The sequence below is a fragment of the Urocampus carinirostris genome, chromosome 16 (genome assembly GCF_059441175.1).
Source record: "Urocampus carinirostris isolate Australia breed hairy pipefish chromosome 16, RoL_Ucar_1.0, whole genome shotgun sequence".
Lineage (NCBI taxonomy): Eukaryota > Metazoa > Chordata > Actinopteri > Syngnathiformes > Syngnathidae > Urocampus > Urocampus carinirostris.
In genome coordinates, this window is record NC_142364.1 from 35539405 (window position 1) to 35683583 (window position 144179).

The window sequence follows — 144179 nt, forward strand, 5'->3', positions numbered from 1 at the left end:
GGATCCCGAGACATTCCTAGGTGAGCCTGGAGACAAAAAGCCCTCCAGCGTGTCCTGGGTCATCCCAAGGGCCTCCTGACAGTGGGACATGCCCAGAACACCTCACGAGGGAGACGTCCAGGATGCATCCTTATCAGATGCCCGAGCCACCTCAACTGGCTCCTCTCAATGCGGAGGAGCGGACTGAAATTCTCACCTTATCTCTGAGGGAGAGCCCAGCCACCCTGCGGAGGAAATTCATTTCAGCCACTTGTATCCAGGATCGAGTCCTTTCTGTCATAACCCAAAGTTCATGACCATAGGTGAGGGTTGGAGCTTAGATCGACAGCTTTGCCTTTCGCTTCAGCTCCCTATTCACCACGATGGACCAGTACAGGGTACACATGATGGCAGAAGCTGCACCGACCCCTCTGTCGATCTCTCGTTCTATCCTACCCTTACACGTGAACAAGACCCCAAGATACATGAACTCTACTTGGGGCAAAATCTCATCCTCAACCTGGAGGGAGCATGCCACCTGGTCACTGCGGACCTAAATGTCCACATGGCACCATGGTCTTAGAGGTGCTGATCCGCTTTACACTTGGCTGCGAATCGCTCCAGTAAGAGCTGAAAATCACGGCCTGAGGAAGCCAACAGCACTAAATCATCTTTAAAAAGCAGAGATGCAATGCTGTAGTTGGAACACACTCTCAACCCCCCCTTCTTGAAAAGGGGAACCACTTCCCCAGTCTGCCAATCCAAAGGCACTGTCCCCGATGTCCACAAAATGTTGCAGAGGTATGTCTAGCATGACACGCCCACAACATCCAGAGCCTGATTGAACTCCAGGCAGATCTCATCAACCCCTGGGGCCTTCCCACCGAGGTGTTTGTTGACCACCACAGTGACTTCAACCCCAGAGATTTAAGAACCCACCTCAGAGTCCCCTGGCTCTGCTTCCTCAGAGGAAGATGTGTCGGTGGGATTGAGAAGGTCTTCGAAGTACTCTGCCCACCGATTCACACTGTCCCGGGTTGATGTCAGCAGCACCCCATCGGCACTATACACCGTGTTGATGGCACACCGCTTCCCGCCCTTAAGACGCCGAATGGTGGACCACAATTTTCTCAAAGCCATTCAGAAGCCGCTTTCCGTGGCCTTGCTGTTCTCCTCCCATGCCCGAGTTTTTGCCTCAGCTACAGCCGAAGCTGCATTCCGCTTGGCCAGCCGATACCTGCCAGCTGCTTCCAGAGTCCCACAGGCCAGCTCAAGTAATATAAAGATCAAGAAAATGTCATATTTCCTTTACATGAACACAACCATTACCATTCTCTGCGCCGTTTATCCTCGTGTTGGGTGCTTCTGGTTGTGGGCACACAGAGACAGACAACTCTCTCGCTCAGTTACACATAGGGACAATTTTAGACTGCTCAATAAACCTGAAATTATTTGAAGGGAACCAGAGTGCCCTGAGAAAACCTGTATGACGCGGCAGGGGTAAACCAGTGAAAGCTGTCGAGCCCTGCTGTTGAACCGAAGAGTGTGTTGTGTCACCCTGACCCGAGTGACATGGCCGCTTTCTTGTGTCACGTCTCATCTGGAGTGACAAAAGCATGACGCATTTGGGTGCCGAGGTGCTTAACTTGTTTGGGTGTTCAGGCATTTGGGGTTGCCATGGTCAATTTTTTGTGTTTTTTGCTACTTTTTCCTTTTTCCTTTTCTTAGTTTTTGCATATGTGTCGGTCACCACTCTCAAGGGATATGACCAAGGATAATTTGTTATTTCAGTGTACGGCTATTTTACTTTAATTTTCCAAGTAACATATATGATCAATCTCAAGCATTGAAGGCATGTTAAAATCCTGGATGTCTCCATATTCTAAATATATTTGGAACATCTTTGGCTACATGTGTTCCAAATATGAACTGTAAAAATGCAGGGTATATTTGGATTATATGCTTCATTTTTGAAGCATGGCTGCTTATAACTCTATGCTAAACATAAAGAATAGTCTTAAAAGATACAATACTAATCAAATGTGTTTTGTGAGATTTAATTCCTCGAAAGTCATATTGTTCCAAAAAACGTTCTGAACAATAGTTTGGATTTTGACTGACAAATCAAGAACATTACACCAATAGTCAAATATAATAATATAATATTCCGACGTTCTCTAATAAGGCATCTATGTGAAAAAATATTACGAGTTGTAATAACCGTAAGATAAAATAATACGAAGACTGTTAATTGCAATACGTTGGTATTTCAAGGAATCATTTTCGAGATTGCGACTGTTCTCGGGCCACGAAATTTAGGTAATTTGAGCAAATACTCACAGTTAGAAAGCTGACACACCTAAACATCATAATTATACGGAATACAATGATTCTTACTTGATTCTGGAATCCATCTTTAAATCCGGAATTGGTTTACAAGACGATAAACGAAGCCAATATATCTAACACGTTAAATTGGACTAAACAAACCCATGTTCTCCTGCAATGCATTGTGGGATATGAAGTCGACAGCAATGCTGTAGACAGCTTCGCAACACACACGTTTCTAGTGTTGAAACTACATGTTCCAGAGTGTCAAGTTAAAAAGTCGCATGACTCGACGATTGCCTGAATACCGTTCCTTCCCTGTTTTGTAAAAATGTACAATACATAATCACAAATTAGAACACGCGGGTTTGTTTGGATAAAAAACTCGTATATTAAAACATCCAAAATTCAAACGAAAAAAGTCGCCGACTTCAAGGTTGTGACGTTACTTTCCTGTTTTGTAAAATAAACAAAACACACTACAATATGTAATCATTCAGACACGCATTCAGGTTTGTTAAGAATCTCATCTCATTTCATTAGCTGCACCGCTGATCCTCAGTAGGGTCGCGGGGGTGCTGGAGCCCATCCCAGCAATCATCGGGCAGTGGGCAGGGGACACCCTAAACTGGTTGCCAGCCAATCACAGGGCACACAAGAACAGAAAACTTACTCGCTCATTCACACCTAGGGACAATTTGGATCGGACAATCCACCTGAAATGCATGTCTTTGGAATGTGGGAGGAAACCGGAATGCCCGGAGAAAACCCACGCAAGCACGGGGAGAACACACAAACTCCGCACAGGAAGTCCAGTAGCTGGATTTGAACCCACACAGGAGGTTCCCAAGACCTTAGAACTGTGCCGCACACGCGCTAACCACTCTATCTATCTATCTATCTATCTATCTATCTATCTATCTATCTATCTATCTATCTATCTATCTATCTATCTATCTATCTATCTATCTATCTATCTATCTATCTATCTATCTATCTATCTATCTATCTATCTGTCTGTCTATCTATCTATTTATCTATCTATCTATCTACCCTGGTCATGTCCCTCAATAGGGGTGATGACAAACACATACAGAATAGAATAGAATAGAATAGAATATACCTTTATTGTCATTGTTACAAATGGGCTAACATATTGTGACAACGAAATTGGGCATGACACTCCAGTTTTACACATAGTGAGGGTATGAGCAAGAAGATAAAGGAACAGAGAAGATAATGTTATAAAACAAGGGGAATAAGGCTATAGTTATAATTTACATGGTATTTACACAACAATGTCAGCATGTGGGATGTTACATACAGGGTTGTCGTGATAACGTTGTATCGTAACGGTTGTGCAATATTGCATTTGGTGCAAAGTCATCATGGTGCAAAAATAGTCCGCATATACATTGGTGCAAGCATAGACATCATAGTGCAAAAAAAGGAAATGGTCAGACATTGTGCAATTTGAGCATTAAACGTAGTGCAGTCGACATGTGCAAGAACAAGACTTGAGTAACATTATATTCGTATGAGGTAGTGTTGGCACGAGTTTTCAGTTTTTGTGCGGTGTCTGTTGAGCAGTGAACAAACATAGTGCAGACAGCATGTACGTGAGTACCATTTTACATACGTGTGAGGTATTTTTTTTTTTTTTTTTTTTTGCAACAGTTTTCAGTTGTTTGTGCGGTGTCTGTTTAGGGTGGTAATGGCTGTGGGGAAGAAACTGTCTCTGAGTCTGTTCGTTTTTGCTTTGTGTGACCTGTAGCGCTTGCCGGAAGGCAGCAGGTCGAAGAGATGGTGGCCGGGGTGAGAAAAGTCCTTGACGATGTTTTCTGCTCTGCTGAGGTAGCGAGAGCAGGCAATGTCCTCCAGACTGGGCAGAGAGCAGCCGACGATTCTCTGGGCTGTTTTTATGATCCTCTGGAGCTTTTTCCTGTCTGCTGCTGTGCACCCCGCATACCACACCGTGATGCAGTATGTTAGGATGCTCTCCACTGTGGCTTTGTAGAAAGACACCTGCAGCTGCTGTTTTAGGTTATTTTTCCTGAGCAATCTCAGGAAGTGCAGTCGCTGCTGGGCCTTCCCTACCACCGCTCTGGTGTTTGCAGACCAGGAGAGGTCGTCGGAGATGTGCACGCCCAGAAATTTGAACGAGTGGACTCTCTCTACGCAGTCTCCTTTTATGATGAGTGGTGCTGGATTCCTGCCATTCCTTCTGAAATCCAGAATCAGTTCTTTTGTTTTTGTTGTGTTCAATATGAGGTGGTTTTCCGAGCACCACGTTGAAAGTGACTCAACCTCATCCTTGTATGCCGCCTCGTCCCCTTCAGAGATGAGGCCGATCAAGGTGGTATCGTCAGCAAACTTAATAATAGTGTTTGTGGGGTGGGTCGGTGAGCAGTCGGAGCTGTAGAGGGTGAAAAGCAGGGGGCTCAGTGCACAACCTTGGGGGGAGCCAGTGTTCAGTGTTAGGGTGGGAGAGACGTGGGTACCGAGTTTCACCGACTGTGGGCGGTTGGAGAGGAAGTCCATTATCCAGTGGCAGATGGAGGGAGAAAGTCCTAGGTGTGCAAGTTTCTCCACCAGGATCTCCGGGATAATGGTGTTGAAGGCTGAGCTGAAGTCCAGGAAGAGCATTCTGACGTAGCTCCCCCGGTGGTCCAGGTGTTTCAACACGGTGTGAAGTGCTGTGTTTATGGCGTCGTCAGTGGAGCGGTTTGCCCTGTAGGCAAACTGGTGGGGGTCCAGTGTGAGTGGCAGGGAGTTTTTGATGTGCCGGGACACTAATCTCTCGAAGCACTTCATGACCACAGGCGTGAGAGCTACAGGCCTGTAGTCGTTGAGGCTTTCCACTGCTGACTTTTTGGGGACGGGAATGATGGTGGAGGTTTTGAGGCAAGGTGGGACGGTCGCCTGTGACAGAGACCGGTTGAAGATGGTGGTGAAGACCCCAGCCAGCGGATTGGAACAGTCCCTGAGTACCCTCCCTGGTACTCCATCCGGGCCAGTTGCCTTCCTGGGGTTTATGGTATTCAGCGCACGCCTGACTTCGTGCTCCTGAAATGTGAGGGAGTTGCTGCTGGTTGTTAATGGGTGTGATGTGGCTGTATGTGGCCTACCAGCTTCAAAGCGAGCGAAGAACTGATTAAGGTCCTCAGCTAGTGAAGCCTCAGCCTCAACAGTTGCCAGGTTGTGGCCTCTGAAGTTGGTGATGTGTTGGAGGCCCTGCCACATCCTCCTCGGGTCATTTCCAGCGAAGAGGTGCTCGATCCTCCTTGTGTAGGCTGATTTTGCTTCCTTGATGCCTCTCTTCAGGTCAGCCCTGGCCACCCCGTAAAGAGCCTTGTCTCCAGACCTGAAGGCGGTGTTGCGGTGTTTGAGGAGGGTGCGCACCTCGCTGGTCATCCAGGGTTTTTGATTTGGGTAGTTTTTGACTTTTTTATATACTGTGACTTCATCCGTGCAGTAACGGATGTAGGATAAAACAGTGTCAGTGAATTTCTGGAGGTCATGGTGTTCAAATACCTCCCAGCAAGTTTGATCAAAACAGTCCTGCAGCTTGGAGAGGGCTCCCTCAGGCCACGTTTGTATTGTCCTCGTTACAGGTTTTGTTTTCCTTCGGATGGGGGTGTATGAGGGGGTAAGGGATAGGCATATGTGATCCGAATTTACTAGGTGGGGGAGGGGGGAAGCTTTGTATGCGTTTTTGATGTTGCTGTAAACGCGGTCCAAAGTTTTTTCACCCCTTGTTGCACAGTTCACATGTTGATAGAATTTTGGAAGAACAGTCCTTAAACATGCATTATTAAAGTCGCCAGCGATAATGAAAGCTCTGTCGGGGTGTGCAAGCTGTTGAATGTTTATAGCAGCGAGTAGAAGGTTTAGCGCTGTGCTAGCATTAGCATCCGGAGGAATGTAAACAGCTATCACAATGAGCACAGTTAGCTCTCGCGGTATATAGAATGGTCTACACGATACCGCGAGAAACTCTAGATCGGGCGAGCAGTGTGCATCAATAATTCTGCTGTTATTGCACCACGCATTATGTACGTAAATGCATAGTCCCCCACCTCTTTTTTTGCCGGAGTCTTCGTTGCGGTCGTATCGGTGTAGCGTGCGTCCTGCTAGCTGAACTGCAGCGTCGGGGATCCGCGGGTCAAGCCATGACTCCGTGATCACAAAAATATTGCTATTCCGTGCAAAGCTGTTGGTAGCTATCCGCAGCTCAAGCTCACTGATTTTGTGTACGATGGATCTGGCGTTGGTCAGGAAGATACTCGGAAGCGCTTGTCGGTGTGGTCGTCTTTTTAGCTTCTTCGCTAGGCCTCCCCGAGAGCCTCGTTTTTGTTTACGTTCCCTCCGCCGTCTTCGTCGCTTGTTGGGCGGGCAGGTAACCCAGGGAGACCCCGGTGGTCTTCGTATGTCCTTTGGAATGTTGTTGTTGGTGTTGTAATCGTGAAAAGAGTCGAAATCTAATCTTAGACCCAGGTTAATAAGTTCCTGGCGACTTAAGGTGATAGTTGCCGAACAGGTATTTATCAAAGAAAAGATAAGAGATAAAAGAACACTTAAAGTAAAAAGATTTACTGGAGAGACACGTGAAGCCGCTGCGTGTAGTCGCGCCGCCATCTTGAAAAACAAAGAAAAGAAAAAAAGGAAAAATAATTAAAAAAAACATTGAAAAATTGATAATGTCCAATCCAAAGACCCAAACAAGTTAAGCACCTCGGCCCCCATGTTGGTCATGCTTTCGTCCCTCCAGGTGAAACGGGACACAAGAAAGCGGTCATGTCACTCGGGTCAGGGTAACGCAACACACTCTTTTGTTCAACAGCAGGGCCCAACAGCTTTCACTGGTTTACCCCTGCCGCATCATTCAGGTGCCCTGCCCATCCCTTAAAACGTTTCCAAACATCCCACTATCCTATTACAACACCTCTCCACTCATTCCTATCAACCAACAAGAGCTCTAGTTTCCACTAGATTTAGACCGCTTTCCTGCAGTGCACTCATAACACCATCCATCCACATCAATCGCGGCCTTCCTCTTTATCTCGTTCCATTTACTTCTGCTCTGTTGATCGTTTTCAACAGTCGCTCCTCATCCATCCTCTCCATGTGTCCAAACCAATCGAGTACTCTCTTATCCACCCGCTTGCTCAGTTCCACTACTACTCCAGTTCTGTCTCTCACAATTTCATTTCTCAATCTACCCAATCTTGTCACTCCTAACATACTCCTCAAACACTTCATCTCAATAACATTGAATTTCCTTCTCAAATCTGGGTTCAGGGTCCAAGTCTCTGCACCATGCAACACTGTCGGCACAATTACACTCTCATACAGTCCCCTCTTAACATCCATACTCATACTCTTGTTTCTCATCACTCTCCTCAGAGCACCCAAAACCTTGCTTCCTTGATTCACTCTGTGCTCGACCTCACACTCCATTCCACCAACTGCAGGTACCTCACAACCCAAGTACCTAAAGCTTTCAACTTCTTCCAGCACCTGTCCATGCAACCTTATTTTTAACACCATGCCCACTCCATCACGTGAACTTTTCTTCACCTTACTCTTCCCAACATTCACACATAACTTACGCCTGTCACACACTCTTCCAAAGTCCATTACCAACCTTCTCAATGTTTCTTCAGAATCAGCCACAAGCGCTGTGTCATCTGCAAACAACAACTGATTTACCTGCCACACCGTTCCACTGTTATTGGTCATCTTTACACCTCTGTCAAATACTCTTGCATTCACCTCTCTCACAACGCCATCCATGTACACATTAAACAGCCATGGTGACATCAAGCACCCCTGTCTCGCACCAGTAAACGCAGGGAACCACTCACTTGTCTCACTCCCTATTCTTACACATCCTCTGCTGTTGACATAAAAACTCTTCAATGCTTTCAACAACTTTCCACCCACTCCATACATAACCATCACTTGCCACAATGCCTCTCTATCAACCCTGTCATACGCCTTTTCCAAGTCCATGAAAGCCAAATAAAAATAGACTTTTTGCCCTGTGGTGAGGGGCCCTCTCCTCATGAGAGGTAAGAGAATTCTCCTAGCGTGGTCCGCTGCGTGTCACAAGAGGCGACTAAAGTGGAGGGAGCGAGGGAACTGGGGATCATCTCCTCCCTATCTCTACTCCCTAAGAGACAGCAAGGCAAGGAAAGGGGGGCGGGAGACCGATAGGTCTCGCAAACCCTAGTTATACGATCACTAAATATGAGAGGATGCGGAAGTAAAGCGACTGAATGTAAGAAAGAGGAAATTGGAAGGATGATGACGAAAAGGAAGGTTGATGTGTTAGCATTGAGTGAAACAAAGATGCAAGGAAAGGCTGAATTACAGCTTGGAGGTACGTATGGTAGAAATTCTGGAGTTACAGGTGGACAGCTAGAGAAGGAGTGGCTGTGCTTGTGAGTGAGAAAAGCAGGGAAAAGTGGTGGAGTGGAAAGAGATATCTTCCAGATTGATGTGGGTGATATAGACCTGCTTCAGAAAGAAGTGCTGAAGAGAAAGGAGTTCTGGAAGGATTTGTCTGACTGTGTGGCAAGTGTGAAAGAAGGGCGGAAAGTGGTAATACTAGGTGACCTGAATGCTAGTGTGGGTGATGAAACGGTTGAAAATGTGATTGGTAGATATGGAGTACAAGGAAGAAATGAGAGTGGGAAGAAATTCCGTTGGTGAAGTAGATTGAGGGATATGCATGTTTACAGAGGTGAAAATGAATGGTTTGTCTGATCATTTTTTATATGGAAGGAAAACTGAGATAAATGTATCGTTGGAGGGCTATTCATAAGAAGAGTGTGAGGGAAGTGGTGAAAATGTCAGAGTTGAATAAAGCAGAAAAGGAAAGAGAGTTTAAAAAGAGGATAGGGGAAGATTATGAATGGATTAGTAGAAGAGAAGTGGAGAGTGTGGAAATGGAATGGAAGTGGTTTAAAGAGGCAGTGTTGAGGAGTGCAAAAGACGTGTGTGGAATGAGAAAAGTGGGTCGAGATATTAGGAAAGGAAGTGAATGGTGGAATGATGAGGTATCAGAGGCTGTGACAGAAAAGAGACGTACCTTTGAGGAGTGGCTGAAAGATAAGAGTGGTGATGCGTATGAAAGGTATAAAGTGAAGAAAAGGTTAATATAAGCGGCATTGGAAGGAGCGAAAAGGAAAGCAAATGATGAATGGTGAAGTGAGAGTCGAGGCGATCGATGGTATGGAGAGAATGCCTATGTTGGGTGATTTAAATGTGACGCCTGTGGAAACATGGGAGGTGCGAGAGGCAGTGAAAGAAATGAAGGAGGGGAAGGCACCTGGGTTGGATCTGTTGTAGTGCTGAATGATTGAAAACAGATGTCACGGCTATGATTGACTGGTTAGTACGCTTGTTGAATGTATGCTTTTTAAGTGGTGTGCTTCCTGTTGATTGGTGTAGTGCACAGGTGTCAAACAGGCGGCACATGGGCCAGATTCCAGCCCGTGAGACAACACTCAGAGAAGCGCAAGAGAAAAGCAAGCTGCAGGTTGAAATATGTCAACTTGATGTTGCCAAAGCCAGGTGTCTCGAACAAAGACACTGTACTTGTATTTCTCTCTCTCTTTCTCTTTTCCACCCCTTTTCTTTTGCTCTTTGTCTCTGTTTCTTTCACTCTCGGTGTCTCTTTTTATCTTCCTTTGTTGCTCTCTGTCTCTTGCTCTCTCTGTGTCTTTTTAACTTCTTTTGCTCTAACTTCCTTTTTTCCTTTTCTGTCTTTTCTCTTTCTCTCTTCCTACCCTTCGCGCTTTCTTTTCTCTTTTCTCTCCTTCTGTCTTTTTATTTCCCTTTGGATTTCTTTCTTCCTCTCCCTTTCTTTTCCCCCTCTCTCACGACTTTTTATCTCTTTTGTTTCTCACGCTCTCTCTCTCCCTCTCTCTCTTTTTCTTTCTTTGTCCCTCCCTCTCTCCTTTCCCTCCCTCTTTCTCTTATTTCTTTATCCCTCTTTTTCTTTCGCTTTAATCTACTAGTCCGGCCCCCGACAGAATGTTTGTTCTATCGTGTGGCCCCCGAGTTAAAATGAGTTTGACACCCCTGGTGTAGTGCATGTGTGGTGCCATTGTGTAAGTTTGTTGACTGTGCCGGGTAAGCTGTATGGAAGAGTCTTGATTAAGAGAGTGAGAGGAAGAACGAATGAGGTGGTGATGGAGGGGCAGAGTGGTTTCAGGAAAGGAAGAGGATGTGTGGATCAGGTGTTTGCAGTACTACAGGTGTGCGAGAAATATTTTGCAAAAGGTAAGGATGTAAATTTGGAGGTAATTCTACTAGGTTTTTTTCATAGTTGGGTATAAACATGTGCTGTTCATTCTGTTTATATATTCATAAGAGGTTTTATGATTGTTTGGATTAATTAAGTCAATGTTGAAATCCCCAAAGATGAATAGTGTTTTGTTGTGTATTGATGAAAATGTTTTTTTCAGCCCAATTAGTGAGAATTTCTTAACTTGAGCTTGGTGATCTGTATACGCAAATGACCACAATATTTCTCCTTATTTGTTTGTAATTTCTAATGTTATGGATTCAAGTAAATCATTGATTACCGTTGACAAGTTTTGTATTATTTTGAATTTAAATTGATATAGTTTGAATCAATGGTTCCCAAACATTTGCAGGTCGGCGCACCTTTGGGTCCCCAGTGAATTACTAGCGGCCCCAATAACCCACCCCCCCTTGACCATTTTTTACTTTTTAATTCTTCAATCAATCAAAGTACCTACCCACCTATAAAATGCACTAGATAGCACTTTAAGCTAATTAAAATAGTGGTCTGGAGAATTTTCAAACCGTCACAAAATAACATGATTTGACATGTCTTCATAACCAAACAAAGTCAACATCTATCATAAGTAACATTTGAAAAAAGGAAATAATGAAAAAATCAAGAAGATTTGCTCAGTATAAAAGATAAAATGTTCACACTTAAAATAACCCACACCAAACAAAGTAATCAACAACAATAAATACATTTTGGTCAACATTGCACACTAAACATAATCCACATACTTTAAAGCTGTAAAAATGACATGTCTGCAATTCATGTAATATAAAATTTATTATGTGTGACTGCAGCATGTCTATCGGTGCAAGAAATGTATTCAAATATTAATTCAAACCCACCATTCCTGCCAACCTATCAAAATGACTGCTACAACTATTTATTACTCTTATTCTAACATTTAACTTATTAACTTGCATAAATAAAAAGTGTTACCTCTGATTGATAATGCAGTTTTGGGGTTGGACACTATTAGACATGTTTAACTCGGGTCAAAGCATTGGTTATTTCTTTGTGCCTTTGCGAACTTTTTTTGTACGGCGTGAAGGTCTTAAATGCTGCTTTGATGGAGGGTTGTTCACTTCCCCATCCAGTTTTAGATGCACCTTCTTTGACTTTCACTTGTAATCCTTTTTGACATGCCGTGATAATTTGTAAGGTGCTGGTATAAATCACTTGTGTTTCCTCTGGACCTAGCGACTACACGAAAGCAAATTCTGCAACGGGTGTTTTTTTCTGTTCCACGCCCGCTTCATCAAAACCAAAATAGGTCCAAACAAGTGATGTACCGCCCTTCTTCAGTGTAAGCTCGTTTCCTTTATGTTCGTTGACTCTGGGACTAAGTTTACGGAGTCCGCCATGATCTCACACGTTGGGTGTGGCATAGTGTGGTGCCTGCAAACTTTGACCTTCTAATTCAACATCATTATTATAATATTAATTTTCAGTATCATACTTTCAGTTACTTGAGATTACCCCCGTCTAATTGATCATCCAGTTCTAAATTATCATCGTCACTGTATTCAATACATCTCAATTCTGATAGCTCTTGTTCTAATGTAGTTTGATGGAGTTCTTTTTCACAATCAGTCATGAGTGTATTTTGGTTGGATGTCATTACATGAGTTTATCGTCCCTGTCTTGCACATTATTTTTGACTCACTTATACTTTTATTCACATTGAAGGATTTTATTATTTTGTGCAGACATGTCGTGCTATGCTAATTGTTTTTGATAATTCAAGGCTGTATTTCAAATAAGTAGAATAGTGCGGATTTAAAGTTGTTTTAGAGGCTTAATCGCTAGAGAGAGATAACATTTTTTCATTTTTGACAAGTATAATCTCTTTAAACTATATAGATCGGAACAAAACATTTATTTCAGAATAGGAGTGTTTAAAGTTAAAAAATACATTTGTGAATAAATTAGAAACTTCAAATTAAACCAATTAGAGAAGATGGGAAATTAGTTTCAGAGTGCCAGATTTGTCAAACATTTAATGAACGACCGGCGCTAAAACAAACCTGGTATTTTCCAAACCGCTCCGTGGCCGGGAGCTGAAATTGTGATTGAGTTTACTGACATGGGTGAAAGGGTAAATGGCAAACATTAGCTTCTTCGTTGATGGTTGATTTCTTCTCCGGTTGGCCTGAAACCTAGCCGTACGCAAAGGAGGATTCGACCTCAGTAATCAAGACACTTATTAACCATTACAGCCCAACCCATGGTTTTTCAGCCTTGGTCCGATCTGATAATGGCACACACTTTGACAACAATTGGCTAAAATAAAATCACAAACCCAAATGATTTGGGTTCAAGCATTGCCAATAGCGTCATTGAACGTCTGCACATTTCGAACCTCTCACGGGCCGATTGATGCCTGGACCGGCAGCCATATTGGTGCCTCCGGAAGATGTGCCAAAAGCACACCTAACACATGCAGCGTATTGGTCATACCTTAATGTTCTTGTTTCCAGTGTGTCTGCTCAGGTGGTGGAAAAAGCAAAGTCATTTGCTGCTGAAGAGACCTTGGAGCCTGACCCCATACGTGTATGTGCGAGTTATATCCAGAATGTGGACGAACCAGGGTCGAAGGGACAACCCACGCAGCGCAGCTTGGTGACAAACGACAGTAGTGGGTTCACTATTCTCAATTGCGTCCTGCTCCTGACCTTCATGGAGAAAGTGCGAAAACCCAAATTTGGTATTGTATTGGAACAGGGTGCCAGATGGACGCCAATATTCAGGCTATTGGTTGTATTTGATGGGTCATATAATGGATTCCAGTTGGGAAACGCTAATTACAACACAGGCCGGAAATTACTGGGCACCAGGTAACAGTAAAGTGGCAAAGTACTACCGTAATAAGGTCACATAAAAAAAATAGAGGAAACACTGATTTTAGTGGTCGCCATGGGTAATCAGTCAATTACGCCACCCAATGACGACATATGTATAGTCAATATGTCTTGTTGGGCATTTGCAGTATAGGCTTATGCAACTGGACCAGAACCATATTTCCCTATAATTATTTGTGAAAACCAAACAATGTCGCCATCAGAAGCTCTGAAAGTAAATAATTATACAAAGGATAATGGAGTAATAGTCACCATTGTTCGAACAATCGATGTTTGGTTTCGAGTAACGACTGGCATTACAGCGATTTTGAATAATTGGCTGTTGATGGTAGGACAAGCAGCGAACACCACGGACGGTGATTGCCTAATATGCATATGCATGAGTGTTGTTCAAAGTATTTACGGCAGAAATCAATCAGATTTGTGTAATACCATTATTAACACAGTCTTGGTTAACTGGTAACTGCTCCCAATACAACAGAGTCTATCCAATGACAACAATTGACTAACAAAAAACTGTGTTTGATAAGCATGTGGCAAGGCCAAATTTACAAGTTTGAGATTGCATGGGAGGGGGGCACTAGTGGGGCAAATTGATTGTACTTGGTGTCAGACACAATAAAACCTCATGACCCCATTGCCTCGCGCGGATGTATGGTTGTGGTGCCGGACTTACAAATTGTATGATGGACTTCTTAAGAATGCCAGAGGGGTGTGTGCTTTAGTGTCCTTGATAATGCCAGTGTAAGGTACACCTCTTGACTTTCAGACAATCAGCATTATGTGGGACGGACCAATAAAGGACTTACTTTCCTGACACAGACCTGCCTCCCCAGAGTGGATGTACAACAATGACCCAACTTACATTGACGCAATAGGAGACCCAAGAGGGGTTCCAGACGAGTACAAAATGGTAAATCAGGTGTCACCAGGGTTCGAAAGTGTGGTGATGTGGATCATTCCCAATCAAAATGTTAACAGAATCAATTACATTCATTATAATGTGCAAAGGCTGAGCAACTATACACACGAATCTTTACTAGCAGTGCATGAATAATTGGTTGCCACGTCACTTATGGCGTTGTAAAACCGCATGGCCCTACATATGAGCAGTAGCAGTAGCTCAGGAGGTAGAGCGATCGTTTTAGGATTAAGGGATCCCAGTTAGAATCCCGGCTTGTCCATGTTACATGCCGAAGTGTCCTTGGGTAAGACAATGAACCCCCAACACCCCCAATAAGCAGGTTAGCGCCTTAAATGGCTGCACAGATTACGGCCGCTATTGGGAAATGTGAAGCACAATGTAAAGCGCTTTGGGAAGTCATTGACTTGAAAAGCGCTATATAAATGCAGATCATTTCATTTCATGACATAAACAAGGTGTGTGTGGAATGCTTGGTGACCGATGCTGTTATATATCCCCAACAACATTGCCCCAGGAAGCCGACTGACCAGAGATCTTGAAGGCTCACGGACACAGAATAAAAAGGTGAAAGAACATTCAGGTGTGAACCACAGTATGTGGGAAAGTTGGATGAAAATGTTGGGTAATAGGAAAGGGTTAATTAAAATTTCCATTTTGCTTGCTGTTGCTGTTTTTGCATCTATTATGATACTTTGCGGTTGTTGTTGTATCCCATGTATTAGATCTATTGTAGTAAGATTCATCTAGAAAACGGTGGGGACTTTGCCTCTGGGTGGTCAGTATGTTTTGGTGTCCACAGACGGATGGAAGCGTGGGGCCATCATATGATATCACTTTGGAAGCAGGGGTGTAAGAGCATCCACCACACATAAATTGAAACAAAATGAGGCCATGAGAGAGAGTGAAGGATTTTATTATTTTGTGCAGACATGTAGTGCTATGTTGTTTTTAATAATTCAAGGCTGTATTGCAAATAAGTAGAATTGTGCTGTTTTAAAGTTGTTTTAGAGCAGGGGTTAACCAGGAGGGGCAGGCGAGCGCACAACAAAATAATACAAATAATAATGATATTCTTTTAAAAAGTGAATTTTAACTGAAATTATACATTTTCAGTTGCTGTTGTTTAGGGGGTTTACGGTAGCGCCCCTCCTCCTCTGCTTCATGTGTGAGTGTGTGTCTGCGCCACGCCGCGCCTTGCAGATTTTTGTGATCTATCCAAAATAAGAACGGCACCGTTACCCCCTCCAACCAATGCCGCCATTCCTCCAGCGCTAGCTTGACGGCCAACAATTCACGATCCCCCACATCGTAGTTGCGTTCGGCCGAGGACAACCGCCGGGAAAAGAAAGAGCACGGGTGCATCTTCTGGCCCTTGTCTGACCGCTGGGACAGGACGGCACCAACTCCCATATCTGAGGCGTCCACTTCGACTACGAGTTGGCGTGCGGGGTCAGGTACCTGGAGTTTAGGAGCCATAGAGAAATGGTTCTACAGACAGTTGAAAGCCTCATTGGCTGCGGGGAACCACCGGAACGGCTCCTTCGGGCTGGTGAGGACCATGAGGGGAGCTGCCACCGAGCTGTAGTTCCTGATGAAGTTGGCGAATCCTAGGAATTGTTGAAGTTTCTTGCAAGACTCCAGGACAGGCCAAGAAGTAACGGCTGATACTTTGGCAGGGTCCATCTAAAGGCTCCCCTCCGACACAGTGTAGCCCAGGAATGAATCCGTCTCAGCATGCAACTCGCATTTCTCCGCCTTAACAAATAGAAAGTTCTCCAGGAGACGACGGAGAACGAGCTGGACATGTTTTTGGTGCTCCTCGAGGGACTTCGAAAAAATCAAAATGTCAGGTACACATATACAAAGCAATTGTATGTCAATGTCATTAATCAAGGATTGGAAAACGGCGGGGGCATTGGTTTTCCCGAATGACATTACCAGGTACTCGTAGTGGCCGGTGGGTGTGTTGAACGCTGTTTTCCACTCATCTCCCTCCCGGATTCAGACCAAATTGGAGGCATTTCGCAGGTCAAGCTCAGTGAAGATCCCCCCTGTAGAAGTTCAAAAGCAGAGGCAAGCAGTGGCAAAGGGGAACGATTCTTAACCGTGATGTCATTAAGCCCTCGATAGTCTATACAGGGCCGGAGTGACCAGTCCTTCTTTCCGACAAAGAAGAACCCCGCCCCCGCTTGAGAAGAGGAGGGGCGAATAATACCAGCCGCCAAGGCATCAGAAATGTACTCCTCCGTAGCCTCTCTCTCGGGAACTGACAAGGAGTTGAGGTGGCCCCGAGGAGGAGCGGACCCTAGCAGAAGGTCAATCGCACAGTCGTAAGGTCTATAAGGCGGTAGGGAAGAGGCCTTAGCTTTACTGAACACTTTCCGTAGGTGGTGGTGGGACTTTGGACAGATCGGGTGGAGCCTATGGAGAAGTGGAACGGTCAGGGTAAGGAGCGGCTCGCAGACAGGTTTGGTGACAGTCCATGCCCCATTCCAGTATCGACCCAGTATGCCAGTCAAAGTGGGGGTTGTGTTGGACCAACCATGGATGGCCCAGAACGAGGGGTTGGCTCGGGGAGTGAAGTAAATGGAATCGGATCATCTCTCACTGATTTCCAGACAACTTTAATTCTATGGGTCCCGTTATTTGAGATATGGTGCCCAACAGGTGACCATCTAAAGCTCGGGCTGACACCGGATTAGGAAGGGGTTTCACGGGTATCCCTAATTTTCGTGCGAGGGACTGATCAAGGATATTAGCTTCAGCGCCAAAATCGATCAGGGCAGGTAAAGTCTGAGGTGAACCGGGAAGAAGGAGATGGGCCTGGAGGACCGGTCTTTCAGTCTTGGGGCACGAAACTAAAGCCGAGCTCAATCGGACGTCCCCTATGTCCGACGAGCGATGGCTTTTAACGGACAATTGACCACTCTATGACATTCGCCGCCGCAGAAAAAACATAGCTGTTCGGAACGCCTTCACTGGCGTTCTTCGACCGAGACGGATGTACGATCCACCTCCATCATCTCATAGGGCAGGGGTGGCCAACCATTCAGCGACTAAGAGCCAATTTTTCGTCTGTGTTACTACAAAGAGCCACATCATAGTTGTTAACGGGGGCGAGTTGATTATTTTTTTTCTTTGTTACTAAAAAGCCACATTATACACATAAACATCTTTTAATCATGTACACACGCATACGCAAATCTCTACTCGACTAGATCTGATGAAAATAACCACACCAACATGATAACACAATAATTTTCAACAGTCAACATTGTGAGCACTGTTCCAGATCCATTATCGACTTGAGGTCTGAGAGCTTGGGATAGTCCTTGTCCTTCTCTTCCATGAACAGTTTCACTGGATCCAAAAGCTCAAAGAAGCGAGATAGTACCTGGCTTTTTGACAGCCACCTCACAGTGCAGTGCAGCAGCAGGTCACCTGGAAGTCCTTGGTCCAGTTCAGCGATGATATTCCTGAATATCCACCGGTTAAGCGCATGTGTGCAGATGAAGTTGACGATTTCCATCACAGGTTTCATGACGTTGTCAAATTTGAGTGATTTAGACACGAGTTGCTCCCTGTGGATGATGCAGTCTAAATCCCAAAAGTCTGGAAATGTTTGATCAGCTTTGTACAGTCCCACAAGCCCGTTCATTGATCCGATGATGGCTGGCGCTCCATCCGTAGCTCTTGCAGTTAGTTTGTTTGCCGGTGTTGTGCCCTTTTCCGACTCCTATGCAAATTCCTCCCCCCCCTCCGATTTTAAATGAAAAAAAACAACAATGATTTGTTTACACCGCGGGATCCAATGCAACCAGGGTTTCATTCACAATAAAAAAGACATTACATACGGATATTATAGTAAATCAAATAAATATTATTTGTGTACAATTAGTTGTGATTGCGGAAATCATAGCGTACAGTGACGTTGGTGACTTTTCCATCCGCGTTAACAAACGCATTTTGTAAAATACGATCGCGCTTTATTGTTTAAATAAACGCGTTATATAGACTAGTATCTCCCAATTATCATAATTAGCTTGCTTTATTGTTTTAATAAGCGTTTTATATAGAATACGATCAGGGGGGGAGGAATTTGCATAGGAGTCGGAAAAGGGCACAACACCGTGCTATGTTCCAAGCTAACTGATACGAAGCAAGCGTTACGGTCTCAGAGTGTTTCATAATTTTTTTTTGAAAGAAATGCAACTGTTTTTCTGCTTTGCTTTTCGTAGTCAACAACTTTTTCTTACTAAGTTCAGTCCCTTTTGGAAATTCCTGTTCGATGTTAGCTAAACATTCTTGATGCATGTCATGTTACAGCTTCGAAAGAGCCGCATTGAACCAGTTTATAACACCTCCTAAAGAGCCGCATGAAACTAGTTCAAGAGCCGCATGCGGCTCGAGAGCCGCGGGTTGGCCACCCCTGTCATAGGGGGTGGTGGATGCGGTTGTGGCGTTCGTTACATCACCCGCTTCTTGAGCTGGCCTGGTGACGAATCAGCTGGGACTTCCCCTTTCCCGGCGTCTCGCCTGAACCCTTCGGTCGATCCGGGCGGTCAAGTCAATTCATCCTGAAGGTAACCGGCCAAACTGTGGAGGTAGGCGTCGACCAGTTCCTCCTCATTCCACTGACTTTGGGTCGCTAGAGTACGGAAGTCGATTGCGTAGTCGGCAATGGAACGGCTCCCCTGGCAAATCTTCATGAGCGAATGGGCGGCGTCGGCCGACGAGGAACCAGTGTCAAAAACCTTAGTCATTTTTTGGGCCAGGAGGCTAAAGGAGGTGCACGCCGTCTCCCCTCGTTCATATGCGGCCGTTCCCCAGAGGCGGGCTCTTCCAGATAAATTATTTATTACAAAGGCCACTTTCGCCGCTTCGGTCGCGAAGTTGCGGGGCTGGAGCTCGAATATCAGCCGACAATTTACAAGGAAGGGACGGATCTGGGCGGGATCCCCACAGAACTTCTCCAGCGTACCCACTCGTGGTTTAGCGAAGCTGGCGCCGAGCTGATCGGGAAGGGGCGGAGTCGGATTTTGTGGCCGGTGTTGTGCCCAAATCCGACTCCTGTGCAGATTCCTCCCCCCCTCGCGTGAACGCGCATTCTGCTGCACTTCCAACTAAAGCGATCGTATTCTATATAAAACGCTTATTAAAACAATAAAGCTAGCTAATTATAATAATTGGGAGATCCTAGTCTATATAACGCGTTTATTTAAACAATAAAGCGTGATCTTATTCTACAAATTGCGTTTTTTAACGCGGATGAAAATGTCACCAACGTCAATGTACGCTTCCGACAAAAGCGATCGTATTCTATATAATACGCTTTAAGAAAAAAAAAAGCGAGCTAATTATAACAATTGGGAGATCCTAGTCTATATAACGCGTTTATTTAAACAATAAAGCGCGATCGTATACTACAAATTGCGTTTGTTAACGCGGATGCAAAAGTCACCAATGTCAATGTACGCTTCCGACAAAAGCGATCGTATTCTATATAATACGCTTTAAGAAAAAATAAAGCGAGCTAATTATAACAATTGGGAGATCCTAGTCTATATAACGCGTTGATTTAAACAATAAAGCGCGATCGTATTCTACAAAATGCGTTTGTTAACGCGGATCGAAAAGTCACCAACGTCACTGTACGCTATGATTTCTGCAATCACAACTAATTGTACACAGATAGTATTTATTGGATTTACTATAATATCCGTATGTAATGTCTTTATTATTGTGAATGAAACCCTGGTTGCATTGGATCCCGCGGTGTAAACAAATTTTTTTTTTTTTCATTTAAAATCGGACTTCCCTGCCTATACTGTTTGCAAAATAAGACACGCTTTAAACCTTATTATGTTTTTTTGGTTTTGGGATCCAACTACAGAGGAATACCTCCACTTTGCGATGTGTTACTGAATAGGTGTTGGACCGATCTAGTTTGTTTTTATTACTACTATTAATGATAATAATAGTAGTATTATGAGAAACGTCTGAAAGTTTTCAAATTCACTGTGCTGACTTATTAATGCCACAGAAGGTTACTCTCCAAGTTACAAGTCTGTATCTCCAACAGAGTCTGTTTTAGCAGGGGGGAAGGATTTTTTTGCCTGCCCAAATCCTCCCCCCTGCTAACTCCTGAATAAAAACTCCAAATGACCTCAAATTCACTGTACTGACTTATTAATGCCACAGAAGGTTACACTACAAGTTACAAGTCTGTACCTCCAACAGAGTCTGTTTTAGCAGGGGAGTCAGATTTTTTTTCCTGCCCGAATCCCCCCCCCTGCTAACTCCTGAATAAAAACTCCAAATGACCCCAAATTCACTGTGCTGACTTATTAATGCCACAGAAGGTTACTCTAGAAGTTACAAGTCAGTACCTCCAAAAGAGTCTGTTTTAGCAGGAGTAGGAGGATTTTTCTGCCTGCCCAAATCCTCCCCCCCCCCTGCTAACTCCTGAATAAAAACTCCAAATGACCTCAAATTCACCGTGCTGACTTATTAATGCCACAGAAGGTTACACTACAAGTTACAAGTCTGTACCTCCAACAAAGTTTGTTTTAGCAGGATAGTCAGATTTTTTTTTCCTGCCCAAATCCCCCCCCCTGCTAACTCCTGAATAAAAACTCCAAATGACCTCAAATTCACTGTGCTGACTTATTAATGCCACAAAGGGTTACTCTAGAAGTTACAAGTCTGTATCTCCAACAGTCTGTTTTAGCAGGGAGGGGAGGATTTGGGCAGGCAAAATGAAATGCCTACCCAAATCCTCCCCCCCTGCTAACTCCTGAATAAAAACTCCAAATGACCTCAAATTCACCGTGCCGCCTTATTAATGCCACAAAGGGTTACTCTAGAAGTTACAAGTCTGTATCTCCAACAGAGTCTGTTTTAGCAGGGGGGGAGGATTTGGGCAGGCTTTTTGCCTGCCCAAATCCTCCCCCCCCTGCTAACTCCTGAATAAAAACTCCAAATGACCCCAAATTCACTGTGCTGACTTAATAAAGACACAGAAGGTTACTCTACAAGTTACAAGTCTGTATCTCCAACAGAGTCTGTTTTAGCAGGGGGGGGAGGATTTTTCTGCCTGCCCAAATCCTCCCCCCCGCCCCCTGATAACTCTTGGAAAAAAAAACTCCAAGTGATCCTAAATTCACTGTGCTGACTTATTAATGCCACAGAAGGTTACTCTAGAAGTTACAAGTCTGTACCTCCAACAGAGTCTGTTTTAGCAGGGGGGGGAGGATTTGGGCAGGCAAAATGAAATGCCTACCCAAATCCTCCCCCCTGCTAACTCCTGAATAAAAACTCCAAATGACCTCAAATTCACTGTGCCGCCTTATTAATGCCACAAAGGGTTACTCTAGAAGTTACAAGTCTGTATCTCCAACAGAGTCTGTTTTAGCAGGGGGGGGGGGGAAATTTGGGCAGGAAAAAAATCTCCTCCCCCCTAATAAAACAGAATCTGTTGGAGATACAGACTTGTAACTTCTAGAGTAACCCTTTGTGGCATTAATAAGGCGGCACAGTGAATTTGAGGTCATTTGGAGTTTTTATTCAGGAGTTAGCAGGGGGGGAGGATTTGGGTAGGCATTTCATTTTGCCTGCCCAAATCCTCCCCCCCCTGCTAAAACAGACTCTGTTGGAGGTACAGACTTGTAACTTCTAGAGTAACCTTCTGTGGCATTAATAAGTCAGCACAGTGAATTTAGGATCACTTGGAGTTTTTTTTCCAAGAGTTAGCAGGGGGTGGGGGGATTTGGGCAGGCAGAAAAATCCTCCCCCCCCTGCTAAAACAGACTCTGTTGGAGATACAGACTTGTAACTTCTAGAGTAACCCTTTGTGGCATTAATAAGTCAGCACAGTGAATTTGAGGTCATTTGGAGTTTTTATTCAGGAGTTAGCAGGGGGGGGGATTTGGGCAGGAAAAAAAATCTGACTATCCTGCTAAAACAAACTTTGTTGGAGGTACAGACTTGTAACTTGTAGTGTAACCTTCTGTGGCATTAATAAGTCAGCACGGTGAATTTGAGGTCATTTGGAGTTTTTATTCAGGAGTTAGCAGGGGGGGGGGGATTTGGGCAGGCAGAAAAATCCTCCCACTCCTGCTAAAACAGACTCTTTTGGAGGTACTGACTTGTAACTTCTAGAGTAACCTTCTGTGGCATTAATAAGTCAGCACAGTGAATTTGGGGTCATTTGGAGTTTTTATTCAGGAGTTAGCAGGGGGGGGGGGGATTTGAGCAGGAAAAAAAATCTGACTACCCTGCTAAAACAGACTCTGTTGGAGGTACAGACTTGTAACTTGTAGTGTAACCTTCTGTGGCATTAATAAGTCAGTACAGTGAATTTGAGGTCATTTGGAGTTTTTATTCAGGAGTTAGCAGGGGGGGAGGATTTGGGCAGGCAAAAAAATCCTCCCCCCCTGCTAAAACAGACTCTGTTGGAGATACAGACTTGTAACTTGGAGAGTAACCTTCTGTGGCATTAATAAGTCAGCACAGTGAATTTGAAAACTTTCAGACGTTTCTCATAATACTACTATTATTATTATTAATAGTAGTAATAAAAACGAACTAGATCGGTCCAACACCTATTCAGTAACACATCGCAAAGTGGAGGTATTCCTCTGTAGTTGGATCCCAAAACCAAAAAAAACATAATAAGGTTTAAAGCGTGTCTTATTTTGCAAACAGTACAGGGAGTGCAGAATTATTAGGCAAATGAGTATTTTGACCACATCATCCTCTTTATGCATGTTGTCTTACTCCAAGCTGTATAGTCTCGAAAGCCTCCTACCAATTAAGCATATCAGGTGATGTGCATCTCTGTAATGAGAAGGGGTGTGGTCTAATGACATCAACACCCTATATCAGGTGTGCATAATTATTAGGCAACTTCCTTTCCTTTGGCAAAATGGGTCAGAAGAGGGACTTGACAGGCTCTGAAAAGTCAAAAATAGTGAGATATCTTGCAGAGGGATGCAGCACTCTTCAAATTGCCAAGCTTCATAAGCGTGATCATCGAACAATCAAGCGTTACATTCAAAATAGTCAACAGGGTCGCAAGAAGCGTGTAGAAAAACCAAAGCGCAAAATAACTGCCCGTGAACTGAGAAAAGTCAAGCGTACAGCTGCCAAGATGCCACTTGCCACCAGTTTTGCCATATTTCAGAGCTGCAACATCACTGGAGTGCCCAAAAGCACAAGGTGTGCAATACTCAGAGACATGGCCAAGGTAAGAAAGGCTGAAAAACGACCACCACTGAACAAGACACACAAGCTGAAACGTCAAGACTGGGCCAAGAAAAATCTCAAGACGGATTTTTCTAAGGTTTTATGGACTGATGAAATGAGAGTGAGTCTTGATGGGCCAGATGGATGGGCCCGTGGCTGGATCGGTAAAGGGCAGAGAGCTCCAGTCCGCCTCAGACGCCAGCAAGGTGGAGGTGGGGTACTGGTATGGGCTGGTATCATCAAAGATGAGCTTGTGGGGCCTTTTCGGGTTGAGGATGGACTCAAGCTCAACTCCCAGTCCTACTGCCAGTTTCTGGAAGACACCTTCTTCAAGCAGTGGTACAGGAAGAAGTCCGCATCCTTCAAGAAAAACATGATTTTCATGCAGGACAACGCTCCATCACACGCATCCAAGTACTCCACAGCGTGGCTGGCAAGAAATGGTCTAAAAGAAGAAAAACTAATGACATGGCCTCCTTGTTCACCTGATCTGAACCCCATAGAGAACCTGTGGTCCCTCATCAAATGTGAGATTTACAAGGAGGGAAAACAGTACACCTCTCTGAACAGTGTCTGGGAGGCTATGGTTGCTGCTGCACGCAATGTTGATTGTGAACAGATCAAAGCACTGACAGAATCCATGGATGGCAGGCTTTTGAGTGTCCTTGCAAAGAAAGGTGGCTATATTGGTCACTGATTTGTTTTTGTTTTGTTTTTGAATGTCAGAAATGTATATTTGTGAATGTTGAGCTGTTATATTGGTTTCCCTGATGAAAATAAATAATTGAAATGGGTATACATTTGTTTTTTGTTAAGTTGCCTAATAATTATGCACAGTAATAGTCACCTGCACACACAGATATCCTCCTAAAATAGCTAAAACTAAAAAAGCCCCACTCCAACTTCCAAAACATTCAGCTTTGATATTAATGAGACTTTTGGGTTCATTAAGAACATGGTTGTTGTTCAATAATAAAATTAATCCTCAAAAATACAACTTGCCTAATAATTCTGCACTCCCTGTATAGGCAGGGAAGTCCGATTTTAAATGAAAAAAAAAAAAAATTTGTTTACACCGCGGGATCCAATGCAACCAGGGTTTCATTCACAATAATAAAGACATTACATACGGATATTATAGTAAATCCAATAAATACTATCTGTGTACAATTAGTTGTGATTGCAGAAATCATAGCGTACAGTGACGTTGGTGACTTTTCGATCCGCGTTAACAAACGCATTTTGTAGAATACGATCGCGCTTTATTGTTTAAATCAACGCGTTATATAGACTAGGATCTCCCAATTGTTATAATTAGCTCGCTTTATTTTTTCTTAAAGCGTATTATATAGAATACGATCGCTTTTGTCGGAAGCGTACATTGACATTGGTGACTTTTGCATCCGCGTTAACAAACGCAATTTGTAGTATACGATCGCGCTTCATTGTTTAAATAAACGCGTTATATAGACTAGGATCTCCCAATTGTTATAATTAGCTCGCTTTATTTTTTCTTAAAGCGTATTATATAGAATACGATCGCTTTTGTCGGAAGCGTACATTGACGTTGGTGACATTTTCATCCGCGTTAAAAAACGCAATTTGTAGAATAAGATCACGCTTTATTGTTTAAATAAACGCGTTATATAGACTAGGATCTCCCAATTATTATAATTAGCTCGCTTTATTGTTTTAATAAGCGTTTTATATAGAATACGATCGCTTTAGTTGGAAGTGCAGCAGAATGCGCGTTCACGCGAGGGGGGGAGGAATCTGCACAGGAGTCGGATTTGGGCACAACACCTGGTATTCGGGGAAGCATTGCTATGCCTTGATGACGTTGTTCGCTGTGATAACATGTCGGGTAAACTTGCGCAGCGTTGCTGATGTTGCTCAAACAAGTGCTGGTGTCGTTGTACTTGCTGAACCAGGGTGGATACATCATGGGCTATTTGCTGTACCGCGCCTTCAGTGTGGAGTAGGCGCTGTAACGCGGATGGCCGATCGGCATTTCTGCATTCTCTGGAGGGGAGAGAAACGTCCGCTGGATCCATGTCATGGTCCGGGTATTCTGTCATGAACCAGAACGGACTCTCGGATCCAATAGCGTCAGTTTCAAAAGTGCTTTTATCGGACAGAGTAGTTGGAGCTGGCTTGGGACGTCGACACTTGTCAGTCGTCAGCCTCTTTGGGCCGAATGGCAGCTCCGTGACAGGTGGACGGAAGGTACAGCTTAGCGGGTAAGTCGATGGCCGGGGCCAATTTAAGTACTAGTAGACATAATCTTAGTTTAATCAATTTATATCCATTTATTTCCCGTGCAGTTATATTTTTAAATTATGATGACATGTCTCGAAAACAATTAATCCGTTATTTTTAATTCCTATTATCCTTTCCAGGATTGATCAATTTGTTTCTCATTGTCTTCTAAAAATGCTTTTCCATGGACACCGTTTCCTTTTAACTTAACCAAACCATAAGTCAGTATTTGTTACACATTTATTAATCATTTGACAATCGTAACACTCATTCTAAAAAAAATTCAGCGTGGAATCAATTGTCCTCCCAGAGGATCCAGTCCTTTGGGCTAAAACAAAAATCCAAATCTTCACACGATCTAATCATCAATAAAAATCTCAAATAATCTAAAAAAAATCCTAAATCAAACTCAAGGTCAAAAACTTTCTAATTGTCTTTTCCTCTCTCTGTAATCATAATCAAGCTTTTGTTATTGATTCAATATAAAGCAATGCATACTTGTCACTTATGAATTATCTTGTTGACTCGTATTTATATCATATTATTATCAAAATCTTTTATTCTGCGCAACAATCTTTGTTTCTACGCAATAGTCTTTGTTCTGAACAATAGTCTTTGTGCTAAGTCAGAGGTCAGGAACCTATGGCTCGCGAGCCATATATGGCTCTTTCTACGAGTATCTGTGGCTCAGAGACAAATTTGATTGCATGCTAATTTTCTCCATCTTGTTCAAAATTTGAAACGTCTATTCAATTCAGGTCCACGTAAGGCCAAACCAAAGCTGATTATCAGTGATTTCTTCGCAGTATATATAGGGCACGTATTCACTACAATTTACAGTCAAGGTGTCACACAAAAAAAGGGGGGAAAAAAAACTTGTTTTGGCTGTACAACGCTAAAGAATCCTTTATATAAAAGTTCACTATATAATCTGTGTTCAGTGTTCAGATACCTTATGATGAATCCACAGAACACACTGTAAATAGGCCAAAACACCGGAGGAGAATTTAAAGTTTTTTGATTGGGTGAGTGGGAGGGATGGGTGGAGCTATGCAAAATGTGCAAGCACTCCCTCCCATCTCTCGCCCTACGCCGTCTGCGCCAAAAGTGAGCTCATCAGGCTCCCTATTTGAAGAATGATGTGACGTTTTTACACAATAACTGCTTGCATCTGGTTTTGAAACCAATATGTATGAAAAAAAAGGGTCAAAGTGAGTTTAACCGATCTTGTTGATTTTGGGACACGGGCTCTGGCATGATTCTCTTTTCATAATTTTTATCAAATCATCAAAAATACATGTTCTGAAGACTATGCTTTTGTCTGGGGCGCGAGTTTAGCAATTTAGTAAATTTGTCTCATAATATATGGTGTGGCTCTTTCCCAAAATAAAATTAATATTTTTTGCTTTTATGGCTCTTTGAGTCAAAAAGGTTCCCGACCCCTGTGCTAAGTTATAGTCTTTGTTCTAAGTTATAGTCTTTGTTTTATGCAATAGTCTTTGTTTTATGCAATAGTCTTTGTTTTATGCAACCCTTCGAGATCCCTTGTGATAAAGGCTATACAAATTAACATGATCCGGCCAGACTATTAATACTCGTTTTTTCTCTTTTTCTTTTCTTTAAAAAAAAAAAAAAAATCATTCAGCGACTGAAATAGCTTCAGCTACGTTATATATGATTTCTAGTCTCAAATTTTCTTTTCTGTGTAAATTTATTGTAATTTTCAAACTTCTTTCAAAATTTTGATTATTTTATTGAGAGTAATTTATTATTGAATATGAGGAAAAAAAATTAAGGAAATAATCTTTTTACGTATTACGCCTCTTTTGAATTTGTCCATTCACGAATGAACGAGAAGATGGACATTAAAATTATGGATGGTTTCCAGTCGTCTACTTTGCTTTACTCGTCCTTGCTTTATTAGGAGCAAAACTAAACGTCTTAAAAGTTATTACCCTTTTGCTATTCGCATATTCAACGAGAAATGATTAGTTTTGTTAATTAAATATTCTTTCTTTTTAAACTATTCTGTATAATTATCTTGTATTATACACTCAGTGTTTTCATTTCCCCACGTACCTGTGTTCTAGATGCATCATTCATCATGGGTACGCAACTTTCTTTTCCTTCAAATTGTCATTATCATATAATTACTCTTTAACAAAGATTTACTGCACTACAAACTTTTCATTGTTATTTTGGTTTTGCGGTATGAATTTTTATTTTTCTGCACGCCGATCTTAGCTCACGAGATCTCGTCGCTTCGAGATTATGTCATTGTTGTCAGTAATTGTTGTCGAGCGAAGGTTGAGTCAGTCTTTTTTTATTAGACAAAACCGCTTTTTTTGGCTCAATTCATTAAAGAGAGCTTGCTTTTAAACGGCGCATTTGCTTTGATGATTGATATTACGAATAATGTTGTCCTAAAAAGTTAAGGAAAGAAGGAAGTACAGAAAGTAGAAAACGGAAAAAGACAAGCCTGTGGTCATTCGCCATTAACATCAACAATTAGATGCAGAAAATAAATGAATAATTTGATGATCAAAACTAAATGAATACGCAAATATATACTATATTTGTCACGGATTCACAGCTTCAATCTTTGTATCACAAAATTTTAGGGGCTCATAGATCCCTGCCTAGATCTATAAATCTTTTAGCAAGCTAGTTCACGGAATTCAAAATCCCTTAGGGGCAAAATGAACTCCGTACATTACAACATCTCTATTAATCTATTCTTTTACATCTATCACATTATCATTCTTGAAATTTCAGATATTATTCCATATATATATATATATATATATATATATATATATATGTATGTTAAATGTGTATGTGTGTGCAGCACGGCGGCGCAGTGACCAGCACATGTGCGGCATAGTACCTAGGGCCTGGGAACCTCCTGTGTGTGTGTTCAAATCCAGCCACCGGGCTTCCTGTGCGAAGCTTGCATGTTCTCACCGTGTTTACATTGGTTTCCTCCGGCTATCCGGTTTACTCCCACATTCCAAAGACATGCATTTCAGTGTGAATGAGCTAGTGAATTGTCTATCTTTGTGTGCCCCGCAATTGGCTGTTAACCAGTTCAGGGTGTGCCCTATCCACTGTTCGATGATCGCTGCGATGGACTCCAGCACTCCCGCTACCCTACTGAGGACAAGCGGTGCAGGTGATGAGATGAGATATACCTATCATGTTTATGGTTCATACCGGCCGCATATGAAGACAAAACATTTTCTGGTCCTCACCTGTAACGCCCTTAGTGTTGACATACTCCTTTAATATCACCAAAATTGGTAAATTACTCACCGTTGTTCGTTCCATGTAATATCTTCATCATCGTTATTAGTGCTACCTTTCCTCATCGTTCCATCTCCCATTTCCTCCTCGGTGAGCCATGGGGGGTTGTTGAGTCCAAATGAGACAAGAGCCAAAATTCTAAAACTTATAAAACACAGTTAGTGCAACACTTTTACTGTAAAATCTAATTTTACCTTAGCTCCTTTGTAGTATTTTCACGATAGTTCCCTATTAATATTTCTGTAGTCTATAATATTTCTTATTGTGGCAACAAAATAATGTGGTGTTTGTATAGTATTACTATAGTATTTTTGTAGTACAATTTATTCTATTGTAATACTTTGCCATCTTATTTCTTGTTCTTTTTTGGTTAACTGCAAATGAATGGCTGGATTAAACCCTGGAGGTTTAATTCTGACCGAATTGTGGAAAAATGTATTTGCTTAATTTGTTTACCCCTGTGCTCAGCATCTTTTTCTATAGTACAATTTTCATGTATTGTGTGGTATATATCTTCTTATTCTAAAGCAAAACAATATATTATGTCTATGATTATTTGCCTTCAATTAGATATTCATCCTTGTAATATATTTAGGAATATGAAAACAAGTTATTTTCATTAGACTGAATTCTGAGAGATTTACATCCAAAACGGCCACCTTGACAACAGGTCAAAAACAGAAGGCAGGCATGAATCAGGCAAGAGGAGTCGTGGGTACCTTGTAGTCTGGAGAAACACTCAGGTGTACAAAGAGTATACTTGGACGTCCATCTCTGGACGCAGACCGCTTAAGTGGAGAACGTCAGCCAATCAGGAAGTGCGCTCCAGCGTGCCAAACAATTGCCCAGGTGACTTCACTTAGGCAATCACGACAAATAGTTAGACGAATTATTACATTGTTTGCACTAGTAATTATCACATTGCACGCCATCGCTTAATTTGCATGCTCTATTATTCCAATTATTCGTCGTTTGATTGAAAGAATGATGTATTCTAGTATAGTTAATGACCATGAACTGTGCCGCAGACGCGCTAACCACTCAGCCGCTGTGCTTTCCTCAATGTATTTTCTTTTTTTTTTTTAATAACTTTTTATTTCTCACACACATTTTGACAGAGGTTTGATTCCTCCATCATACAGCAACACAAACAAAAAATATATATACAATTGACATACCCACAAATAACAGAAGAAACAACAACAAAAATGTTAAGAAAATAAATAAAACTAGACTATTCCCACGGCAATTGTAAGAGTTGTGATTGATCTGGAAGATGTTGGTAGAGAACCGGTAACGTTGAGTTGTTAGCACTATGAGTTAGCATAAAGTTTTTAACTCAGAGAGATATATTTGTAATTTATAACTTGGTTCTGTGGGGGGACTCTGCCCCCCCACAGCCCCCGGTACTAGCAAGTTCATTTCAGATGGGCCCATACCTGTTAGCAACAAGGATATGCCATGTGGAGGTCTAAAAATCACATTCATGGTAACAACAAAGTAATAACACTGTTATTACACTTAAAAAACTTTTAAAGTATACAAGTTCAAATAGAATGGGCCGTTCGATTTGAATCGGCCCAACCAGAAGGCATTCAACCCATTCATTTTGCTGATTTGTTAGCATGTGTCCATTAGCATAATTTTTTAGCATGAAGAAGTTAGCATTTAGCCTTTAGCATCACTTTTTAGCATGTAACCATTACCATAAATCATCAACATAAGTGTATTAGCATAATTTGTAAATATGAAGTCGTTAAAATATTGCCATTTCGGAAAGTTTTTGCATGAAAAAGTAAACATTTAGCCGTTAGCATCACTTTTTAGCATGTATCCATTAGCATAACTCATCAGCATGAGTCCATTAGCATAATTTGTAAATACAAAGTCGTAACAATATTGCCATTACCAAAATTTTTTAGCATGAAAAAGTTAGCATTTAGCCATTAGCATCACTTTTTAGCATGTATCCATTAGCATAACTCATCAACATGAAGCCATTAGCATAATTTGGAAATATGAAGTCGTTTAAATATAGCCATTACCAAAAATTTTTAACATGATGGAGTTAGCATTTAGCTGATAGCATCACTTATTAGCATGTATCCGTTAGCATAACTCATCAACATGTACACATTATCATAAATTGTAAATATAAAGTCGATAAAATATTTCCATTGCCAACATTTTTTAGCATTAAGAAGTTAGCATTTAGCCGTTAGCATCAGTTTTTAGTATGTACCCATTAGCATAACTCATTAACATGAATCCATTAGCATAATTTGTAAATATGAAGTTATTACAATATAGCCATTCCCAAAATTTTTGGGCATGAAGAAGTTAGCATTGCCGACAGTGTTTACAGCTAGCTTGCGCTAATACTTGGGCTGGCTATGCCAGCCCAACTTGTCACCAACAGTTTTTACAGCTAGCATGAGTAAGCATTGCATCAACCTCTGATCGCTAATACTTTGGGCTGGCATAGCCAGCCCAACTAATCACCAACAGTGTTTAGAGCTAGCTTACGCTAATATTTGGGCTGGCATAGCCAGCCCAACACTTTGCTAGCGGCGCACATAGCTGTTAGCATCCTCTGGCTAGCATACACTCTTTGGAATTCACCATTTACCTATGGTTAAAGGTAATGTGGGTCGGGCCCCCTCAAGCCACCCTGGAAAGTCCCTGCTTCGTCCCTACTACCCTCTGGAAAAGCCCTAGTTTCCATGACTACCAATAGAAATGAATGGGCCCATGTATTCCGGATGGGAGATTCTCAAAACCCATTATTCCGGATGGGGACTTTTTTGGGTCTCCGTATCAGCTTACAGCACTTGGCAATGTGGTTGTGCCTTGCTGAAGCAATCACAACTACTAAAAAGTGAGGTGTATAGACATCAAGTCAAAATTGTGTGATAAGCTTCCATCTTTTCTCGAATTGATCTAGAGTCAGTTGAAGTCTTGCAAGTAATATAACAACATTCGGCAGCCACCAAAATTCTATGTACATGTTCCATAATGTACATTTGCTCTAATTTGTCTCTCCATTTTTTCATGTCAGGACGTTGTGGTTTCAGCCAGGACATTGTGATCATTTTATTTGCTACCAGAAGCATAACTTTTAGTATATATTTACGTTGACCAATAATTTTTCTGGCAAAATTCCTAATACATAGGTCATTGGGTCCAACCGCAACTCCCAACCAAAAATTAATTTTATGTCTGTCTAAATATATCTCCAGAAATTTAATATTACAGGGCAATTCCAGAAAATATGCGTAAAATCTCCGCCCCTCCCACAGTTACGCCAACATAGATTTTAGATATTTTTATATTTTGAAGTGATAGGGGGTGTATAGAAGAATCACATTTTTTTTTTCCATTCAAACTCCCTTCATGTCGGGCTGCTGGTTATTTTATGTGAGCTTTTTTCCATTTGTCGTCTTTTATCACTACATTAGCTTCTTGTTCCCATTTTTCCTTAACCACCATGTCATCATTACTGAGATCCATTCGCACGGCTTTATATAATTTTGAGATAACCCCTTTATTGATTGTCCTTTTTTGTATGATATTAATAATTCTTCAACTTTAGTTGGTTCTTTACATATGTTCCCCCATTCCTCATCTGGAGGTAATGCCTTAGTTGCAAATATTTGTAAAAATCATTTCTAGGTCGGTCAAATTCTTGTTAGAGTTGTTCGAACAATTTAGACGCCTTGTCCTAAGTGTTCGACACTTGGGTAATCAACATCAATTCTTTTTGGGCCCATTTTTCAAATCCTACCTCTATAACCCCAGGTTTAAAGTCGGGGTTTCTCGCTATTTTTGTAGCCCTATTTACAGATCTTGATTTTTTTTTGTATTGTTGACCATGTTTTGATAATTTCCTTAATCCATTCATTCTGGATTTTTAACTTCTTCCACATCACTACTGTCATGTATGGTAACGATTCCACAGGCATATTTGGACAAGATTGCTGCTCCATGTCCACCCATATTGTATCTTTGTCTCTAGTAATCCAATGAATAAGAGCTTTAATTTGAGCTGCCCAATAGTAATATTTAATATTGGGTAGGTCTAAGCCCCCTTTTTCTTTAGAAGCTAACAGGGTTTTGTATTTTATTCAAGGTTATTTATTTTGTGAAAGGAATTTTGTTATCAATTTACTTAACATTTTAAATGTGGATGCCGGGATGTCATGATTGCTGATTCAGGGCACCTGTGACTGCCCAATTGGCGCCAACAACCCTGAGCGCTGATTGGTTATATGACTCTTTTTAAACCCCAGCCTTCCAAGAGGAAGCTGTCAGACCGTTTGCGAACCTATGCTCCAAGTTAGGCAAGCTCCAGACCTTCCGAAATTTTCCTGCCCTGTTTTCTTCTGCCTGATACCTGTTGCCGACCTGTTTCTGGACCCGTTTCTGCCCTGCTCTTCCATCCCGACCATCGACCTGTTTTGCCCCGTTTTCTGCCTGATACCTGTTGCCGACCTCTTTTCTGGACTTGATAACGCCCTTGCTCTCCCGACCCGGCTAGCGACCAGTATCCCTGCTGCCTATGATTATCCTTGATCGACAAGGAATTGCCACTCCCGCGTTCCTGCCATCAGCTACCCGTGACCGACGATCATCGGATCGTGGAAGTAAGCACTGCTCTTTTTCTCAATAAAACTGAGTAAAACGAATGCTATTGGGTCCTGTCTCCGTTTCTGGCTTGTGACAGACAACTCACTTGCTCATTCACACAATTTGGACCGGCCAATTAACCCGACATTCATGTATTTTGTAATGTGGGAGGAAACGGGAGTGCCTGGAGGAAACCCACACAAGCATGGGGAGAACATGTAAACTTCACACAGGAATGTTTGATCCCACGATCTAAGAACTGTGCCACACACGCGCTAACCACTGCGCTGCTGTTCAGCCTTGATAAAAGAATGTAATGATAAATAGGATAATATACTTACAGGTTAAGTAATATGATAACATTTGGCAGCCACCAAAATTCTAAAATAATTTGATGAATAGGATTTGTTAATCAATTTTTCAATGCAACTTGCAAGAATCTATTCCGCACTTGGCAGAGAGCAGTCAAAGACTTTATGGGCTTTATTGTATTACTTTTCATGTAGTCAAATAATCAGTCTGTTTTTCTAACTCCACTAACGATCAAAATAGACAAAATAGTTAATGTTTTTCAGTAAAGAATGCCAATATAGATAATTTTGTTGTAACCTCACATTCATCCTCAAAACCCTTTTTCTTTGATTTCCAAACTGCGAGTATATCATGTGTTTATGTTTTGTCTTATCTTATCTTATTTGTCTAGTTTTAATTTATCATAGCTGTTTTATATATTTGATCTCACCTATTACAAAAAAGGAATTTAAATGTGTGCATTAAACTATGAAGGTCAACCTTTTTTAAGCAGGGAGCTACAGTTACTTATTTCAACCAATAATGCTAACCCTAACCCTTACCCTCTAACACTAACCCTAAGTTTAACCCTAACCGTAACCCCAACCCTCCAAACCTAACCCGGAACCTAACTCCTAACCCTCTAATCCTAATGCTAATCCTCACCCTTACCCTCTAACCCTAACCAATGAAACCTAACCGTAACACTTTACCCTTACTCTAATTTAACCCTAAACATAACCCAAAACATAACCCTAACCCTAGCCCTAACCCCAACCCTGACCCCAAACCTAACCCTTAACCCTAAACCTTACCCTTAACCCCTAAGCTCTAACCCTAACACTAACCATAACCCGAACCCTAAATTTAACCCTAACAACTAACTTTATTCATAACCAAAACAATAACCATAAATCCTAACCCCAACCTAGAGTAGAATAATTGTGCAGAAAATCCTGGTTTAGCCTAACCCCGTTTTAATCCTAGAGTTGTGCCTTTACCACTACATGGCCAGTTGCTAAAGCAGCATAGTCACAATAACATTATGGATACATGTCATTGCGCTTGTTTACTGCACACAATTCCGCGTGCCCGGTTTTATTCACAATATGATGCTTTCATGTGAGATCAAATACATTATTGACGCGGAGGGGAGGTAAGTATTCCGTAACTGTCAAAATGCATTAGTTCTAATCATGCGTCATGAGTAATGTCTCTGTATTTCACGTGGAAATACAGATGAAATGAATAACTATCACATAGTCCACTGTCTTCACTGTCATGGCATTTTAAATAAACTAATTGCCTTCTCAAAACATTGTCCAAATGTGGAGACAATTCTAAAGCATTTGTGATGCTGGCCAATAGAAGGCTCCTACAGCCATAAGAATAACATGTCAGGTTTGTGCATCTATTCGCAATTAAATAATTATCCAGAACATATATAATTTCCTGTCTCACATCAAGATGCATCGGCCTATTAGTGAGAAACTTGTGTTTAATGTGGTCATGTGGGATAATGTTTCAGGGACTGTGGAGCAAACCAAAGCCCTGATCAAATTCAGGGCAAAAATGATGAGCAGTTCACAAAGAAAAAGTTCACCACAAAGCAACTGTGTGAGTCAATAGCCCTACCTGCAGTTTTGCAATCTCATTGTGACAATGCATTACTCCCTCTAACATTGCTTCAGGCAATTTCTTCCATATTAACTGTGAGACCCGGAGGACAATTCTGTGTATGGTGGACTGACCGTGGGCCAGCCAGTACACATAGATCAGGACCTCCAGCCATGGTCCTGTTCCCTCTTCAGCAGCTCCTGCAGGGCCCAATTGGCCTTCTTGCTCTGCCTGAAGTCCTGGATGAGTTCTGACTCCACATCGAACCATAAGCACACGATGGGAACATTCCTGTCCAACATGTGCACGCTTATGGGACGGCCACTCGGGAACACAATAGATAAGATAAATAATTTAGACATAAATGTGGGCATAGAAAAGAAAAAGACAGCTTTTACTGTGATGTATTCATCATGAAAAAAAATGCAGAAATTATCTTTTTTTTTGTTATATGTAATGACCACTTTTTTAAATTACTTAAGAACAAAGGTGTATGAGTGCAACAGCGTAGGTTTGGTAACAATATTATGTCAGTTTAAGGGTCAGTTGGACTGTTCTTGTGTTTGTTTACTTTTCATCGTGTCACACGTTAAAGACCCCGACTATATGTCATAAAATGACATTAAGATACTAATAAGTAGGTTGTCATTTATGTCTACACAAACATGGGGTATTATGTGAACGTGGGTTGTACGTTAACCCTTACTTATTTTGACCAAAAGGGTAATTTTTTTAATGAATGGACGTACCATGTAAAGATGAATCAGCATTACTTAGCGCCGAAGCCATCTTCAGTTTAACACATTTCTCCTCTGTTGATTGGATGGACGGAAAAGGTGATGAGCTTCCAGGCAATCGGTAATAACACAGCTGTAGCGGGCATTTTCAACGTTGCACGGACTCTCCAACTGCCACACCGCAAGTTGAGGCTCGAGTTGTTTGCATGTGACTTGGGCCTATACGTCACTGGGGTCTACAGCCAATTAGTATTACCGCAATCTACTGTACTGGGGTGGAACACTTACCCGAAACCTCACCCTAACAAAAACCATACCCATAGACATTTCCATAACCCTATCCCCTAACCCCTAACCTCAAACCCCTAACCTTTACCCCTAACCATAACCCCAATCCTAACCCTTACCCTAACCTTAATCCCCAACACAAACCCTAACCCCTAACATTAACTCTCATGTAAACCCTTGCCCTAATCACTATGTTCTACCTCCTTACCCCTACCCATAACCCTTATCCTAAACCTTACCCTAAGACTAACCCTAACAAAAATCCTAACCCCATGCCTTACCCCAATCCTAATACTAGTCCTAACACTAATCCTAATCCCAACCCTAACTCTAACCCTAACGGAATCCACTGGACAGATGGACCAAACAAACGCAGGTAAGACAAGAAACGCTCCAATTTCCTTAATGGCCAGTGCAAAGACTTGCTTTCACAAGGACCTCTAATTTTTTGGGGGACCTTGGGAAAGAAAGTTTGTTACCTGACCTAACTCTAACCTAACTCTTACCCTAACCCTAAACCTTAACCCTAACCCTTGACCTTACCTTAACTCTAACCTAACTCTTACCCTAACCCTGAACCCTAACCCTAACCTTTTATTTTTTTTAAATGTCATTTATGTCAAATTTTGACTTATTTTGGTTATGAAGACATGCCAAAATAAATAATTGGAATGTTATTTTATGATCTTTTATTTTGAAAATTCTCCAGACCACTATTTTAAATAGCTTAAAGCGATGTCTTGTGCATTTCATAGATGGTAGGTACTTCTATTGATTGAAGAATTGAAAAGTAAAAAATGGTCAAGGGGGGATGCGCTAGTAATACACTGGCGATCCAAGGGGGCGCCAGCCTGCAAAAGTTTGGGAACCATTGCTCTAACCCAACCATAATCCTAGCCGTAGTCCTAACCTTATTAGCTTTTTCCTACATTTTAGCCGTTTAGCAAGCTATTTGGCTAGCTTTCCACGTTTATTTGAATGCTATTTAGCTAAAATTTTACATTTTTTCGTAGTTGTCATGCTAAAATTTGGCCTTCTTTCTAGGTAGCTATATATCTTTAATTTTAGGTTTCTATCCGGCTATTTGGATGGATTTTTACACTTTTAGCTAGCTATGTAGCTACCTTATTAGCTTTGTATTTGTTGCATGCTATCTCATGAACATTTGACCTTTTTTTGCTAACTATCAAGCAATATTTGGGCGTTCTTTCTAGCCAGCTATCTAGCTCTGGTTTTAACTCTCTATCTGGCTATTTAGATCGCTTTTTACACTTTTAGCTGCTATCTAGCTACCTTATGAGCTTTGTAGCTAGCTATCTTTATACCTTTTTAGCTATTTAGCATGCTTTCTGACTTGCTTTTGCATTTTTTTGTATGCTATCTAAATATATAACATATATAATAATATATAACATTTGACCCTTTTCCTAGTTGTCATGCAAAATTTTGGCCTTCTCTTTAGATAGCTATATATCTTTAATTTTAGGTTTCTATCCAGCTATTCAGATGGCATTTTACTGTTTTAGCTAGCTGTTTAGATAACCTTTCAGCTTTGTAGCTGTCATGATTGCCCTGTTCCAAGCTCCAGTATCCTGTATCCATCCCTGACCCATGCTCCGTTATTCTGTATCCGTTATCAATCCCTGGTCCAAGCCCCATCATCCTGTATCTGGTATCCTGTATCGTTCAGTCCTGTCCGGTATCCTGCTTGTCCACCCCTGGCTTCCCGATTTCTCGTTCCGATTACCTGACTTGTTCTGATCTCTTTGTTCCTTTTTTGCGAGTTGACAAGTTAAATCTTGACCTCCTTTCTAGCTAGCTTTTAAGCTTACTATCAGACTATTTGGATGGATTTTTACTCCTTTAGTTAGCAATCTTGCTACTTTTTTTAGCTTTGTAGCTAACTATCAAGCTACTGTTCTGCTATTCAGAAAGCTATCTGGCTAGTTTTTTATATTTTTTATGCTATCTAGCTATTTTACCATTTTTGCTCGTTTTAAAGCTTCATGTTGGGCTACTTTCTAGGTAGCTTTCTAGCTTTTTTTTAAGCTTTCTATCGGCTATTTAGATGGCTTTTTATTCTTTTAGCCAGCTATCTAGTGCTCTATTGTTTTTTTTTTTACCTGTTTAACTTTCTAGCTAACTTTCAAGAAACCTTTATTAGCTATTTAGTAAGGCATTTAGCTAAGTGGCTATTGTAGATACAGTATATATATCAAATTGGATGCCCTTTGCACTAATAAATAACAAAAGTAGCTTGACGCTAGATGTAATTAGAGCATTACATGTGTTGAATGACAGACAAGGGCAACAAAAAAGCAGTGGCATGTTTTATATTGTAAAAAATGTCAAACAATTGAAAAAAAACAGAAGCACAATGCATAACATTACAGAAAACACGTAAATCAAATATTTCATGGTACTAACACAGTGTCTATTGTGGCATATCTTTATTTTGTTATAAAGACAATTTTTTAATGCAATGTGAGCACATTGCAATTACAGTATTAGGTTTAGTCTATTTTGAAGTAGTTTATGTTCAAAGTTAAAATTTCAATTTTCATGGTAAACGTGGTGGGCATTGTTTCAATAAAATGAAAAAAAAAACCTAAATCGATGTTCTGTAAGCAACAAATATGATAGGGAGCACATATCAAATATGGCATAAATGGGCTTACTACATCTTTTGCCTGTCCAAATGACACAATAATCCTGTCCTATTCACGTTTACATTATATGACTGCCTATGCAATCTTAAAAATATATATTTTTGGGGTAAAATTGGCATGTAATAATAACCGGAAATTCTGGACTACAGTGTGCATGTCCATTAAAAGCTGCATTTTGAAATTTAAGAATGAAACCATACTGTAGAAAATAGTACGAGATTGGTTGCTCCAGCAGTAATAAGCCACATTGCATTCACTTGTTTCTCGAGGATTAAGGGGAAGCTCAGCGACCTGATATTGACCTCAAAGATACAGAAAGAAAAGCTTAGCATTTTTGATTGATAACTTGCACTGCTGCTGAATTCGAATGTAGAAATTGAGGCCTTCATTTGTAGGTGAAAAAGTCGAAATATTGTGAGTATGCCGCACATATCATAGATAGATAAAGTACAGTCAAATCTACCGTTTTGTTCATGAATTTTATAAATAGTGTTGGCAAAAGGGTTCCTACAATTTTTTATAGGCAAATCAAGCACTTTTCATGCCCTTCAAGGCCATTTAAAAAAATAAATAAACCCAGTACCCCCAAAGGAAGAAATTTGGCACCAATCAAAACAATATTTTCTGTTGACTTTGATGACTAAAATAAAGTTGCTATCTTGCTGCTTGCACATACTTTGTGCTATTCAGGATGTTCCTATATACGATCTTTTTGTGTCAATGGGCTGCTATTAATTGACATGAATTCGTACATTCTGCCTCAACAATGCACACGCAGCTTGGCTCAGTCACTGACTACTGAGTGCATAAAATGCAGAAAAATAAGCCAAATTTGAACTCATATTTCTCAGAAGCAGAGTGCATTCAATCTTAGAGACTGCTGATGTTTTGCTTTTTGTTTCACTTATTTTAAATTACTTTTTTAGTGCGGGTTTAGTGGATCTGTGTCTAAATCGGTTAAAATAAAATAGTAAATACTTTTGTAAAAATTAGCTGTTTACCATATATTTATAGCACTGAAGAGTTAACATTTTTAATTTAAATTATCATTTTTTTTGCATTTTCAGGGTTTTTGTGTTTTTGTTTCACTTTCAATCTGTTCAGTGTGTGAAAAGCTGTGTTTCATGTGTTTTTCGGGATCCCCTGAAAAAAAGTATGAAATTATTAATTACAAAATAATTTGGTGTGTATTTTTTTATTATAATTTAAAATATATAATAAAAAAGAACCTTGAGATGTTTCGTAGCAAAATGAGCAGGCTCTTCTCAATGAGCTGAGCCAAAAAAGGCGGTTCTCTAAATGGAGATGTCCTCTTGGAGAGCCACACACATTTTTTATACTTCTACTTCATTTATTGCATTGTCTATACTCGATAGAGTTAGCCTGTCAAGAAATATGGCAATAGCAACAGTTTCAAGCAGTTTAAGCACTTCACCCAAAATTCAAGCACTTTTAAATCCATGAAAACAAAACATTAAAATTCAAGCATTTTCAAGCATTCAAAGCACCTTTACAAACCCTAATTAATGTTTCTAGACTGCACCACAGTGGTTTGTATTTAAAGCGCATGTGATGTGAAAAGAGCAGCTCGCTATTTTTCTCGGTTTAGCCATAAAAAAAGAAAAGCCACTCCGTATTGAAAGCCGCAGTGTTTAAAACACAGGTCCCAAACACACAATCCGGGGACCAAATGCGGCCCTCGGGGTAATAGTTTGTGGCCACTGCCTTAATATGAAAGTTAAAGGGATGCTGTTTATTATTTGACAACTAGACGTTGCTGTACTGTGTAGTGTCGTGGAACTCCAAATGAGTCCTGCAAAGCACAAAGGTTAAAAAACCTCAAAGCGACCAAAACAAACCGTGTTACCTTGAAAAAGAAGAGGAATAATTAGACAAAAAAACAAAGTAAAAAAGAAAAGCACCAAGTTTGAAAAAGACATCAATGAAAAAAAAGAAAAATTAAAAAAAGGAGAGAAAAGAAAGAAAAAAGAAAAAGAAACATTTCTTGTTTTTTGGAAGGGTAAGCAATATGGCAGACAACATAATCAGCTTCCTTTAGATGAGCCTGTTGTTGTGTTTAATAAACACAAATCTCTCGACCTACAAGTAATTAAAAAATACACACTTATAAGATAAGTTCATTTATTTTTGCACATTATTTGAATTTGAATTATTTTTTCAACAAGCGAATTTTTCTTCACCAATCGTTAGCACTAAACACTATACAGTCATTGGGAGTATGGATTATGGATAAATGATTGTTAGATTAACATATTCTTTTTTTTTAGATCTTATTTTTTATAAAATTATTTTAAAAGGCTGTTTAAGAACAGTGAGATGTTTTTATCAGTGCTTTTCTTTGTGGAAAATCCCATTTGGCACAACCACAGCTCGACCCTGTCTCTGGCGGCCACCAAGTAAATAGAGTTTGAGACCCCTGGTTTAAAATGTAGTGAAAAAGTATTGGCTTGTAGTCCGTAAATTAGAATAAGTAATATAATACAATTTCGTAAAAGCAGAGGCTTGGGGTAATCTTTGAGAATATGTGGTTAAGACAGGGGTCTCCAACCTTTTTCAAGCTGAGAGCTACTTTTTGTTTCTAGAAGAGTAAACACGTAGAGAAAAACTAAAAGGGAGCCAGATAGCAATCTAAAAGAGTTAAATAGTTTGATAGAAAAACAAACCTAGCTAATTTACTAGAAAGGAGGCCAAAATTTAGCTTGTTAACTAGCAAAATAGGAACAAGGTAAGCTTGATAGCATGCAAATAAAATGTAAAAAGCTAACCAGATAGCTTGTTAAATGGCTCATATTACCATATTGAGCCATATCTTGTTTTGTGGTTGTTCAAGATAAACTGCACTCAAATATATGATAACAGTAATCAGCAGTACAAATCTGTGTATGTAATGTGGTCATTAAACCACGAATAAGCTTTGCATAGAATTTCCCCTTTAAGTCCCAAACACAATAATAAACATTTTCACCTAAATAAATGTAAAGTATTGGTACATTCCTTCTGAAGGAAATATGTTGTACATGTAACAGAAATCAGTCAATATATAGGTAATCCCACCTTACATAAAAACTGTTCCGTGTGCTAAAAAAAAAATAATCTGTACAATTCTCTAGTATAGTTAATGTGATCCAAACACACATATCCATTTAAAACAGGGGTCTCTAACCTTTTTCAAGCGTTGACCTACTTTTTTTTACTAATTAGTGCAAAGGGCACCCAGTTTGATGTGAATTTGTAAGACAGCAACTTAGCTAGATGGCTTGCTGAATAGCTAAAACGTTTTCTTTATAGTTAGCTAGACAGGTAAACAGTAAAAAGTTATGTTTGATAACTAGCAAAAAAGATCAGATGTTAGGTAGATAACATGCAAAAAATGTAAAAACCTAATTAGATAGCTTGCAAAAAAAGGTTGTAAGCTAAAACGTTTGATGGCTGGCTAAAAAAACTGCACATTTTTTTTCTCATTCGCTTTATTAAACCCATACATTGGAATTTAGTTTGTTGTATTTTATGTCAAATAAATCAATTAAAGACAAATAAATACTTGTGTTTAATATATACATAGACTCTCATTCTACTCTCTTAATTAATTGCTAAAAAATAATCATCAATACTTGAATAGATTTCTTTTGTCCATGAAGTCTATAAACTGTAATTTCTTTATTTGAAATTCTAAAAAAAATGTATCATGTTATTACTATGCTATTATCAGTTTAATTCTTGGAAGTAAGGTCTAATAGACTCTGTCAACCACTAAAAATAATTTTACAAGTAAATCACACTGACCCCACACCGGTGAGCTATTTTCAGAACAGGTCCGCGGACACCAGGGTGAGGTGCACGCAGGCACCTCATCGGAGACCCCTGCTTTAAATTATGTCATCAAGGAGATGCGGCGTCTCGACCCAATCCAACGTGCGTGGTTCAGAAGCAGCCATGATCATGCACAAAAACTGTTTACCTGTCCTCCTATCAGTGGGATAAATAGTCGTGGGGGTGAATCTTAAGTTGTTTTCTACAAACTCACAGAGCTGCCGATACACTTGTGGGTATTCATGCTGCAAAAATACTCCCCGAATCCTTAACTCGCGTTGTATATGGATAAAACATATTTCTCTAGCCTTCCTTCCCTCTTCTCCTGTTTTGTCAATATCTGCAGTTCCTGGTGGTGGAGTTAGGATCAAGGTTTCCATCTCACCTTGTTTCACGTGAAGCTTTCTGTCAGGGCTAAAAGAAGCTAGAGCAACTTTTGCATATTTTCTTACTGCAGGAGTTTGGTTCCTTGGCGAAGGTCCATCAGAAATCTGTTCAGCGACAGCAACTGATACATTCAATACAAAACATTCATTTGGGTCATATTCTTTTCCAGCAGCTTGCAGTTCTTTACAGTACTCTCCCAGGTTGTCTTTAAAACTTTCAAGCTCTCTGAGAGACAAATATGTAGGTGACATAGGTAGACTATCAAGCCCCGCCTGCAAAAAGTTACTGGAAGACACAGTGTTTGGAAAGCCAAGGAAGAGTATGCCTCTCCCTCGAGAAAGATACCCGACTTTGGCGAGACGGGAAAAGGCTTTGTGGATTTCTAAAGTCTCACGACAATGTTTGATGATATGTCGACAAGAACTGCCAATTCTACCATAAACGCAACTTTCTTTATGAGCGTCCCAGTCTTCTCTGCGGCAGTTACGAGAGCAGTAATAGGTGTAACAACTGTGGCAGGATTTGAAGTAAAGGCAAGCATTGAACAGAGTCTCAGTTCGGCGGCATTTGTTGTTGGAACACATCATTGTATCGTCTTCGTCTGGGCTCTGATCCGGGGAACACTCTGCCGCACACTTAAGCGCATCGCTTGCCCTATCCGAATCTTGAAACGAATGGGGATTTATTCGTACTGACGTGGGTTGCTTGTCAAGTGGAGGTGGCCCTTCCACAATAGCCTCTGAGCTCTTTCTTGATAGAGATACTTCCTCTTCTTCATCAATTAGTTTTTTCAGCTGGTCTAGTATGTCCTCACTTGCTCTTCGACTGGGCGATCTGTAATCAGTCACAAGATCCGCTAGCAGTTCATCAAGTTGTTCAAGACTTTGCTGAAGAGAGTTGTCATGTGGCTTTTCTTTGGTTGAGGCATTAATGTCATATTCTATGCCATTAGAGTCCAAAATGTCCCAACTGGCAGACTTTCCTTCTTCCTTCCTAAGGTTGCTAGTACGAAATTCATTATCGGTGATTGTTATCTCAGGCGTTATTAACCAGCGCTTGCTCATTGGGTTCTTTGATATCGATGGAGGGCTTTGGTCAATCAAAGAGTTATCAGACAGAGACAAAGCTGCATAACGTCTTGGTGAAGTGGAGAGATTGACTACCACTGGCTGCGGTTTGTCATTTGAAGCCACTAGAGGTTTCCTTGGATCCAGATCATTACAACTCTGATGACGTTGAACTGGATGGGGTTGTTCCTTCTCTGAATGTGAGTTGAGAATATCATCCAGTGATCTTGAATAGGATTTAGAATCTGTGGCAATATTTTGTGATTCTGCAGAGGGGTTACAATACCAAGACATTGTTACATCTTCTTGTTGGACTCTGGCAGAAGCGGCTTGGGGTTCATATGTTGCTGGATTAGAGGAATATCCAGAAGCATATGAACTGTACAAATCGTTTGTGTGTGCCGAATCTATTCGCACATTTTTTTGGTTTTCTGTATAATGGGCCATTGCAGGCATATGGTGTTGTGGTGGCATGGTGTGTATGTCATGTGAATAATACAACTTTGGAGGAACACTCTGAATTTGATAAGATCTTGGATCATCCCAATGATAAATTCTTGACGTTTGTGGTTGTATGATATACGGTCCTGGCTCGTTTGCTGTGTAGAATTTTGGATACACTGATTGTAAATTGTATGGATAGTGTTCCATTTCATTGCAGTATGGTCTTGTTTTCATATCATGCATAGTTTGTCCTCTTTGATTATGTAAATACTGCACTTTAAAGGTTTGTTTTGTAGTATCTTGATCGTGATAATAAGATCTCGGCTGAGGGGCGGTTGTGGTAACAAATCTACCAGGGTCATCTTCATAAAACATCTGGATTGGCGTGTTAGGACTTGAATGAGTTCTGCTTCCCATTTCATATCCAGAAGGAACTTCTGTTGTATACTTATTTGGCAGACTGCAGGAATTTGGAGGAATTTGCAGATTCTCTTTACCAAACGAATCAGCTTCCATTGCTGTTCTAGAATATGAGAAGTGTCGGGGCACAGTCAGGCTCTTACCTCCCCAGTTGTTGTGTCTTTCCCAAGGAATTTGGGCCTGTTTCTTTCCAGCGTGATGTAAAGTTGGATTATTTGGCTTAATATCCATCCGACATCTAACGTGAGGGCTCATTGGTGGTTTATCGAATGGTGCCTCCTCGTACATATGAGCTGAATAATGAGGTGAATATCTATTCTTACTACTTATTTGAGGTTGCATTCCAACAGGATGTATTTCATGTAAATTAATTTTATTTGCTCTATGTGGGGATATATCAGTTCTCAGGTGCGATTCTCCAATGGTCCATTGTGAATCCCTTGTTCTTTGTCCTGAGGAAGGAAATGATATAGGAGTAAGATTAGTTTGGGCTCTGGTTGCACTTTTTGATCGAGCTCTTCTTTCGTGCTCACTGTTCATACGTGCATTAATAGGTTGCGATGTCAATCTATAGGTAAATATGTCTGGAGAAGAAAAGCGGTACTTCTGACGGTGGCCCAGGGCACCATGTCTGTCAGTCTTCTGTTTGTTTGGGGAATACATTGGATCTCTTCGTTTGGGGTACTGTAGAGAGTTAAATCCAAAGACAGGACATTGTTGTTTGTTGCCTTTGCCTTTAATGTTATCCAGTGTCCTATCATGAAAGGATGTACATTCGTTGGGTGGTTGCAGGTATTTGAATTGTGAAGAATTGGGAGTAACTTTAATGCCTTGATGCAAACTTGATGCCAATAGGTCAGGTGATCCTGTGAGTGTCATCTTTAAAGGACTCCTTTACTGTTCTTCATTTTGCTCAACATTTGTTGATGTTGCCTAAAAAAAAAGAATACATCGATATATAAAAAAACAAACATACATACACAATACAGTGCTGTTTAAAACAATAGCAGTGCAATGTGACTAACCGGAATATCCCTGGTTTTTAGAACATTTTCTATTGAGGCAACACCCAAAAACTGAATTCAAACTTCAGTACACATTAAAGACAGTAAAACATAATGGTGCGAGTATCAGGGTCTAGGCATGTTTTCCTACTCTGGGGTCCATTAATCGCATACCAGGGATCATCCTATTGTATATGTCAAGATACCTGATGAGGTTATGTTGACTTTTGCTGAATAGGACATGCCCTTGAAATTGGTATTCCAACAAGACAATGACCCCAAACACACCAGTAGATCATCAAAGTCTTTGTTCCAAACCATAATATTTAATGTCATGGAGTGGCCTGCCCAATCCCCAAATCTCAATCAAATCCAGAACTTGTGGAGTGATACCAAAAATGCTGCTTGTGAAGCAAAACCAAGAAATGTAAATTAATTGTAGAATGTTGTTAAGCAATCATGGAGTGAAATGACAACTGAAAGGTGCCACAAATTGGTTGACTCTATGGCACACAGATGTGAAGCAGTCATAAAACAAAGTGGTCGTGCAACAAAATATTAGGATTGCTGAAGCCTACCTTTTTTTGGAAATACAAAATAGTATTGAGTTTGCACAGTCAACAGCAGACAATGTTTTTTACACACCTCTTTGAACTATTTGCGAAATTGCAGCCTTCGGAGTGTGCCTATTATGAATGCTGGGTCTTGTTTGTTTTCTGAGAATCTACTGCACCTACTGGTAACCTGTTTGGCATATGTATCGATAAAAAATATACTAAAACCTGAAATATTGTGGTTAGTCACATTGCACTTATTTTAACAGCACTATATATACAGTACACATGTTAGCAAAACTATAAATATTATACAAACATACCTAAATAATAACTAAAAATGAATCACAGAAAACCCTATTGTAATGTACATTATCTGTGGAACTCCTAAATTATGTCTTCTCTCTCTCTCTCTCTCTCTCTCTCTCTCTCTCCTCTCTCTCTCTCTCTCTCTCTCTCTCTCTCTCTCTCTCTCTCTCTCTCTCTCTCTCTCTCTCTCTCTCTCTCTCTCTCTCTCTCTCTCTTCTCTCTCTCTTCTCTCTCTCTCTCGTCCTCTCTCTCTCTCTCTCTCTCTCTCTCTCTCTCTCTCTTCTCTCTCTCTCTCTCTCTCTCTCTCTCTCTCTCTCTCTCTCTCTCTCTCTCTCTCTCTCTCTCTCTCTCTCTCTCTCTCTCTCTCTCTCTCTCTCTCTCTCTCTCTCTCTCTCTCTCTCTCTCGTACCAGGAACAGAGACGGGACCCAATCGCATTCGTTTGACTCAGTTTTATTGAGAAGGAGGAAAGGACTTGCACCCACGATCTGGGGATCGTCGGTCACGGGTAGCAAATCGCTGGAAACGCAGAAGTGGCACTTCTGTGTCGAGCGCAGGCAATGACGAGAGTAAGGAAAAACAGATCGGTGGCCGGGATGGAGGAGCAAAAACACAAACGGGTCCAGAAAAACGGTCAGTGACGGGAATCAGACAAAACAACAGGGCAGGATAGAGTCAGGAGTCACAAGAGTTTACCTAACGTGTAGCGTAGGTTCACAAACGATCCAACGAGTGTTGGCAGGAAAGCGGGGGTTTCAAAAAGAGGAAGCAGCCAATCAGCGTCCGTGGCTGTTGGCGTCAACGGAGCAGACTCAGGTGCCCCGCATCAGTAATCATGACAGAACCCCCCCTCAAAGGACGGCTCCAGAAGTCCCCAAAAGAGAAAAACAAAAGAGTACCAACACCAAAAACAAAAGTAATTCACTGACCGAGTCGATGCCCCACAACAGCATCAGGCTGCCTCCAGTAGTCTAAAAACAAACAGGCACTCAAAAACCAAAACGGAAAACCAAAATTCAATATTCCACAGAGTGGACCGATGCCCCATCATCAGCATCCGGGACGTGGCAGAAGCAGGATCCGGAGGGGACTGGGCAGACCGGCAGGTGTTGCAGCCAGATGTCGCAGCCGGATGTCGCAGCCGGATATCGCAGCTGGGTGTTGCAGCCCGATGTCGCAGCCGGATGTCGCAGACGGGCAAGCAGGCAGACGGGCAGGCAGGCATCGGGACAGACTGGTGTCGAGACAAGCCAACGGGCGATCCGGGCTGGCAGGCAGATGGACATCGAGACAGGCGGGCAGACGGACGTCGAGACCGGTGGGCAGGCAGGCAGGCTGGCGAACCGGGCAGGCGGACAGACGGTTTAGGTGACAAGGCAGACGGACAATGAGTCGGGCAGGCGGACAGATGATGAGTCGGGCAGGCGGGCGGACGAGTCTTGCAGGCAGACGGACAAGCTAGACAGGCGGACGGGTGAATCAGGCAAGCAGACTGGCGTGGCAGGCCGATAAACAGGCATGGCAGGTGGACAGACGGGCATGGCAGGCCGGCGGACGGACGGGTCTGATAAGCAGACAGGCAAGCAGACAGGCATGGCAGGCCGACGGACTGGCAGGTGGACAGGTGAATCAGGCAAGCATACGGGCATGGCAAGGCGACAAACGGGCATGCCCGGCGGACAAACAAGCATGGAAGGTGGACAGACTGGCATGGCAGGCAGGTGGACGGACAAGTCTGACCGGCAGACAGGCAAGCAGACGGTAACCTCGGGCATTGCAGTAGTAGGCTGTGTGCAGACAGGTTTGGTGGCATTCATGCCCCCTCTCCAGAACCGCCCCCGTCCGCCAGTCGAAGTGAGGGTTGTGCTTAACCCGCCATGGGTTGACCGGGGGAAGAGAGCAGGTGGAAACTTATCCGCTCGCGGTGGTTCCCGAAGAGTCTCATTTCCACTAGCTCTTTAATTTGCGTTGTCGTGCCAAAAAGATGACCGTCCAGAGCTTGGACAGGAACTGGGGTTGGAAGGGGAACATGTTTTAACCCCATTCTCCGGGCTAAGGCTGTGTCCAGGATGTTGACTTCTGCGCCTGAGTCCACAAGGGCGAACAAGGACTGGGTTGACCCAGGACTCCGAAGGTGAACCATGAGCATTGGCCTTTCGGTTGGGGATATCGGGGTGTGGACTGAACTCAACCGGAAGACTCCAACCGTTCGGTGAGCTCCCCCTTTTGACGGGCAGGATGAAACCCGGTGTCCTCGCCCGCCACAGTACAGACAGTGACGTTCGTTTTACTCAGTTTTATTGAGAAGGAGGAAATTTGTTGTAATTTGTGTATGTTCACAAACGATCCGACAAGTGTTGTCAAGAAAACGGGGGTTTAAAAAAGAGGAAGCAGCCAATCAGCGGCCGCGGCTGTTGGCGCCGACGAAGCAGAATCAGTTGCCCCACATCAGTAATCATGACATTTATTGCTTCTCTCTTTTTCTTACTTTTTATTTCCTTCTCTTTCTTTCTTACTTTCTATTTCCCTCTCTCTCCTTCTTTCTTTATCTCTCCCTCCCTCTCTCTCTCTCGTTCTCTCTTTCTCTTTTTTTCTTTCTATTATCTCCAGAAAAAAAGCCGTCAATATTTTCATTTTCTTTCTTTTTTCTTTCTTACATTATGTATGTTAAGAAATAGACTATTGTTTTCTTGACAAAGCGCGTGTTACCATGGCAACAATGTTTCGCAAAACTGTTCGTGTGAAATTAAGAATAAACACTCTTTTCAATCAAGATGAGGAAGATTTTGTTCATGCCTGAGTGTGGTACGGAGAGGCCCACTTTTAGCACCCCTCCCTACCTGGGATACAGCTGCATTTAGCCTGCGAGGCAGAAGACAGAGCACCCACCCCTATTAGAAAATTAAAATTACAGAGACAGAGGCTGCGCTCATCAACAACCAGATCAAGGGGGTGATGGAGCACATCCCAGCTGCTTTTCAGACAGCTAACAGGAGATACCTGTCAGTCAGTGGAACTAAAACCAAAGACAATAAAGTCATTTCGTGTTTGACATCGACACGTTTCGAAAATGGGCCAAAAGCAACATTCAAATGGTGAATGTAATGTGGAATACGCAAATCAAAGACTGAAAGTCAACAACCTTCAAGAATACGTCTGCTTGAAGTTAGAGTCTTGTTAATACAAAGTGTAAATGTACTGAGGAAGATTGTTTAATTAATCTTACAAATGTATAAATGCTGTCTTATTTCCCTCGTATTCATAGATAGTGAACTTAGGTTTTAACTCAGGGGGGAAGTTTTGAGACATTCAGTAAAATAAAAGTTAAAACCTTGTTTTGTCCGAAATTGATGAAAAATTGTCTTCTGAATAAGCTCTCCATATAACTGTTTTTTGAGATTCAAATTACAAATTCGGACGGATATAAAAATATTACACAAAAGAAATGTTGTGATATAACAAAGTTACAATGTTTGTCAAATTGATTAACAAAAATCAATTTCACCAATCAAAAATAACCATTCACCATTAGATTATCGCCCACACTGAGAACATTTTTGGATGGTATTTTTCATTTTTGGCAAAATCATTCACTTTGAGCGTGAATTACCTGCTTTCTTTGCAAAATACTGTTGTTTTGAACAAATTTACTGACTGAAAAGATAATATATAGGTTATGATTTTTACAAAAGGCAAAGCAAAGAGTGAATCATAACAATAAAAACGATTTTTTTGCTGAATTGATAATTTAACAATCTACACTGGTCATTTGCCTCGAGGGGAATGGCCAACAGCAAGATAACACATTGAAAATCAAAAGAAAATGCAAATAAAAAGTGCATAGAAATTTTTTTCTCGAATATGATCAATCCACAAAAGAGAAAACACTCAATCACTTAAATCAGGGTTAATGATATTGACAAGAATAATGGTTAAACTGATTCAGTGACTTAAATTAGTGAAAAAGCAAAATTTGTGATTTAAAACTATCAATTTAAAAAATAAATTGTTTATCTTCGAGTTGGAGTTTTGGGATAATGCTCAAGATGGATATGGAAACTTATAGTGGGGATTTTGATTTTCACTTATAACAAATATAAAGACAACTTAAAAAAATATACGAATCTATAAATGAATTTGTTTTTTTTTAATTTGAGCCAGGAAAGTCATAACAAAGGGGGAATAAGATATGGTTTACATAAACCATTTAAAAAAAATTGAGTTCCTTCTAACTATCCTTTTTTCCCCAACTATAGCTTTCCATAAATATTAAATTCAACAGTATTCATTCAGTTTTCTCATCTATACAGGGGATGGTGACCTATGCTGATCAGATGACGGAGTTCTGTCAGCCCAGGGAGCGTCAAACTTAACTTTTCTTCAGCTTTTCTCATCCATACAGGAGATGGTGACCCCTGCTGAACAGATGACGGACTTCTGTCAGCCCAGGGAGCTTCAAACTTAACTTTTCTTCCCAAGGGCAGCGGTCAGGACTTTGGGGAGTGTGCCAGCACTCTTGCTGTCAGCTGTGTCCCCTACACACGTCCGCCACGAGACAGGAGGCTGTTATCTCAGGGAAGGAGTTAGCTTGCCACATCCGAAAAGAGGTGCAGTCCAATGTGGACAACTGGATGGTGTCACCTCATCTACAAGCAACACATCATCATGCCAGGAGGCGTGGGGGTGCCTAACGGTGGCCATGCTCATGAAAAACGGCATCAAAACCGCCAATGATGTCCTAATCAATTCTCCCGAAAGAATAGGAAAGCCAGTTAGTTGAACCAGGAGATTGGGTCTTGATAAAAAGCATAAAGAAACACACTGGCATTCACCTAAGTGGGAAGGGCCCTACCAGGTGTTGTTAACCACAGGCACAGCAGTAAAGATTGCAGAACGAAGCATATGGGTTCATTTGACACATTGTAAGAAAGTAATTAAATACAACTAAAATAACTATTTCTATCTTAGCATACGCCGTAACCGTCCTCATTTGCGTCATTGTAATAGCATTGTGGTACCTGCTGTAGAGCTGTAGTTCCTCAACGAAATTTTCAGAGGAAGTCTGGCTACAAAGGGGGCTGTAATTATAGTTTGCAGTCGTCTCAAACCAGTGAAGATTGTCCACAACTCTGGAAGTATTAGGAGGAATTGCAGATCTACAGGTTGAATGCTCATTTTAACACATATACAGCTATCTTAACCGCAAAAAAGGTGATAAAATAGTAATGACACAAATGTTGATGATGATAACCTGTCTCTGCATTTTCCTGATTTTTACTCAGATCCTGGTGATTATGACGGAAACCTCTAAGTAGAACAACTGTTGTTTTATTCATGATTTCTCTGTTGAAAATCGTAATGCAAAGTGACAGTTGAATGAAGTATTAATATCACCAGTTGGATAAACAAAGGGGGGAATGTTGGAATTAATATACATATATTTATCCTACAGTTGACATTAATATGTTATAAATGTTCTCAGCCCTTTTTGTATAGTTTTCAGCCGTAAGCTGTTCTTCAAGGCCATGAGTTGTTTTTTTTGTTTCTGTCTGTTTCACATTCCAGTGGGTGCACCCTGACCTGTGCATGCCATAACTCAAGTTGTTTTTCACCAAGAATCTTAATATTAGAAGGGAGGGTTCGGGGACTTGTTCAGAGTGAGGAGGAGATTTGTAACAGCCCGGTCTCCGTCGCTCTCATTATAATGATTAATAAAATAACCAATTCTCAATGACCGATTCTCTATGTCTTCTTTTATTTCAGAGTGTTTTATTAAAAATATTGGTGACTTAAACCTAACAGGCCAACAAGAAACGCTCTGTTGTATGGACATTTTTCTCAACTAATGACAATGCTAGGTGTCATTTGTGTGGTGAAGGGGCTACTGTGGCAACACCACAAGGTCACATAAACACATGAAAAAGCTCACCCTGAGCTCACCCAAGAAACTGAACATAAACCTGTAAATCAGTTGTCACTATGCAACAAGCCAATGTGAGACAACTGACACTTTATTTGCATTACTGACTTTATTTTAAATTACTGTGCGGGTATTTTAGGTTTGTAGTTGACATTGTCTCATCTCATCTCATTAGCCGTACCGCTTATACTTATTAGGGTCGCGGGGGGGTTGGAGCCCATCCCAGCCATCTCCGGGCAGTGGGCAGAACTGGTTGCCAGCCAATCGCAGGGCACACAGGGACAGACAACTCACTCGCTCAGTCATACCTAGGGACAATTTTGGACCGGCTAATTCACCTGAAATGCATGTCTTTGGAATGTGGGAGGAAAGCGGAGTGCCCGGAGGAAACCCACGCAAGCACGGGGAGAACATACAAACTCCGCACAGTAAGGCCGGGAGCTGGATTTGAACCTACGCAGGAGGTTCCCACGACCTCAGAACTGTGCCGCACAAGCGCTAACCACTGCGCCGCCGTGCTGCCTAGTGGACATTGTATTTTCCTTAAACGTCTTTTTTTTAAAGTTTACTCTTGACTTTTTTTCATTCGTCATAAAAGTATTTCTATTATTTTTATTATACTGAAAAAGACACATTTCTAGTGCACCGTGTTTCTCATAAGTTTAAATTAAATAAATGGGGTAGGGTGTATTTGTGATCATGACATTTGCACATGAAATGTATCGATATATCAAATTTAGTTCTTAAAAACAGGAACTTAATATATTATTTTCATTTTGAAAAGAAAAAATATGATATCAATACAAAAAAATACCAATACAGTAATACTATAATACAAAATACAACTATAGCTACAGTATTTCTACAGAAGTACTGCAAAATACATACATAATGCTACAATTATGTGACAAATAACTAAAAACACAACAGAACTACAACCATGGAAATACTTCAACAGAAAAATTCCAAAAGTATGACTACAGTCAAACTATAATACAAAAATACTTTTACAAAAATGATACAGAAACACTAGTCAAATACAACTAATGTAATTAGAACAACACAAAAATACTACTGCAGAAATTCTACAAAAAATACCAAAGAACTACTACAAAAATATTACTGCTGTTAAGTTTTGGGCTGTGGATGATGAAACCATGTAGACGGGGCAGAAACTTCAGGCAGAGGTTCTCAAAAAGAGGATGGTTTTAATTAATACAAATCAAAACCAAAGTACCAAATAAACAAGTGGACAGAAAACCAACTAAAAAAATGTCCAAACAAAAAACTAGAAACCAAACAAACTAAACAAAGTTCAAACTAAACAAGACTGAAACTGGAAATGGAAACTGCAAGGAATAAAGTAACAAAGTAACAAATAAACCTGGCATGGAAGAATAAATGACACTGAGGATGACAGAAAAACTCAAAATGAGTCAACAGTGTTTGCCGAACAAAAATATCCTTTTAAAGGGTTCAGGGTGATTGGGCACAGCTGCGTGATAATTTGACACACTGGTACTCAGTTCAAAACGCTATTTGGGGCCTTCTGGTGGTTGGAGATATGCCAGACCCTAATATAACCACCTCTTAAGGGCCGGATACCAGATGCCAACCTCCCCTGTTCTCTCAACAAGAAAAGGAGGTAGACATTCTGTCCACCCAAAACAATTTTTTACTGAGGCTGTGGTGATGAGATGGCTGAGGGTTGACCCTTGCCGGGACACAAAACACAGGCCTTCCCTTCGCTGCCAGGCCAGGTTACTCAGGCGCGGACGAGAAACCTTACCTTCGCTGCCAAGACAGTTTAGCCCGGCGCCCCCAAGGTGTCTTCCTCTCGCTGCCAGGAAAAGTAACCAGACACAGTCAAGGTGCCTTCTCCTCATGCTCCGTGTAGTCAAACTACACGGTATCCCAAAGGATAATGTATCTGACTGTGGTCCTCAGTTTGTATCCAAAGTATGACGGGCCTATTACAAAGGGATCGGGGCCAAGGTTACTCCGTAATCAGGGTACCATCGTCAGACCAACAGATGGATGGAGCTGACCAACCAGGCGGTCGTAGCTGACCTCCGATGTGTCGCCTCCCAACGACCCACTTCCTGGGCCACCTACCTTCCATTGGGTAAAGCACTCCCTGAAAACTATGGAGAGCTTGATCACTGGACTGTCCCCTTTGCAGTGTTCCCCGGGCTTTCAACCTCCTCGGTTTTCTCAACAAGAGCAGGAGGTAGCCATTCCGTCCACCCAAGCCCACCTCTGGTGTTGCTGGCGTGTTTAGAGGATCAGACGGGCAGCGCTCTAACATGCCACAGAGCATGCCCGTCACAGTGCCAATACCTGGAGAAAACCAGCACCTGTCTCCTAACCAGGACAGAAGGTTTGATGTTGGCCTGTGACCTCACCCTCCAAACCACTTAGACCTCCGCTAGAGAGATGGAACCCCGCTTCGTGGGACCCTTCAGGGTGAACGTATTATCAACCACTCTGCTGTACACTTCATCATCCCTGCGTACTTCAAGGTACACTCGGTCTTCCAAGTGTCCCAACTTGAAGCTGCGTCCTGCAGATCTCTAAACCCAGCTGAACACCAGCCTGGTTCTCCACGCACACATTCTAACGGCGACCAGGTCTGGCCAGAGGCTGTTGAATGTTTGTTGTCGGGGCCGGGGTTTCCAATACCTTTCAGATTGGTAGGGTTTTGCCCTGGAGAAGAGAAACTGGATCCCCTAGTCCTAACTGGCTGATCCGGAATTCCTTTGGGGGTTCTACAGGGCCAATCCCAGGGCGATCGGTCGGTCGTCAGTTGCCTCCCCTGAGGGGGGGTTGGCTACAGTTACATATGTTGTGTTGCCACTCTAGCGAGGCGAGCGATGGGGGTGTCGGGAACGGAAAAAACGGGTCGGTAGAAGAGCAAAAACGTGATTGGATCGGAAACAAGTCAAAAGCAAGGAGAGGAGAGTAGACATGGTCAAGATCAAAACAGGTCGTAATTCGGGACGGGAGAGCAGACGTGGTTGAGATCAAAACAGATCATATTGGGAGACAAACAGGAGCAAAAAAACAGGACAGGGGAAAAAATGGTTGCTGTGTAAAAACAGATTCGCAGACGGACCTGCAAAAGGGGACTGACAGGACCGAGATTAAAAACAGGGAGCCAATCTGTCAACAAGCTGCAGACGGTGCCACACAGGCGGGGCCAATTGGCACCATGGCAACCGTGACAAATTACTGCAAGTGCTATGAACAGAAATAGAAGTTGTTGTTTTTTTCAATCAAAACTTCGAGGGATAACAGAAGTATTGAAAATAATCTAACACAACTGTTTTTTTAAAAGGGGAGTAATGGAGCGACCCAGACGGATTACAAAATGATCAAATCAGAAATGCTTTTAGGTGGATTCTTTGTTTTATCCGTCAGCATTATTGTGTGTTTTGTGGTAAATATTTTACATGCTTGGATTCAGTGGACTTTCATGAATGTAAACACACCATATTTGGAGGGAATTGTGTCATGAGCAGAAGTTACCAGCACTTTTGGGTGAGTTACGCCGGCTTTATAGTTTTTGGGTATCTTGTTTCAGACTAATCGTGATGTTTCTGTTACACCCCAAGAGCACGCAGCTGGCAGCAATCTTAATCAGACCAGCTGCAGCCCATCCTCGTTAAGAAATCATAAGATAAATACAGTCCGTATCAGTCCTTCACTGCGTAATCGTAGACCAACATGCGCCTATATGCCTGCCCGACAGCTGCCTCATAAGGCCATCCTGCTGGATTTCAACACCATATCTCTCCTAAGGTACGGACTGGAGCTCAACCCGTCGCTAGTGATGTTATGAATGTATCTGGGGTTGCAAGTCATGCCCAGCATAAAAGGGGTGTGGTTAAATGGAGCCTGTATCGAGGTCTGTCTCGTTTCTTCCTCATGTCACCTGACCGAAGGTAAATGAGGCCCGTTTTTAGCCCTCACGTGACTGACTCGCGTCGTAATTTGCGCTCAATAAATAGGCGCAAAAACCCAGGAGGAGTCCTCCGCATGACCGTCTGACATGAGTCATTGCTGCGTTACTTCGTTACTATGTTTTAAATAAAACCCACATTTTTTATTGGAAATTAAGTTTTCTGAGCGAAAACGTTACATCTACTGACTTGTTCCTTACATATCTTGATGGATACGTGGTGGGTTCGGCAAGCACTGATGTGTACATAGTTGCACAGTATCTCCTGAGAAAAAAAAAACACAATGCACCCTAAAAACAGAGCTTTCTCAATGCTCGCTGACCCCGGCTAAATTATTATTTCGCTTTAAAGGAGCATAGGACATCAGTGACACGAAAAATCTTTTACACGCCCTATTGAGCTGACATACTGACCCAATTTTGCTCTTTAGCAAGCCATTATTTTTACATTTTTTTGTTTCTGTCTCTGTTGTATGTCTCTGTCTACATTGAGTCTGTACTGTACTGTACTGTATGCTGGGTGCACAGCAGCAGACAGGAAAAAGCTCCAGAGGATCATCAAAACAGCCCAGAGAATCGTCGGTTGCTCTCTGTCCAGTCTGGAGGACATTGCCTGCTCTCGCTACCTCAGCAGAGCAGAAAACATCATCAAGGACTTTTCTAACCCCGGCCACCACCTCTTCCTGCTGCCATCTGGCAAGCGCTACAGGTCACACAAAGCAAAAACAAACAGATATAGAGACAGTTTCTTCCCCACAGCCATTACCACCCTAAATAGACACCGCACAAAAAACTGAAAACTGTTGCAAAAAACTACCTCACACGAATGTAAAATGGTACTCACGTACATGCTGTCTGCACTGTTTGTTCACTGCTCAAAACAGACACTGCACAAAAAACTGAAAACTCGTGCCAACACTACCTCATACGAATATAATGGTACTCATGTCTATGTTCTTGCACATGTCGACTGCACTACGTTTACTGCTCACCTTGCACAATGTCTGACCATTTCCTTTTTCTGCACTATGATGTCTATGTTTGCACCAATGCATTTGCTGACAATTTTTTTGCACTATGATGACTTTGCACCAAATGCAATATTGCACAACCCTTACGATACCAACGGTATCACGACAACACTGTATGTAACATCCCACATGCCGACATTTCTTGTGCAAATATAATGTAAATTATAATTATAGCCTTATCCCCCTTGTTTTATAACCTTATCTTCTCTGTTCCTTATCTTCTTGGCTCATACCTCACTGTGAATGTGTAAAACTGGAGTGTCATGCCCAATTTCGTTGTCACAATATGTTAACCCATTTTGTAACAATGACAATAAAGGTATATTCTATTCTATTCTTCTATTTTACACTCCCCTCCCTGTTGTCTCTTTGTGTAACAAAAATAACACAACTTGATTACAAAACTAGATACACAATGATCATCAAACAAATCAGAAATGCTTAGTGCTTAAAAAATAATATAACAGATGTTATAACAGAAATGCTACAGAATACTACGACAATAATTATACAATGGAAATACTACAAAAATACAACTGCATAAATACTACAGTAATGCTACAATGTGGTGCTAGGAATCAAATGGACTGAACCATTTCAAGGCAGTGGAGTATTTCAGATGCTGAGTTGTTCACATTTGGTTTTGTAAGTTTTTTATAATTTATCTAGCGTTTTTCATATTTAAGACTAACCTGTCCCTTTTATCGGGGAAAGAGAGCTTTTAAAATGCTATAATTTGGGGGAAGTTTGGGTTGAATTTACTTGAACACCCTCAAAACGGGCTTGTTATGCCTATGCGCCGTCACGAATGGCAGCCACTCCAGCAGCTCCCGTGTTATTTTCGATTGTTCTCGATTGTTCTCAGCTCAGGGATGCTGCTGGAAATGTGAATTTCCCTTCGGGGATGAACAAAGTATCTATCTATCTATCTATGTTTTCAAGTATAAAAAGATGACTTAGAAAGAAATGACCAGCAGAAATCTTATCATATAAAACCACACAAACACACCCTGGGGCAGAGGCAAAACTTCAAGGCCACATCTGTATAAAACGAGCAAAATGCCAAGATGGTAGATATAAATCAACTACTTGGAATGGTTGGTGGTAGGGAGCTGTGGTACGCGACTTGGCTGCCAGAAGGTGTTAGAGGCCCAATGAAAGTAGATGTTTACTGATTTGGCTGGTATTTAAAGGGGGTGCCATGACACAAAACCTAGCTAAAGAAATATTGCAGATTTAAATTTGGTGTGACTTTATCTTCTAACGGCGAGCTGCTTTTTGTTCAACATATGCGATCTATATACAAAACATCGTGGTGACCTCTGGAAACATTATGATACCCCTTGAGAGAAATTAGTTTTTGCCGATGCATAACAGCAGCAAAATAAGAGGTTTCACAGTACTTTTCACAGTACTATTGACAAAAAGACAAATCTGGGTTGCAATTTGGCACTATTTTCCACACAATGGCTGCCCTGCAGCTGTCATCTCAAAAATATGGGGCTCACATTTAGTTATCTGTCCTCTAGGATTAAAGGAAATTGATACGACCTGGCATTGACGCCGATGATTCTGAAAGTTGGGTGTAACATTTTTGATAGATCTTGATGCTGTTCAATTTCGATGTATGAATTGAGGACTTTATTTGTTGGTGAAAAGGTTTGAATGTCATAAGTTGTAAATATTGAATGAGCTATTCTATTTGAATTGACCCATCCGCGATGCATTGAGCCCATTCAATTCGCTGAGTTGTTAGCATGTTAGCATTAGAATAATTTTTCAGCATGAAGAAGTTAACATTTAGCCATTAGCATCACTTTTTAGCATGTATCCATTAGCATAACTCATTAACATGAGGCCATTAGCATAATTTGTAAATATGAAGTCGTTAAAATATTGCCATTACCAAACTTTTTTTTAGCATGAAGAAGTTAGTATTTAGCCGTTAGCATCACTTTTTAGCATGTATCCGTTAGATTAACTCATCAACATGAGGCCATTAGCATAATTTGTGAATATGAAGTCGTTAAAATATAGCCATTACCAATTTTTTTTGCATGAAGCAGTTAGCATTTAGCCGTTAGCACCTTTTTTTAGAATGTAACCATTAGCAGAACTCATCAACACGTACCCATTAACATAGTTTGTAAATATGAAGTTGTTAAAATATAGCCATTACCAAATTTTTTTTAGCATAAAGAAGTTAGCATTTAGCATCACTTTATAGCATGTATCCGTTAGCATAACTCATTAACATAAGTCCATTAGCACAATTTGTAAATATGAAGTAGTTAAAACATTGCCATGACCAACATTTTTTAGCATGAAGAAGTTAACATTTAGCCGTTAGCATCACTTTTTAGCATGTATCCGTTAGCATAACTCTTCAACCTGAGGCCATTAGCAAAATTTGTAAATAAGAAGTCGTAAAAATATAGCCATTACCAAATTTTTTTTAGCATGAAACAGTTAGCATTTGGCCATTAGCATCACTTTTTAGCATGTAACCATTAGCATAACTCATTAACATAAGCCCATTAGCATAATTTGTAAATATGAAGTCGTTAAAATATTACCATTACCAAATTTTTTTAGCATGAAGCAGTTAGCATTTAGCATCAGCCAATCCCAGCAATTTTTCGCCAACAGTTTTTACAGCTAGCATGAGTAAGCATAGCATCAACCTCTCATCGCTAATATCGCTAATACAACTAATCACCGACAGATTTACTGCTAGCGTGCGCTAATACTTGGGCTGGCTATGCCAGCCCAACACTTTGCTAGCGGCGCACATAGCTGTTAGCATCCTCTCGCTAGCATACACTCTTTGGAATTCACCATTTACCCATGGTTAAAGGTAATGTGGGTCAGGCCCCCTCAAGCCACCCTGGACAGTCCCTGGTTACTATGACTACCCTCAGGAAAGCCCTGGTTGCCATGGCTGCCCATTGATTTGTATGGGCCCATGTATTCCGGATGGGAGATTCTCAAAACCCATTTTTCCAGATGGGGACTTTTTTTGGTCTTGGTTTTTTTTGGTGCTCGTATCGCTTGTCCAGATAGAAGCAAACAATTCTCGGTCGAGCCGGAATTTTTGGTATTTAGGGGTACTCCAAAAGCGCCGCAAGCACAACTCATTGCCATTGTGTATACACACTATGGCAATGTCGTTGTGCCTTGCTGGAGCCATCACAACTAATAATAATGATAAAACAGGGGATTATATTCGTTGTGCTTGCTTCGCTAATAATAATATTTTGGAAGAGATTAATAGTTGTGTGGCAATGCCACTAACAACACATTACAACTGTGCTTTCAGCTGAGTTAGTAATTAGTGTTGTGTGTTGCATTGCCATCACAACTAATAATAATATTTTGGAAGACATTAATAGTTGTGTGGCAATGCCATTCACAACACATTACAACTGTGCTTTCAGCTCAGTTAGTAATTAGTGTTGTTTGTTGCATTGCCATCACACCTAATAACACGTATAGTAATTGCAGTTGAATGGTTTTATTTTTATTGCACAAAAGTAACACGAAATTAGTACGTGTAAGAACGCAATTCACAGAACGGCTGGTTAGCTGCACACTAGAATCGGGTGTCTTCAAATGGAGACAGATCTCCACAACGATTGCAATGAGACCGTCCTAAATGTAGCGGTTTCCAGCACAATGTTGCACTGAGTTATCCTTTTCATGACTAAAGAGACCTGGTGTTGGCAAAATACGTACAGTGTCTGCAGTGACTAATTTCCCCTCTAGAAGGATGTCCATAAATGTTTCGAGACATCATTGCGGTGTTCTGTATTTGGAACGGATGCGTTGTCGAGAAGAGCAGACAAAATGGCAACATTGTCAATCATGAGTATATCTGAATCTGAATATGAATCTGATATTCAATGCCATTGGCGTTTTCCTCCAAAAAGTGCCCTCACACAATGACGCCAAAGACAAAGTGTCGATTGCCAGTGGCTGATTTGAGCATGGCTTTAAAGTTCTTGCAGCCACTTGCAACCATCCACATACAGTCAAGTCATGTTTAATACTATAGCCCTTAATCACAAGGAGTCTCAAAGGGCTGCACAGATCAGACTATTGCCAATTACAGACTATTATTGCACCATCTGTTCTAAAACCTACATGAGGGCAAGGAAAAAGCAGTGGCCCAATCCATACGAGGGACCAGCCCAGGACCTCCAGCACCAGGATGTGAGCCAGGTGGACTGAGAAGAAACATACCTAATTGCTCTGTGTGAGCGTGCAAAACTTGAAAGTCATGGATGACTGCTACATTATTCTCCCTGTCCATCAGTGTGGATGAGCTTCACTCAGGTCCCTTTCCTCACACGGTGAGTGTGTGCCTTGCCAGTGCGTTTTTAATGTACATATTTACGTTTTTAGCACTTTTAGTCACTAAATCAGTGGTCTGGAACCTATTACTTGCAAGCCACGTATGGCTCTTTTCATGAGTACATATGGCACGGAGATGACATTTTTACAACTGCACATTTCTTTGTGACGTTACAAAATCAGGTGGTAAGATCCCGTTTTTGATACATGCGAAGTCAAAGCAACACTGAGTTACCTCTTAGTTCAGTACAATAAATAAAGGACACATTCTCAACTACAGTTTAGTCAGGGTGTCACACCAACATAATCGCTTTGTTAGTAGCTAGCTAAGGAACCCTTTAAAAAAGCTAATCTATTGTAACTATGTAAGTTTACTGTTGAGATACCTTTACGGTGAAAACCCACAAAAAAAAACTGTAAACATCCGAAAATGCCAGCAAACCACTCAGCGATTTGATAGGTGATCAGTAGAGGTGAGCAATACTCTGCACACAGCGCAAGGCGCTCTCTTCTCTCTCTTGCTCAGTGCAATCTGCGCCGAAGGTAAATACAAAGATATTCTTATTGTTTGCAGTATTTTGTGACCTTTTTACAAACTGCTTTACTTGCCCCTTGTTTTGAAACCATTATTTAGGACATAAATGATGGGCAAAGTAAGCCTCAACACTGTTAACCTCCGATGGGCCGCTGGATAAACAAAGACATGATTTCACGATGTTTCCAGTCAGTGAAATACATCATGCCACAAATCATTGGAAAGCATAAACTCTGTCAAGATTCAATGTATGCTGACTATTTCAAAATGTTTTCATCACAAAAACATCAAGATCCCCGAAAACTATTAAGCCGCATAGCTGACCTATAACGTCTCCTAGGTGTCAGCTGATTATAGGATTCCCCGTAAATATGGACTTGTTACATCCAGGACCGTCCAGTGAATCCAACCGTGTCAAATATTTACTCCAAATCACACAATAATGTCGACTGATGAAAATATCCGCCTAAAAGCATATTTGCACATTCCTTGTTGCAATCTGTCTGTTTACAAATAAACAGATTCATAAAATTATTTCCAATATGGACATTAACCTCTAACCTTTTGATTAGCACAACATTCAGCTAATTGCAGGCTTTTTTTTTACGGTCCACAGCCCGCATTATTCTATAAGGGCCTGTACTGCCAAAACAGAGGTCGCCCCTCTAGCTTCAAATATGATAATTGACACATTGATTAGCTAATGAAATTTTGAATAGAACAATACACAGATGCCTTAAGGGTATTTAAATTAGACCCCAAATAAACGCTTGTAATGCCACTTTATATTTACGCACCATTTTTACGCGCAATTGTGCACATAGTGACTTTCCATGCGAAAGAGAAGTTAAACATTTACAACTCTTTCAAACTGTCTAAAAATTGCAGAAGTCTTATGGCTGTAATATGGTTGTATCCAAACGGACACTTTTGGAAACGCTTAGAATTAACCGAAAAATATTTAAAATACAATGTTTGGTTTCTCAGATTGAGATCAAATTTGACAAGGTACCAGGTAAGTCTATGCCTCACTCATCTGGAAGCATTTGATTGCAAAAAAAATCCAGGTGAGAATTAAAACCTTATATTAATGTATGTTTCAACGCAGAATTAGCAATGTTAGCTGAACTTGCAAGAATCATTTAAGTTTAGGACTAAACTGCAGTGTGTTACCTTTCATGAGAGACCAAAGCTGTCCAGATTCTCCAAGAACAACATTGAATTCACTTTAGGTATGTCTTGGATTGGGATTTTAGGAGAATTTTACAGGAACGTTAAGTAACTGAGGAAGGGAGATACGTTTTAGGTGGTATTAATATTGACATGGGGCACTGGCATTATTTTTTATGGATTTGATCAAATCATCAAATGACACACTATGAAATGTGCTGAAGAATTAACTTAGGCTGTTTTGTGGTTTTGTTTGTTGTTTTGTTGAATTTTTGTCTTGAAATGTATGGTGTGGCTCTCTCAACATTTTTTGAAATGATGGCTTTTTATGGATCCTTGGGTCAAAAAGGTTACCGACCCAGTACACTGAAACATACACACTTTAAAGATAACTAAATACAATATGCAGTCTAAAAGCAAATCCAGTTTGCTACGGCAGCAGTAGCTTCTTTTTAGCCTAGTGGCCACATCATGGAATTGCATGGATTTGCAGGTCAACTCCGGCTTTCCCCTGTAGCTTGGTGCACTGCAGCCCAAATAGACATCGTAAGATGTCCTGATAAATAAAATAAAAAAAATAAATAGTGGTCGCAATTGATGTATTTTTTGTGCACATCAAATCAGAATCACTATAGAATATATGATTTGGTTATTCTGCGTATCCACATGCAAACTGCCGTCGCTTGAATTGGGAAATGGATGATGTAATGCAAGAACGGTCAGAACGTTTCATGATTGGGCCAATAGGAACAAAATAAAAGCCAAGCACTTTGCAGAGGCAAACCTGACGAATTTATACATGACTAGAAATTGTTAATCAGAACACACATTGTGCAGCATGCGTATAGCATGTTAAAGGTTGCACGGATGCCATCTCAAACTTAAATCAAGTGTAAAAAAACACAATGATGCGAGAAGAGTAAATGTGTGAAATGTATGTAAATCTATCAATATTATTACTATCAACTGCATTGCAAGCAAATCAATACGGATTAAATGTCTACATTTTGGCGAATGTTTCGTATCTTACCACATCAGTCGGGATATTCGCTCTGAGTGTATCCATTTTCTAAGCGATGGAGAAGGGGCAAAATCACGCTTTAGTAAAACCTTAAGCGACACCCAAAACCCTGCCTTTTTCTTTTTTTTAAAATGAGTTTTCTATTTTTACCCCTGTTTGCTATTGCAAGGTTAGACGATTCTCTTGCACATCTTCGCAGCAGCATTTGCATCTCTTGCCGCAACCACAACCCAGTCTCCTGTAGTGTAATAGAGATGTTTCGTTCGCGAACAAAACGGCGCAATTAGAAGGCTCTTTGAAGTGAAAGACGAGAACTGAGTCCCCTTAACAAGGAGTTTTCTCTCTGCCTGTTTTTCCTTCTGTCTGTCTGTCCATCCTTTTCAATCTCTATTTCTTTTTTTTACTCTGTTTCTTTTTGTTTTGTGTTTTCTCCCTCTCTCCATCCTGCTGTCTCTCTTTTTGATCCCTTTCTTTTTCTCTCCTTTTTGCTCTCTTTTTATTTCTCCCTTCTCACTTTCTCTTTCTCTCCTTGCTTTCTCTCACTCTCATTCTCATTCTCTTTTTCTCTCTCCATGCCTCTCTTTTTCAAGAAAGACTTCTTGCCTCACTCTCTTGTTCTCTCTCTTACTTTTTCACTTAGCCTCTCTTCCACTTTTTCTCAGTTTCTCTTTCTTTCCCCTCTCTCTTTCCCACTTTATTTCTCTTCCTCTCACGCTCTCTATTTTCGTCTCTCTCTCACCCACTTTCACGGTCCCTCTTTTTTTCTCTCTATTTTTCTCCTTACTCTGTCTCTCTTTTTCTGGCACTCTCATTCCCTCATTCTCTTTCTTACTTTCTCACTCTTTCGCTCACTCCTTTTCTTCCCCTGTGTGTCTGTCTCACTCTTTCTTTCTCTCCTGGCTTTCTTTGTTTTCTCTCTCTAATTCTCTTTCTGTCGGCCTCTCTCCCTCTCTTTCTGTCTGTCTCTCTCTCGAAAGTGCTTGTAACTGGCCCATCTTGAGTCGTGTCATCTCTGGGTTGTGTTCTCATTTAATCAAGTTAAAAGTTTAAATTAAGGAAAGGTTCACCATATAATCTGAAAAATCGTTCAGGAGCCAAAAAAGCCGGTGCTCTAAAAAGAGCCAGAATTGCCATCACTATGAAGTGTAACTCCTCCCCTCCCTTTCAGGTTACTTCCTGCAGCAGTGGTTACAGACGCTGGCCCAATTACGGAGTGTTCATAAGTTGAATTTGTTTGTAAGTTGCTTCAGTACTATATTTTGTATGTTTAAGGTTTATATAATTATTCTATTCTTCTATTCTATTCATATAAGTATGTTTAAGGCTTATAGAATTAACCTGTATTGCTTTGTACTAAAAAATAAACATTTCATGAAATAATATGCTGAATAAAGTTAAATTGAACTCACTTTTGGAAGATGGGCTTCTAGGGGTCCTCCTCCATGGTAGAGTGGACGAAAGAAAAAAAAGTGATCCGACCATTTTCTTAACTGTTTTATCTTTTTTATTCCACTTTCTTTTCAAATGAAACGACTCACCTCTTTTTCACACTTAACACCGGTGTTTCTCAAGGTGGGCGGTACTGCCCCTCTGGAAAGATCTGGGGGGGGGGGGGGGGGGTTGTAAGAAGGCGAAGTTTGAACGTAGTGCCGGTTATTTTCAATGCAAACTACTAGTTCAAACTGTCGGGAACATTTAGCAAAAGAGCAAAGTTCAACCTGATGTCAAGCAGAAAACCGGACGTTGCAGTTTCCTGTTGACCAACGTCTCAAAAAAGGTATAAAAACCTTGCTTCAAAATGTCATAGTCATACTACTACTAAGATTGTCCGATTGAAGACTTGTATTGCGGCGGTGTCCAGAATCTATTCTGTCCGTAAAAACCTAGATAAGCAGTACATCTACAGCCTCTTAATTTACCAACATTCTCCTCACCCGAAATTAAACGAACATGCGAAAGACATGATCAGAATCCACGATCCATCTTCACTACAAAGCCAAAAAGGTAGCTTAATAACTAGCTAGAAATGTGAACAGGTAGAAAAACTAAAAGGTGGCTAGATAGCTAGCTAAAGGAGTAAAAAGCAATTCAAATAGCCGAATAAAAAGGCAAAAACAAAGCTAGATAGTTAGCTAGAAAGGAGGCCAAAATTTAGCTTAATAACTAGCAAAAAAAGGCCTACAAAGCAGCGAAGCAGAGTGTCAAGACAGCGGCGTGACCGCCGAACGAGGACATCAAGCGCTCGGTGCTACGACCACTCAACATCAAGCGCTCGGTGCTACGACCACTCGGGAGTGTTTATTAGCCACGGACTGCTATGTCCACAATGACCCAGCGGCCTACAAAGCAGCGAAGCAGAGTGGCGTGACGAGGAAGTGGGCCGGGCTAACAGCTAGGCTAAAGGCTAACCCTTCTAACATCCATTTTGCTCTCCAACGTTCGCGCTCTGGACAATAAACTGGACCATTTAACAACTGGAAGTGGCATCGAACCGCGAGATGACGAACTGCTGCGCTAAAATTCTGACGAAGACATGGTTAATCTTATCTATCCCGGCTGACGTTGAAAGAAACTGTGCGGGTCAGATGTATCGACATTTCGTTCTGTATACACGTGTACACGAATGACAATAAAGTAAATCTGAATCTGATAAAATGTTAGCAAGATAGCACGCAAAATAAGTGTACAAAGCTAGCAAGATATCTTGTTAAATAGCTAAAAAGGTAGAAAAGTTAGCTCGAATGATTAACAGGTTAAAAAAAATAGAAGTGAGCTAGGTAAAGGAGTAAAAATCCAACTGAATAGCTAAATAGTAAGCTAATAAAAAATAGCTATTTAAAAGGAGGCCAAATGGTATCTTAATATCTAGCAAAATTGTAAGCAAGATAGGATGCAGCAAAAAAAAATAGCAATTTAGATAGATATCTTGCTTAATGGCTAAAATGCTAAGAAGTTGGCTAGTTACAAAACGAAAAAGGTAGCCATATAACTACCTAAAAAATTGCACACTTTTGCTGATTTACTTTATAAAACCAATAAATTGGGATTTAGTTTGTGGTATTTTCTGTCAAATCAAGCATGAAAAAGATGAAGAAATAAATTGTTCAAATACATAAATAGATTACTTATTCTATTCTGAATAATTGCTTCAAATAATTATCAATACCCACTGCCCGATGATTGCTGGGATGGGCTCCAGCACCCCTGCGACCCTACTGTGGATAAGCGGTGCAGCTAATGACATGAGATGAGAATTATCAATACTTGAATAGATTTTTCTTGTCCATGAAGCCCATTAGGTGGGATTTATGTATTTGAATTTCTAAAATAACAACTAATCATGTTATCCCTATGATATTACTAGGTTGATTAAAATTTTTGTTAAATAGAATCAGTCTACCAATAGAAATCAGTCAACCAATAGAAAAAAAAAATGTACTGAATCCTGTCTCTGTTTCTGGCTTGTGACAGAACGGTCTGACCAGAAATTAATCCAGCGAACTTTTCCCCGAGCGGAGATTGAGGCGCTCGCTTGACATGGAAGTGCCACTTCCGCGTTCCTGCCCTGTGCTACCCGTGTCCGTCGATCATCGAATTGTGGAAGCAAGCACTGCTCCCTCTCTTTATCAATAAAATTGATTAAACGAACGCAACCAGGTCCTGTCTCCGTTTCTGGCTTGTGACAATTTTGTGCTCGAAATTATGTTACTTATCCTCCTAATATTGTTTGCACCCTTTATTCCCAGAATAAACCCTGTTTGATCTGTTTTAATTAATCCCGCTATGAATTTCTACATTCTTTTTGCCATTATGCTTGTAACAATTTTTAATCGTTACACAGTAAACTAACTGCCATGCCCATCTGCTTGCCTGATTTGCTTGTCCACCTATCAGACTTGTCAGTCTGTCTACCTGCCACACCCGTCTGCTTGCCTGTTTCGCCTGTCCGCCTGTCAGACTCGTCCGTTTTCCTGTCTGTCCGCCTGCCATGCCTGTTTGTCGGCCTTCCATGCCTGTCTGCTTGCTTGATTCACCCGTCCGCCTGTCTGGCTTGTCTGCCTGCCTGACTCGTCCATGTGCCTGCCTGGATTGTCCGTCTGCCTGTCTGACTCGTCTATCTTCGTGCCTGACTCTCCTGTCCGCCTGCCTGATTCATCGTCCGTCTGCTTGCCTGGACCATTTGTCTGCCTGCCCCGATGGCCTGTCCGCCTGCCCGGTTCGCCCACCTGCCTGGCGCCCCCTGATGCTGATGATTGGGCATCGGCTCACTCGGTGGATTGCTTTTTGATTTTGGTGTTTTTTTTTCCGTTTTGGACTTCTGGAGCCGTCCCTTGAGGGGGGGTTCCGTCATGATTACTGATGCAAGGCACCTGAGCCCGCTCCTTTGGCGCCAATGGCCTCGGACGCAGATTGGCTAGCAGTCAAACCCCCGTCGTTCTGTCACCTGTTCTCAGTCCGTCTGCGAAAGTCAGTTTACGCTAGGCATGTCACGAGACCGGACTAGAACGGAGGCAGGAGGCAGGAAGGGAGAACTCATCCGCGTTAACGATCAGATACTTTTATTAAGGAAATAAAAGTCGTCCAACACTCAGGGACAAAAAACAAAAACAGGCTTACAGGCAAACAGGAAATAGGGCTACTCACAAAACAGGCTTTTACTCAAAACGTGCAAAGACAGGTTTCCTCCGAATCAAACAAAACAGGACAGAGCAGAACAGAACAGAAAATATAGAACAGAAAACGCAATGAACCAGCAACCCGCAATACCCACAACCCACACTTAAGAAGCCCACATGCAAAACAGACGATCTGCTCCAGCCGGTGCCCTGGGGGCGGGGCCAGCCGATCGCCACAGCGACCATGCTGGACATGACAGAGCCCCCCCTTTAAGGGACAGCTCCTGAGGTCCCAAAAAGAAAATAATTACCTCGCACCCCGGAATGGGTCGATGCTCCCGATTAGGGCAACCCCGCTCCCTCCTCCGAACACGCAGGAACGGGGAGAGGCAGGCGCCATCGGCGTCGGACGGATCGGACTTGGCGCTCGGCAGGGGGGGTCGGACAGGCGATCGGCAGCGGAGTCGGACTTGGCTATCGGCAGGGGGGTCCGGCGGGCGACCAGCAGGGGAGTCCGGCGGGCAATCAGTAGGGGAGTCCAGCGGGCAATCAGTAGGGGAGTCCGGAGGGCAATCAGCAGGGGAGTCCGGCGGGCAATCAGCAGGGGAGTCGTCGGACAGGCAGGCAGGAAAGTCGAACAGGCAGGCAGTAGAGTCGGACAGGTCGGCGTCAAATCTTCCCGGGACCCCATTTGAGGCACAGCAATGAACACGATGGGCGGGGTTCGAATGGGCAGGGAAGATTACCTCACTGGGCGCTTGCCAAACAGCGTCCTCCAGCTCTCCCCAAATTGTGTTGGGATCATTCGCTGAGTTCATATCTTGGCTGGTTCATTCTGTCATGGGACCGGACCAGATCGGAGGCAGGGGGCATGCAGGGAGAACTCATTCGCGTTAACGATCAGATACTTTTATTAAGGAAATAAAAGTCGTCCAACCCTCAGGGACAAAACAAAACAAAAACAGGCTTACAGGCAAACAGGAACTAAGACTAGGGATACTCACAAAACAGGCTTTTACTCAAAACGTGCAAACACAGGTTTCCTCCGAATCAAACAAAACAGGACAGAGCATAACAGAACAGAAAATGCAGAACAGAAAACGCAATGAACCAGCAACCCGCAATGCGCACGACCCACCCTTGAGAAGCCCACAAGCAAATTAGACGATCTGCTCCAGCCGGTGCCCAGTTGGTCGCCACGGTGACCATGCTGGATATGACAAGGCAAGCACTTCGACCCTGACTCCCTCCTGTTCTGATTCCTGTCTGGCTCAGACCCCTTTTCTGATCTGGACTACATTTTTGCTCCCCCGTTCTGGCTACTGCTTTGTTTTTTTCCACTCTTGACACGGCCATTGCTCGCCACAGAAATACCACTTCCACGTCTGAGCAACCTGCTCCCCACAACTAGTGATCTACGGATCGTGTGAACTACCCTTACCTTCTTCCCAACAAAACTAAGAGAAATGCAATCAATGGTGGCATCGGCACTGTTGTCTGACTTGCAAGTATAGCCACAGCCTGTTAATGACAACAGTGAAACCCACGCTGCTGAGAAACATTGTGAAGTACATGACTTGTATTGACTTCGATCGGCTCTTAGTGTATTACATTAGTAATATTTTGGGATTAATTTGTTTGGTGTTTCTTCTCTGAATCTGTGTTTTAAGCCCACAATTTGATATTTGGTTTTGTGGTAATTTTGTAGTAGGACTATGAAAATTGTAGACACACAAAAGAACAATATGTCACGACCGGAACCAACAGGGGATCCAAATGCGTAACGTTCCACACAACACTTTATTAAGGGATTGGGGAGAGAGGAAAAAAAAACAGCAATCTGGTGCTCGCTGGGCAGGTGGAACACCGCGGCCGGTGAGAGGTGGCGAGGCAGACAGCCGGGGCCGGAGAGGAGAGTGTGATCACCAATCGGAGCAAGTCGGGTTGCCGGAACAGGAGAACGAAGCATGGTTTTGGATCGGAACAAGTCGGGTAACCGGAGATAATTGGTAAGCCAGGGGCAGGGGACTGATAGCAGTAATCAGGGGAAGGAATCGGGCAGGAAGACCAGGTGGGCAGGCGGGTCGCGGGATTCAGGAACAGGTAGGAATCAAACCAGGAGCCAGAATCAAAAGTGCTTACCTTACATGAGCCGAAGTACACAGACGGACTGACCTAGAGTGACTGGAGAGGAAGCACTTAAATAGGGAGAGGGATAATTAGTACACAGGTGGCAGCTGGGGCTGAAAGAGTGAGCACAGGTGAGGGTAGTCAGAGGGTGACTGACAGGATTGTGATACGATATGGACAAAGCTTGCACCAAAAAAAACTTTTTTATTCGTAGTACTTTTATTTATTTTTATTTATTTTTATTAAAGGAGGAGAGGGGGAGAAACTTTGTGAGTGAGGCCTGGCTTTGGTGACATCAAGCAGACATATTTAAAACTGCAGCTTATTTTTCTTGTGCATCTTTTCACAGGCCAGATTGAAACCCTTTGCGGGCCTGATCGGCCCACAGGCCACATGATTGACATCTGTGCTGTAGAGCTTAGTTACATGTAATACCAAACTTGCAGCAAATTTAGTGTTGCTTATTATACGTAGCAGCACAGGATTTCGTATTCTTTGTTTGTTTTACAGAAGATTTTACTCTGTTAGAGAAACCTTCACAATTTAGTTTCATTTGCAACAAAGATGTCAGAGCACCAGTTCCCATCAGCGGTCTGTAAGGGGTGGGAAAACTATATTATATTACCTGACTACCTGTAACAACATACAGTGTTGAAATTCAATATCATTTTGCATACGAATAACCTAAACTTCTTATATGTAATACCTTGTGAAGCCCTTAGAAACTAATTGTGATTAAGGGCTATACAAATAAAAATGACTTGATTTGACTTTGGTCTCGGTTTCTCTTAGGGATGAAATGCCTAGTCAACAACACCTAGGGTAACGTACCTGACTTCCTGTGAAAGATGGTGTATGGGATATAAAAGGACCTGTCCTAGGAGAATGGAATAGTATTTGGGAATAAATGCTAGGTCAACAAAACCAAAAAGAAACAAGTCAGCTGTTATGGGCCATGTTTTACATCTAAGGTAACCTACCTGACTTCAAGTAAAGAATGGTATTGATATTCAATGTTATTCTTGGCCGGGGGAGTGGAATGTCTTTCTGGGAAAAACAAAAGTAAAGTGCCATGTCAGCTTTTTTGGCATTTATTCGACTTCTAAAATGATGTTTTCTAAAAACTAGAGCATATTGTTAACCTATAGATGGCAGTAGTACGGCAACGATGCATTTAGAATGTTGGGGAACAAGAAGACGAATAAAACGAAGAAGAAAACAAACAAACAAGAGGAGATAAGAAAATTAGACTGGTTTTGGGCTTCTTATGTTTGGTGGTAGAGACTCACTGTGAAAGTGCCAGCTCTGGATTCTTAAATTCTGTTTGAAATGGCTTATCAGACGTTTCAACAGGAGTATTTACAGATTCCGCTTGTGACCAGGGCATATACTACAGCATGCGTCCTTACAACTGCAGCAGTGGTAAGATGAACACTCTTTTAAAGGGAAATTACACGTTCCTTGCCTATTGTTTGCTACCACAACTGTCATATAATGTCAGATGTTTGCTTGTTTATTATTTATCATAATTAGCATAGTTATAGACATCCTGGTATATCGATGAGACACGTCATGAATTGGAGTCTAACAACCCAAACGTACGCCCCCTAAAATGCAGTGTCTGGATCCAAATTTAATTTTACGTAATTATTTTCAGATATATTCCGTTATTAGATTCTTACTTTACCAAGCTGAGATGTACGTCAACCAGGGGCGATTTAGGTTCGGCGCTTTTTTTCTTTTCTTTTTTTCCTTTTTTTTAAAAAAAAATTGTTTCTGGTTAAGATTAAAATAAAAGACAAATAATAAATAAATAATCTTCCTCGGTGTTCTCAAACACAAGCTGTTTTATTGCCAACAAGATAAGAATCCAGGATCAGAAAAATCTCTACCAATTCCTAACGTTTTAAAACCATGGTTTTGGATAAATCATCGAATTTTGATGATAATTTAAACTGGGATAGAAATGTCTTTATTGCCATTGATATCAACGTTTGGAAACACTGTATCTATAAGACGTGTCCCGCCAGGGCAAGACATGTAATAAAGAATTCGAAGAGAGAGGACTACTCAGTCAAGTCAAGTCAAATTTATTTATATAGCCCTTAATCACACAAATGTCTCAAAGGACTGCACAGGATTACAGTTACAAAATTACACAATTACCTGATCTTAAACCAGCATGCGGGCAAGGAACGACTCAAAAACCTGAGTGTGAGGAGAAAAGAGAAACCTTGAGAATGGACCTCACATGTGGTAATCCCCCTTTCAGGATTGACCAGGGTGAATATTACAATTAGCATTACTGTACACATAATAGTGGACATTAGGTAAGATGTTGACTATCAGGATAGAACGGAAAAAAAAATATATACACAGTGTAATGCTTAGAAAACTGTCCCATGTTTTAATAATAATAATGCAATGAAAAAGAACAGTGCACCGTCACTGTTAATGTAATATATTGTGGTCATCTGATGAGGAGAAAAGACAATTCTAAGAATACATCCATTCATTCATTCATTCATTATCTGCACTGCTTATCCTCAGTAGGGTTGCGGGGGTGCCCAACCCAGCTGTCTTATTTAACCATTACAAGGCAGTGGAATATTTCCAATGCTGCGTTGTTCACATTTTTTGTTTTGCTTTCCTTTTTTTTTTTTTTTTTTTTATCATATATCAGCCTATCCTACCCTTTATTAGAGGAAAGAGAGTTTTAAAAATGCTTAGATCCTAGGGGGTGCTTGACTTGAATTTCGGGTGCCTAAGTCTCTCTCTTTCTTCTCTCTCTCCACCTTTCTCTATTTTCCCTCATTCTCTTTCTCTCCCCTCTCTGTCTCTTCTCACCTTTTTCCTCTTTCTTGCTCTGCCTTTTAAAATTATTTTTCTTTCTCATGTTTTGTCTTTGTCTTTCTTTCTCTGTCTCTCTTTTTCTAAGTCTATATTTTCTTGCTTTCTCTCCCTCTCTGCGTCTCTATTTCTTCTCTCTGTCTTTCTGTCTCTCTCCCCTCCCTTCCATCTTTGTCTTTCTCTCAGTCTCTCTCCCTTTATCTCAGAGTCTGTACTTCTCTTTCTGTCTACTTTTTTGGTCCGTCTCTCTTTTGCTCTTTCTTTGTCTCTCTCTTTACCCTGTCTTTCTCTATTTCTCTTCTTTTTATTTCTTAGTCTTCTTTCTATGTAAATATAGGCACAGATCCTCTGAAAAACACACAAAAAATATAAATTGAGTAAATCAGAAAGCAAAAGATCAGCCGTCTCTGATATTGAAAGATATAATGCACTCTGCTTCGGAGCAATCAATATTATCAAAGTGAGTCCAAATTTGCTTTTCATACCTGCAGGACTGTCTTTTTTTGTCTTCTGTATTGAACTCAATTATTACCCAACATGTTTGCAAAAAGGTTTGACATGGTCAAGCAGCGCATGCATTGTTGAAGCAAAATGGCAGAATTCATGTCTGTGTATAGCAGCCCAATGACACAAAAAGATCGTAGATCATATATAGGAACATTTCAAAATAGCACACAGTATGTGCCATTAGCCAGATAGTGACTTTATTTTAGTAACAAAAATAACCATGTTCTTTGATCTGCGCTGAATTTTCTTCTTTGAAGGAGGTACTGTACTGGAAAATGTGTTCTTGAAGTGCTTGAAAGGTGCTTGAATTTGGCAATGATAAAGGTGTACGAAGCCTTTACTGATGAAGCATGGGTGCATAGATTTGAGACGGCACGTTTGTATATAATTGGAAGTGTATATCTTTGTGATTCCTAGTACTGAAGGGAACTTAAAACTGTGGAGGTGATCGACAGATTAACAGAAATCTAAACAATATTGTGTTTTGACAAAGTGCGATAGTGTGATTACTAAACACTGCGTTTTTTTTCTAAGGATTTATAGTTTGTTAAATAAATGGGGGACTGTTTGCCCTACAAGAATTGTCACATTTCGGAGTTTAACAGCGCCACCAAATCAGAGGCATGTTTTAATGGCACTAGCCAATAATAATAATAATAATAATAATAATTTCCTTGTATTGTCATTCTGTGTAACAATGTACACAGAACGAAATGTCGATTGCACCTGACCCGTTGTAGCGAGCCGATGCAGCCGCAGCCAACAGAGGGCGCCGCCGACCACTTTTTAAGTCTTAGGAATGACTCGGCCGGGGCGCGAACCCGAACCTCCCAGTCTCAAAGCGGGCGCCTTAGGTGAGGCAAAGTTTGCAAGACATGTGTGCGTGACTGTGATAGGCTGGTGTTAGCTGTGAATCAGTCTAACAGCCCTTACACAAATGGTCACCAAAACAAACGTGACAGCTCATACAGTAGCTGTAACAGCTTGTTCCATTGAAAAAAAGAGTCATTAATTAAATCAAAGAAATGCTGATCACCACTATGGGCTCCCTCAATTTTTATCACGTCCAATAATCGACTAAGGCAGCGTCGAAAGGGAAAGCTAACAGCTAGGCTAACCACTCTTACGCCAACCCTGCTAAACATGTCTAGTCACCACAGCCTGATCCATTACCCGTGAAACGGATTACATGGAGCTACTACTCGTGGAAAACTGCTACATTTGGCACTTAGTGACATATTTTAATCATCAGAGACTTTGCTGAAGTCGCATTTACCGGACGCTTGAGTGTAGCCAGCCATCCGCTCTCATTGCTTTCTTACATTGAAGGTAGAAGCACTTCAATTTCGTTATTCAACTGTAATTCTCTATTCATTTGTAGATGTGTAGTTGTTATTTTGTTACTGTTCTATACTCTCAGTTGGTAATAACATCATCTGGAGGTAAATTTGCATGTCACTATTTTTAAGTTCTTCCCAAAAACAAAACAAGTGCATTTCTATGCTTATCTTTTGAAATTGAAAGTCACATTGAAATTGCAATGCAGGTCTGAAAAATTATAATTAAGTTTTTTTACAAAATTGTGCAGCTCTACTAGATACTTCTGCACCTTAGCTGTTGCATTATTCTTGACATTTTTGGTTCCTGCTTGACGGATTAAGGTATCAAAACTATGCCAAAGTTTGCTTCCTAGTTGTAGAGGTAAAATCGGGCTTCAAAATAATCATACCCGCTGGTATTAAAGCCCATACCAGCCGAATTCCGACAAATGATATTGATTGAAAGGACCAAACCCAAAGGAACCCTAATTTTCTTATTCTTCAGCTGTCATTGTTTTTAGTATATTTTTGATTGTATTGTAACCCTAACCCACCCTAGGGTTAAACCCTAACCCTAACCCTATTGTACAGGACTGTCTCAGAAAATTAGAATATTGTGATAAAGTTCTTTATTTTCGATAAACAATTAAAAAAACAAAAATGTCATACATTCTGGATTCATTGCACATCAACTGAACTATTTCAAGCCTTTTATTATTTTAATATTGCTGAATTTGGCTTACAGCTTAAGAAAACTCTAAAATCCTATCTCAAAATATTAGAATGTTATGAAAAAGTATACAAGTAGGCTATTCAACTAATCACCTGAATCATCTAATTAACTCGAAACACCTTGTGAGGGTTTCCTGAGCCTTAAAAAACTCAGCTTGGTTCAGTAAACTAAATCACAAGTATGGGGAAGACTGCTGATCTGACTGCTGTCCAGAGGACCATCATTGATACCCTCCATCAGGAGGGTAAGACACAAAAAGAAATTTCTCAAAGAGCAGGCTGTTTCAAAGCATATCCACAAAAGTCTGTTGGAAGGGAAAAATGTGGCTGGAAACGCTGCACAACCAAGAGAGATGACCGCAGCCTTAACAAAATTGTGAAGAAGAGCCGCTTCCAGAATTTGGGGGAGCTTCAAAGACAGTGGGCTGAAGCTGGAGTCCAGGTATCAAAAGCCACAGTTCACAGACGTGTCCGGGAAATGGGCTACAATAGCCGTATTCCCATGGTCAAGCCACTTCTGAACTCAAGACAACGGAAGAAGCGTCTGACTTGGGCTATGGAGAAGAAGCACTGGACAGTTGCAGAGTGGTCCAAAGTCCTCTTTTCAGACGAAAGCAAATTTTGCATTTCATTTGGAAGTCAAGGCGCCAGAGTCTGGAGAAAGGCTGGAGAGGAGCAAAATCCAAGTTGCTTGAAATCCAGTGTGAAGTTGCCACAGTCAGCAATGGTTTGGGGAGCCATGTCAACTCCTGGTGTTGGTCCACTGTGTTTCATCAAGTCCAGAGTAAATGCAACTGTGCACCAAGAGATTTTAGAGCACTACATGCTTCCATCTGCTGAAAAGCTATATGGAGATGAGTATTTCATTTTCCAGCATGATCTGGCACCTGCCCACAGTGCCAAAACCACCAGTAACTGGTGCACTGACCATGGCATCACTGTCCTTGATTGGCCTGCTAATTCCCCTGACCTGAACCCCATCGAGAATTTGTGGGGTATAGTTAAGAAGAAGATGAAAGACACCAGACCTACAAATGCAAATGAGCTGAAGGCCGCTATCGAAGCATCCTGGGCATCAATAACACCTCAGCAATGCCACAGGCTGATTGCCTCCATGCCACGCCGGATTGATGCAGTAATCCGTGCAAAAGGATTCCCAACCAAGTACTGAGTGCATCAATGGACATTTTCAAATGTTTGATTTAGTTTTGCTGTTATAAAATCATTTTTTTACTTGGTCTGAGGAAGTATTCTAATATTTTGAGATAGGATTTTTGAGTTTTCTTAAGCTGTAAGCCAAAATCAGCAATATTCCATAATAAAAGGCTTGAAATAGTTCAGTTGATGTGTAATGAATCCAGAATGTATGACATTTTTGTTTTTTTAATTGCATTACAAAAAATAAAGAACTTTATCACAATATTCTAATTTTCTGAGACAGTCCTGTATGTATGTATGTAATATCAAAGAAGACCATAAAGTCATAGTCTGAGTGGGTTGAACTATCTGGAATTAAAGAAGGAATTAAATACAGAAGTTTTTTTTTTAAATGCAATTTTCTCTTTTGATTTTTCCTTTTTGCTCTTTTAATAAATTTTCTTTTTCTTTTTCTTCTTTTCTTTTTTTAATTTTTTTTTAATTATTCATCTTATTTTCAAAGGTATTAAGGCGCGTTTTTGTCACTTTAATTCTCTAACTGAAGTCTTTAACTTTCATAGTAAGGCAGTTGCCTCAAACTATCATCCCAAGGGGCCTGTAAAGTGTGGCCCAATACTGTGCTACAATCCTCGATGTTTTGAGCTCAAAGCTGGCCACTAAGCTAATAATTCTAAAAGACGAGAAATTGAAAAAATAAATTTATATGAAATTGCATTACTTGGACATTGCCTTTTGCAAATCACCTATGTTTGTCTAGAGCAGTGGTGTTAATTTAAGCTCAGGGACTGCATGGTTAAAAACTATTCTCACGAGGGCCGGACTAATGATTATAAAAAGCAGAATGTCTCTACATGTCATTGCACTATTTATTTGTTTATGTTGATATGTGTATAATTTGCCCTCATGTAGGTTAATAGTCTGTAACAATAGTTTCCAATAGCCTTTGATCTGTGCCCTTTGAGACTTTTTGTGATCAAGGGCTATACAAATAAACATGACTTGAGTAGTTTGACTGCAGTATTTTTTCCTTTCATTTACAACTTAGACCGGTTGACAAGCACTACCATGTAAATATTGGCTATCTCCTATTATTCATTTTTGTATCTTTTTTCTTTAAAGTTTATCAATGCCAATAACGACATTTCTAAAAATAAATGCTCTTATTCACTTTTTTTTTAAACGCTTGGTATTGAAAGAGTTCATGTGTTTTACACATAAAAGTGTAGTAAAAAATGCATTAATGACTTTTCTTTTTTTCTTTTAGCAACTAGAGATTATCACACCTTTTCAACTGTATTTCAATCCAGAATTGATCCTCAGGAATTACCAAGTGAGTAATCATACTTGACTGTGAGTCACTTGTTCGACTTTTGTCAGTTTTTATCTAGATTGTAATATTGAAATTATAAGGTGATTCCATAATAGTTTTGTGAGACTTTGTTTCGAATGGAATCCATCCATCCATCCATTGTCTTCCGCTTATCTGGGCTCGGATTGCGGGGGCAGCAGCCTTAAAAGGGAAGCCCAGACGTCCCTATCCCCAGCCACCTCCCCCAGTTCATCTGACGGGATCCCGAGGCGTTCCCAGGCCAGCCTAGAGAGACATAGTTTCTCCAGCATGCCCAGTGTCGCCCCCGAGGCCTCCTGCTGGTGGGACATGCCTGGAACACCTCCTGAGGGAGGCGTCCAGGAGGCATCCTTATCAGATGCCCGAGCCACCTCAACTGGCTCCTCTCAATGCAGAGGTGCAGTGGCTCTACACAGTCCCTCCCGGATGATTGAGCTTCTCACCTTATCTCTAAGGAAGAACCCAGACACCCTGCGGAGGTAACTCATTTCAGCCACTTGATCGTGTTCTTTCGGTCATAACCCAAAGTTCATGACCGTAGGTGAGGGTAGGAACGTAGATAGACCGGTAAATCGAGAGCTTTACCTTTCGGCTCAGCTCCATCTTCACCACGACGGACCGGTACAGGGTCCGAATGACGGCAGACACTGCACTGAACCGTCTGTCTATCTCCCGTTGCATCCTACCCTCACTCGTGAACAAGACCCCAAGATACTTGAACTGCTCCACTTGGAGCAGGATCTCATCCCCAACCCGGAGGGAGCATGCCACCCTTTTGGATGAGTACCATGGTCTCGAACTTAAAGGTGCTGATCCTCATCCTGGCCGCTCCACACTCGGCTGTGACTCGCTCCAGCGAGAGCTGAAGATCACGGCCGCATTCCTCTTCGCCAGCCAATACCTGCCAGCTGCTTCTTATAGTCCCACATGCCAGGAACGCCCGATAAGACTTTCTTCAGCTTGACGTCATCCCTCACCGCTGGTGGCCACCAACGGGCCTGAGGGTTGCTGCCGCGGCAGGCACCGACTACCTTACGACCACAGCTCTGATCAGCCGCCTTGACAATGGAGGCGCGGAACATGGTCCACTCGAACTCAATGTCCCCCGCCTCCCTCGGGACATGGGCAAAGTTCTGCCGGAGGTGTGAATTGAAACTTCTTCTGACAGGAGATTCTGCTAGCCGTTCCCAACAGATCCTCACAACACGCTTGGGTCTGCTGGGTCCTGGTGCCAAGTGCACATATGGACACCCTTATGTCTGAACATGGTGTCCGTTATGGACAACCCATGACGGGCAAAGAAGTCCAATAACTATACATCACTCGGATTCAGGTCAGGGGGGCCGTTCTTCCCAATCACGCCCCTCTAGGTCTCACTGTCATTGCCCACGTGAGCGTTGAATTCTCCCAGCAGTAAGAGGGAGTCCCTTTGTGGCACGCTCTCAAGCACACCCTCCAAGGAGTCCAAGAAGGCTGGGTACTCTGAACTACTATTTGGTGCATAAGCACAAACAACAGTCAGGACCCATCCCCCCACCCGAAGGCGGAGGGAGGCTACCCTCTCGTCTACCGGGGTGAACCCCCAACGTACAGGCGCTGAGCCGTGGAGCAACTAATATGCCCACACCGGCTCTGCGCCTCTCACCACGGTCAACTCCAGAGTGGAAGAGAGTCCAACCCCTCTCGAGAGGACGTGCGTGGAAGTGAGTCTGAGAATATTTCGTCAGATTTTCTCAACCTCACACACCAACTCGGGCTCCTTCCCTGCCAGAGAGGTAACATTCCATGTCCCAAAAGCCATTTTCTGTAACCTGGGATCGTCGCACCAAGGACCCCTTCTTTAGGCGCAACCCAGCTCTCTACGCACCCGACCCCTTTGGCCCCCTCTACAGGTGGTGAGCCCATGGGAAGAGGGACCCACGTTGTCCCTTTGGGCTGTGCCCGGCCAGACCCATTGAGCAAAGGCGCTCGCCAACAGACCCCACCTCCAGGCCTGGCTCCAGGGGGGGGCCCAGTAACCCGCGTCCGGGCAGGGGAAATTGTGGACCAATGCTTTTACTCTTCATAAAGGTCTTCTGATCAGCATTTTGTCCGGCCACTCACCTAGAACCTGTTTGCCATGGGTGACCCTACCAGGGGCTTAAAGCCCCCCACAACATAGCTCCTAGGATCATTGGGACACAGAAACTCCTCCACCACGATAAGGTAGCAGATCATGAAGGAGTCGAATGGAATCATTTAGCATTTCAGCTCTAACAACAAAATATTTAGCTTTACTTTATGGGGCTGTTGAATTTGCTCGATCTTCCTACCCCATCATGCAAAAAAGTGATATGCTTATTTTGGTACAATTTTGATATTTTTTTCTTAAATTCAGCTCAGACAAGCAGCAGGGTGTTGAAAATACATCAATAATTCTTTAACTACAGTATAAATAGATGTGAATCATTATAACAGTGGTGGTCTTACTCATGTAAAGATGTTTGCATAATATATCCTTTTTTTCTTATTACAGGTATGGCGGTTAGTAACCAACTTCCTTTTTTTTGGTCCAGTTGGCTTCAATTTTTTGTTCAATATGATATTTTTGTATCCTTTTAATTGTAACTCTTATTGTCTAACTGAATACAAACCTGTGTGTACTCTAGATACAAAAGCAGTGCACCATTAATGCTGTATAGTGGGATTGGGATGCAGCTGGCCCTGACTTGGGACATTGGGAAACGATGGTCCGAATCCTCCTAAGACGTCAATTTCAGCAATATGACTTCCTTTGAGGAAGCAGAGTTTGGGGAATCACATGTCAGCTCTTCTATATTTGAGTTGAAGTCCCTGAGATGGTCAAACTACTCCTCAGTGGCAATCCTTGGGTATGGATGAGATCTGCCGGAAGTTCATGACTCTAAAACAGGGGTGTAAAACGAAAGAAAGAGAGATATAGAAATAAAGGGGGGAAAGGAAGCTAGAACTAAAGGAAGACTGGAAGAAAAAAAGGAGAGAGTGAGATTTATATAACTCTATATAGAGAGAAAGAGTCAGAAAGGTAGTGAAAAACAAGTAAAGAAAAAAAGAGAAAGTTATTTAGCTCTAGTTGCTATGCATGCGGTGCCTGACTTTGTTTAACATCAAGTGCTTCTCTGCGTGTTTTTTCGTGGGCCTGATTCAAATCTTAGGTGTTCCTTATCCGGCCTCCAGGCCGCATGTTTTGACCCACGTGCTCTACAACATTGAGTTGAGGTCTGAACTGAACCTTATTTATTAGCAGATTAGGATGGCAATCCTATTTTTTTGAGAAAGTAGGATGGAGAGTGTATTATAATTAAGGAGAGATCACACCTCTCAGCCTCCCTGGTTAATTTGTTATTGGTACTGAAGAGGAGGGCCTGTCAGGAAGATGAGTCTCGTTCAGGAGGAGTAGTGTAGTTTTTGTCAAGGTAGTGAAACAGTGGACCTACTCTACAAGCTAGAGGTGGGCTACCCAAACCTTGAGGGGCCGCATGTCCTGCACGTTAAAAATTATCTGTTTGACTGCAAGCTGGAAGGAGCTTTTTAACAATCCTGGTGAATTGAATCATCCTAATTGAAGAAGAAAAACCTCTAAAGACATGCAGGACTTGCGGGCCTTCAGGACCGGGTTGTCCACTTCTGCTATTGACCCTTTGCAGGTGACATCACGTCACCCGACTCTGGCAGATTGAGAGCCATGACGGACGGCAGGAGCACTTGAGCGCAAGGCAGTTGAAAAGGCAGTTGAGCTGAAATAAATAATGATGTCTATCTGCAGTCAAACAGAGGGACCGATGTTGTGCCTTGGCCCTCAAGTATTTCTGGATATACTGAGAACATTTTCAATAAGATAGGTTTCATGTTTTTCTGAGCAATTTTATGTTAAGTAGATACAATAACGTCAAAGACACTCAATATAATAAGTTATCTAGTGCTAACTAGCTACATTAGTGTCTTGCCATTGCCATTTCTTACTACGTAAACGAGCTGCTTTTATTGTGATTAGCCAGGGATTCAAAACGGTAATCTTCTGGAAATCACGTGGTTTAAAATAAACTGCAAAATTATGAACGGATAAATGAGAGACGAATGTTCAGAAGAGAAAAGGTAATTTTGGCAAAATATTTTTAACAAAGTGATTTCTATACAAAGTGCAAATGCCCCATTTTTTACTGTTCTATCAGTGTTCATTTTACCTCCGAAAAGTGATGGGTCCCAGGGACTCGCATGCTCAAAAATTACACAGCCCGAATAAGACTGTGCGGTACCCCATACTCCCGAAGCAACCCCAGAGGAAGACGTGTCGGTGGGATTGAGGAGGTCTCCGAAGTACTCCGCCCACCGATTCACAACGTCCCGGGTCGAGGTCAGCACCGCCCCATCGGCACTATACACAGTGTCGATGGCACACCGACAAACTGCTATTTGGTGCATAAGCACAAACAACAGTCAGGACCCTTCCCCCCACCCGAAGGCTACCCTCTCGTCTACTGGGGTGAACCCCAACGTACAGGCGCCGAGCCGTGGAGTAACTAATATGCCCACACCGGGTAAAAAGTCCGGCCACCAGGCGCTCGCCAGCGGACCCCACCTCCAGGCCTGGCTCCTGAAGGGGGCCCCGGTAACCCGCGTCCGGGCGAGGGAAATTGAGGACCAACGTTTTGTCTCATCATAAGGGGTCTTCTGATCTGCGTTTTGTCTGGCCACTCACCTAGGACCTGTTTGCCATGGGTGACCCTACTAGGGGCCTAAAGCCCCCGACATAGTATATATATATATATATATAAGTCATTTTAGTGCCATTTGCGCGAGGGGAACATTTCAGGCCTGGGGTGATTTGTCGGCTAAACGAAGCACAGGAACGCATACCATTACAAAGAACTAGTAAGCATCCGGACTTTTATAAGATTTTGCATCAGCACTGGTGTATGGGGACACTCCATTTACAATATATCGGTACAGATCAGACGAACGGAAGTCAGGCAGACGGAACGATTTGTTCAGATGTATGAATATGTCAGAAGAAAGACTGCTAGCTTAGTAGCTAGCATTGCTAATGCTAGCCTTAGTTATTCTAACTCCTGCTCCATGTGATTTTCGACAATATGAGCACAAAATTTGTATGACTAGTCATTGGCAACGGTGTTGAATAATATAGACATTTAGGACTTGCACATTTGGTGGATGACAAGTTTTCCCCAATTGTATGCTGAGTCCTCTATTCAGAAACTGCCCTACTTACGAAAAACGGTAGATACGAACATTTTTTTTGGAATGTCGAAAAATATCCCGACATTGCTGTAAGTAAGATTTTGTATTGTGTGCGCCCTTTTCCGAGTAGAGGACAGTACTTTAGTGCGTCTTTCTGTCTCGTGGCGCTGTGAGAGGTCACCCAGCATTCACCCCGAAGAAGCTGGCAGGTATCCGGCTTCTACTTCCTAGTTCGTGAGTGAACATGCAACTTGTACTGTATCTCTAGCTTGCTAAGAACTTTGACGTTTTTAGTGTTTAATATCTTGTGCATCCATTCAATATGGTTGGTGTAAAGTGTAAAGAGGCGAGTCGTTTCTTTTGAAATAAAAGTGGAATAAGAAGGGTTGATACGGTTGAGAAAATGGTTGGATCTCTTTTTTTGCCCGCTTTCTACCTCGATGTAAGTAGCCTAACTCTTGAAGCCCATCTTCCACAAGTAAGTTAAACTTCACTTTATCTTTATAGAGCATAGTATTTGATTAAATCTTTATTTTTTCATACAAAACAATACAGGTTACTTATACAAGCCTTAAACATACTTATACAAACTTGAAACATTCAAAATATAGCACTGAAGCAACTTACGAACAAATTCAACTTACGAACAATCGTTCGTAAGTAGGGCAGCGTCTGTATACTGTATGCCATCAAGCAGTATTTATTACACTCGCATATTTACATTCAGATTTTGAAAACTTAAGAAATGTTGTCAGATTCCTCAACTATTCGTTTTTAGGTACAGATACTGTCGGATGCTGGAGGAAGGTTCCTTCAGGGGTCGAACAGGTGACTTCGTTTTTATGTTCCTCTTTGGTGGACTTCTGATGACTGTATCCTTTCCATTCAAGTTTCTGTGTGGAACCTTTTTATAAAACAGAGTACTATACCCTGGGCCGGTTGATCAGGAGCACGTTTCCCCTCAAAAGGCATCGAAAAATGTCTCTCCTTTCTCTTATAGGAGAAAGGCATGGATTTGACAAACTAGAAAATGAAACTTACATTGACTGTTATGTTTCAGGGAGGGACTTCTTAACAAGAAACCCTTGTTCATACTGGATCTAACTGGCTCTTGCAGGTTTTCTGATAAGAGCACAATGGACTTAAGGGCACTTGGAAATTTTACTGGGAATGTACCAACAGAAAGTAAATACCTCATTGAAATATGTGGATAAGCATAAGGTGCACTTATAAAAACTAAATTGATAATGTGATTGTTGAAATATTATTATGTTCATTAAATTATAAAACTAATAGCTGAAAAATGCATGCAATATTGACACCTATTCATAATCTAATACTCAAAAAGCAGTATACTATACTAATACTCTATAAGTAGAGAACTTCTCTTACCATGTCGAAGGTCGCTGCAGCCTTTACAATTATGATTGACTATCCCTTTTGTGAGGTGTTCTAAATCGCCTCTTGCCTAATCGGAAATTGCTCTGTCGCAACTGGATGACTGAACTCCTGGTGTATGGAATACATTGTACCTGTTAATCAAGTTGTCTTATATCACGTCTCCTTGATTTAATTGCTTCCTTGATCAAGGATGCTCAAGGAGTACAGTTGTACCTTTACTTACGAATGTGTTTTTTCTGGAAGTAGCTTCGTAACCTAAAAACTTTGTAACTGGAGACGCATTTTGAATGTGAATGCGCTAAGTCGTGTCAAGCCCCGGAAAAGTACTGTATGAAATGTTTAGATAAATCATACAAGAACATCAGATCATGAAACAAATACATGTTAAAATTGGATTACCTCAAAATCAACAAAAAATGAGAGGCACACATAGCAAAAAAACAAAAGCAAAGAATAAAATCATTTACCTTTTTGTCTCACGTTTCTTGAAAAACTGATTCAATGACGTCTGCTTTTGATGATCTGTCAGAAATGCTTGAGGCAGACATTATAATGTGCAAAAGCCCTACTTGTCAACACTTTTCCTGGGTGATTCCTTTCCACAAATTCTGAGACTTGGCGGATTTTTGCTGAAATGTCTTTAATTTAGTCTGATTGAATGATGGCTTTGCAACCTGAAAATTTTGTATGTATAGACATTCGTAAGTAAAGGTACCACTGTACTTGTTTTTTTCAGGAACTGTTCTTTTTTACGATTTGTAACTGATATTAAGGACGGACAGCAAGAGGAAAATCAAGTACGGCACGCTCTCACACGGCCAGTGCCCCAAACGGTCCCTAGAAAGAAAAAACAAACTAGCACACCAACAAGACAAAAAATATCAAGAACAAACAAAATTGGAATGTAGAAAACAAGACACAAGACTTGACATATTTTAGAGGAATAACAAATCATATAAAGTAACATTTTAAATGATCAAAGGTCGAGAAAATTGTTTTTCCACAATGAGTTTCTTCTGAAGCAGCTCATTTGCAGATAGTTCACCACCATCTTGCTGCCACTAGTAAGTCCCAATGCAGTTAGAATGTCGAAAAAAAAATGCGGCACATCTTCCGGTTCCAGTGTCCTCGTCAGTCATACAGTAAACGCAGCTGGTTACACAACGGTGGTGTCACCAGTCTCAGGGGATCATATCGAATCCATGGGAGAGGCACAATTATTTAAACCCCCAATTCCTTTTGCACAGCACTAGTGCACGTTAAACATAACCACACATCCAGCAGCAGCTTACATCATGCTTCATTATTTGAAACAATAGACAGCCGGCTCCCTTCCAGATGGTTATTTTCTCTTGTGATTGGCCAATAAGCATTTTTCCATGGATTTTGTGTTGCTGACAAAGTTTATAAAAGGTTAAAATTGTTTCGAATTTCAGTTTGTTTGTTTTTTTGGGTAGATTTCTAAATATTTTAATTAATGTTTCCAGTGTTTTTCAAAGATATGTTTCGCGATTATTTTTTTTATTTTTTTTTAAACTTAAGTTTCTTCTTGTCTTTCACAGTTTTGCACTTAAAACAATATTTAAAATTAGAGGTGAGATTAGAGGTGAGATTGGGCCCAAAAAATCCAGGCCTGCGTGTATATAAACACAAACACCCTACTAATATGACAGATTAACTTGTTTTGAAGTTCACAGATTTGGGTTTACTTCAAAGTGCAGCGCTGAAATCTGTTCATTTTGCCAAAGTGCTGCAAAATGAAACTAAGCAAAATGGCACTGTAAAGAAAATCATATTCTGCAGGTTACAAGCTGCTAAAAGTGAAATATTTGGCTGAAAAGCAGAAAGTTTGAATCTATTGTCGAGAAGCTGAAATTACATCTAACGTAAGCCACGTAGAGGTGTAAAGAGGAAGCGCTGCTCTTTTTCTGTGACACCAAGGATAAACATTTCTTTGTATTTAGTGACGGCGCCGTCACGAATGGTAGCCACTCCAGCAGCTCCCGTGTTATTTTCGATTGTTCTCAGCTCAGGGATGCTGCTGGAAATGTGAATTTCCCTTCGGGGATGAATAAAGTATCTATCTATCTATCTATCTATCTATCTATCTATCTATCTATCTATCTGTCTCTGTCTCTGTCTCTGTCTCTCTCTCTCTCTCTATATTTGGAATTCAACTGATAGTTTGGTAAGCATGTTCCATATGTGATCTGAATAATATAACTTTCTTACCTCTATTTGAAATAGACATTTTATTGAGTCACACAGGAATTCCAGTTGCTTAACTTTAAAGTTACATGGTATAAAAAGCTTTGTTTAAACAAGTTAAATCCACTGGAGAGTGAAAAAATAAATGTTATGATTTAGTAGAACAATACAATTAAAATATATGTTAATTCATGATGTGCATAATATTACATGATTATTGGTAATATAATCATCAAAGGGGCTCCCAATAACATTTTTACTTGCTTTTTCTTTTTTTATTTCATTTTTTTCTTTTCCTCTTTCCTGGTTTCTTTTTTCTTCCTTTTTTCATGCTTTTGTCTTTTCTCACTTTTTTTCTTCTACTTTTCTTCTTTTGTTTCCTTTTTCCTTCCTATTTTTCTTTTTAAAAATCATCTTCTTTTGTTGCTTTTTTCATTGTTTTTTTTTTTCTTATTAATAAATGGATTGTTTTTGTTGCATAATCTTTGGAGAAAAAATATGGTATTTTTATTGAGCTGAGCCAAAAAAGCAGCTTCTCAAAAAAGAGACCGAGTCCTCCTTACTACAGTAGAGGAATGCGTTTGCATTATGCACAGCACGCACACATGCGGACGTCCCCACACACTGACACTTTTTACTGCAAGTGCAAATAGGCCCATGCGCGAATCATTTGCAACCTGCACGCCGAGGTTTAACATCTCCCTGCTAGCAGGGGCTGCTCCATGGGGAGAGGCACCCATTGTGTGCTACAGGGGGCATGAGAGTCCATGCCAGTGTCAGATGGCATACACAACATAATTGATATAGCATATGCTCTGCCCAGACTGCGTTCAGTACTACGCCCACTTTTCTGTGGTTGGGCTGAGCGTGTCAGGTGGGTGGCCTCTACCCTCCTCTGTTCCCCCCTGGCAATACCCATGTGACACAATGCTATTATTGGACTACCAAAAGACAAAGAAAAGCACAATAACGACAACAACAATGAGCTATTTCCGGTCTGCGGCGAGAACTTTGAAAAGTAGCACTCGAGTAAGCACTTTTGCTTTATTATATATTACATCCAAAAGCTAAAATCTCCAAAACTTAAATGACTGACCATCATCTGGCTCTATAGCTATGACTGCAGGCCTGTCCCGCTTAAACCTGTAGCATATCCGTCTAACCGGCGTGGAACTCAGCATGTCTTATTCACCCCACAATATTTGCTGAGCCCTCTACTGTTCTCCCTGTACACCTCGGACTGTTAACCAACCCGTCCCAGAAACATAATTGTCAAGTTGGCTTCCAAAACCACTTTAGTCAGCCTTATCGCTTATGGGATGAGGCGTCATACTCGAAGGAAGTGGAGACGCTGACAAGGTGAAAAATACTGAACACCAATGTTTCCTGTAAACTTCTATGGGTCTAAGCAATCGCACAAAGTCTGTGAGCGTCACTTGGAACAAGTGAGCAAAAACAATCTCAAATGTGGTTACCAAATCATCATCAAACAGCTCCAAAACCCGACATCAAAGCAAGTTAAATTCTGCTAGCTTTCCTGCAATACTAGTTTTTCAAATTTGAATGAATTAGGTAATGTAGTATTGGACAGGTTGCACGTCCCACACGTGGCAGTTTTTACAACAACTATTACATGAGATTTCCATTTTTTTTTTTTTAGAAAAGTATCTTTTGTTACATATTACCAGGGGTGGGTAGGAATGGAGTAGATTTACTCTGTTACATTTTATTTGAGCAAGTAATGGGAAATTTTGTACTTCTACGAGTATTATTAAATTCCTATACTTGAGTAAATTTGTGAAGAAAAAATAGTACTCTTACTCCGCTACATTAGACAACATTGAAGTCGTTACTTCGTTCCTTAATAAATTCCCTCCACGCAAGTACGAAAATGTTGTTGACGGATGAAACGGATCGAAAATGTCGCTTAAGGCACGGTCACACAGCCTTTCACGGGCGTATCGAGGCTGAATCAAGGCCAGAAGTTTCTGCCCGTGAAGCGGACACGGTGAAAAATGTGCAAAATTGGCTAAACCCGCTGTTTACCCGTGGTATGACCGCGAAACAGACGCCGGCGACTGTTCCGCGTCCTTATCGTGGGTAACCGCGGCTGCGTCGCGTTTGACTGTGCTTACACGCGGTACACACGCTGATTCACGTGATAACACCGCGATACAGACGCAGAACAAACGTGCTATGACCTTGCTCCACCCGCGATTACTCGCTAAAATTTCGCGTCCTACCCGCGCGTAACCACGTCTTGGCCGTGGCCGTAGCACGTTCGTACCGCGTCTTTACCTCGTGTGTACCACGTGTGCCGCCCGCGGTTACCCGTGGTCTAAAGTTTTGAGCAGCGCAAAACTTTTTCGCGCGGCCAACCGCGAGTGAATTTCTTACCGCGTGTAAAGCACTGCTGTATCTCGTCCGTATCGCGATCTCAAAGCGTCCAACAGCGTCTGCTTCACGGGCAGAAATTTCTGGCCATGATTCAGCCTCGATACGCCCGTGAAAGGCTGTGTGACCGGGCCTTTAAGCAGGAGCACCCTTGGCCTCACATCAAATGCATTGTCCACTTAAAATGGGTGCGAAACACCACCTACAATATGCAATGTCTCCTTTGTTAGAGTTCATGGGCTAGCTTGTTATTCTGCTTGCAGAGTCTGTTAAGATAATTATTGGCGCTTTGAATGTGCTACTTTGTGCTACATGTGCTTAACTTATTTCTATGATTTCATACTTTTTTATGTAACTGTTTATTAAAGCACTTGCATTTACGTTGATTAAAATAATCTACTTTTAAATTAAATGTATTTTTTTGATTGATTGGATGGACTTTGATAATTTTTATTATCTACCCACTTCTGAATGTTAGTAATATGCAATGCTTCAATGTTGCCTAATATATTGGAGTAAAAGTACCGTTTTTTTCTTCAATAACTTACTCAAGTAAATGTATTCTGTTACTACCCACCTCTGCTAACATTATGTGGATTTATATACCTGTTTGCGCAATACAGAAATGGTTTTATTCACACATTTTAGTGGAGGTACAATGTTGGCAAAAAGATTGACTGTTACATTTAAATAATTTGCAACCTATTTGAAATTAACACGAGCGATCAAAGATCCCCCGAAAACATTTATTTTTTTCCTTTTTATATTTGACCCTTTTTTCTTTGTTTCTTTTTTCCTAGCTTTTTGGTCCTTTTCCCTAGCTTTCTACTTTTTTTTCCTGGGTTTTTTGTTTTTGTTTTCTAGTTTTGTTTTATTTTTTATTTGTTACTTAATTTTCTCCTTTTCTACCTTTTTCTTTGTTTTTTTTTCCCCCTTTTTTCATTGTTTTCTCTGTTTATTTCCCTCTTTTATCCTGTTTTTCTCCCTTTTTCCCTTTAATTTTTTTTTCTGTTGTTCCTTTTTCATTTGTATTGTTTGCTTTTTTCTTTGCTTCCACCTCCCCTTTTAAGTCATTTTTGTGGATAATTTACATGGGAGTATATGGATGAAAGCAACAAAACGATCTGAAGAGACATTTGGGTGCCAAAGAGCCCTTTTCTCTCAAAAAAAAACAAACACTTGCGCCTACATTGCCGTGGTCACGTAGGTAGAGAAGTAAAGTTACAAAGCTATTTGAACCAACTGTGCAGGCGATACTTGAAGTAAACTACACCTGTCTCTCTATATTTTAATGTCTTTATGTTATAAAATAATACAATAATAATTTTCTAAAAGCAAACTCCAAATTTCTTGCGCAATTTAACTTTTCTTGTGCGCTGAGAAAATCTGCGCAGTTTGAAATTGCGCACGCGGGCAGCTTAGAAATCCATGGAAGTCATACTTGACTTCAGAGACCCAGCTCCATCCATCATCAATGGAGACTGAGTAGAGAGAGCCCACTCCTTCAAACTCCTTGGTGTGCATAAATCCTGGTCTGCTAAAACCAGGGCTGCGGTAGTGAAGGGCTGCATAGACTCCACTTCCTAAGAATGTTTAGGATGGACAACCTGAAAACAAAAATGCTGGTGTCCTACAAAGCCACATGAAGAGCATTCTGGCATACGGTGTCATGGAGTGGTATGCTGGGATCACGAGAAGGAGCAGAAAAACTAAGAGAGTAATCAACATGGCTTGGGAACTCATTGTCCTCTCGGCTTGCAACACAGCAGCAGAGCTATCAACAATATAAATGACTCTTCTTACCGGCCGCTACCTTTTTGTTCTGCTACAGCCCCATAAAAACAACAGGCTCAAAGACAGTTTCTTCCCCAGGGCCATCACCATCCTAAACAAGCGTGCAAAACTGATAATATATAATATACACTTATTCGGATTTATATGTTTCTGCTAATTATTACAATGCAACATTTTTTCATTGCACTATTATGATTATAACTTGGGCTAGTCTAATCTTGTTGCATACAATGTTTCACCACCTTGATATTAAGACTATTCTAATCTGTTGTATTATAATAACATCAACAATAATAATAAAACATCAGGACATAAATATCTACAATTATGAATAAAATCAAGGTAACACAAATGGTACTTTATGGTTCACTGAATTATAGTTAACATCCAACTGGTGTATCTTTTAATTCAATCAACAATTATGCAGTGAAATAGATCATGATCCGCCACGATGACCATCATGTGTAAATACGTTTTTTGTATTCTTTTTTACCCCAGATGACCTCAGCAACACTAAACAGTGACACAATACGGTCGTGTTTATTTTGTATCAGAGTCTGAAGAAAAAGAACAAGTTTTCCAAAGCACACTTGTACAAACGCGATGTACCATTTCCTTGGTAATTTTAGGTAGTAAATAGTTGCCAAGTTTGTTAACTAATTACCTTGTTGAACTAACCAAATTGAAGACATATTTTTTAAGGTTCCTTAACCTGAATTCAGTTATTTGGAACGTTAGTGAGTTTGGTGTTCTTGGGCCATGCTTTCACAATAATGTTAGTGTATATTTGGAGTAGAAGAAATCCAAATGTTCGAATGAATTTCTTCGGCCTTTTGAATTTCCAAGCACCCTTTCTGCCCTGGGTGCTGATGGGATTTTCACTTCTGCTGGGGAATTCCATCATTATAGATCTTTTAGGTAATTTGACTATCCTCAAAATACTGTCTACCGTAAATTCCGGACTATAGAGCGCACCTGATTATAAGGCGCACCCACCACTTTTTGGGTGATTTGATACTTTTGTACTTATACAAGCCGCACCCATGTACAAGCCACGGGCCCGCATTAAATCTTGCGACTCTGTCAAAAGTTTATACCGGGCCAGGCTGTAAGTTCAACAAATGGGGGGGGGGATGTTGTAGAGGTTTATTGTTCTATATTTTTTATCAATTATCTGTTATTGGTCAAATCATAATACACTACAAAGCCAACAGGCCCTGACACTTGCTCCCAGTCAAAAGGCTGGGTCAAGGTCCTAGCCACAGGGCCAGGCAGCGTAACATTTTTTTTAGAGGTTTATTGTACTATATTCTTTATCAATTATTATCCGTTATAGGTCTAATCATAATACACTACAAAGCCAAGAGGCTGAGACACTTGTCACAGCCAAAAGGCTGGGTCAAGGTCCTAGCCACAGGGCCGGGCAGCGATCAGTGTAACTTCATAGATAATGTACAAATTCAGAACCACAGTCGGGGGTTAAGGGTTATTGTTCTATTTTCTTTATTAATTATCCATTATCCGTTATCGGTCAGTTCATAATACGCTACAAAGCCAAGGAGCCGGGACACTTACTCTCAGCCAAAAGGCCGAGCTAAGGTCCTAGCCTCAATGCCTTGCTGCGATCATTGCGAATGCACCCTTCCCGGAGGTACTGCAATACCGGGCCGATGCGTGGAGTGGACAGAGCAAGCTCTTATTCCATCTCCGGATAGCAAAAATCAGCAATATATTCAATTGCGCACAGCCACGATGACTGCTGATGTCAGTCAACACGGGGGGGGTTTAATGGTTATTGTTCTATCTTCTTTATTCATTATCCGTTATCGGTCAGTTCATAATACGCTACAAAGCCTAGGAGCCGGGACTCTTACCCTCAGCCAAAAGGCCAAGCTAAGGTCCTAACCTTAAAACCTTGCTGCGATCATTGGGAATGCACCGTTTCCGGAGGTACTGCACAGTTTTTTTGGTTTGAACAAATTTATTGACACTAATAACAGAAAACAAAGAGTGTGAGGTTTGAACAACCCCTCTTGACAATCTCAACAGCAATCAAGCACGTTCACAATATTATATTTCAATATGACGTTTAACATCAAACACAATGTGAGGCTTGAACAACCCTTCTCGAAAATCTTAATAGCAATCAATTTTTTTTTGGTTTGAACAAATTTATTGACACTAATAACATAAAACAATCATGACAATCTCAACAGTAATCAAGCACATTCACAATATTATATTTTAATATGACGTTCAGGGGTTTTTAAGGGTTATTGTTCTATCATCGTTATTCATTATCCATTATCCGTTATCGGTCAGTTCATAATATGCTACAAAGCCTAGGAGCCCGGGACACTTACTCTCAGCCAAAAGGCCAAGCTAAGGTCCTAGCCCTAAAGCCTTGCTGCGAACATTGCGAATGCACCGTTCCCGGAGGTACTGCAATACCGGGCCGATGCGTGGAGTGGACAGAGCAATCTCTTATTCCATCTGTGGACTGCAAAGATCAAAGATCATGGCTTACACCGTACATTATTAAAGCCCACAGTCCAAATATCATGACATAGTACACAAATCCAGAGTCACGGTTGATATCACAAATAGAAGATGATACCCGTAATAAAGGTATGATGCAGACTTGTAAAGTTGGTGTCCCGTTGAAAGTAATCCAAGGAAACAAAATGTATATTTCCAAAGTTAAGGGTGGGTAAAATATATATCCACTATTGTCCGCTGCAACAACAGACAGATCTACCGGTAACTCAGATCTACCACATTTCCCATCAGCCCGTCTTATTTTTGATTCGTCCGTAGAACACATAACAGAATACATTTCTAAAATAAATACATTACAAAAATATACAGTTGCAAATACATATTATACATGGTTACACATATTTACGAAGAAAGACGGTACACCGAGTTTTCAAAGCTTTAATAATAATAATATAACTTTCATCCTAAACTGTGCCTTTGAAAGGTACCAACACGCTAGTAGGATCACCCTCGCTATGCGTCAAGCGTGACTCTCAAAACAAAGCAATCCGGATTTGTGAAATACACGGAAGATCGTCCTTAACCACCTCCTGATAATTATTGTCATCAATGGCATTTTCCCCATTATCATATCATACCTTTACAGAAAATATATGCTAAAATTTAGCTATTGCAGTCTTTCTTGACGCACATATTCTACTGGTCTTAATATTACCTTTTAAACTCCTGCGCCGCTGGTGGCCGTTAGAAAAATTCCATAGATTATCCGCTTCACTGAATAAGCCGCAGGGCTGAACATTTGGGAAAAAAGTAGCGGCTTATAGTCCGGAATTCACGGTAGTTAAATATGTCCTCTCTTTAAGTAAAACGTCTTTTGCCTCTTCAAGGTATTGCTGTGGGTCACGTGTATTTCTTCTTGGAAGATATCTTTCCCAATCAACCAGGTGGAGGAAGATGGCTGAAGACTCCATTGATATTGTGAGATGTTAAAGATTTTTGCCATTTTAGCGCTTATAAATGAGGTTTTTTTTTTTTTTTTCAAAACAGATTTGTCAAACGCCCCGTCATTTATGTGGCCCGAGAGACAATGCTGAGAAAAAAATGACTATCTGTCGAACAATTACTTGCAGCTTTAAATATGTCCACTGGATGTTCCAAAGTCCGCCGTCACACTGTACTCACTGTAGCTGTATTTGCGGTCTACCATCAATCAACCAGAGAACATCGAGGAAACCCAAGGGTTAGAAAAGTAGGTTTAAGCTACCTGTTAGGGCATTAAACTGAATTTAGGGTTCTGAAATAGGGCTGACACTTTGGTTACATTTAGAATTAGTTGAGGCTTGGGATTAGAAACTCTGGTTTGAGCTCCATATTTGGGTTCTAAACAGATGTAGGATTCCAAAAAAGATTTAGAGTTAGGGTTACAGTTTTAAACAGGGTTAGGGCTAGTGTTACACCTAGGATTAGGTGTAGAACTATTGTTGGCAGCTGGGGTTTGGAGCAAGTTACGGTTTCAAACCAATGTTTGGGTTCAGAAAAAAGGTTGGGGCTAGAAGTAGGGTTTGAAACTAATGTTTAGGATCCCACTCGTTTAACCAGTGCCAGATTTCTTCTTTTACTGGCACTGGAAAAATTGGCTTTGAAAGTCCTTTACAATGTGTTTGAATTTGGCTATGTGAAAGGTGTACAAACCCTGGATATGGTCAAAGACCCCAAAAGATGGCAGAATTGTTGAGAGAAGGTGGAGAAAGAACTACAATCAAGCACATCGGGAAACGTTACATCAACAACTCAAAACCTACAATCAAACACTCAAACAGGCAAGGATAATATTCTTCTCACTTTAAAAACAACCCAAAATTAATTTTCTCCACCTTCGATCTTTTAACTAAAGTTGATTTTAAAAATGTCCCTCCTGGAGCAGACAAATGCTCTTTGTGAGGACTTTGCAGACCACTTCAGAAGTCGAATGACTTATGTCAGACCTACAATAGCTCGACAACTGATTTTACAAGGGGAAACAAGAGTCGACTTATCTCCAAAGTCAACCCAACAACCTTCTCTTTAGACCCGATCGCTACATTGCTTTTAAAGACATTTTATGGATTCCTTGAAGAACAGATTTTCGATACAGTCATTTTCTTTCTCCAGATGGGCGTTTTCCCTGCCGCCTTTAAAACGGCAGTGGTGAGTCCCTATCTCAGAGGTAAGATCTTGGGCCCGGGCTTAAGATCTCAATCATTAACTCGGGCCTGGCTTCTCTCTTGCCGTTTTTTTTTTAATAATTGTTCTTTAAAAGGTGAATGCGCAGCATGCACTTACTTTTACTTATGTAATTACTATTGACTGTACGTTAAGTTACACTGACCATACCCAGCTCTACATTGCCAACTCCCCGGATGACACAAGTCAGATGAAAATCCTGTTAGAAAACATTTTAGAAATAAAGTCATGGATGGCAGAGAACTGTCTACAGCTCAACAATTAGATAGATAGATAGATAGATAGATAGATACATACTTTATTCATCCAGTAGGGAAATTCACACTTCCAGCAGTCTACCCCGTTGTTTATTAACAGATTAACATGATGCCCTAGGGGTGCTTGTAGCGGAGTGGATGATGTCACGCCAGTCCAAAAGTTCAACATCCCTGCGGCAGATGGAAAACTTTTCTTTGTGAAAATCCAGGGATACACCACCTTGTGTTAGCAAGTCCGCCTCCCCTCCGATTCCCCCCGGCTTTCGTGTCTGTTTAGCGACGTTGAAGCCGGGTAGCTCATGGTGGCTACATGTTAGCGTCCGGAATGCTAAACGTGAGTTACGTTTCCGCAAAACACAGCAACTGCGCTCCCTGTGCGCTTCGATGTTTTCCACCAGCAATCGATCTTATTTGGTCGTGAGTTCGCATTTACCATGATTACGGATGGTACCGAAGACTTATAACGCCGCTAGCCGCTTCGCTAGCTCCGGCTCTTCTTTCACGATAGGCCCCTTCATCACGCCGGCACGAGAATTCTTCAGGGCAAGGAGTTGAAATTCCTTGAATACACGCATTTTTTGTGCGCTAAACCCCATGTGCCATAGGATAGAAGTAATCCATAGTGTAGTTGTCAAAACGGGAAGAAAAAAACACCGAAGATAGGAGCAGACAATAATACAATAGGGCAGCTGCAGGAAAAGGCAGCCACTCGTGGCAGCGCCGCTTTGAATGGAATTACAAACCAGAGGTCTTAGCCATTGGTCCTGAAAGTTAGAGAGAAAAACGAAAACTACAAGAGTTTAGACCTTCAGAATGTGTAAATAAATGTGGGTTATGATTGAGTCATAGCCTAAACCACATATTTAAAATATAACTATAATTAGCTTTTGTAATCTCAAGAATACAGCCAGAGTCCGCCCGATTCTCTCTCAGGCTTACACGAGGGGGGGCTGATGCTGATGTTTCCTTGTTTTGGGTTACACTGGTATAAGCATGCTTTTATATCGCTTGTCTAGATTATTGTAATGCCCTGCTTTCTGGTCTTCCCCCAAAAAACTACTGCCAGCGCAGCTACTACAAAATTCAGCAGCACGTGTGCTTATGGGGGCTGGTTGGAGAGCTTACACCAGTTTTGAAATCGCTGCATTGGCTCCCTCTGTATTTCATCATCTAGTATAAGGTGCTTTTACTTGTTTTTAAATGTCTCAACATTCTTGGGCCATCTTATTTGTCTGATTTGCTATTATTATATCAGCCCTGCCGGCTCCTTGTGTCCTGGTAGCAATTTTTTGACTGTTCCTAGGGTGAGAACCTGCTCTTATAGTGAAGCAGCATTCAGCCATTTTGGTTCTCACCTGTAGAACATTCTGCAGTAACACCTCACGTCTGTGCGCACCCCTAATTTTTAAACTGGTCATTTTTATTTAGTTTAATTTGTTTAACTGTAACATACTTTATTTTTTACTTCACATTTGCTTTGTTTTTCTTCTCGTTTTTAGATATTTTTTTGTGTTTCATTGTTTTGGTAAGGTGTGGTTCAATGTCTGAAAATCCTGAGGCCATCTACTGCCATCCCTCTCTGTGTGGATAAGCCCCCCTCCGGTCACTTTCCTGACTTGGTTATTCTGTGCCTAGCCTGTATTTTATTTGTCAAGTCATGTTTATTTGTCTAGCCCTTAATCACAAAGGGCTGCACAGATTAAAGACTATTGCAAACTTATTACAGACTATTAACCTACATGAGGGCAATGATACACATATTATCAACATAAAGTATAGGTTATTCATATACTAAAGAGTAGAAGTGTGTTTTAAGCTTAGTTTTAAACATTTCCACTAAGGTTGCAGATCGAATCTCAGGGGGCAGAGCATTCCACAGCACCGGGGCCCGAATGGAGAACGCTCTCGAATCTGCGGATCTCTTCTTGGCTCTTGGGATCACTAGTAGACCAGCGTTTTCAGAGCGAAGGCTCAGGACCAGAACATAGGGGGAAATTGAATCTCAAAGATATGAGGGAGCAAATGCATGTATGATTTTTTATAATACCAACAGAACCTTAAAATCACATCTTAAGCTAACAGGAAGCCAATGCAGTTTAGCTAAAATCTGGGTAACGTGATCAAACTTTCTTGTCTTAGTTAAAAGCCTCGCTGCAGCATTTTGTACCAGCTGAAGGCTCTTGATTTTGGACTTCGGGAGACCGGAGAGTAGTGCATTACAGTAATCGAGACGGTAAGTAACAAACGCGTGAATTATAATCTCCGCATCTGACTGAGACAGCATAGGACGAATTTTAGCAATGTTGCGAAGTTGGAAGAAAGCTGTTCTAGTAATATTCTTCACGTGTGTTTGAAAGGACAGATCTGGGTCAAATATGACACCTTAATTTTTGACTGAGTCACTCTGGGTGATATTACATTTGTCAATGTTCAGAGAAGTTTTTGAGAATAAGTCACGGCATTTAGATGGACAAATAACTAATATTCTGTCTTTTCGGAATTAAGACGCAAGAAATTGAGTGACATCCACTCTTTTATCTCAGTGAGGCAGGCCTCCAAATTTCCACAATTTAGTGTGCCAGATTCCTCCATCGGAAGATATAGTTGAGTGTCATCTGTGTAGCAATGGAAACTGATATTATACTTGCAAATAATATCACCTAATGGAAGCTTGTAAATGCTGAAAAGAAGGGGGGCAAGTACTGAACCCTGTGGAACACCACAGGTAACACTAAAGGGCTCAGATGTCATTTCACCATATTTAACACAGTGCATCCTATCTGAGAGGTAGGATGGGTCGGTTCAGTGTAGGTTTAATGACAGCGGACTTAAAAGCTGCTGGAACTACACCTGAGGAGAGTGATATATTTATAATATTTAGAACTGAAGGTCCAAGGACCCCAAAAAGACCTTTAATCAGCAAACCCGGAAGCGGGTCAAACAGGCAAGTGGTCGGTTTGGCCGTATTCACCACCTGTTCAAGATTATCGAGTGACAGATCACTAAATCAGGAAAAATTCCCTGAACAGCCACCATGTCGCACATCTATAGATTATTGCCCTTTAATATGTGATGTATTAAAAGTGTCTTTAGAAATTTCTTCCCGTATGCGTTTAATCTTCTTATTAAACAAGACCATAAAGTCATGGGCTGAATGGGTAGAACTATCTGGGATAATCTGTTGCCTCGTTAGCAATGCTACAATGTCGAAAATAATTTTGGGGTTATTCTTTTGTGCCGCAATCACCTCCGAAAAACAGGCTGATTTTGCGGAGGCTCGGGCTGCTTTATAGTTTAACAAGTTGTCACACCAGGTTTGACGGAAAACCTCAAGCTTGGTAGCGCGCCATTTTCTTTCAGATTTCCTGCATTCTTGTTTAAGCGATCTAATTTTATCAGTAAACCAAGGTGTGCGTCTTTTAGGTCGTGATTTAAGCCGTATGGGTGCTACTTAATCCAGGACACTAGCCAGGGTAGCATTAAACTCATTCATGAGTGAGTCAATAGAGCATTTATATAAAGGAAATGACGCAACTACTCCTAAAAGATCAGAGAGCTGAGAAACTATGCCAGTGCTTATATTGCGTCCGCTAAATCCTTCAGTTTTTTAAATACTACATTTAGCCAGCACCTCAAATGTAACTAAATAATGATCAGAAATATGATATTTTATTGTATATGAATAGTGACATATTTTCCAATGCGGGTGGAGAGGGAAGGTAACGTGGACATTCCCAACTGTATTTTTGTGACTTGAATAATTAATAACTTACTTCACATTAAGTAGCTGCATTTAGTTTACAAACTAGAGAAATTTGCTTTGAATTATATTTATTTGTTTCAGAATTTAATTCGGTGTTTACCAATTCGGCCAGCAGTTGGTGCTCGCGGTTTTCCACCTCAATTAATTTGAAATAGCCTCATATTGTTTCAAATATTTATCATGAAGGAAGCAATACTCTACTTTTATCATCAGCTATATGTTGTCACTTTTTAAGTTCATTGATATGGATTGATCAGTCCAGAAGGAGAATAATATCGCACACAAATAAACAATGGCCATGGAAAAACTATGTTTTATTGTTTGTTTTTTTTATGTTTTTTTTTCTTAGACGAATTTGCTGAACTTTTATCTGAACTAGTAACCTATGCAGACAAAATTATAATTATGGGGGACTTCAACATTCATATGAACTCCCCACTCAGTTCACTTACTATTGTGTTTAGGTCTCTAATTGATGCATTTGGTTTTAATCAACTGGTTGATTTGCCAACCCATAAAAATGGGAACACGCTAGACTTGATTCTGACTCGAGGAGTTTTAACCTCAAACATTATGGTGTTACCGTGTACTACCGTTATCTCGGATCAATATTTAGTTACATTTGAGGTGCTAACTAAATGTAGTGTTAAAAAAGCTCAAGGATTTAGCGGACGCAATATAAGCACTGGCACAGTTTCTGAGCTCTTTGAACTCCTTCCTGGAGCAGTTGCGTCCTTTCCTACATACAATGACTCGATTGACTCACTCATGAATGAGTTCAACACCACCGTGACTAGTGTGCTGAATTCAATAGCGCCCATAAAACTAAAATCACGTCCTAAAAGACGCACGCCTTGGTTTACTGATGAAACTAGAACCCTTAAACAAGAATGCAGGAAATTGGAAAGAAAATGGCGCGCAACCAAGCTTGAGGTTTTTCATCAAACCTGGTGTGACAGCTTGTTAAAGTATAAAGCGGCCCTTGCCTCTGCAAAATCGGCCTACCTTTCGAAGGTGATTGCGTCTCAAAAGAACAATCCCAAAGCCCTTTTTGACACTGTAGCATCGCTTACAAGGCAACAGACTATCGCAGATAGTTCGACACACTCTGCTCAGGACTTAATGGTCTTCTTTACTAAGAAAATTCAATGCATACAGGAAGAAATTGCTAAAGAAATTATTAATACCACACATGTTAAAGGACTGAAATTTACAGATGCACCACAGGGTGGCTGCCCTGGGAAAATGGCCGGTTTTAGTGAACTGTCACTTGATGATCTCAAACAGGTGGTGAATGCGGCCAAACCGACAACTTGCCAGTTCGACCCGCTCCCAGCTTCACTTATTAAAAGTCTTTTTAGCGTCCTTGGGCCTTCAGTTCTAAATATTATAAACATATCACTCTCCTCAGGTGTAGTTCCAGCAGCTTTTAAGTCCGCTGTTATTAAACCCACACTGAAACGACCCAACCTTGATCCAGAAATCCTAAGTAATTACAGACCTGTGTCAAACCTACCTTTCCTCTCTAAAGTACTTGAAAAAGTAGTGGCACAGCAGCTGAATGCTTTCATATCCGAGAATAACCTTTTTGAATCCATGCAATCAGGATTCAGGGCTAACCACTCTACTGAGACAGCTCTGATCAAGGTAACAAATGATCTGCTAATGGCAATGGATTCTGGCGCTTCATCACTTTTGCTGCTGCTGGATCTTAGTGCTGCTTTCGACACAGTGCACCACAATATCCTACTAGAACGATTGGAAAAATGGATTGGTCTCTCAGGAACCGTCCTCTCGTGGTTCAGATCCTACCTCTCAGGACGCACTGTGTTAAATATGGTGAAATGACATCTAAGCCCTTTAATGTTACCTGCGGTGTTCCGCAGGGTTCAGTGCTTGGCCCCCTTCTTTTCAACATTTACATGCTTCCATTAGGTGATATTATTCGCAAGTACAATATCAGCTTCCACTGCTAGGCAGACGACACTCAACTATATCTTCCGTTGGAGGAATCTTCCACACTAAACTGTGGAAATTTGGAGGCCTGCCTCACTGAGATAAAAGAGTGGATGTCACTCAATTTCTTGCGTCTTAACTCTGAAAAGACCAAAATGTTAGTCATTGGTCCATCTAAATGCCGTGAATTATTCTCAAAAACTGCTGTGAACATTGACAAATGTCATATCACACAGAGTGACTCAGTTAAAAATTTAGGTGTCATATTTGACCCTGATCTATCCTTTGAGATGCATATAAAGAAAATTACTAGAACCGCTTTCTTCCATCTTCGTAACATTGCTAAAATCCGTTCAATACTGTCTCAGTCTGATGCGGAAACTATAAGTCATGCATTTGTTAACTCCCGTCTCGATTACTGTAATGCACTACTCTCCGGTCTACCGAAGTCCAGAATCAAGTCTCTTCAGCTAGTACAAAATGCCGCAGCGAGGCTTTTAACTAGGACAAAAAAGTACGATCATATAACACCGATTTTGGCTAACCTGCATTGGCTAACAGTTAGCCAAAGATGTGACTTCAAGGTTCTTTTAGTATTGTACAAAATCATACATGGACTTGCTCCCTCTTATCTTTCAGATCTGATCTGCCCCTATGTCCCGGTCCGAAGCGTACGATCTGAGAGTGCCGGTCTTCTGGTGATCCCGAGAGCAAAGAAGTGTTCTGCAGGTTCAAGAGCGTTCTCCATCCGGGCACTGGTGCTGTGGAATGCTCTTCCCCCTGAGATCCGATCTGCAACCTCAGTGGAAATGTTTAAATCTAAACTTAAAACTCACTTCTACTCCATTGCATATGAATAACCTACTCTTCTTGTCGGCTGAAAAATAGTTTGTGTAATATAGTGTAATAATCTGTGAAGCCCTTTGAGACTCTTCGTGATTTAGGGTTATACAAATAAAAATGACTTGACTTGACTTGACATGACAAGGAAAATTAAATCAAATCAAAGAACAAATTAAATTGTTGACAAGAAAAACCCGCACTTGTAATTAACAAAGGAGAAACTGTTTGGGGGGAAAGGGAGTTGAGTAGAGATGGCAATGTTTTAAATTCCTAAAGAAACACAGGATTCTGTATTGTGCCTATTTTGAGAAACAAATGTGTACTAAGCTTAAGGACTGTCCCAAAAACAGCACATTGTTTATTTTGTAGCCAAGTCACTTTGATGAATGGGTAAGTGTGAAACACATTTTAAAGTGCTTTGGGAGGTCTTCATTGACTTAAAAAGTGCTACATACAGTCGTATGCAAATCTTTGGCAACCCTGATTATTTTCAAGATTTTCCTTTATAAATCATTGGTTGTTCGGATCAGCAATTTCAGTTAAATATATCATATAGCAGACAAACACAATGATATCTGAGAAGTGAAATGAAGTTCATAGGATTTACATAAAGTAAGCAATAATTACCTAAGCAAAAGTAGACAGGTGCATAAATTTGGGCACCCTTGTTCTATTAATTTGTATATCTTTAGCACTAATTTTTGGAACACAAAATTTGTTTGGGAAGCTCATTGACCTCTTGACCTACATACACAGGTGAAGCCAATCATTAGAAAAGGTATTTAAGGCGTCCAGTTGCAAGTTGTTCTCTTCCTTGCATCTTCTGAAGAGTGGCAACATGGGAGCCTCAGAACAACTGTCAAATGACCTGAAAACAAAGATTGTTCAACATCATGGTTATGGGGAAGGATATAAAAAGCTGGCTCAGAGATTTCAGCTGTCAGTTTCCACTTTGAAGAACATAGTGAGGAAATTGAAGCCCACAGGCACAGTTCTAGGTAAGGCCCGGAGTGGCAGGCCAAGAAAAATCTCAGATAAGCACAGGCGAAGGATGGTGAGAACAATCAAACTCAACCCACAGAACCGCTACAAAGACCTACAACATGATCTTGCTGCAAATTGTGTCACTGCGCATTATTCAACTATTCAGCGCACTTTGCACAAGGAGATGCTGTATGGGAGAGTAATGCGTCAGAAGCCTTTTCTGCGCACATGCCACAAACATAGGTTGAGGTATGCTAAAGCACATTTGGACAAGCCAGAGTATCTCTTTTTCTCTCCCTTCCTTTTTTTCCTCTTCTTTCTACTTGCAATAATAACATAGTAAGTAGTACAAGATAAAACCCTTGTTTTCCAAGTCTTTTCAACAAGAGTAAAATGAATACTTCTCAAAGGTTTCTGGTTTTGTTTGATGCTACTTGTAATGTATGAGATTTTTTTATTAAACATTACTGTAAAATCTGGTCATGACACCATCTTAAAGGAAATGCATAATAAACAAAAAAACTTATTTTTAACACAATAAGGCGCAACGGATTATAAGGCGCAAATCCCCGGGCCCTCACTCTCCCTAAAAAATGAAATGATCACAAGAACGATGAGCAAAATTTCTGACCCACACAAGGAAAGCAAGTGAATGGCCATCAGAGAACAGAGACCAAAGAAACATACCATCATAAGTAACATGCAATGCCTCCAGGGTCTCAAATCCTGCAATGCCCTGCTTAAACTAGTGCATATGTAAAAGCCCATCTGAAGTTTGTTATAGACTGGAGCAGAGGTTCTCAACTGACTTTAGGACATTTGGACAAGCCAGCGTCATTTTGGAATGAGGTGCTATGGACTGATGAAACTAAAATTGAGTTATTTGGACATAACGAGGGGCGGTATGCATGGCGGGAGAAGAACACAGCATTCCAAGACAAACATTTGCTACCCACAGTGGTGGTGGTTCCATCATGCTGTGGGGCTGTGTGGCCAGTGCAGGTACTGGCAATCTTGTTAAGGTTAAAGGTCGCATGGATTCCAGTCATTATCAGCAGATACTTGCGAACAATGTTCTGACAAAGCTGATGTTGTGCCGGGGCTGGATACTTCAACAAGACAACGACGCCAAACACTGTTCAAATTCTACTATGGCATTCATGCAGAGGAACAAGTATAATGTTCTGGAATGGCCATCTCAGTCCCCAGACCTGAGTATTATTTAAAATCTGTTGTGTGCTTTAAAGCGGGCTGTCCATGCTCGTAAACCATCAAACCTGACTAAAGTGAGATGTTTTGTAAAGATGAATGTTCAAAAATACCTTCAACCTGAATCCAGACCCTCATTGGAAGCTATAGGAATCGTTTGGAGGCCGTAATTTCTGCAAAGGAAGGATTCTACTAAAAATGGATGTATTGATCTTTCTGTTGGGGTGTCCAAATTTATGCACCTGCCTACTTTTGTTCAAGCAATTATTGCACATTTTCTGTAAATCTTGTAAACTTAATTTCACTTATCAGATATCACTGTTTGTCTCCTATGTGATATATTCGGGGTTGGGTAGGGTTACTTTAACTTGATTACTTTCAATTATTTTGGATTACTCCAATACCAAATATTCTAATAAAAGACAAAATAAACTAAATATGAATAAAATTATGACTCACAACACGTGGTAAGCTTTCTCTTCTGGCTGTGATCTCTTTGATCTCCGGCAAAACTAACATAAAATGCGACAGAAACAAAATGAAAAGAAATCCAAACAACTTGCCAACATAATTTTTGCCATTCCATATGTTCCGTTACTCCCCAAGCCTGCACAAAATTTAGTAATTTTATTCATATTACTTTATTTTGTCTTTTATTAGCATATTTGGTATTGGAGTAGTCCAAAAGTATTTGAAAGTAATCAAGTTAAAGTAACCCTACCCAACCCTGGTTATATTTTACTGAAATTGCTGATCTGAACAACCAATGATTAATAAAGGAAAATCTTGAAAATGATCAGGGGTGCCCAAACTTTTGCATACGACTGTAAATGCAGACGATTTACCATGAAAGGCTTGTGGGTCACGTCTTTGCCAGCGGCAGGAGCATTTGGGGCCCACGGGTGATCTAAAGATCTCGCCGCCGTGGGCCTTGCACCCCAATTGGGGGGTGCCCCATGGCTGATTGGGGGGAGTGCCCTCACCTTTTATAGCCGCCGTGACTCGAGTCCACCCAAGCGGGGGTGGAGAGGGAAGATAATGCGGACATTCCCCATGTGCCCCTCTCTGACGAGAACATGCACATCGTTTTTTTCAATTACAATGGAAAACTTTTCCAGGCGGACGAATTTAATCAGTTAGAACAGAGATGGTCTTCTGGCGGGAGGGTGTGGCACACGAGTCTATAGTTGGATACAAAGGGGAGAATTTTTTTTTTAGAAGGAAGAACAAGACAGAAGAAGTTTCTGTAGCTAATCAGAGAGTATCTCTACATACCAATTACATTAGTAACATTTATAAGTTACATTAAGGCCTTTTAAGATTATGCTGATATGGCCCTAGGTAAAAATGAGTTTCACATCCCTACTTTGAATCTTAAATAATATGTATTCTTATGTTTTTATCCCTACCCCCTCAAAACCCTGAATTATCTCATTACCAGAAAGAAGCTGTTTGACACTCGTGATGATGATGCCGATTACAATCCATTGCCTGAAGATCGCCCAGGAGGGTTTGCTTGGGGAGAGGGACCACCAAACCTTGGAGGTTAACTGTAATTTAGTGTTGTTAATTATTCTTGCAAATATTCTTTTCCATAGTGATGAGGTGAATTTATATATTTTTTCATGAGTGGATAATGCAAAAAATGGAAAAAAGATGTACTACTTATAAAGAGTTTTTTGTTAAAATTTTCCTGAGTAGATTTAAAGCAGGGGTCTCCAACCTGGTGCCCGCAAGCACCTGGGTGCCCCCTGACCTGTTTGAAAATAGCTCACCAGTGCTGGGTCATAGTGATTTTTTGGTAAATTTATTACTTTTTTTTTTGTGGTTGACCGTGTCAAATTAAGCCAAATTCTTCTAATCTCTCTTCTCTTTCTTTCCTTAAATTTTTCTTTCTTTTTCTCCTTCCTTCTTTCTTTTATACTTTCCTTCAATCTTTACTTCTCTTTATCTTCCTCTCTCTCATTCCCTCTTTTCCTTCCTTCCTGCAGTCTTTTTATGCAGTCTTTTTATCTTTCTTTCCTTCTCTCTATTTCACTGTCTATCTCTTTTTCTCTTTCTTTTATCTCCCTTCCTTTTTTATCTCTTCTTTCTACTTGCAATAATAACATAGTCAGTAATACAAGATAAGTTATTTTTTTTAGAAATGCTTATAAAACTGGGTGCCCTTTGCACTAATAAGGGGAATAAAGTAACTTGACGCTTGAAAACGGTTGGAAACCCCTGATATAAAGTGTTATGCCAGTCGATGGTCGATCAAAAATAGTTTTCAAGTGTTTTCAACAAGAGTAAAATGAATGCTTCTCAAAAACTCTGGTTTCTGGTTTTGTTTGATGCTACTTATAATGTATGTGATTTTTTTATTAAACATTACTGCAAAATCTGGTCATGACACCATCTTAAAGGAAATGCATAACAAACAAAAAAAATTATTTTTAACACAATAAGGCGCAAATTCCCCTCACTCTCTCTCCCTTAAAAATGAAATGATCACAAGAACGATGAGCAAAATTTCTGACCCACACAAGGAAAGCAAGTGAATGGCCATCAGAGAACGGAGACCAAAGAAACATACCATCATAAGTAACATGCAATGCCTCCAGGGTCTCAAATCCTGCAATGCCCTGCTTAAACTAGTGCATACGTAAAAGCCCATCTGAAGTTTGTTATAGACTGGAGCAGAGGTTCTCAACTGGTCTGACTTTAGGACCCACCATCGTACCCTAATTACAATCTGTGACCAAAATCAAGAAAGATTTTCAATTTTAAAATGTATGGAATAAAGAGATTGTGTAGTTTAAAGCTGATATATTAGAGCATCCATTATCTGCACCGCTTATCTTCAGTAGGCTGGAGCCCATCCCAGCCATCCTCGGGCAGTGGGCAGGGGAGACCCTGAACTGGTTGCCAGCCAGTCGCAGGGCACACAGAGCCATAGACATATAACCACTCGCTCATTCACACTGAGGAACAATTTGGTTAGGCCAATTAACATGACATGCATGTTTTTGGGAAGTGGGAGGAAACTGGAGTGCCCGGCGGAAACCCGCGCAAGCACGGTGAAAACTTGCAAACTCCACACAGGAGGTTCGATCTCAAGACCTCAGAACTGTGCTGCAGACACGCTAACCACTGCGCCGCAGTGCTGCCCATATTAGAACATATTCACCTTTTTTCAAAAACCAAAAAAATCAACAAAACCAAAAGGACTTCAAGTACTGTTTATACTAGCATACACGCCTTCATCGAGTATCAGCCACCCCTGAAAATTCCTTAAAACTGGCCATATACTAAAATATACTTATACCTAAAATATTAATAAATTGTACCTAAACAACGATAAATACTGTAAATGGCTGCGCATGGATACATGCTTGCGGCTCGTAGCTCTCCAGCTAATCTTCTATTTATTGCCGTTCTCTTGTCTTTTTTGCTTTCACTTTTGGACACATGTGTGGCCAAAAACACTTACAGTAGGGACGAACTTATTCGGTTGGGTGAGCGTCTAAATTTCGACTTTTCGGGCACTTTTTATACCGCCCATGATATACCGAGTGAACTTCAAAGAGACCCGGGATCCTTGTGGACAGCTATTCCTCTTAATAAACGACGCCGACGGCGCCGTAAAGAAAGGAAACAGAAGCGTGGTTGCCGTGCAGGTAGATGTGTGAAGCGTGTGAAGTCCAAGCAGCAAGATGGACGCGAGGATGTAACTAATTCCACCATTCATTCCTCGCCGGACAACCGACGCTTTAAACTCAGCGCTCACGAACGGCCACAACGCCGGGAGCTTTTGAAGATCTCGACAAAGACTACAAAGAGTTCAGCTAAGTCAAATGATTCAGCAAAGCTGAAATTTGGTCTGTTAAATATTAGATCGCTTGCTCCAAAAGCTTTACTTGTTGATAACATTATTCGTGATTATAAACTTAACTGTATGGGTCTTTGTGAAACGTGGTTGCGCCCGGATGAGTACTTAGCGCTAAATTATGCCTCTCCCCCAGACTACGAGAGTAGTCATTTAGCGCGCACGTCGAAAAGGGGTGGTGGTGTTGCGCTAATCTCTGAAAAATCGCTCAAATTTAATCCACGTACCTCTAATAATTACAAAACGTTTGAGGCTCTTGTGATGCGGTCCTCTCTATTGTCAATTGACGTAATAACTATCTATCGTGCACCTGGGCCATACACAACTTTCTTAGACGAATTTGCTGAACTTTTGTCTGAACTAGTAACCTATGCAGACAAAATGATAATTATGGGAGACTTTAACATTCATATGAACTCCCCACACAGTTCACTTACTATTGCGTTTAGTTCTCTAATTGATGCATTTGGTTTTAATCAATTGGTTGATTTGCCAACCCATAAAAATGGGAACACGCTAGACTTGATTCTGACTCGAGGAGTTTTAACCTCAAACATTATGGTGTTACCGTGTACTACCGTTATCTCTGATCATTATCTAGTGACATTTGAGGTGCTAACTAAATGTAGTGTTAAAAAAGCTGAGAGATTTAGCGGACGCAATATAAGCACTGGCACAGTTTCTGAGCTCTTTGAACTCCTTCCTGGAGCAGTTGCGTCCTTTCCTAAATACAATGGCTCGATTGACTCACTCATGAATGAGTTCAATACCACCCTGACTAGTGTGCTGGTTTTAATAGCGCCCATAAAACTAAAATCACGTCCTAAAAGACGCACACCTTGGTTTACTGATGAAACGAGAACCCTTAAAAAAGAATGCAGGAAATGGGAGAGAAAATGGCGCGCTACCAAGCTTGAGGTTTTCCATAAAACCTGGTGTGACAGCTTGTTAAAGTATAAAGCGGCCCTTGCCTCTGCAAAATCGGCCTACCTTTCGAAGGTGATTGCATCTCAAAAGAACAACCCAAAAGCCCTTTTTGACACTGTAGCATCCCTTACAAGGCAACAGACTATCGCAGATAGTTCGACACACTCTGCTCAGGACTTATTGGTCTTCTTCACTAAGAAGATTCAATGCATACAGGAAGAAATTGCAAAAGATATTGTTAGTACCACACGTATTAAAGGACTGAAATTTACAAATGCACGACAGGGTGGCTGCCCTGGGAAAATGGCCGGTTTTAGTGAACTGTCACTTGATGATCTCAAACAAGTGGTGAATGCGGCCAAACCGACAACTTGCCAGTTCGACCCGCTCCCAGGTTCACTTATTAAAAGTCTTTTTAGCGTCCTTGGGCCTTCAGTTCTAAATATTATAAATACATCACTCTCCTCAGGTGTAGTTCCAGCAGCTTTTAAGTCCGCCGTTATTAAACCCACACTGAAACGACCCAACCTTGATCCAGAAATCTTAAGTAATTACAGACCTGTGTCAAACCTACCTTTCCTCTCTAAAGTACTCGAAAGAGTAGTGGCACAGCAGCTGAATGCTTTCATATCTGAGAATAACCTTTTTGAATCCATGCAATCAGGATTCAGGGCTAACCACTCTACTGAGACAGCTCTGATCAAGGTAACAAATGATCTCCTAATGTCAATGGATTCTGGCGCATCATCACTTTTGCTGCTGCTGGATCTTAGTGCTGCTTTTGACACAGTGCGCCACAATATCCCACTAGAACGGTTGGAAAAATGGATTGGTCTCTCAGGAACCGTCCTCTCGTGGTTCAGATCCTACCTCTCAGATAGGACGCACTGTGTTAAATATGGTGAAACGACATCTGAGCCCTTTAATGTTACCTGCGGTGTTCCGCAGGGTTCAGTGCTCGGCCCCCTACTTTTCAACATTTACATGCTTCCATTAGGTGATATTATTCGCAAGTACAATATCAGCTTCCACTGCTATGCAGACGACACTCAACTATATCTTCCGTTGGAGGAATCTTCCATACTAAACTGTGGAAATTTGGAGGCCTGTCTCACTGAGATAAAAGAGTGGATGTCACTCAATTTCTTGCGTCTTAACTCTGAAAAGACCGAAATGTTAGTCATTGGTCCTTCTAAATGCCGTGACTTATTCTCAAAAACTGCTGTGAACATTGACAAATGTCACATCACACAGAGTGAATCAGTTAAAAATTTAGGTGTCATATTTGACCCTGATCTATCCTTTGAGATGCATGTAAAGCAAATTACTAGAACTGCCTTCTTCCATCTTCGCAACATTGCTAAAATCCGTTCAATACTGTCTCAGTCTGATGCGGAAACAATAATTCATGCATTTGTTACCTCCCGTCTCGATTACTGTAATGCACTACTCTCCGGTCTCCCGAAGTCCAGAATCAAGTCTCTTCAGCTAGTACAAAATGCCGCAGCGAGGCTTTTAACTAGGACAAAAAAGTACGATCACATAACACCGATTTTGGCTAACCTGCATTGGCTCCCAGTTAGCCAAAGATGTGACTTCAAAGTTCTCTTAGTATTGTACAAAATCATACATGGACTTGCTCCCTCTTATCTTTCAGATCTGATCTGCCACTATGTCCCGGTCCGAAGGTCCCGGTCCGACGATCTGAGAGTGCTGGTCTTCTGATGACCCCGAGAGCAAAGAAGTCTTCTGCTGGTTCGAGAGCGTTCTCCATCCGGGCACCGGTACTGTGGAATGCTCTTCCCCCTGAGATCCGATCTGCAACCTCAGTGGAAATGTTTAAATCTAAACTTAAAACTCACTTCTACTCCATTGCATACGAATAACCTACTCCTCTTGTCGGTTGAAAATAGTTTGTGTAATATAGTGTAACAATCTGTGAAGCCCTTTGAGACTCTTCGTGATTTAGGGCTATACAAATAAAAATGACTTGACTTGACTTAAATCATTCAACAATCATAAGCTATTGAATAGAAGTGGGTGTTAAGTCTAAATTTCAAAACTACCACTGAGGTTGCAGATCTTATCTACGGAGGACGAGCATTCCACAGCACCGTGGCCCAGAAGGAGAAAGCTCTCGAGTCTACAGACTTTTTGTTGGCTCTTGGAATGACAAGTAGACAGGCATTTTCTGAGCAGAGGCTCCGTGTAGGAACATAGGGAGAAATCAAACCAGAGAGAGAAGAGGGGGTAAATCCAACATTAGTACGTTAGTAAGAGAACCTTGAAGTCAGCCAACATAGAAGTTATACGGCCAAATTTTCTTGTCTTAGTCAAAAGTCTCGCTGCCGCATTTTGAACCAGCTGCAATACATGACAGAAATCAAGCCGAGAAGTAATAAATGCATAAATTATAATCTCAGCATCTGATTGAGACAGCATCAGTTGAATCTTTGCAATATTACGGTGGTGAAAGTAAGCTATTTTAGTAATATTTTTCACATGTAACTATAACAACAAATTAGGATCAAATACAAGATCTAGATTTTTGGCTGAGTCGCTATGGATGATACTACATTTGTCGACGCTCAGATAAGTTTTTCAGAACGAGTCACAACAATGAGCTGGACTTACAATTAACATCTTTTTTTCTGGGTTAATGTGCAAAAAAATGAGTGACATCCATCTTTGCATCTCAGTAAGGCAGGCCTCGAAATTTCTACAACTTAACAGCACAATTGTCAACTCTGTTTCTCCCATTAATATGGACAATGCCCTGCCTAAAGATGTGTACCATTCATACCCAGTGAATTCGGGGCCCTCATGTACATCATAATCATCAATACTAGTTGCAACTAAAATGAAGGGGGGCTGGTACAGAGCCCTGTGGAACGCCACATGGGACATCAAAGTTTTCAGTGGTCAGATTGCCGTAGTTAACACATTGCGTCGGTTGTGGATATTAACTAATGATAAGTATGTAGACATCTAGTGAAGGTTGGCTGGCCGCCTTGTGCAGCTGCTTGTCAACAAGATGGCCTTCCTCCTTCGGCCGTTTTGACACTGATTATTTTGGTATCCCAGCGCACATACCGTAAAAGCTTGTGTCATTTCTACATAGATAGAAGGAGACAGTCTGCCGGGAGACCTAAACAAGGATACAGTCCGCTAGGTTGCTTTACGAGTAGTGACAACAAGCTTCGATAGCGACCGTCGCTTCACGAAGCTTAATAATAGAAAGTACTACTAGCTGCTGGCGACGTTAGCTTGAGCGTCAGCTAGCTTAGCTACGTGGACACGGACACTTAAGTCGTGTCACTTTTAATTTCCCACAAAAACTGGTTTGGCTACAAGGAGAACTCGGAAGAACATCGTTGAATCCACGCTTAAAAGTAACAAAACTGTTCTTCTTGAGGCCATTGTTGAGGTGAGCTGCTGAAAACAGTTCCCGCCAAAGCGGATAGGACTCCGACCATGAGCTCCTTGGCTGTGGGTACATGCAGGCCAGCTTAGCTGCTGGCATGTTCCAGAGGTCCGCATCCTGATGGACCGAGACACTTTTTCCCACATTCGTCTGTGGTGCCCTCGCCCCTTCGGCACCTACTCTCAGAACACAGCCAGGAGTCCTGGCACGGGGGGCAATGTAGTAGCTGTAGGTGGTGCTGGGTCCACAGCGCTCTGCAAAGGTGAGCCCCCTCCTTGTACTAGGAGGGCAAGCGATAAAGCAGAAAATGGGGGGATTCTAAGAGGCGTGCAGGAAGAGAGTACGAAAGTGGAGGATGTTGGCTGTGAGAACAAACCACCGGAACCTGAACTTAACTCTGACTCCCTGATGCAAGGCCAGCCTACCATGTCCAGATCATCCCTTTCACCAGTCCCATCTTCTGGGTCCAAAATGGAAGATGGCCGAGTGCTACTTGACACCTGGTATGTCATTAAACCAGGAAACCCTAAAGAGAAGATTGCCTTCTTTGTGGCACACCAGTTTAGCGGTGCAGGCCAACCCAGACCCAGCGCCATGAAGGTGAAAGGTAACTGGGCAACTGACTGTACTAAAGCAAAAAGGCGAAGAAGATGCTCATCTTATGACCCACCAAACCGGACGCATAAATCAGAAACGCAAATCAGCCATGAGTCCTCTGAACTTCCCAAAGCACTACTTGGCCATGATCCACCAGTAATCGATGGGGTGAATGACACTGACCTGTTGTCAGTGGCTGAGATGGTTGCCTTAGTTGAGCAGAGGACAGCCATGGCCCTCCGGGATATTGTGACTGTGCATGGAAACCAGAAGCCCTCAATTACCAGTCAAGAACAGGGGCTTACCAATCACCAGCACACATTACTCCGTGGAACAGAATCAGACCCCTTGCATATGTCCTTTGTGTCTGAAGAATCAAAAGGTCGACCTTCCAAAAGGTCGTGGGATGACAACGTTGCTAGAGGTCACAAGCGGATATGCTGAGGGAGCCGGGGCAGATGACCTACACGAGATATCTTAACTTTATTTGAGAACACTATAAAAGACAATTTTAAACGTCTGGAACTTTAAACGTGTGCCGAATGCAATAAAGCGCGTTCCCTTTTCGCCATATCTCCTCGCTGCGTATTTTTTGGGCCGACCTCCAACGACGTTCAATATAAAATATGTGGCGCCAAACTCGGAAAATCGTACCTAAAGACATTGCTGGCGAACAAAGAGCGCGCAGTTGAGGTAAGGAAGAATTTTAACTGTTCCTAATTTCAATTTTATTTGTCTAGACAATGGATTGAAGAAAAACAAAATAATTTTGAAATATGATCAGAGATATGGCACGAAGCTAAATTAATGTGCACATAATGCTTTATCTACAGTCAGAACCCAAACCGGATAAAAGCAGAATAGTTGAAAAACGTTTGTCTAGCATTGCGCTCTCCACCCAAGAGTTAAGACGGCTGCATGGGAACAAATAAAATTTGTAGCAAGGCCGACCGTTACTAATGAGGGACGGTTAACACCAGTCCGTATAATTGTCTTGAGACATGCGAAAAAGCCGTGATGGACGTCGTCACAGCTGCATTTAACATTTTAAGATTAGGCAATTTATCAATAATTGATGCAGAGGATACTTGTTTTTATATCTTTCTAGTTTGGTTGAAGAGGCTAGTAATGATTCTCTGCATTTTATGTTTAAGAAAAAGAATGTGAGTGGTCCTTATCGCCCGTGCAACCGAATAATTTGGTTCTGCACTAAGTATCGGGTAGTTAATCAAAGGATATTATGATAAAATTACATAGAAAAAGCAATAAAACAGAATGTGCGTGTGTGTGTGCATGTGAGAATTATTAATCAAAATAACATCTTAACCCTGTTTTTTTTGCTTCTTGTTTGGATTTGTAAGAAGAATGTGAATGGTGTGTGAAGTCTAATTCTTTAACTATTTAACTGTTTCCTCTCTCCTCTGCAAAAATATGTAAAGATTACTCTTTCTCTGTGAAGTTAAAGAGTGTGTGCGATAAACCCCCCCCACGCCCAGCGAGCCTTTGAAATTTTTTTTGTGTGCTGGTGTGAGGTAGATACAAGTACATTGTGTCGTGGCTATAGTGTGCGTGTGTTAAAATTCAGTTAATGCTTTATCTGCAGTCCGAACAGAATGTTTTTGGTGACCCCGACCGTGAATCGAAGTAAGTTTAAAAATCTGAGTGTAGACAAAGGATTTCCACGGGGGGACTTGGACGGGTCACTCTTCAAGGCGCATCTCATCAAAAAGGTAGGCACAATACCTGTTTATTCAAAATTGTGCTATTTGACGATTTTAAATTGTGAAGAGTGATTTTGACTGATTTCTGACCGATTATTGAGAGTTTTTGTGAGTTCACTTGATTTTGGTACTTTACAACAAATTCAGTTGCATCTTCAGAAGGGAAATTGAGCCAGGGTCCACGTTTCAATTTAAACACAAATTTAGAATTTAAAAGAAACGGTACTTAAAAAATTTAGTTAAATTAAAATTATTTAATTAAAACAATTTCAATTCAATCGGGTAAAGAAGAATACAATTAGACGATAGATTGTCTGGGGGGCCCTGTGTATGTCTTATTGGTTGTTGCGTTGGTGTGTGTATGTCACCTATCATAAACTTTTATTTCCAGTCTTTTGTTGTGTTTGTGTGTCCTAGTAGTCCAAAAAAACGGCTCAAAAATTGTGCCTTTAGGGCCCGGTCACACAGCCGTTTGCGTCTGTATCGCGGGTAAAATTTTGCGTTTTTTTTTTGCCCGTGGTTGCCCGCGATGGAAAATGCGCAAAATTGGCCAACCCGCTGTTCATCTGTGGTATGCCCGCAAAACAGACGCCGGCGACTGTACCGCTTCCTCATCGCGTCATTTCTGCGTCATTTTCTCGTGTGGACCGCGGGTATAAAAGCTGCCGAGCCGGCGTAATGCCGAGAAATGCAACCTTCCCGAGATTTGCATCCCCTCGCTACTACAACCACTTTTACCTCGTCTTATCTCACTTTTATATCACTTTTAGGGAATTTAATGGCGAACATATAACCAAAACCACTTCATCTTGCATTTGTTGGGAATGTAATACAACTTAAACCATTCCGTCTTTGTATTTGTTGTGAATGTAATCGAACGGTAATGCACGCCGTATACAAATCACTTTTGAGCAGGTAACATGTTTATTTTGCCTTTTTCTATTCAAATCGCTCGTATTGAAACTGTTATGCACTCTACCATAAAGCTTATTTCTGCATAATAAGCTTTACGGTAGAGTGTATAACAGTTCTCAAAAAGGGATTTATATACGGTGTGCAGGGATGCATTTCTCTGCTTAACACCGGGCTGTAGAAATCATAACCGCTCAAGACACAGTCCCGTGAAGATCAAGATTTCAAGCTATGGCACCGAAGAAGCCAATATGTTATTATTGTAATAGTTTTTCATTTTTATTTTATTATCTTGTTATGAAATGAAAATAAATGTCAAGAAATAAAAATGGATTAAGACGAAGTCACTACGGTGACAGGGATCCATGTTCACCCCTTGACGTCTCGAGCACAACTGACGTGTGCTCGGCAAATCGCGCCGTATATACGCGGAGAAAGGCGTTTGACCGTCACACGCGTAACACGCTAATTTCACGTAATAACACCGCGATACAGGCGCAGAACATGCTATGACCGTGCTCCACCCACAATTACCCGCTGAAATTTTGCGTCCTACCCATGTGTAACCACGTCCTGGCCGCGGCCATAGCATCATTTCCGCGTCATTACCTCGTGTGCCGCCCGCGGTTAACACGTGGTCTAAAGTTTTGAGCAGCGCAAAACTTTTTCGCGCGGCCAACCGCGTGTGAATTTCCAACCGCGAGTGAAGCACTGCTGTATCTCGTCTATATGGCGATCTCAAAGCGTCCAACAGCGTCTGCTTTACAGGCAGAAATTTCTGGCCGTGATTCAGCCTTAATTTAGCTTCTTGCTCTGTCCACTCCACACAACGGCCCGGTATTGCAGTACCTCCGGGAACGGTGCGTTCGCAATGATCGCAGCAAGGCTTTAGGGCTAGGACCTTAGCTTGGCCTTTTGGCTGAGAGTAAGTGACCCGGCTCCTAGGCTTTGTAGCGTATTATGAACTGACCGATAACGGATAATGGATAATGATTAATGAAGACAGCTAAATAACCCTTATAAACCCCAAACCCCTTGATACGCCCGTGAAAGGCTGTGTGACCGGGCCCTAAAGTTTTGAGCAGCGCAAAACTTTTTCGCGCTGCCAACCGCGTGTAAATTTCCGACCGCGTGTAAAGCACTGCTGCGTCTAGTCTGTATGGCGATCTCAAAGCGTCCAATAGCGTCCGCTTCACAGGCAGAAATTTCTGGCCGTGATTCAGCCTCGATACAGACGCATACGGCTGTGTGACCGGGCCCTTAAACGTCAGAAGGAAAACTGATGATAGATGGATCGTGGAGGACTAGTTATAAGAAGAGTGTGAGGGCAGAGGTGAAAATGTCACAGTTGAATAAGGCAGAAAAGGAGAGAGAGTTTAAAGAGAGGATAGGGGAAGAGTATGAACGGATTTGTAGAAGAGAGGGGGAGAGTGGAAACGGAATGGAAGTGGTTTAAAGAGGCAGTGTTGAGGAGTGCGAAAGAAGTGTGTGGAATGAGAAAAGTTGGTCTAGGTATTCGGAAAGGAAGTGAATGGTGGAATGAGGAGGTCTCAGAGACTTTAACAGAGAAGAGACGTGCCTTTGAGGAGTGGCTGCAAGATAAGAGTGGTGATGCGTATGAAAGGTATAAAGTGAAGAAAAGGTTGGTAAAGCGGCAGTGGAAGCAGCGAAAAGGGAAGCAAATGATGAATGGTGTCGAAAGATAGGAGTGAACTTTGAGGAAAGGAGAAGTGTTCTGGAAAGATGTGAAAAGAGTAAGAAAGAGCGAGTCTGAAAAAGAAGAGAAAGTGAAAGATAAGGACAGTAGATTGCTGGTTAGCGAGAGTGCAGGCAGGACGAGATGGGCAGAGTATTTTGAGAAGTTGCTAAATATGTAGGATGGCAGAGAGGTATTGCACAGACTGAATCAAGGAAGCTAGGTCTCGGGTGCTCTGAGGAGAATGATGAGCAACAAGAGTATGAGTATGGATATTAAGAGGGGACTGTATAAGAGTGTGATTGTGCCGACTGTGTTGTATAGTGCAGAGACTTGGAGCCTGAACGCAGATTTGAGAAGGAAATGAAATGTTTTTGAGATGAAGTGTTTAAGGAGTATTTTAGGAGGGACTAGATTTAATGGATTGAGAAATTAAATTGTGAAAGTCAGAACTGGAGTAGTAGTAGAACTGAACAATAGTGTGGATAAGAGAGTACTCAGTTGGTTTGGACACATGGAGAGAATGGATGAGGAGCAAATGTTGAAGAGGATCTACAAAACAGAAGTAAATGGAAGGAGACCAAGAGGAAGGACGCGATTGACGTGGATGGATGGTGTTATGAGTGCACTACAGGAAAGAGGTCTAAATCTAGTTGAAGCAAGAGCTCTTGTTGGTGATAGGAATGAGTGGAGACGTGTTATGAAAGGATAGTGGGATGTAAGTAAACGTCTACATGGAAATTTTTAATGAAAACATTGCATGCAACAAGTTTAGACACAAAACTTCAAAATAAACATATTAAGATTTAAAAAAGGAATAAGAGATAAAGAGTATCGAGATAATCAAGCGAGGAATAAAATGGTTACAAAAGTAATGCTTAAAGACTGGCCTAAAATGATAATGCATCATTTCACAGCAAAGAGTATTTTGTTCATCTTCATCCAGATGTGCCACCTCTTGACTGTTCAATCTGTCTTTTAGAGAGTCCATTGACTCCCAAAAAATATCTTCTTTTTAGTGGAAATTAGAATCCTGCTAAATAAATCATGCTTACATATTATTGGGACGTACTGGTTAATCAGCTGGACTATACAATAGACTAAATTTTGCTCTAAGTTCAATGACCACGTAGTAATTATCTTAGCATGCAACAAGATTAGACACAAAACTTCAAAATAAACATATTAAGATTTAAAAAGAAATAAGAGATAAAGAGTATCGAGATAATCAAGCGAGGAATAAAATGGTTACAAAAGTAATGCTTAAAGACTAGCCTAAAATGCTAATGCATCGTTTCTGATTAAAAAAAAAACAAAAAAAAACAAGAGTGAATCATAACAATGATAAATCAAAAGTGTTTTATTTGGCTAGTTGATGATTTAACTAGTGGGTTAATTCTAATGATGATGATAAGTAGGCAGTTCAGTGACTGAAGACTGAAACCGTGCAATCAGACAAATCTGAGATTTAGAGACCAAATAGATTGAAAATTCTGAAGAAGAAATTGTTTGGACAGTATTTATTTCATTTAGAATCTGGTGATCCGGTGGTTGTCAAGTTCACCGAGGAGTACGAATAGGATGATAAAATCTGTGGTCTAGTGAGGTGGACATTTGTGCAAGTCCCCATTGGACTTATCAAGGAAAGATTTATCGTCACATGTCGTGTTTTAATCTTCACAGGAAGGTTAACAGTGCAAGCGAACACATACTTACTAACCAACTAACACTGAACATTTTTTAGCATTGCCGAGTGTTGGTGGCCACTGTGAAGTGGGCCTGTGGGTAAATCATCTTGGTTTGCCCTTTGTATCCATGTCTATGAGAGACCCACTTCCTTCTGGCAACAAGTGAAGTTTTGCTTTTCAGGTCAACCCACCTCCAAGATAGACTGAAGATGACTTACAGCCAGAACCTCTACAGCTGTGCAGTTGGCCACCAAGGGCTTGAGGTGGTTCCATGGGACTCTCATCCGTCCTGCTCAAAACCCAACCCATAGTGACATTTTTCATATATTTTCATATTGCCATCATGACTCCTTTTGATGGACTGGGTAATCCTCAATCCAAAAGAGGGAAAAGGTTTACAACAGTACTTTTTCTGATCAGTGTGTGTATTTTAATTTTAATTTTCTTATTCTTCTTTTTTGAATTGTACTTATTTAGCTCCAAGCCACAGGACGCACTTGGAGGAAGCTCACCACAACCGCTGTCCTATTCAATTGAGGAATGGGAATGTCAACTTACAGGTCTCAAAATCAGGTTACCCCATTCCCCACCCATGGCTTTAACAATTGATGAACGGACAGCTTGGCACATCAGATGTAACAACACTAGAAAACTGAACTTGAAACATAAGTGGTATCGTCGACACAACATTTCAGACACAGACAGTGATGACATAATTGCAGCAGCCAACCGCACTTTGCAACGGAAAATCAATCTCTTTGTGCCATAGTGTAGCCTAGCACACCATCCCACTATAGAGCAAAGAGAAATACACAAAGCAAAGGCCCAATCTGTACTAATGCACCACAAAAAGGTTTCAGGGGGGTTGTTGGAGAAATCTGGGTTCGAGAATTGAGTAATTCTTCTCGTATGCGTTCAAAGAAATGCAGGAATGCAGATTACGTAAGAGGGAGTTTCTTGTTTTATTTTTGCATCTTCAGCGTTTACGAGAGTACTCAGAGAATCTTAGACATAACAGAGCTTATATAGCTTCAAAGGAGTAAAACTGAAAGGGGGGTTCAGCCCCGTGAGAGGGCTTACGTAACTTCTTTGGAAATGTTTTCGCCTCAGTTTTCTCGGAAAGTCTTGGCAGGTCAGATGCTGTACCTAGTTCGTCTGCCAAGACTTTTCCCGAAAGTCTGAGGTCAGCATGTCTTTTTTCCACAACAGAATCCCCCCTTTGGGAGTTAACCTCCCACTCTGAACGGAAATTAAAATCGAAAAATCAATACAGGGTATTGGCAAAGTATCATAAATCATAGCTACCCATACACGGACAGAATTACCCGAATCGAAAATAAAAACAAATTTCTGGCGGTCAGCCTGCTGTGATTATTCTAACTTTCGTTGTTTATGTTTCATTTACAAAATCCTCCGACACTCCAAACACTTGACTTGAACATTTCAACCCATGCACTAATCCCCCACTGCATTTATCTTTATCCGTACATACTGGATTATACACGTAGACTGCAGACGGTTGCTCGGTACATGATAAAGGTACATGCATATATGAACTGACAAGTGATAACAACAGTGCAAACTTCTGGTTACAGTCGTTGATACATTTCAACATGAGTGCATGATTGGATAGTAATAAAGTATACATATAGGCCTTAGGCCTGACCCCCGTGAACACTTTGAAGACCCTGCTTCGCCGTATTCGTCCTCGGTGTCGTGAAGTCAGATGTCGGAGTGGGAGATCATCCCAGCAGGCATCACGCTCAGTTTCCATGCAGCCCAAAACCCGGAAGCGACGATGCATCCTGACCATCTCAGTCAGCAGCTTACTCCCCGGCAGTGTGACATACCAACAAGTGAATCACAATTAGAAACCAATATATTTGTAGCTATTATTCCTAGCGTTATAGTGTGCTGCGTGTCTAACAAAAGTACTATTGGATATTGCATTTAGTCCAGATCATCATATGTGTCTCTTCCCGCAGATGCTCCATTATCTAGTGTAGGTTTTCCTGACTGTTGACGTCGCCAGATAATATTCAAGGTGTCGAATTCAGTTGAGTCATCTGTTCTTCCTCGCTTAGAAATAAGCTTGGATATTCAATCACTAACTGTGCTAATTGAGCTTCTGCCACCTTAGTACCAGCCAATACTGTCATTTGTTCTCCAAAAGTCTTAAGCATTCCTCTTTTTAGAATAGGTATGATACAGAAACACAACAAACACATAACGATTACGACGGCTAGTACAAGAATTCCCCCTTTCGCTAACAGACCACCCCAGTACCCAAATGTAGACGAGAACCAATCAAAGGAGATACTGTTCTTCTCATTATTTACTGTCACTTCATTGCTTAACTCACGAATCTTTGATATTTCTTTTGTGAAGCTTCCTGATTCGGCTGTATTCAAAGGTATAGAAGTACAGCATTCGTCTTTTATCATATGACACATGCCTCCTTTACTGGCTAAGAGAAAATCAGGGGCCTGACGATTCTGCTAGGCCATCCTAGATGTCTCAGATTCAGATCTACTTTATTGTCATTCTAGTACACGTGTATACAGAACGAAATGTCGATACATCTGACCCGCACAGTTTCCTTGAATGTACAGATATAAATAAAAGTTGTATTGTATTATGGCTACGTATAGTATTTTACTATAGTGCCAATAGTGCAAGAGGAGTAGCTAACCAGATGTGCAAAATGGGCAGTCAGGTTAACAAGTCAGGTAAACAGTAACATTAACACTGTAACAATAACGCTGTAAATACAATAGTGCAGAGAGGAAATGTGCAAGGAGTGGCAAGCTATAAAGAACTGCCAGTAGTGCAAAACGTCAGATTAGCAGCCGTTTAGATTTAGGTTAACTATAATATGTTAGATTGACCATTTAACAGTCTAATGGCCAGGGGGACTAGACTATTGCGGAACCTGGTGGTCCTGCACCGCACACTGCAGTACCTCTTCCCAGAGGCTAGCAGAGTGAACAGTCCATGATGGGGGTGAGAGGGGTCCCCGATAATGTTCTTAGCATGGGATAGGCAGCGCTTCTGGCCAATGTCCTGAATGGAGGGTAGTGTAGTCCCGATTATTTTCTCTGCTGTCCTCGTTACCCTCCTCACACTACCCCAGTCGGTAGCGCTGCAGCCTCCACACCACACAGAGATACAGCTGGTCAGGATACTCTCTATGGTGCCCCTGTAGAATGCGATGAGGGAGGGTCGGGCCAGGTGGGCTCTCCTCATCCTCCGCAGGAAGTACAGGCGCTGCTGTGCCCTCTTAACCAGTGATGGAGTGTTCACGGACCAGGTGAGTTTGTTTGTAATGTGCACCCCTAGGAACTTGATACTGCTGACAACCTCCACAGCCTTGTTGTTGATGCAAAGTGGGGCATGGTTGGGCTGGTTTTTCCTAAAGTCGACAATGATCTCTTTAGTCTTGTCAACATTCAGGACCAGGCTGTTGTCCCTGCACCAGCCCACCAACTGCTCCACCTCCTCTCTGTAGGCCAGGTCGTTGTCGTCCCTGATGAGGCCCACCACTGTTGTGTCGTCAGCATACTTCACAATGTGGTTTGTGGCGGACCTAGGGACGCAGTCGTGTGTCATCAAGGTGAACAGCAAGGGGCTCAGGACACAGCCTTGGGGGGAGCCCGTGCTGAGGTAGATGACATCTGAGATGTTCTGACCTATCCGCACTGATTGGGGTCTGTCACTGAGGAAGTCCAGCAGCCAGTTCCGCAGGGGGGTGTTGAAACCCAGGAGTCTCATTTTGTCTACCAGATGTTGTGGGATGATGGTGTTGAATACTGAACTGAAGTCCAGGAACAGCATCCGCACATGGGTGTTCTTCTCCTCTAGGTGTGTCAGGCTCAGGTGAAGCGCAGAGGAAATGGCATCCCTGGTGGAGTGGTTTGTCCGGTAGGCAAACTGAAAGGGGTCGAATGAGGAGGGGAGACTGGACGTGATGTGCTCTTTAACCAGTTTCTCAAAGCACTTCATTATGATAGGAGTCAGTGCAACGGGCCGGTAATCGTTGAATGATAAGATCTGGGGTTTCTTTGGCACTGGGATGATGTTGGCAATTTTGAAGCATGATGGTACTTTGGCTTGGTCTAGCGAGGTGTTGAAAATGTCTGTTAGTACACAAGCCAGCTGATCGGCGCACTCCCTAAGTACCCGCCCCGGAATGTTGTCCGGGCCTGGAGCCTTCCTTGTGTTGACCCCTCTCAGGGTCTTCCTCACGTCAGTTGAGTCCAGGTGGAGTGCTCTTTCGTCCTGATTTGGAACCGCTTTCGCTGCAGGGGTGCCGTTTTGTGCCTCGAACCTTCCAAAGAATTTGTTGAGTTTATTCAGAAAGTCCATGCTAGTGTCCTGCACTGGGGCGGTGGTTGGCTTGTATCTGGTGATGGCCTGAATGCCTTTCCACATATCCCTGGTGTTGGTTGTGCTGAGGAAACGGTCCTGGATTTTTTGACTGCGTTCGCTTTGCTAGTCTGATAGCACGGTTCAGGTTAGCCCTCGCTGATCTCAGCGCCTCCTTGTCACCAGATTTAAAGGCAAGGTTCCGTACTTTTAGTTGTTTGCGTATCTCAGCAGTCATCCAGGGCTTCTGATTGGCACGGGTGCATATGGTTTTGGTATTGCTGACGTCTTCTGCGCATTTACTGATGTAGGCTGACACAGACATGGCGTACTCATCTATATTTATTTTGTTGTTGTAAGTGGCAGCCGATTTAAACATGTCCCAATCAGTGCAATCAAAGCAGTCCTGTAGTGCCTCCATTGCCCCCTCAGACCACACCCTCACCTGCTTCACTGTAGGTTTTTCTCTGGTCAGCAGGGGCTTGTATGCTGGAATTAGCATAACAGAAAGGTGATCTGATGAGCCAAGGTGGGGGCGGGGGGCTGCTTTCTATGCACCTTTGATGTTTGTGTAGGCCAGGTCTAATGTGTTCCTACCTCTTGTAGCAAAGTTTACATGCTGATGGAAATGCGGGAGAACTGTTTTCATATTGGCCTGGTTAAAGTCCCCCGCCGCAATAAAAATGCACTCGTGTAAGCATGCTGCAGTTCACTCACAGTTTGGTAGAGAACGTCCATTGCCTCCTTCGTATTAGCGCTGGGGGGCACGTACACGGCAGTAATGATGGTCGCGCTAAACTCCCTCGGTAGGTAGAAGGGTCCGCAGATCACCGTCAAAAGTTCAATGTCTCGTGAGCAGTGATTCGAGATTATCTTCGCATTTCTACACCAGTTGTTGTTGGTATAAATGCATAGACCGCCACCCCTGCTCTTGCCAGTGAGCTCGCCGCTTCTATCAGCGCGGAAAGCAGTTAGCCCCACAATGCTAACAGCGTCATTCGGGATAGATGAGTTTAGCCATGTCTCCGTCAGAATTAAAGCACAACAGTTCGTCAACTCGCGGTTCGTTGTAAATTCCACTTGTAAATGGTCCAGTTTGTTGTCCAGGGAGCGGACGTTGGATAGGAAGATGGATGGTAGAGGCGTTTTGAAGGGTTCGGCCTTCAGCCGAGCCGTTAGCCCGGCTGAAAACCTCGTTTCCTTCCGTCACAGCGCTTCCGCTTGCCACTTTTATTCCCTGCTTTGTAGGCCGCTGTGTTCTGTTGACGTAGCACGCCGAGGCTAAGTAAAAACTCCAGAGTGATCGTAGAAATTTGCGCTGGATTTCTGGATGTTCGCATATCCAGCAAAAAACTGCGATCGTATATTAATCTGCAGTTAGAGTTGTCTTTGTTCGCCCTCATAAACTGAGTCGAAGATTGGGGTTTTTGACCAGAATGTGAGAAACTGTCGGGAGCAGATCCAGCCGCAGCCATACAGCGCACCGCCATTTTCATGTAATTGTTCTCACTAAAGGCCTCGTTAGTGTAATTAATAAAACGTTGTTGGTTGTAATAAATGTAATTGATCCATTCTGCATTCTTATTTGGAGTTATCCAGATAAATGTCGATTCCAATACAGACTTAATATCATTCCTAGCTTTAAATTCATCTGGAATTCCCCTCGGTTGATACACTCGTCCATCCGGAACATATGCTCTCTTAACTCTGGCTTCTCCGGGAGTTCTTAGTGCCTCATAAACCCCCTTATACATTACATGGACAGGTACTTTCACTCTCACAAGTGTACACAATCCTATCCAATTTCATGGGAGCCTTTTCCTTAAATAGTCACCCCCACACATCCAGTAACTGTCTGCTACTGCGACTGATTGATCCCTAAAATAATTTATGTCCGGAATTGACATTATGTTTTCGCACGACTGATCATGCACACACGGATTTTCAAACCATATTGTTTTCTCTGGAAAATAAGGATCCATCTTTGCGTGTGGAAACCAGGATAAAACCCAAGTTGTCTTACACTTCACCGTCGTGTTTCCAACCTCGTGTCCAATTAGGCCACTATACTTATACCCACCATTCGCATAACATTCATACTCAGCGGTTCAATCTACTCGATACCTTGTTGGAGGGCCTTTTTGGTCCGTTGTTCTTTGAAATTCTCTACACATCCCATACCTAATTTTCTCAGGTGTTGATGTCACCCTTGGATAAAAATGTCCACCTCTCTGACCAGAAGTAAATCTACATTCTATCGTACATTGGCAGTGGAGGAGGTTTAACCACAAAGACTTGTGACGCAAATCTTGGGTCTTTGCAAATCCGCCGCTGCTCCTCTGCACATGTCTTCATATTATGTTTTTCTGGAATTACAATTGAAACGCCTGGAAGTGCCATCGAGAATGCTATACATTCTTCATCTGTCATGTCTCTCGCGGTATACTATAACCATCTATACCACGTGTTGTACTTTGCGTTTTCCCACCCACGTTCTTCCGTTGGGTAAAACTTTTTGGCCTAAATCCACCAAAGCCCAGTCGACTGTCCTGACTGTCAACTCCACCATCCGCACAATAGTCTTCGCATGCTAGACTTTTTTGAAGTTTCACTCCAACTGGCTTACCCACTGTATCGTTTTGAGGTTCAACTTCAATTGGCTTACCCACTGTATCGTTTTGAGTTTTAACTTCAATTGGCTGTCTTATTGTAGGGCTCATGGTAACACCTTCTTTTAGATGTGGCTGCTTCGGCTGTTTAACCTCGGTAACATTTTCCTGTATTTTCCGTAGTGTTAGTGTACTTATTTTCGGTGTTGTCGCCGTGGGTGCAGGTTTCTCTGATTTTTGGTGTGTTGTTACCACTCCCGTCTGCATCGTAACTTTAGGTGCTGGAGTGACCCACCAATTGGTCCACCAGCTGTTAAAGTTTGGCTTATTATCCGTTACTTTAGTCTGTACTGTCGTTAACGTATTTGGTTTTTGGTATTCGGTCGGCACTTTGCCTGGTTGCACGTCTCTCTTTCGTCGGATTAATCCCATAATACTCAGGATTTTAGTAGTTACAATTTGTTTTCTATTGCGAATTGTACTTTCCAAATTTTCAACCGTTTCGGCATGTTGTACAGTAGTGTCACACTTAACCGGGCTGCTGTCTCGTTGATGCGTCAAGGTGTGCAACCGCAGCGCCGCTGTTCGGATCTCCGGCTGCACTTCCGGACCCGCGATTTCCATTCGCCGCTGCGATTTCTCGAGCTCTGCTCCTAGTAACAACCATATCACACACAACCTTATCATCCACATCTTGTTTTTCTAATTTAACGTTACTGCCCTGTTGATCTTGGTTGGTCTCATTGACGGTGGCAGCGTGAGCCCTGGTAGTTGTTCGGATGGTACCAGGTTGAGCTGCCCTCGACCTGGACTGCGGTCGGCGTTGCCCTTCCGACAGTGTATGGTCCCTCACGCCTCGGTTGGTTCCACTTTCGTCGAAACACCTTGATGTACACGAGATCTCCTGGGACCACTGTCTTCTCGAATGGTTGTTCGACCTCGGACTCTTGTCTCTTCACCTGCAGGTAGATGGGCTTCTGGATAGCCGTCAATTGTCTCATATAGTCTCCCAGTTCAGTTTAGATAGATAGATGGATAGATAGATAGATAGATACTTTATTCATCCCCGAAGGGAAATTCACATTTCCAGCAGCATCCCTGAGCTGAGAACAATAAAATAATAAGGCAAAAAGAATAAAATATACAAATACCCAGTGTGACGTGCAAATGCCCACTGTAGCGTGTTATATAGAATAACTAAATAGTGCTACACAGAATACATATTGCAATATGATTCGGTAATATGCAATGTATGTGGTGTGGTTTAGTGTGGGCTTTTACTCTGCCGGGTAGAGTTAAAGATCCTCATGGCATGAGGAAGAAAAGATCTCTTCAGTCTGTCCGTAGTACAAGACAGTGACAGCAGTCTGTCGCTGAAACTGCTCTTCTGTCTGGCGATAATGCTGTGTAGTGGATGCGATGGATTGTCCATGATTGACCGCAGCTTTTTCAGTGCCCGTCTCTCAGCTACTGTTGTTAGGCTGTCTAGCTCTTTGCCCACAACAGAGCTCACTTTCCTAGCCAGTTTATTGAGACGAGAGGCATCCTTCTTTTTGACGCTGCCTCCCCAACACGCTGCCGCATAGAAGAGGGCGCTTGCCACTACTGTTTCATAGAATATTTTCAGGAGTTTTTTGCAGATTTTGAAGGAGGCCAGCCTCTGAGGAAGTAAAGTCGGTTTGCCCTTTCCTACATAGAGCTTCTGTGTTGGCAGTTCAGTCCAGTTTGTTGTCCAGCTGCACACCCAGGTATTTGTAGGTCTGGACAAATTCTACACATTCTCCTTTGATGGTTACAGGAACCGGGTGAGTTCTGGTTCTCCTGAAGTCCACCACCATCTCTCTGGTCTTGGTGGTGTTTAGGTGCAGGTGGTTTGCATCGCTCCATCAACAAAGGCCACAGAGTTACCAAAAACGTCACTGCCCCCAAACACAGTCGTCGGCGTGGGCGTCTTACCAAACACAGCAAGTTTGTGAGGGACACAATCCGCGAAGTGACCGGCTTCACTCCGTACGAGAGGCGAGCCATGGAGTTGCTTAGTGTCCAAGGACAAGAGGGCCCTCAAGTTTATTAAGAAAAGGATTGGCACCCACATCCGTGCAAAGAAAAAGCGTGAGGAGCTGAGCAACGTGCTAGCCGCCATGAGGAAGGCTGCTGCCAAGAAAGACTAATTTGTCTGAATAAATGTTTGACTAAATGTTTTGTTTGTTTAACACTTCCCAGCACCTTCATGTATGTCTGGCAGTCGGGAGATCAGACCAGCCAGGTCGAGCGTCTGTCAAGGGATGTACTGACCTTTGTTTCCCTTGATTAGAATTGGAAACTGACCAGGGTCTGTATACCTCTCTGGCGGGCGGATATTTGGCCTATACCTTCGGTCATAATGTCCAGTCGCATTCGCTGACGGTCCAGGTCTTTCACTGTCCCCTCTTGCCTCAGCTCTTGCGTAAAGACTGTCTATCTCCTGTTCCAATTCCCTAATGGTAGCTCGGATCGTACGTTGCTGACCCTGTTCCAAGTTCCGGCTTGTTTGCCCCACACCTCCGGCTCCCATGTCGACCCAAAACGATTCACTTGACTTTCCCTTGACTGTTTCATTCCTTTCCGCATAGCAGTCAAGCGGTCTTTACATTCCGCTCCGTCGAACTTTCTCCCCGTGCTACAATGCTTGGAGGTAGGAGGATGTTGAAGACTTGTTGGCGCGTTGCCCTGGTTTCGTGTTGGCGATTCCATCTCGTCTCCTCCTCCTTCATCATATTTGAAATCCCCATTTATTTTCATTGTTCCGACAAAGTTGGATACAACCCAGCTGATCCAGTTGTCATTTCAGCATTCAATGATTTATCTTTCAGTCGAATCAGTCCTTCCCTAATTTTCTCCCTATAATGCACTCCTTCAGTCTTAAACAGTTTCAAAACCTCCTCTTCAGTATTCCTCTTCTCCTGTCGTTTTTGCCATCTTTGCCAGACTTGTAGTCCACGATTCTCACCTCCATGACGCCACAAGTGTATGTATCAAACGTCCACCTTTGCGGCCACGCCGGTTGAAGATTCTTTGTCCTCTTCTCCCATTTTTGTGACACCTTTTCAATCAGCTTGGCCTTGTCCAGATGACGCAATCCCAAAAGCTTCACTGGTACAAGAATGTTCATATTCATTCAATTATTGTGTACTGACCTTGCTTTTGCAAACTCGGGGCTGATTTGGTTGTCTGTTGCTGATTTTCCCAAATCGAGAAGGGCTGAGTAGGCTCAGAATGGTGGGGGCCCTCCCCCCTGCTCGGCCCGCACGTTTGCTTCTGCTTAGACACAAACAGTTAATTCCGGCTCAACCCCTTTCATGAATATTCATCTTCGGGCGGACCCGGCTCCTCCCACTAGAATGGGCTTCGTCGTACACTAATTTTGTCCGTCAGAGCATCGCGATGTTTAACGGAACCAGATCTCAAATCCAGAGGCCACATGCAGACGAAGCGCTGGATGAATCATCCATCCTAATGTATTTCCCAGTAAGGGCTTGGTCACACAGCCGTTTGCGTCTGAATCACGGCCAGAAATTTCTGCCCGTGAAGCAGACGATGTTGGACTTTTTGAGATCGCCATATAGACGTGATACAGCAGTGCTTTACACGCTGTCGGAAATTCACACGCGGTTGGCCGTGCGAAAAAGTTTTGCGCTGCTCAAGACTTTAGACCACATGTAACCGCGGGCGGCACACGAGGTAATGACACGGAAATGACGCAGAACGACGTGCTCTGGCCGCGGCTAGGGCGTGGTTACACATTCAGATTCAGATTCAGATTTACTTTATTTTCATTCGTGTACAGTGTATACAGAACGAAATGTCGATACATCTGACCCGCACAGTTTTCTTTGAACGTCAGCCGGGATAGATAAGATTAACCATGTCTTCGTCAAAATTTTTGCGCAGTTTGTCATCTCGCGGTTCGATGCCACTTCCAATTGTTAAATGGTCCAGTTTATTGTCCAGAGAGCGAACGTTGGAGAGTTAAATTGATGGGGGAAGGGTTAGCCTAGCTGTTAACCCGGCCCGCTTCCTCGTCACGCCGCTGTCTTGCCACTCTGCTTTGCTGCTTTGTAGGCCGCTGGGTCTTGTTGACATAGCAGTCCGTGGCTAATCGTAGGTGGAGCACGGTCATAGCATGTCTGCGCCTGTATCGCGGTGTTATTACGTGAAATTAGCGTGTTACGCGTGTGACAGTCAAACGCCTTTCTCCGCGTATATACAGCGCAATTTGCCGAGCGCACGTCAGTTGTGCTCGAGACGTCAACGGGTGGACATGGATCCCCGTCACTGTAGTGACCTCGTCTTAATCCATTTTTATTTCTTGACATTTCTTTTCATTTCATAACAAGATAATAAAATAAATATGAAAAACTATTACAATAATAATATGTTGGCTTCTTCGGTGCCATAGCTTGAAATCTTGATCTTCACGGGACTGTGTCTTGAGCGGTTATGATTTCTACAGCCCGGTGTTATGCCGAGAAATGCATCCCTGCACACCGTATATAAATCACTTTTGAGAACTGTTATACACTCTACCGTAAAGGTTATTATGCAGAAATAAGCTTTATGGTAGAGTGCATAACAGTTTCAATACGAGCGATTTGAATAGAAAAAGGCAAAATAAACATGTTACCTGCTTAAAAGTGATTTGTATACGGCGTGCATTACCGTTCGATTACATTCACAACAAATACAAAGACGGAATGGTTTAAGTTGTATTACATTCCCAACAAATGCAAGACGAAGTGGTTTTGGTTATATGTTCGCCATTAAATTCCCTAAAAGTGATATAAAAGTGAGATAAAACGAGGTAAAAGTGGTTGTAGTAGCGAGGGGATGCAAATCTCGGCAAGGATGCATTTCTCGGCATTACGCCGGCTCGGCAGCTTTTATACCCGTGGTCCACACGACAAAATGACGCGGAAATGATGCGATGAGGAAGCGGAACAGTCGCCGGCGTCTGTTTTGCGGGCATACCACCGATGAACAGCGGGTTGGCCAATTTTGCGCATTTTCCATCGCGGGCAACCACAGGCAAAAAAACCCCGCAAAATTTTACCCGCGATACAGACGCAAACGGCTGTGTGACCAGGCCCTAAGGTAAGCTTCCTATATATATCATAAACACCAGTCGCGCAGTACTTTTACATCCTGTTCCCACTTATTCTTAAAACCACTTTGTGCTCTCAAGTCATTCTCTATTACCACTGTGTCCCCGCGGGCGAGGAAAAGTAGTCACTCCACTTTCCATTTATTTTGTCAAGACCTCCTTCTTAACCTCAAATAAAAGAAAAATAAAGCTTCCCTCGCACAGCCTCGTTCCAGCCCTCAAACAGTTAAGCCCCCAGTCAGAGAGCAGAGAACATCTGGAATCACACACATCCACGCAGGGAGAGACACTCACATACATAATTTGGATAAAACGGAGAAGGAGCTGTAATTGCTATTTAACGGAGCCAGAGCATGCTCTGTGCACGTGACGTGAATGCTGTCCTCTTAATAATCTTCCCCTCCGCAAATTCGCATGATTTTGGCCTGGTATCCCCGATATGGAGTCGGACCAACAAGAATTGAAGGATAAACTAAAGAGAGGAGAACTGACAAGGAAAACACACTCCGGTAAGAGTGAAGTGTGGAGCACTTTCAAATTGATAGTCGAAAATGATACAGAGACTTGCGTTGGCTTCGCTGAGTGTCAATTTGACACTCAGCGAAGCCAACGCTAGAATCTTAAGGACGTACTGCTGCTGTGGATTATGGCCCAATGATCAAGCCGTCAAAATGTCGGACGCCCTTAAATGTTTATGCCGCCTCTAAAAAAAACCCGTCAATGACAGATTGTCGCTTAATGTAACATCTGCAGTGCAGACACAGAAATATAAAAGATGTAAATGTTTATACAGTTTTATTTAACTTAGGCCTAGATGTTGTAACAAAAGGCAGAGTTTAATTTGTTATCATAAATCACCCCTCCTTATAAATAAAATATGTAATTTCGGGCTCCTTTCGGGCCGGGCCAGCAAATCCAGTTAATTAGTCGGGCTCGGTCTGGGTCGGGTTTAATACCCCTTGGGCCCTGCGTCGGGCTCGGGTGCTTTTTTTTGGCCCGATCTTACCTCTAATCCACGCAGGGAGAAGAAGGCGGATGGGGGGGTGAACGGAGAGAGGGAGAAACTGAACCGAACATACATTCACAGAGACACACGCAAGAATGGTGCAAGCTGGCACACACTCTCACACAAAAAAGTTTGTGGAGCTAACACATTGCTCTGATTAAATATGTTTCAAATATACTTCCTTTTTTAATACAATCTAAGACACGCGAAAGACACATCCTCTTAAACTGCACCAGACATGAAACGTATAATAAAGAAGGACAAAAAAAACACAAGTTGCAGTGGACATACAACACAAGTCAAAAATTTTCTGAGCGAGATACCGCTCAGAGTAGAAATATGTTAGTAATTCACACACACAGTCTTTGCTCCGCTTTTTCTATGCGACTCCACAACAGGGTCGAGTGTATTTTCTGACCCCGACCAAAACAGCGTCACTTAGCACGGGCATTGCAACTAGTATTGATGATTACGATGTACATGAGGGCCCCAAATTCACTGGGTATGAATGGTAGGTATCTTTAGGCAGGGCAGGGTCCACATTAATGGGGGAAACGGGAGATAATTGGACTGATTGACCAAAAGGGCAGCCTAAGCAAATTGGACAGCATTTCACCTTGGCCAAAGTCCATGGTGGTTTGCTAGTCACCTTGATCAAACCATATGGGACGAACAATTGTACTAGTTTCTATCTTAGTCCATATTAGAGGTAAGATCGGGCCAAAAAAAAGCACCCGAGCCCGACGCAGGCCCGAGGGGTATCAAACCCGACCCGGACCGAGCCCGACTAATTAACTGGATTTGCTGGCCCGGCCCGAAAGGGGCCCGAAATTACATATTTTATTTATAAGGAGGGGTGATTTATGATAACAAATTAAACTCTGCCTTTTGTTGGTCCGACTCCATATCGGGGATACCAGGCCAAAATCACGCGAATTTGCGGAGGGGAAGATTATTAAGAGGACAGCATTCACGTCACGTCACGTGCGCAGAGCATGCTCTGGCTCCGTTAAAAGCAATTACAGCTCCTTCTCCGTTTTATCCAAATTATTTATTTTATAACAAGTATTCCTTGGTCTAGTATCCATACATAGTTTAAGTATATATTTTTAATGAACATATATTTATAATTATTAATTAATTAAAAAAAAAAAAAAAAAAAAAAAAAAAAAAAAAAAAGCAGGACCGAACCCGACCCGACCCGACCGTATGACTGACATTTCAGGCCCGACCCGGCCCGAAATTGCCACGGGTTCGGGTTCGGGCTCGGGCCATAAATCTTAGGTCTAGTCCATATATGACAAAGAATATGAAAACTCCAATGTTTCCTGTGACTATAGGTTTCGGAAAAATTAAAGCCCCAACAGTGACACTGATAGGACAAGTTTATGGTGCCAAGGTGATCCCTCTGCCAGTAGAAAACAGATGATTGGTTTAAAATCACCGTAGGTGTCTCAGCATCTTGGAATAATTAGTTACTAATGACTGAACAAGCTGCCCAGACATTTCCTCATGACTATATGGTTTGCATGGGACCCAGGCCACTACTTAGAGTGGTAACTGCTCCCATGAACTCTTCATGCATTTTAGAGGTAATGAACAAAACCAGACCCAAACCTGATTGCCAAATTTATGATAAGGTCTAACCCCATCACTTCAAATGTTAAAACAAAACCTCTTTTTGTCAAAAAGGTGGCTAAACAAAAGATGACCTGTCTTCAATTACAGGGACCTTGAGAAAGAGTGGGTGAGGTGCCTTCTGAATTGTGAGAGGTTAAATTGTCATGTCATGAGGCTATTAAGGGCCTCAGAACCCTCAGCAAGAAGATGAAAGAACAGTCTGGTGTAGATGCTGATCTCTGGAATCGCTTTATGAGTTATTATGGTTGCTATAAAGACCTGGTGACTTCAGGTATAGCTACTTTGATTAGTAATTGCTGCTTTTGGATTATGTGTTTGTTTCGTTTTCGTGTCATACCCATTCTACGAAGAGCAATACTTAAGACCTTTGGAGAACAAATGACATTGCCTGGGAGTTAAGTGGCGGAAGCTCAATTAGCGCAGTTAGTAATTGAATATCCAAGCTTATCTTTTAACGAGGAAGATCAGATGGCTGAACTGAATTCATCGCTATGAATTGCATTGACCCTTGTCATAAGTAATATGAGAACACCAACGATCAGGAAAAGCTATGCAAGATAGTGAAGCATCCGCAAAAAGAGGGAAAAATAAAAATAATTAAGTAACCAAAATAAAATAAAACAAAAAGTATAGACACAAATTAAGTTAGTATTGGAATCGACCATGGAAAATCAACTAAAACGATGATCCTGACTAATTACATACGTTACATTATCCAGCAGTACTCTAATCCAGTGTTTTTCAACCCTTTTTCAACCAAGGTACACTTTTATTCATAAAAAAGTTCCAAGGCACACCGTCGGTCAAAAATGTTTGAAGTTATGTCAAATATTTCACTGTACTACCTCAGAAGTAGGTAATTAGTATATAAAAAGAACAAAATAATAGCTAAAATAAAAAAGAATGATGTGTTTTATTTATGTTTTTATTTTTTACAGTGCAATCCTAAACCGCTTTGTACAACAAATTAAGTTATTAAATGTATTGTGCTACCTCATTAGCAGATAATTAGTATATAAAAATCTACTGCCACCTACTGAAAGGGATGACTATTACAGTTCCTTGTCTGAAGATAGCAAAAGTACTGAATAATGGCCTGATTGTTTGGAAGGATAAAATTGGGCAAATTCCAGCGGCACACTAAACAAGGTCTCACGGCACATTAGTTGAAAAACACTGCTCTAATCAGACACATAATACAGTATCACGCCATGAATAATCACTACAATTTCGTTGTTTTCTAATTGTCATGCTCGTTTTGGGATGTATGTCACACCACCGGGGAGGGAGCAGTCGGTTAAGATGGTCAGGATGTGGCGTCGCTTCCGGACTTTGGGCTACACAAAAGCTGACCGTGATGCCTGATGGAATTGTTTCTGACTCCGACATCTGACTTCCTGACCCGAAGATGAATATGGAATGGTGTGTTCTTCGAAATGTTAAAGGGGGAAGCGTCAACGCCAAATGCCAACATGGACATATACTATATTCATATTCATTCATATACTCATACTGACATATATGGAAAACTACTAACTTAAATTTGCACTGTTATTACCTATGTTACCGTTGTTAACTATACTACTATCAGTCAATCAATGCGTGTACATTTATCATGTATCGATCAACCATCAACATTTTGCAATATATTATTCCAGTTTTTACCCAAAAAAAGGGGGGGGGTGGAACTATTGCATGGTTTGTTACACAGGGTTTGAAGTGTCGGAGATTTCTGAGACTACAGCATACACATGATTTGAAATGTTTTAAGTAAGTGTTTGAAGTGTCTGGGACTTTTTTTAAGCAAAGTGTTAACAATAAAAGGTAAATCAATTAATTTCAGAAGGCTGATGCGCCGGCAGCTAAGAGTACAATTCGGGTCATCATGTCTGTGTATTAGTTGTATAGTTATGATTTAGTTTACCTTTATTCTGTATTATTCTTCAATTTTATTTTTCGTTTTTTTTTTAATCCATGTGGGAGTTTAACTTCTAAAGGGAGGACTGTTGTGGAATGTGGATAAAAACTAATGCTAAGTATATAGACATCTGGTGAAGGTCTTGGGATGACGTTGTTGCAATAGGTCACAAGCTGATATGCTGAGGGAGCCGGCCGGATGACCTTCACGAGATATCTTAACTTTATTTGAGAACACTATAAAAGCCAATGTTGAACGTCTGGAATTTGATAGTGTCCCGAATGCATTAAAGCGCGTTCCCTTTTCGCCATATCTCCTCTCTGCTTATTTTTTGGGGCGACGCCCAATGACGTTCTCTCCAAAACGTCCTGTCTGAGAGGTAGTACCTAAACCACAAGAATATATCGTTCTTGAGATAACAATCCATTTCTCTAGATGAACAAGTAATATGCTGTGGTCCACCGTATCAAAAGCAGCACTGAGATCTAGCAGCAGTAGCATTGAGGAAGCGCTGGAATCTATTGCTAAAAGGAGATCATTGGTTACTTTAGCCTGAGATGTCCCAGTAGAGTGATTTTCTTTAATTGCTGGCTGGACAGATTCAAAGAGGTTATTTTCATACATAGTCAGACAGCTGCTGTGCAATAACCTTTTCAAGTAATTTGGCAAAAAATTGTAGATTTGACACTGGCCTATAATTACACAAGCTTTCCGGGTCAAGGTTAGGTTGCTTAAGCATGGATTTAACAAAAGCAGACTTGAAGGCTACCGGAACGCTATCTGTGGAGAGCAATATATGAATAATATTGTAACGCCCCTGCATGAAGTCAAGGATGGACAAAGTTGTTGCTGGAATGAAATTGCCAATTTAATTCAGAAAATAACAAGTGGTAAACTCATTCAAACAGAAGCTACTGTTAGCCGCAGCTCGCTCATTCATCCTCAAAACAGACAAACTTCCTCCCAAGTCTCCTCCCTACTCTCTGACGTCACGTCTCCCTTAAAGGAACCATACACAAACATCAAAACAAGTAACAGACATTACACTGCTTTCCCCTATACGAAGCTCCTCGGTCCGAGGGGTAAGCAGAAAAATCCTGTAACCTTTGGTATTTGCCTCTGTCTCTGAGGTCGGCCCTGGGCTGAGCCAAGTCCATCCCCTGACAATTGAATGGGGGCAGTCTGTCCCGATGCTGGCCAATCGCCTGCCCCTAGGGGAGCTGCATCTTAATACATTACCTCCCCCACCCACTCAAGAACGCTACATGGACCCAATGATTGTCTAATTTGGAAGTTCGGACCTTTGCTCCGCACATCATAGTTCCTCTTTTGTCGCTTGCCGGCCTTCACCAACTGGTTCTGAGCAAACACATGTGCCGCGTCTGAACAATCCTGCAGATTCTGGGCATACCACAGCCCGGGACCAGTCCTCTGTGCTGCCAGATGGTTTTCCAAACGCCAGTTCCACTGGAGTCAAGATCTCCCGTCGCGAAATCAGCAGGGCAGATGAGGATGATCAAAAACTTGCAGGAAGTAAAAATGTTACAACACCAGGTATTCCCAGGCGGTCTCCCATACAAGTACTAACCAGGCCTGACCCTGCTTAGCTTCTGAGATCGGACGGGTTCGGGCGCGTTCAGGGTAATATGGCCGTAAGCCATAGACGAGGGCGAATTTACAGTATTTATAATCAACGCTGCGGAAGTTGCAGCGCTGTGTGCCAAGAGAGGTACCCATCTCAAAAACAAAAGGGAGTAATATGTGCGTATTTCTTCATTTATTTGTTTCGCAAACAGGTTGTGAGAGAATGTCGTATCCGTCCAAAAGAGGCCGCTCCGAGGCCAAACTAAATATCAAAAAGTTGCAGGAAGTAAAAAGTTTACAACCTGGTATCCCAAGGCGGTCTCCCATCCAAGTACTAACCAGGCCCGACCTTGCTCAGCTTCCAAGATCAGACAAGATTGGGAGTGTTCAGGGTAGTATGGCCGTAAGTAACAGATCAGGGCGAATTTACAGTATTTATAATCAACGCTGCGGAAGTTGCAGCGCCACTGTTTGCGAAGAGGGGTAGCCATCTAAAAAACAACAGGGGTTTAATACGTGCGTATTTCTTCATTCATTTGTTTTGCAAAGAGGTTGTGAAAATGCCTTATCCGTCCAAGAGGGGCCGCTCCGAGGCCGAAGAAGATATCAAAAACTTGCAGGAAGTAAAAAGCTTACAGCATCTGGTATTCCCAGGCGGTGTCCAATCCGAGTACTGACCAGGCCCGACCCTGCTTTGCTTCCGAGATCGGCATATTCAGGGTAGTATGGCCGTAAGCGTTAGAATCTGGCGAATTTACAGTATTTATGATCAACGCTGCGGAAGTTGCAGCGCCATTGTTTGCCTAGAGGGGTAGCCATCTCAAAAACAATAGGGGTTTAATACGTGCGTATTCCTTCATTTATTTGTTTTGCAAACAGGTTGTGAAAGAATGTCGTATCCGTCCAAGAGGGGCAGGTCCGAGGCCGAAGAAAATATTAAAAACTTGCAGGAAGTAAAAAGCTTACAGCACCTGGTATTCGCAGGCGGTGTCCAATCCGAGTACCGACCAGGCCCGACCTTGCTTAGCTTCCAAGATCGGACAAAATCGGGTGTGTTCAGGGTAGCATGGCCGTAAGCGATAGAATCTGGCGAATTTACAGTTTTTATATTCAACACTGCGGAAGTTGCAGCGCCACTCTTTGCCAAGAGGGGTAGCCATCTCAAAAACAACAGGGCTTTAATATGTGCGTATTCCTTCATTTATTTGTTTTGCAAACAGGTTGTGAAAGAATGTCGTATCCGTCCAAGAGGGGCAGGTCCGAGGCCGAAGAAAATATTAAAAACTTGCAGGAAGTAAAAAGCTTACAGCACCTGGTATTCGCAGGCGGTGTCCAATCCGAGTACCGACCAGGCCCGACCTTGCTTAGCTTCCAAGATCGGACAAAATCGGGTGTGTTCAGGGTAGTATGGCCGTAAGCGATAGAATCTGGCGAATTTACAGTTTTTATAATCAACACTGCGGAAGTTGCAGCGCCACTCTTTGCCAAGAGGGGTAGCCATCTCAAAAACAACAGGGCTTTAATATGTGCGTATTCCTTCATTTATTTGTTTTGTAAACAGGTTATGAAAGTATGCCGTATCCGTCCAAGTGGGGCCACATCGAGGCCGAAGAAAATATCAAAAACTTGCAGGAAGTAAAAAGCTTACAGCACCTGGTATTTCCACGCGGTCTCCCATCCAAGTACTAACCCGACCCGACCCTGTTTAGCTTCCGAGACTGGACAAGTTTGGGCGTGTTCAGGGTAGTACGTCCGTAAGCGATAGAACTGGGCGGATTTACAGTATCTATGATCAACGCTGCGGAAGTTGCAGCGCCACTGTGTGCCAAGAGGGGTAGCCATTTCAAAAACAACAGGGAGTAATATGTGCCTATTTCTTTTGCAAAGAATGCTGTATCTGTCCAAAAAGGGCTGCTCCAAGGCCGAACAAAATATCAAAAATTTGCAGGAAGTAAAAAGCTTACAGCACCTGGTATTCCCAGGCGGTCTCCCATCCAAGTACTAATTAGGCCCGACTCTGCTCAGCTTCCGAGATCGGACGAGACCGGGCGTGTTCAGGGTAGTATGGCCATAAGCGAAAGGAATAGGCGATTTTTCAGTATTTATAATCAACACTGCGGACGTTGCAGCGCCACTCTTTGCCAAGAGGGGAGGCCATTTATAAAACAACAGGGGTTTAATATGTGCATATTTCTTCATTTATTTGTTTTGCAAACAGGTTGTGAAAGAATGCCGTATCCGTCCAAAAGGGGCTGCTCCGAGGCCGAAAAAATACCAAAAACTTTCCTGAAAGTAAAAAGCTTACAGCACCTGGTATTCCCAGGCGTTCACCCATCCAAGTAGTAAGCAGGCCCGGCCTTGCTTGGCTTCCGAGATCAGACGATATCGGGCGTGTTCAGGGTAGTGTGAAGTTGCTTAAGAATGTTCTATATATATTTTGTGTGTATTTCTCTGAACATTCCCCTAGTATTCACTGTCTATATATCTTTTGCTGTTTTAGTATAATGTCCCCCCAATGATGTGCCAGTCTAATCTCCATCCAATGATGTGTCAGTCTAAAGTCCACCATACTTGTACTAAATAAAGCTAGCTGAGGCGGGGAAGAAGGAGGAGGACGATTGTGGAGCCGAGAACACATCCCCTGTGTTCCTCCCCGTTTCTCCCCCGCTGCAGCGGAACGAAAATGTATATTGTCGTTACCTGAATTCCTTTTTAGATCTGATGAACGGCCACACGGGGTTTGCCCTTAATTTGGACCTCACATTAACTGGTGGCCCGTACGGGGACCCACATCTGGATGATCTGCCGTCGCTGGATTGAAGGACACCAAAAATCTGTCGACAGCGCTTCCATTAGAGGCGGGTCTCCTCTCCCTCCAGACCCCGGCGGTTCGCCCAGACAGTGGGTCCCGCAAACCGGGCCGGCATCAGAGAATCAGGTAGTGCAATCTACTACACGTTTATTAAATATTAAAAAAAAGCATAGTATCAGGTTGGATTACAAAAAAGGAGGTGGGAGTTGGCAGCGCGCAGTAAAGGGCAGGGGCCCTTGTTGAAAGAGCCCAGCTGGCAATCTATCATCCAGATGACCCAAGAAACCATAAAAAAGGAATTAGAGTTGGTTTATAATTAAGTGTAAAATAACGACTAACATTAGTTGGTGGTAATAGCACTTAACCGGATCGGGTATCTGGGTAGCGGAAATTAAACGTTGGTGTCTACGTAACAGTGACACAGAGAGAAAGACCAACCCCACCTATGAATTTTTAAAGGAGTATAAAATAATGACTTAGTGTTTTAAAGGAAACATGTTTAATCTAATTTGTGAATTGCCTGGCCAGAGCAAAACATATTGCGAGTAATTATAAGTAAGAGTTTTGTTACACATACTGTAGAGGAAATAAAGTGCACAGTGTGAGTGTGTGTGTGTGGGTATGTGTGTGTATGTGATTAGATCAGCGACACATAGATAAATAAAGTACACTGTGTGTGCGTGTGTGTGTATGCGATTAGATCAGCAATACATAGACGAAATAAAGTGTACTGTGCGTGTGTTTGTGTGCATGTATGTGATTAGATCAGCGCTGTGTTTGACGGGTTAGGACGTTGCCCTATTGTTTGGTTTGACGAATTAGAGATGGGGCAAACTCAGAGAAAAACTTTGTTGGAACATAGAGATGTGAAGTATATGGGAACGATGAGTGAGGAGTGTGTGAAGTATGTTGTGGATTGGGTGAAAAAATTTGAATTTTCTCCCGATTTGACTGATGTCCCTAACAAGGAGGAAGTGAAAAGAAAGTTGTTGAGAAAAAGAAAAAAAGAATTAAGTCAAGGGAAAAAGAGAGCAAGAGTTGAAATTCAACTCCGCGCTATAGATGCATGGATAGTTGAGAGAAAGAAAAGACAAGGAGAAGTAGACCAGAAGTAGCTTAGAAAGGAAGTGTTGCGTATGAAGATCGTTGAGACGGAGGAAACAGGAATTAGGGTCAGACAGAGAGTAGCAGGAAATGAGCAGGGAGCAGCTTCACACACGACTGAGGACGAAGAGGAGGTGTATGAGGCCACACCAGAAGAGGCGGGCCAACAGAGCACAGGCCCACCCACTGAAGGAGTCACCACTAGAGGGAAAAGTAAAGCACCCCCTGGCAACAAGCCAAAGAAAAAAAACAAGTATTAATGGTTGGACCAGATCATGTTGATTTGTGTAGCCTT

The 144179-nt window shown here is 41.8% G+C and overlaps 4 protein-coding genes, 1 long non-coding RNA gene and 6 pseudogenes across 10 annotated transcripts in view; 1 reads left to right on the top strand and 10 right to left on the bottom strand.

The window, feature by feature from the left end:
- LOC148351194 (DENN domain-containing protein 1A-like) overlaps nucleotides 1-2498 on the bottom strand; it is a 118448-nt gene extending 115950 nt beyond the window's left edge. For both annotated transcript variants that reach the window (XM_088356121.1, XM_088356120.1), the window contains exon 1: nucleotides 2377-2498. In XM_088356121.1, coding sequence (XP_088212247.1) covers nucleotides 2377-2393 — 17 coding nt within the window. In that variant the 5' untranslated portion in view covers nucleotides 2394-2498. The remainder of the gene's footprint in view (nucleotides 1-2376) is intronic.
- A 980-nt stretch (nucleotides 2499-3478) lies between these two features.
- On the bottom strand, nucleotides 3479-7664 carry LOC148351197 (uncharacterized). The gene is made up of 2 exons (XM_088320089.1): nucleotides 7042-7664; nucleotides 3479-6945 (listed from the first exon to the last, which is right to left on the bottom strand). Exons 1-2 carry the CDS (start codon nucleotides 7060-7062, stop codon nucleotides 3988-3990), a joined length of 2979 nt encoding a protein of 992 aa, XP_088176215.1. The 5' UTR covers nucleotides 7063-7664; the 3' UTR covers nucleotides 3479-3987.
- Nucleotides 7665-15319: 7655 nt separating this feature from the next.
- Nucleotides 15320-19481, bottom strand: LOC148351198 (uncharacterized). The gene is made up of 2 exons (XR_015847105.1): nucleotides 16361-19481; nucleotides 15320-16249 (listed from the first exon to the last, which is right to left on the bottom strand). It is a non-coding gene; the product is annotated as an uncharacterized LOC148351198 (long non-coding RNA).
- Nucleotides 19482-39222: 19741 nt separating this feature from the next.
- Nucleotides 39223-72242, bottom strand: ajm1 (apical junction component 1 homolog). 2 transcript variants are annotated; one of them, XM_088319642.1, is made up of 2 exons: nucleotides 72223-72242; nucleotides 39223-46540 (listed from the first exon to the last, which is right to left on the bottom strand). In XM_088319642.1, the coding sequence occupies exon 2, from the start codon at nucleotides 46484-46486 to the stop codon at nucleotides 43346-43348; it is 3141 nt and encodes a 1046-aa protein (XP_088175768.1). In that variant the 5' UTR covers nucleotides 46487-46540; nucleotides 72223-72242; the 3' UTR covers nucleotides 39223-43345. The 2 variants fall into 2 exon arrangements, with proteins under 2 accessions (XP_088175768.1, XP_088175767.1); XM_088319641.1 differs by lacking the exon at nucleotides 72223-72242 and adding an exon at nucleotides 65474-65688.
- Nucleotides 72243-73400: 1158 nt separating this feature from the next.
- Nucleotides 73401-109253, top strand: derl2 (derlin 2). 4 transcript variants are annotated; one of them, XR_015847069.1, is made up of 8 exons: nucleotides 73401-73632; nucleotides 80041-80106; nucleotides 82640-82713; nucleotides 86120-86213; nucleotides 93861-94056; nucleotides 96525-96615; nucleotides 96685-96886; nucleotides 108314-108441. XR_015847069.1 is itself a non-coding variant. In XM_088319626.1 (8 exons), exons 1-8 carry the CDS (start codon nucleotides 73540-73542, stop codon nucleotides 108420-108422), a joined length of 861 nt encoding a protein of 286 aa, XP_088175752.1. In that variant the 5' UTR covers nucleotides 73401-73539; the 3' UTR covers nucleotides 108423-109253. The 4 variants fall into 4 exon arrangements, 3 of the variants coding, with proteins under 3 accessions (XP_088175752.1, XP_088175754.1, XP_088175753.1); XM_088319626.1 differs by lacking the exon at nucleotides 96685-96886 and adding an exon at nucleotides 97320-97457 and having other exon boundaries at nucleotides 108314-109253; XM_088319628.1 differs by lacking the exon at nucleotides 96685-96886 and adding an exon at nucleotides 99189-99297 and having other exon boundaries at nucleotides 108314-109253.
- On the bottom strand, nucleotides 94768-95038 carry LOC148351201 (U2 spliceosomal RNA; annotated as a pseudogene).
- Nucleotides 109254-139923: 30670 nt separating the features above from the next.
- On the bottom strand, nucleotides 139924-140042 carry LOC148351202 (5S ribosomal RNA; annotated as a pseudogene).
- Nucleotides 140043-140927: 885 nt separating this feature from the next.
- Nucleotides 140928-141046, bottom strand: LOC148351203 (5S ribosomal RNA; annotated as a pseudogene).
- A 222-nt stretch (nucleotides 141047-141268) lies between these two features.
- On the bottom strand, nucleotides 141269-141387 carry LOC148351204 (5S ribosomal RNA; annotated as a pseudogene).
- Nucleotides 141388-141609: 222 nt separating this feature from the next.
- Nucleotides 141610-141728, bottom strand: LOC148351205 (5S ribosomal RNA; annotated as a pseudogene).
- Nucleotides 141729-141925: 197 nt separating this feature from the next.
- On the bottom strand, nucleotides 141926-142044 carry LOC148351206 (5S ribosomal RNA; annotated as a pseudogene).
- Between the last annotated feature and the right edge of the window lie 2135 nt (nucleotides 142045-144179).

Excerpts from the sequence above, each read along its gene's own strand:
- LOC148351197 (XM_088320089.1), bottom strand. The coding sequence starts at position 7,062 with ATGACCAACATGGGGGCCGAG. Across the intron at positions 6,946-7,041 it reads TGACCAACATGGGGGCCGAG|ATGGCGGCGCGACTACACGC; the intron begins GTGCTTAACTTG and ends TTGTTTTTCAAG.
- ajm1 (XM_088319642.1), bottom strand. The coding sequence starts at position 46,486 with ATGACACTCACAGGATCACCTGACCTATTGGCATCAAGTTTGCATCAA.
- derl2 (XM_088319626.1), top strand. The coding sequence starts at position 73,540 with ATGGCTTATCAGACGTTTCAACAGGAGTATTTACAGATTCCGCTTGTG. Across the intron at positions 86,214-93,860 it reads TTGGTGGACTTCTGATGACT|TTATTTGGAACGTTAGTGAG; the intron begins GTATCCTTTCCA and ends ACCTGAATTCAG. Across the intron at positions 97,458-108,313 it reads ACAATCAAACACTCAAACAG|AAAGAAGCTGTTTGACACTC; the intron begins GCAAGGATAATA and ends TCTCATTACCAG.